Genomic DNA, 138,880 nt, shown 5'->3' on the forward strand with positions numbered 1-138,880 from the left:
AATTCTTCGGTATCTCAAGCACACTCCTAGCATAGGCTTGTGGTACCCCAAAGGCGCTAGTTTAGATCTCTTGGGATACTCGGATTCGGATTTTGCCGGAAGCCGTGTCGATCGCAAGAGTACCTCCGGGGGTTGCCACTTGCTTGGGCGTTCTCTAGTTTCTTGGTCGAGTAAGAAGCAAAATTCCGTGGCTTTGTCCACCGCGGAAGCGGAATATATAGCTGCCGGTGCATGTTGTGCCCAAATTCTATATATGAAGCAAACCCTTTTGGACTTTGGTGTGAAACTAGGAAGAATACCACTCCTTTGTGACAATGAAAGTGCCGTAAAAATTGCCAAGAATCCGGTTCAACACTCTCGCACAAAGCACATTGATATTCGCCATCACTTCTTGCGTGATCACGAAGCCAAGGGGGACATTTCCCTTCAAGGTGTGAGATCCGAGGAGCAATTGGCGGATATTTTCACAAAACCTTTAGACGAGAGTACCTTTGTTAGGCTAAGAAATGAGCTAAATGTGTTAGATGCGGCAAACGTCATGTAAGTTGCCATGTCATATAAAAAAAATGCATACATATAGGACACTTGTCTAACCATGGCAAGATAGTGATGAGCAAGGGTTTAGCTAGAGGTGGTGGTCCACTTGTTTTCCTCTAGGCTTGTAGAAAGGCTCATCATGATGAAGCTTTCCGTGGGATCAAACTTGACAAGTAGATCTTAAATTCTCGCTATGCATTTCTTGTCATGTAGCTGTGCATCTCATGTTTACCTTTCTTTCGCATGTGTTTGTAATTTGCATTATCATTGCATGCGTAAAAGTCACAAAGGAGATCACTTGATGAAGATGAGACTTGTTTTACATGCAAGATCTTAATTCATGAGAAGTGAAGAGAGTAAAGTGTTAGGTGCGTTATTGCCTAGTGAGCAATGTCATTGTGAGTTTGAAGCTTTCCTCCTTCAATATTCCTATGACATAGCTCATACATCTTAATTTGGCGCTTTGTCTCTCTTGCGACTTATCCTTGATTTCGAAAAGAAAAACTATTTAAGTTATTAAGCTATCCTATTTTGAGGGGTAAAGTCGCCTATGCAAGTCCATTAACTTGAGTTTAGTTGAATCTTATAAGTTTATTGGACTTAGCATAGAAAAGTGAGCTGAGAGAGAGTTTTTGGGTTCACCGGTTAAACCGACGTTCAATGGATCTATACCCATCGGTTTAACCGGCGTTACTAAGTGTCAGCCACAGCTCAGTCATTTCAGGCGTTCAACCGGCGTAGGCAAAGTTTGAAGCATCGGATCAACCGACGAACAGAACACAACTTTGACATGAAAATCAACTGTTATTTGCATCGTTCAACCGACGAGTTCACATTTCAGATCATCGGTTCAACCGGCGTACAGATACAGATTGGGCAGTGTTTCTGGTAAACTACACCGACGCAATCAACCGGTGTTCAAAACCTAAGCGTCGTTTCAACCGGCGATAAGAAAAATTGCGGGGTCCACATGTCATATTTCTCTCTTGCCCGCCTGCGACCCCTCACGCGCTCTCGTTTCCCGCTCGACCCCTCGCCTTCGTCCTCGCTCCTGTCTCCGCCGCCGCCGTCCGCCGCCTTGCGCCGCCCGCACGCGCCGCCGTACGCCGCCCGCGTCGCCTCGCTCCGCCGCCCGTCGCGCTCGCCGTCCGTGCGCCGCCGTCCGCGGATCATCCACCGCCGTCTCCTGCCGCCCGCGCGCACGCACCGCCCCTCACCTGCGCCCGTGCGCCACCGCGCCGTCGCCGCCACCACAGCGCCGCCCACGCTCCAAAGTGCCACCGCCAGTGCCGCTCCACGCCGTCGTCAGCACATCCTGCACTTCCACCGTGCCGCTGCCCACGCGCATTGCACCACATCACGCATCCACGCTGCGCACGCCACGTGTTCGACTTTCTGCCCTAGCTTGCCACGCCGCGTTCGTGTTACTCACTGTATCGTGATGGGTCGTGACAAGAGGAAGGGGAAGGAGATAGTGGTTGAGAAGCCCGCGCGCAAGCGGACTCGCGCAGCGAGAGAGGCCGAAAGGGCCGAGATGGTGGCTAAGGCCGCCGAGGAGCAGGCGTCTGGCCGTGCTCATCCGTTCGCGATCAGGGATCCGGCAGCCAGGGGCAGAGGCAGAGGCAGAGGGATGGGCCGAGTCAGAGGTGCCAGGGCCACCAGAGCCACAGCCGCAGCAGCAGCAGAGTCAGAGCAGTCAGTCTCAGCGGCAGAGTCCGATTCAGTTTCAGAGTCAGAGCAGTCAGAGCAGTCTCAGGGGCAGGGTACACAGCAGTCACCAGCTCTACGACGTTCTGGCCGCACCCGGCAGACGTCCCCACAGAGGAGACTTCACCTGCGACCGAGCGTCGCACCGGACCTAGGACGCGAGGAGGCCACCAGCCACAGGAGCCTCGCAGGTCCACAGCAGCAGCAGCAGCAGCTCGACGAGCCGAGGCCCTAGCGGCCGAGCGCGCAGTGTTCCGCATGGACACTGTCGTGCGTCTGGAGCCAGGTGTACTGCTCCAGAACTTGACCAAGGCCAATGCGGCGAAGGTCAAGAGGCTCAGATGGAGTGTACAGGAGGAGGAGTGGTTCCCGGTGACACGAGACAGCAGGGTCGATCGTAGATTCTGGACGCTCCTTCAGGCCAGTTTCTACGAGACCTATCAGAGACGGGGCCACAGGATTTTCCCTCACCGAGTACTGGACTGGGTTTCACTGAGGACAGCTGCAGGGGGAGCCGATGTCCGCGAGCACTTCGATCACTTCAGAGGTCTGCCCAGGTTGCTCTCGATTGAGAGGAACAGATATATTGAGGACTGGGTCAGAGTTTTCTACGCCACAGCTTGGATTGCCCCAGAGCGCAGAGCAGTTCACTTCATGTTTGGGGGGCAGGTGTTTGGTTTGTCCAGAGCGACACTCGCAGGGATTCTAGGAGTTGACTTGGTTGACGTCTCCCTGCACGAGATGGTATATGGTGATGCAGATCCACCGCGCAGAGCCATGATTGGCGGAATAGCACCTTCACACGAGGCGATCTCTCAGTGTTTCCGCCAGCCCTTCCCGGCCTCCTACGCCAGAGTTCCCAGCCTACTGACCCCAGAGGCTTACGCAGTTCACATGGCACTCCGGAGGACTTTGCTCCCGAGGAGTGGCTACCCAGAGGGTTCACTGGTCTGCAGCAGCTGCTACTACTTCACATCCTCACTCACGAGCCGTTCGATATTGTTGATTTTATTCTGGCAGAGATTGAGGATGTCATCACTGATGGGATGGGAGTCGTGCGTCAGTTCCCATATGCTCACTGGATCAGTTTTATTTGCTCCATGATTGTGCAGCTGAGTCACCCATCAGTGCTGTCTACAGACAGGACGAGGTTCCCTGGTTCCCCGTCTACCGGCCGACAGCACCCTCTGACAGGAGGAGAGGGAGACAGGCCGATCGTGCTGCCATGGCACGGCTGTCACCCGAGGTACAGGCCGAGTGGCCCAGGAGGATGAGGCACTGCTTGCCGCAGAGGCACAGCTTCCCGGAGGAGATGATGAGATTCATTGGTCAGACCTAGAGTCAGACTCCTCCGAGGATGAGGAGTACTTCCCTGCACCAGCCCCAGCTAGTCATGATCATGAGGCAGGAGGTTCCGGAGAGCCAGCTCCAGTGTCAGCTGCTGCTACTACAGTTTCAGAGTCACAGGTGTCTCAGCCGTCTGAGCTCACCGCACTTCTACAGCAGCTGGTGACACAGCAGAGAGAGGACCACCTTGCTCAGGAGGAGGCCAGGAGAGCCCATGAGGCCCAGCTTGCACAGATTCAGAGGGAGGCGCCCGAGAGCGAGCTGCTACAGAGGAGCGTTTCGTCGGCCTTATTGACAGAGTCTCTCAGAGGACGGACGCTCAGTTCAGCAGATGCAGCAGGGCATGATGGCGATGTTCGGGATGATTTCACAGCTATATTCTCACACCGGACTCGCCCCTCAGCAGCCAGGACAGTCAGGCCTTCAGGGCGCCGGAGCACCACCACTTGCAGTTACACCAGCTCCGGCCTCCACTGCTCCAGCTTCCTCCGCGACCCCAAAGATTATGTTCTCATTATCAGCACTTCTTGGGTCTGCGAGTCGTCCTCTCTTCTCTCCTCTGCCTGCGACCTCACTCTTCCAGGAGTCACCCTCTGCAGTGCAGTCAGTTGGCCTCCCCAGTACCACAGCCACTACCTTCAGGGGGAGGCGGAGAGGTGTCCTTACTTCAGCAGTCGACACAGCCGGCAGCATCAGCACTCACTACTTCAGATGTTGACACATCTTCTGCTGAGCCGGCTACTACTTCCAGGACCCTCTCCCAGCAGTGCTAGCACCAGGGCCTCGACGACAGCCTCGACGACAGCTACACCTCCGGTCAGCTCAGCACCAGCAGGCCCTTCAGATCAGCAGCTACCGTCAGTCACTGAGGATCCACCGTCTGACGACGACGACGACGACGATGACCCGGATCGCTAGCTCGCCGTCCCGCGGCACCGGATCAGTAGCTAGCCTTTTTTGTGCTTTGATGCCAAAGGGGGAGAGGGAGTCAGGGGGAGGGTAGCTTTAGAGAGAGCTCGATCAGGACTTTGTTGTCTCTTATTGTATTATATATTGTCCTTATATTTGGTTTTAGTTCATGGATATGTAATTTGTCATTTGAGCATGCTGAGCTTTTGAGACATATTATGGATTTCGTTTGAGCCTTTGAGCACTTTGGTTCCTTTCTTCCGAGTTTTGCCTGTGTTTATCTGCCATATCTTTCTCGCTCTCTCGTTATGTATGTCTGTGTTGTCATCAATCACAAAAAGGGGGAGATTGTAAGCATCTAGGCCCTTAAGGTATGTTTCGGTGATTAATGACAACCATTATTGTGACTAATGAGTTTGTGCAGCTTTATAGATCATTATTGCTCATTTGGTTATATGTCAAAAGGGCCCTAATTTTCGTTATTCAAAAAGGCGATCTCAGCATTCAACTCTATAATGTGTCAAGACTAAGGATCTTTCTAGTCCTAAGTGTCATAAGGTTGAGAAGGACACTTAGGTTAGTATAGGTTTTATAGTTTTGTAGTGATCGCACTATTAAGAGGGGTTTAGGCTTAGTAACTTGAGCATGGACATGGTCATTTGAAAATGGATGCACACAATGGTCACTCAGGTTTCTAGAAGCTCAAATAAGTGGTTCTCAACTTATATCTCAAGAATATTTGGATTTCATTCAAGACTCAAGTCAGAAAAGGCAAAATCAGAAAAATCCTTATCACCGGTTTAACCGACGTCAAGTTTTCTATACGTCGGTTAAACGAGGTCAGCAGTCTGGACAAGTCAATACACCGGTTTAAACCGACGTTATTTGAAATTGGACGTCGGTGCAGTTGTCCAGAGACTCGGTTTTCAGTTGATCAGTGGACAATAGACTCACCGGTTAAACCGACGCTATTTGAAATTGGACGTCGGTGCAGTTGTCCAGTGACTTGGTATTTCTGTTGATCAATGGATGATTACACTCACCGGTTAAACCGATGCAACGACGGTTAAACTGCCCAAGCTGTAACGGCTAGTTTTCAGAAGTGGCAGTTTACATTCACCGGTCAAACCGACGATGACTACTGGAGGGACGTCGGATTAACCGGCGCTACGCAGTTTTTCTGGCAGCTTTTTCTCCAACGGCTCTATTCGTGTGAGCTGCCTATATATACCCCTCCAATGGGTCATTCTACCACTCTTGACACCAGGCAACATCCAAACACACATACTATAGTCAAGAGCCACCTTTAGCTTCAACATTTCATACACTTGATCATTCAATCATTCAAGAAGCAAGATTAAGGACTTGAGTAGAGAGAAGCTTGTGTGCATCCATTCTTTGTGATTGGTTCTTGCTCAAGTGAAAGCCTTAGCTTGTTACTCTTGGTGATTGGCATCACCTAGGGGATCTTGGTGATCGAGGTGATTCTCGCGGAGCTTGCCAAGGATTGTGGAAGCCCGGAGAAGAGATTTGTACGTGGCTTGATCTCCACCACACCGGGATGGTGAACGGAGACTCTTAGTGAGCGCCCTTGTCTTGGTGACTTGGGAGGTGACAATACTCTTTGTGAGTGTCACAACGTGGATTAGGGGTGTGTGCCAACACATCGATACCACGGGAAAAAATCCGGTTGTCCCTTGTCCACTTTACTTATTTCAAGCATTATCTTTCATGCAATTCTTTCATGTGCTTGACTTAGGAATCACTAGTTAGATCTACCTTGCTAGGCTTTATCTCTTTTCATCTTAACTAGCTTGTGTAGGTTGTTTAGTTATCCGGTTGGTGAATTGGAGCCTTTCTAGTTCTTGCATAGATTAAGGTTGTTTTATCTTGTTTTAGAAATTGAAAAAGGCCCAATTCACCCCCCCTCTTGGTCCATCGATCCTTTCACTAACGCAACCAGAACGGGTCGAAACGGATCTAAAACGCGAAAACTACGAACGAAACAATGTTGCAGGGACCTACTTGCGATAAACTATAGACTACAAGGACTAACTGCTGATTTTTGAAAGACATAGAAAACTGTACCCGTGAAAAGGTCAAAGTGTAGGGTTAGATCTGAAAACGGTTGTGGTTGGGCTGGACTTAAAAGATCCAATCTACTAGCGGGTTTGCTGCAGAAATCGCAAGGTTTTCTACAGAAATCGCAAGACACAAACAAATCTACGAAAATTAAAGAATCTTTCAGGGGCTAGATTATAAGAACTCGAGCAACAGCCTCCCATGGTGCCCAGCGGCCACTGTTCGCTGGATTCCCGGTGATTTAGGGCACGATAGGCTCTGGGAAGTAGGAAAAAAGAAAGAGGAAATCGAGGGCGTTCCGTTTTGGGGCTTACCAGCGGCGGGGACTCACCTTGGCGTCCGGAATCTAGCCGGCAAGGAGGAGGCGGCGCACTGCACGCCGTAGGTGCGAGAGGGAGCACGAGCAAATGGCGGTGAAGGGGAGCGACAGTGGCTCTGCGGGAGCTGAGAAGGAGGGGGGGCAGCTGCAAGGGCGATGCAGGGGGACGCGGGACCGAGGGCACTCGCCCTTGGGGCGCTCAAGGAGGCGGCAACCGGTTATGTTCCCAGCAGGGGCGCTCCTCTACTGGCGGTGCTATGACGCTAAGGGTGAGGGTGAGGGCGCGTGGCAGGAGATGACGGGGAGGGGCGAGCAAGCGGGAAGCGCGAGGCAAGGGTGCGCGGTTGCTGCTGTGCTCCCACGGCAGCATCACTGCGTGAGACAGGCATGCAGGAGGGCGCGAGGGCTCACGAGCAGGAGGGGCAGCGTAGTAGGGAACACAACAAAGTAGGGTCGTGTGTGGGGCCTAGGGTTTCGGCGCTTTTTATTGGGCAAGGTCATCAAGGGTGGCGAGCTGTGCATACCCAGGACGGTGGCATGTAAGGTTTGGGCTCTGTTTCAATCCAGGTTGTCCGAGGGAGAAACAAGATGGGGCTGATCAGTGGGTCCTACAATTCAATGAGAAAAAGCAAGGACAGTAGAGGGAAAAGAGGGAGGAAACGGCTTCATGTCGGGATTAGAATAGCCGAGCAAGTTCAATTGTGGGACGAAATAGATTTAGGTGAGGGCCGACAAGAGATTTAGGTGAGGGTGACAAGAGAAACAAGCTCGCGGAAATTGAACGGGTCGTTCGATGGCACCAACAAAAGATGGATCGGGCACGCTAAAACTTTTTATACGGTGTAGATTGCCGGGCTTGCGTGATGCACACACAGAGGATAGCATTGTGGGCCATCCAGTCTCGACTGAAACCAAAACGGCACGTGACAATCGGCCTGCAGGTGACATACAAGAATACGATGAGGTCGGGCATGTGTGGCTAGATCGGACTCGATTAACGAATCTTAGCACGCACGCACAGAAAAGCTAAGTTTGGCATGATATAGCTGCCGTGTCGAGGAAGGAAAAGAGAAGATGGGGATGGTGGTGGCCGAACTGGGTCGAATCAGGGTATTGGCGAGTCAGTCTAGGGTCATGCAGCAGCGACGTAGGTCGCCAGAGCTAACGGTTACGACATTGGACCATCATCGGAAAACATCGAAGTCGAGCTACGGCTTTGTTTCGAGCGTGATTTGATTAGGGAGAAGAATTAGATGATGGGAAACTCGAATGGATATTTTAGGGAGTCAGATACGACAGAGTAAAAAGGAAGGATGGTGATATAAAAGATTGGTCCAAGAAGGATGAGAAACTGGGAACTATATAATGAGGAAAAGAAAGTGAGGAAAATAAAGAAAGGGAAAATGATTTTGGGAGCTTCCCCACCTCAAGGAAAAGCTTCTAGACAACATCAACTCGCTGAAAGAAAGCGATCGACGGTGAGAGGTTGTCGGCTAACTTCAACGAGCAATTAAACTCTAGAATAGAAAGAAAAAGGAAAATATGGGGTTTGCTAGCTTTTGTCGATGGAAAGCGATGGATGACAAGATTGTGGCGGTGGCCGAGCTTAAGCTTGCGTGGCACATTTCCAGAGCTTAGGATGGATTGGCCAAAAACGAGTTGAATCCATCCTAAGAAGAAAAGGAAAAGGATTTTATTTTTTGAGAATATATTTTCTAGCTTAAAATAAAGCTAGAAAAGTCTAGATATATATTTTAATCTTCCAATAAATAGATTTAGCTATAGAAAAATGAGAATATTTGCCACAAAAATTCTGAAAAAATTCTGAAGATGGATGAACACATTATAAAGATACTCACATTCTAAAATTAAATATTTTAGGATTTGACAATCTAATACATAATAAAATCTATAGATCTAGATTTGTTAAAATAAATCTATAGTTTAGAATGGAGGAAGTACTAGTATATTCGGGCGGCTAAAGAAAGCATTGAGAAATGAGCACTCCACCCATGCGAACGAACATGTGCGGATCGGTCCTCTTGTCTCTCTATTCTATCCTGAGAATACAAGTAAATATAGATCACAGCAGAAAACTGCATCATACCTTTCTGTTTTCTTTTCCTTTTCAAATAATAAAGCTGCAACTTGCCTTATACCATGCCTTTCTCCGCCGCGTGCGAAATCTCAAGCATACCGCTTGGTATTCTTTCAGTGGTAGGCAAAGTTAGAGGTAAACGTACTTATAGTAGACAAGTAGTGTTTGTATACGCGCATTTCATAAAAAGTGGGTGTGCATATAGGTTTATAAGTGTTTAGTCACAAGCCGCACTTAACGTATCTTGGCCATCTTCTGCCGATCTTCGTTGATGCACCAAAGTTCATCATAAGCTAAAGTGTCTCTTTTTTTTAAAAAAAACTTCATTCACCGTGTGAATTTCGGTGCGATGCTCCATTGTGCCTGCTTATTTAGCTCCTGCTCCGGCTAAGAAGCTCCTCCACTATTCATTAGTGCTCGAACCCACTGTGGCCCATCCTGGACCTATCTCTTTTATGGGCCTTGGCCCGGCCCAAGAGTGATTATGGAGGATATATTTTGCAAAGCAGCAGCAGCAGCAGCAGGGACACAGCTCCCACACAGAAAAATTGGGGACGAAGATACTAGAGAAGGTTGATCATATTTCAGAGCATGAAAATGGTATTTGGTCATTTAAGGCAAGTTTAGAATCAAAATGATCATCTTGTAAACATCGCCTAAGATCAGGCCCGGCTCTGGGCCTAGGCGACCTGAGGGCGGGCCAGCCGCAGATATGTATGCAGTGCCGGCGTTGCCAACCAAGCTGGACAGAGCACAGAGTCGCAAGAAAATGATCGTCGATCAAACAAAACAGCGAATCGATTGGCCATTGTTGCCGCTGCCTGCCTGCCTGCCTGCTGCCGTGCCGCGGGCGTTCGTCGTCGTCCGTGCTCTGACCAGACAGACCGGTCACCGGCAAGGAGACCACGCCGTGCTCCCGTGCCTGGTGCCCACGAGGCCATGAACGCTCTAGCCCTGCGGGCTGCGGCCTTGCCCTGGATGAGATGATCAGCATTTAGGAGGCTCACGGAATCTTTTCACTTTTCTTTCAATCAGCAGTCCATAAGTGAGAGTGATAATTAGTTCCATTCTCCATTGCTTACTACCAAAATATTGTACTACGGTTGAATTTTTTTATCAAGATTATTCAAATGATGTTTATCTAGATATTTTTTAAGATAGAGCCGGCCCTGATTAAGATAAGCAAGAGTAGCCAAAGCACCAAATCGTTCAGAAAAGTTCAGAGTTCAGACATGCTATCCTCCGCATGAACTTTTCTGATATAAAGTGGTGTGTAGTAGGCTTAATGGAGATCAATCTCAGCCTTCTATCATGAAATCCCATAATTCTTGTGATAGTTTGTACCGAACAAATTAATTACCTCTGATTATCTCCTACAAGAAACCATAGTCTAAATGTCTACCATTTTCTGATTGCACAACTATGAACTACACGGAACTTCTGCGTTTCAAACAGGCGTAAAAATGCCTGATATTCAGAAGCAAAGGGACACATCATCTGCAGAAAAAGGCAGAGCACATTGCGATTTCATTTTTTTTTCACCCGTCTATATGCACCAACCGAATCGAATTGATGGTTCGGTCAGATCACACGAATCACTTGGTGTGGAAGAGCTCCTCCATGTCCTCGAGGCTCCGGCCCCTGGTCTCCGGCAGGCACGCGTAGACGAACACGAACGAGGCCGCGGCGACGGCGGAGTAGAGGTAGAACGCGCCGGCCATGCTGATGGCCTGGTAGAGCGAGATGAAGGTCATGGTGACCACGCCGCTCATGACCCGGTTCATGGCGGTGCCGAGCCCGGCGCCCTGCCCCCGCAGCCGGAGCGGCAGGATCTCGGAGCTGTACACCCAGGCCAGCGGCCCGAGCCCGACGGAGAAGGCCACCACGAACGCCACCACGGCGGCGACGCTCACCGCGGCCACCGCGGCGTCGTCCTTGGCGCCCGCGAACGCCGCGAACAGGGAACCCAGGACCAGCAGGGACGCCGTCATGCCGCCCGTGCTCGCGAGGAGGAGGGGCCGGCGGCCGACGCGGTCGGCGAGCGCCATGGCGATGAGGATGGAGCCGGCCTTGGCGACGCCGAAGAGGACGTTCAGGCTCAGGAGCAGGGTGTTGGAGGTGACCCCGGCCATGGCCAGCACGCGCGGGCCGTACAGCACCACCGAGTCGATGCCCGACGACTGCTGGAAGAACTGCAGCGTGAGCACGATGGCCAGCACGCGGCGGACCCCGGCCCTGGTGGCCACCTCCTTCCACGCGCCGCCGCCGCCTTCGCTGCTCCGGCCGCCGCTGCTGACGACGGCCTCGATCTCCAGCAGCCGCTGCTCGGCCTCGGCGGGCGTGTCCGACGTCTTGTCGAGCACGGCCTTCGCCTCGGCGACCCTGCCTTTCATGGCGAGCCACCGCGGCGACTCCGGCATGGTGAGCACGCCGGCCGCCAGGAACACCGTGGGCACCACCCCCGCCGCGAACATCATCCGCCACGAGAGGTGCACGGGCAGCCCCGAGAAGGCCAGGTTGGAAACATAGCTCAGCATCACGCCGGTGTTGATAAAGATCTTCAAGAACCAAGCAACATTACCAAAAAAACATTCAAATTGCTCTCAAATCGAATCCTAATTGCACAAATAATCTGTTCAATTTAGCCACCTCAGGAAGCGAGGTGAGGAGGCCGCGGGACGACGCGGGCGCGATCTCGGCGGCGTAGACGGGCGCGATGACGAGCGCGTACCCGGAGCCCACGCCGGCGATGAAGCGGCCCACCATGAGCGCGGCGTACCCTCCCGCGAGCGCCATGGCGAGCGGGCCGGCGAGGAAGAAGACGTTGGCGAGCACGATGGTGAGGCGCCGGCCAAGGCGGTCGGAGGTCCACCCCGCCAGCAGCGCGCCGACGAGCGAGTAGATGTTGATGACGCCCGAGAGCACCTCCACCTGCGCGTCGCTGATGCCCAGGTCCTCCGCCATGAAGATCTGCGCGCCGCTCATCACCGCCACGTCTGCCGCCCGCGGAATGGCGGCGCAATTTTCAGCACACGGAGGAGATACAAAGATACATATATGCAGAGATTGAGATACTAGTGTAGGCGGCGATGCGTACTGTAGCCCATGAGGACGGAGGTCATGGAGGCGAGCACGGCGCAGAAGAAGGGGTACTTGTTGCGCCTCGCCGGCGGGGAGGCGGCGTCGGGCTTGCCGAGCAGGGGCGCCTCGGCGTCCGGCTGGTGCGCCATGGCTTCTCGGTCTTGGCAAGGATAACGTGCTGGTCCAGTTTAACTGCTTAAATATCTAGCAGTGTGGTATGGGTGGATCGCGGTCGACGTGGCGGAGCAGGGGCCACGCGTCAACCGGCAAGTGGGGACGTGGCGTGGGGTATGACAGGGTGGCATATCAAACGAATCAAGAAACGAGTGTTTCGTTGCTCCTTGGCGTCCCAATTTTTTTTTCTGTGGTTTGATTTGCACGGTGATCGAAGCTCCGGTCATCTTCCTTAGCTCCGGCAAGGGTGCAGCGAGGTTAGGTCGTGGGGGCTCTGAAGCGAGGCTTCGATTAGAGTTGCCAAGCATTGTTGGTTAGTTTTTTAGGTAGGATCTATCCATTTAAGTTGGAGTTCTCAACTAAATATGATGTTCTTATTTTTCTAAATTTATTATAGAAACAAGCAATAATACTCTTTTGATGATATGCGCCATGTACTTGTATCAAGACCGCTGTGATGATTTTATCAATTTCTAGATCTACCGCTCATGCTCTTAAACATTTTTGTAGGAGTAGCGTGCACGTGTTTATAGAGACCAATTGTGCATGCGTATATTTGCGGATGTGTGTTCCATGGAAGAAAAGGTATTCGCTAGAGGTCTGCAACCTCTCAAAGGCAAGGTAAATAGTGGTAGGGTAGGTTGGACGGTTGTGGTTGCGAGCTATAAGGTGCCGATGATTTAGTTTAGGAAATAAAAATAAATTGATCAATTACCACATCTAGTAATGAATCAACTCATTTTTATTTTATTTTCTAAACCAAACAAAAATACCAGTGAAAGAGAAGGTGATGACCAACCACTCTATTTTTCAAACCAAACACCTCATAAACCGTCGAGGGTACATGATCTCCGTATTATCCCCCGAAAGCCTATAGTTTTGTTTCTGCTGTGGGTGGATACAATTTCTCACTTTAAGCGTCGATTGATCATTGCTTTTCCTCATACTTTGTCAGTATTAGCTGCAAGTTGTGCAAGTGTAGTTAATGATGGTGACTGCGCTTGTGCTGTTCCTATGTATATAGCTTTTTTTTTTTGGTTTACCGGTTTGTTTTCAAATAGGGTCGCGGTCAAGAACTTCAATTTTCTCATGTACTTGGATACAATAATCTTTATGCATGTTGCAAAGTCCAAACCTACCAAGATCTAAACCACAAGATAGCATGATGGCTCGTCGCCGGGCACTCGTGGATGAATCATTGACGCTGATGTTACAGAGGCCTATACATGTGCTTAGCTTCGTTGTCATCAACAGCAGAACACGTGCAGCAGTGTGTATTGTATTTGGCAATTGATAAATATATCTTGTACTCCATCCGTCTCAAATTATTAGTGCATTTCTAGATACATAGTCTTTGCTATGCATCTAGATATACATTATGTCTAGTTATATAGTAAAATTTATGTACGTAAAAAAGTTAAAACAACTAATAATTTGAGTTTAGGACGGAGGGAGTAGAAAAAAGACATGTTGTGTACAAAACGAACGCATCTTACTGATGATAATTGAGTCTTAGTTGGACCAGCTAGGGTCCAGTTAAGTTAGTGAGCTGCAGTTGGTTATTGCGGTTGACAAGATCGACACGGTTTTATACCAGCTAGAGTTTTGGAAACTACAGCAGCCTATGATGACTAACTGTAGCGGACACCGATGTGGAAGTACACCTTAGAAAATGGAGATAATCTCTTTAGAACATGATGGTGATCTCTTGCCTCTGGGCACAGTGAGCTGTGAGCATGTGCACTGATGTACAAAAGGACTCTACGTCCAACTAACTGCAACAACATTATTACCATGATACCGCAGTAGTATATATTTGAAGAAAATGAAACTAGAAAAACAAGAACAATATTTGCGAGCCATTTAACTTCTTTTTTTTTTGTTGCGCATGCAGCAGCCATGGATAATTTGTCGTCCAAGCGTATCTTGGGTATTTTGGAGCAAGATGTACAAAATTACGAACCTCACTGCAGGAGAGCCATCAGAGTTCTTCTTTCTTTTTTTAATTGTACTGGGATAACATTGTTGGATGTTGGGTTGTGCATCCGAGCCCTTGTGGCGGCGAAGAACATAGGGTCCAGACGAGATGTTTGTTGGATGGACGACAGGAGCTTGAAATTTTGCAAAACTGCTAGCGCACAAAACGTGGCGTTCATGATGCTGACATTTTGATCTATTGGCGGCACCCAGTGACCAGTCTGCCATCGGGAGCGCCAGCCGTTGGATCAATCAATCAAGGAAGGATTTCATATGTGATCTTCCCTAGCATGTGTTCCGAGCTGTGTTGTATGTATCACTGAATAATCGATGACTCGAAGAAGCGTTTGATTTTGACGATTAATGATAACATAATCAATGGAACTAAAATTGTTTGCCAGTATATATTGGTGTATGGCCCTGTGGGTGCAAATAATATCCTGTCTGAGCAAACGCCACAAAAGGATGTGTTAAAAACATAATAAAAGGGAAAAAAAAAAGAACCAAGACATGAAGGAATAGAAATCAACCAAGCATGAGATATAAGGGAGGAATGAATAATTGGACTTATCCCGTAAAACTATTTTTGCTCAAATTGGCCTGATTTTGATAGAAACATGAAGAGCTCTTCTCAAGCTTCACATACAGACCAAAATCAGAATGCGGTGCAAAAATGTTATGGTCAAATTATGGACCGCGAGACCATGCTGAAAATGTACTCTCTGGATATTCAATTACTCTAGCAGTTCCTATAAAACTTAATGCATTAAAAAACAATTGCATAGTTTTGAAAGTAGGGATTATGCTTCGGGCTTTAGCTTGCTCTTTTTGAGGAGCTGCCCAGAAAGGTTAATAATCACTTGTTAACGTTATTAGCATTTTAGTGAGACCTGCCCAGAAAATCAGCTTGCTGTTTTTTATTCTTTTAAAATTGTGAAATGATTTATTTGTTCATAATAAAAAGATATGTAAAATGATAAGAAATATTTCTATTCTGTAGGCAAGGACTTTAGATGATTTTAACAGGTGGACTTAGTCCAATTACTGTTTTATTATCTTCTTTAGGAATTATTTAAGCAGTAATAACACAAGGCAAGAATGGTATCATTGCACTAAGAAAATGGATTAACATGTGCATATGCATTTTTTGTGGAGAGTACATTACTTTGCGAGTGATTAGTTTCACATGGAATGCATGTTTATTATTTTTTGTATAATTTAAATAGTTTTCCCCAATACACAACAATTAACCTAAGTATAACTCATCTTAATGTAAACATACAGATGTACATTCTTTTTCAGTCTCAGCATGTTCTAGCAGCAAAATCTGGTGCATAACTTTTCGATCAACAGTAAGTTAGACAAACAAATTGAACCACACCCATTGTTCTGCTTTGGATGCTGAATACTTTATTCTTACAGTTCTTTTTTTTTGCATCTTTACATTGCATCAACCATTATCGTGGAACATTATGTGGCAGGAATGCCCAAGGGCGTTCTCTGAAGCATTTGAAGAAGGTGGCATTTGAGTTTGCCAATGGAAGGATATGATACAGTTCCATGGTGGGTGCAGTGGTCCAACTTTGTGGCAGCAGAAAAGATTGTTAGCGGTGATGTTGGCCTGTTCGTTCTTGTTGCTCCAAAAGCCTTTGTCCTACGCTTGTATGGATCCAATTGAAATGAAAGCCAATGGGTGATGATCCAGATGCTTGGAACGAGATGGATGCATATATGGAGGTGATGTATTAAAGGTAAAAGTTCACTTTACGGCCCAGAATTATTAACAAAGTCCGATTTTCAACCTTCAACTACAAAACTGGATAACGGAGACCATCCAGCTGCTGAAATCGCAAAAATATGGCCTTTTAGGTGGTTTCAAAGATGGTTTGTTATTTTATGAAAACTAAAAATATTTGAATCTAAACTAAAAATTTATAAGTAATTCATTTTAAATAAAAAATACGGGGTGCCATCATTTTTCTAAAAATCTAACCTATCTATTGGCATTCTACTTGTTAATTTTTTGGATTCAATTTTTCCATGTTCCTAGCATTTATTTGCTTATATTTATGCCTATATTTTTAAATAAATAAGATTAAAATAGAGCAAAAATAGATTGCTAATATTTTTATAAAAATTTTGGTACTAGTTTCATATTTTTTTGATTGGGAATGAATTAGTTTTGATTTTTTAGATCCAACTAGAATTTTTTAATTTGTTTAAAAAATACACAACTACCTTCAAAACCACTTAAAGGGAAAAATGTATCCAATTTTGATAGTTGGATGACCTCCGTTATTTAATTTTATAGTTGAAAGATGAAAATCGGATTTTTATGATAGTCCGAGAGTATGAACTGAACTTTTCACTATACTGAATGGTCATCATGCTCACCATCACAGCCATCGGGGGGCAGGTGGTAACAATTTGGATGCTCAGTGGCCCAAAAACCTATGTGTACCAAAATACTGTTTATGCTCTCCTGTTTGATATGATTGTGTGATTGTTTTGGAATATGCAACATTGATATATATATAATTTATCTTTTTTTTTGCAGTACCGGAACATGTGCCTGGGATGCTGTATGAGCTTGGGCCTCGACTGATGAACTTTGATGCAGACTATCCTTTATATGCAGCACGCATGATCCATAGCCACATAGCTGCTGGAAACTTTGTAAGTTACGATATATGCAAGGCTTCTCTGTTGTCTCTGATCTTCGTTGCTCATCCATTTCATGATCTAGGGGTGCGAACTTAGTACGTTGTGGTGCATGTTGTAGTACTTCAGGGCAACATTCTCACAGTTCTTCAATTATGATGAGATCCCTGCTCTCTTCTTCTCTGCTAATGGACTGATGCCTGTCCATGGGTACATGAGGAGGAGCCGTGCTGATGGGCTAGTGCGCGTTATGCAGGGGTGGCCTTGGTTAGTTTGTTGCTGAGTTTGGGCTGGACGATGGAGCTGTCTTTGCGCTCTGCTTATATTAGCTGATGAAGTTGGAGGTATCATCGTCATAAGGGTGTTCTTCAATTTCTTGATTGGAACGTCTGTTTCTGTTGACAACATCCAGATAGTCGTCACAAACACCCATTTGCATCCTTGTGGATATTTTAAGACGGTTTTAGCACAACAGAACTGTCTGTTTATGCAAGTCCTACAAACGGATATGTGCATCATCTACAAACAGTATCTGAACCAAAGGTTTAGCACATGTCATGCTGCTTGGTATAGTATCTAGTAAATTTGTAAACAAAACCAAAAAGCATGTAAACCATAAGTATATGCCGCAGAAACACATGTGAAACATGGTACATACTATAGCATGTAAACAATGGCTAGAATCAATCTATAGGAAAACAATCAGCCTTAAAGGCTCATTAGAGAAAATTATTTCATACCATAATAAGTGGCCAGTTTGATTTCCTCCCTAGACTGCTTTAAATCGAGTGTACAATTTCAAACTATACCATGCACTAAGCAGCAGCAGAAGGCCTAATTTGGATTTATACGGAAATTTATTTGGGCCAAAGCCCAAAACTCTTACATTTGAATGATTAAATTATAGCCTCCATTTCAATTATAACTTTGTGTGGAAGAGGTCCTCCATGTCCTCGAGGCTCCGTCCCCTGGTCTCCGGCAGGCACGCGTAGACGAACACGAAGGCGGCGGCAGAGATGGCGGCGTAGAGGTAGAACGCGCCGGCCATGGTGATGGCCTTGTACAGCGTGATGAAGGTCATGATGACCACCGCGCACATGGTGCGGTTCATGGCGGTGCCGAGACCCGCGCCCTGCCCCCGCAGCCGGAGCGGCAGGATCTCCGAGCTGTACACCCACGCCATGGGCCCCAGCCCCATGGAGAAGAACACCACGTACGCCACCACCGCGGCCACGCTCGCCGCGGACACCGCGGCGTCGCCCTTCTTGGTGCTCGCGGACGCCGCGAACAGGGAGCCCACGAGCAGCAGCGACGCCGCCATGCCGCCCGTGCTCACGAGGAGGAGCGGCCGGCGGCCGGCGCGGTCGACCAGCGCCATGGCGATGAGGATGGACCCCGCCTTGGCGACGCCGAAGAGGACGTTGAGGCTGAGGAGCGAGGTGTTGGAGGTGACGCCGGCCGTGGCGAGGATCCGCGGGCCGTACAGCACCACCGAGTCGATGCCCGACGCCTGCTGGAAGAACTGCAGCGTCAGCACCATGGCCAGCACGCGGCGGACGCCGGGCTTCGTCGCCGCCTCCTTCCACGCGCTGCTGCTCCCTTTCCCCTGGGCGCCGCCGGAGACGACGTCCTCGATCTCGAGCAGCCGCCGCTCGGCCTCGGCGGGCGTGTCCGACGTCCGGTGGAGCACGGCTTTGGCCTCGGCGACCCGGCCCTTCATGACCAGCCACCTCGGCGACTCCGGCATGGTGAGCGTGCCGGCCGCCAGGAACACCGGCGGCACCGCCCCCGCCGCGAACATCACCCGCCACGACAGATGCGGTGGCAGCCCCGAGAAGGCGAGGTTCGACACGTAGCTCAGCATCACTCCCGTGTTGTTAAAAATCTTCAAGAACCAGCAACAACGACAGGATTGCACAAAACAATCAAATCAAAATTTTAATCTGGTTCATTTTTACATGTCAATTATTCTTCTTGACACACACACACACACACAGAGCTAGCAGCATATACCTCGGGGACTGAGGTAAGGAGGCCGCGGGAGGACGCCGGCGAGATCTCGGCGGCGTAGACGGGCGCGATGACGAAGTCGTAGCCGACGGCGATGCCGGCGATGAAGCGGCCCACCATGAGCGCGTTGTACCCTCCCGCGAGCGTCATGCACAGCGGGCCCGCGAGGAACAAGACGTTGGCGAGCACGATGGTGAGGCGGCGGCCGAGGCGGTCGGAGGTCCACCCGGCCAGCAGCGCGCCGGCGAGCGAGTAGATGTTGATGATCCCCGAGAGCACCTCGACCTGCGCGTCGCTGATGCCCAGGTCCTCCGCCATGAAGATCTGCGCGCCGCTCATCACCGCCACGTCTGCCGCCGCCGGGCATGCCATGGCATGACGGTCCTCGATTCAGCATGCGCATGCAAAGATACATATATGCAAAGATGTAGATGGGTAATCCAGCGAGCAAGGATCCGCGTACTGTAGCCTGTGAGGACGGAGGTCATGGAGGCGAGCACGGCGCAGAAGAAGGGGTACTTGTTGCGCTTCACCGCCGGCGCCGGCGCCGGGGCGGTGGCGTCGGGCTTGGCGAGCAGCGGCGCCTCGGCGTCTCGTGGTTGGTGCGCCATGGCTCGCCGGCTCAGGGTGACCTGTCGAAGGCAGCGGGTACTGGTCGCTGGCCGGCCGGGCTTAATTGCCCCGGGACAGGCGAGTAGGCGACAGGTCGCGCGCGCGCGCGATGACGTGTGGCGGTGCAGGGGCCATGAGCCAAGTCGTGTGGAGCTGACGTGGACGTGGGTGCGGGTGTGGGTGTGGGCTTGAGCTGCCAAGGTGTCATCCACCTTGGATGTAAAAGGTGACATGTAGCAGGGGGTTTGCTATGTGCCTAGCCAATTCATAATTTTTTATCCCACTTCCTTTCATTTGAACTCTAAATTAGCTGAACTATATTCCCTCTGTTTCAAATTTTTTAAATTATAGGTTGTTTTAGCATTTCTAAGCACATAGTTTTTACTATGCACGTAGATATAAACTATGTCTAGATATATAATAAAAATTATGCATTTAAAAATGCCAAATCGACCTATGATTTGCAACGAATGACGTATATAGATATATTTTTTTCAATCATTCTAGAGGATGCAGAACTCTATCCCTCACCCAGTAGGGTTATCGTGCGGACCAGCAGACAATCAATTGCCTTTATTTGGATGGTTGGCCAAAGCAGTACGTACTACTTATTTCTAATCAAGTAATATTATTTTTATAAAATGTAAAACAAAAGAAAATTGAAGTCCCCCATACCAAGTTTCTGCACTGTTCAACAAAAAAACTCAACGACATATGTACAAGTGTGTTATGCCGAGGGATAGCAGGTTGCGTGCGGTTTATATAGAGGCGTGCCTCGTACAAATTCGCCATGCCCTCGCTCACCCGCCTCCTTCCATCACCGTCTCCTCTAGTGGTTTCGCCTCCTTCCCCACCCAACATCCTCCTCATGAGCCACATCGTCGTCGCTATTTCCGCCCAAGAAATTAACCCACCTTCCTAGACACTGCATTATATTGCCTCCCCATCTCTTGGTGGTCTTTGTAGTCGTGCGTGGTAGTTGTCGAAAGGAAAAAGTATAAATTACCCCTTTATACTTTTAACCTTAAATTCTCTAAACCGTGGAGATTACCCCCTGCTGGCCTTAAGACTGGTTCACAAAACACAAACATTGCTGCCCATCTGGAACATTGCTACCCTACACAAACACAAAAGATGCTCAAATCTGTGAGAAGAATTATCCCTGCTGCACGTGCTCATTTGTCTATTTCCAATGGACGAGTGAAAAAATGTGAGAAGAACTAACTTATAGATGAGCTCTGGTTGTCCGTTTAAATCCCAAATGCAACATTCTCCATAACCCTCGATTGATCCTCTCCCTTGTTACCTCCAAGAACTACAGTTTTGTGCAATTGTTCCAGAGAGGGATAGTTGGAATAGAAAGAAATCAATTTGAACGCTTCATTTCATGGTGATCGGGAGAGGGCGCCAAATACCATGCACGGTTGATAGGTACGGCAAGAAGTCTATTTAATTATCTGCCCAGTATGGAGATTATGAGGAGGAAAAATCAAGACTAGTCAGCACTAAACCAATCTTAAAGCCAACAGGGTAATCTCCACAATTTAGAGAGTTTAAGGTTAAGAGCATCTCCAAGAGTTTTTCTAAATTTCACTCTCTAAATTATCATTTGGATAGTTTTCTACATAAAAATCGTATTCGATATGTTTTCACTTTCTAACAGTTTTTCTATATCTTGTGTACATTCTAGAAAGCCATTTTCATTATCTATCTTTGGCTAGCGAAAAATGCAGAATGGAGGATAGCTACATTTGGATAACCACTTAGAGAAGCTGTTGGAGGGAATGGAATGGACATCCTTGGGGACAGCTGTGTAGAGCTTTCACACCAAAGGAAGCAGACAGCTTCTTATAGGAGGAAGAAAAATAACAGGAAAACTTAGGATGGACACGACCCTACAGAAGTCCAGTACCACAAAAGTTATAGAAAAAAAGGTATTTTTCCATCAAAATCTCTATTCCTAACAATGAGGAAAGATATAAAAAGTCTCTTGAAGTTGCTCCAAGAGTACACTGTTTAAAAGCTAGGGAGGTAATGTACACCTCTGTAAGAGTATGAGGGGGTAATCTACACTTTTCCCTTGTGGAGAAGGAAAGGAATGGCATGGCAGTGTGCATGATCACTCAAGCTCGATGATATGCTGGGCTCTCCTACGACTCTATCGGGGCTCCATGATGTGACGTCGTCCTATACGCCAATAAGATTATAAGAACATGCATGCGCGTGCCGTATTTCATTTGTCGGGCAAAAAATATCACTTGTCGCGGCAGCATTTACGCAGGAAAAAGATAGGTTGTCTGCAGATGAACACACCAGCTCTTAATGATGATGGGAGCTTAATTTGATGGGTTTATGAGAGGTACAGCTGCTCCGAGTTAAAACACCGTCCCCAATAATGTCATCTACTCTGATGAGAGGTCCTCTACTAATAAAAACCAGAAACCGACTTGGCACATGTGACTGGAAGTTTTGTATGGACGGCCGGCCAGCTTGTTAGGAAACACTGCACGGGATAACGACTCTACGATCTAAATATAACTGAACACCCCCTACAAGAAATTTGAGTATCTACGGTGATGGGTAATTGTCACACCGATGGAGTTTTTTTTTCTCGATGATGGAGTTTTTGTCATATAAGAATGGAAAAAAGTGTATTTTTCATCCCTTAAGTATTATTAAATGTAGCATTCATTGTTAATAGTTTAATTGGTGCAAATCAATCCCCTAACAAACAAAACAGGTGCACCAATCATCCCACCTTGCATTGATAATGGTTTAATGCTACCTGACAATAATTCAGACCATATACATATACTCATGTTGAGTAAAAAAATATAAGACCCACCAAGAATTTTTCAGAAAATTCTCTAAAGTAGTTTTCCTGATAAAATCAAGTAGAATTGAAAATTAGCGTGACCTGCCATTTTCGCACAACCTGAGTAGGTTGCACCCTCTTGTGCCACGCCCGCAAAAGATACACGGTAGTGATATGATGAAGACGGATAGCACGACCTAGGCAACTCCCTCCTCTTCCCTCCAACACCATCATGACCGCCGCCAAGCTAGCAAGGGTTAGGGTAGGGACAGCAAACAGAACATATGGAAAATTAATGAAATCGATCCGCACTGAATTGTTATACGATTGGTTGGACTCAACATATGACGTGGCTAAGAAGTGATTAGTTAGATGGTTATGTGACCCAGTCAGATATCACTAAACCATTGTTAAGACGATTTGGGGATGATTAGTATTTAGAGGTTGATTTGCACCAACTAAAACATAAGGGATGAAAGTCACACTTCGACGATATTTGAGGTAAAAAACACGCTCTTTCCTATAAGAATAATAGAAATGTTTCTTCATCACACGGTTTGTCATTAAATCTATGTTATAGAATACCTAGACCGAGCGTTTACACTCAGCTGGTATGATTTCTTGTGGTCGAACCTGTCCACCCAAGTTCGTCCTCAACTCAATGTGGATGCTCGTATTTTTCTGAATTTATTGTATAATTTGACCAGCGCTATTTTGTTATTTTTCAGTGGTAGGTGATGTGCCCATCAACAGAAAGGTATTTGTTGTGACTTCGTCAATCTAGAGATCTGCCGGCTCAGTCTTTCGAAAGTCTTTCGAAGGTGTGTGTATCCACGGGGTGAGTGTGAATGCATATTTGTATTTGTGAGTGTGTTTGTTTGTACCGTGTTTCGAAACAAAATACTAGAGCAAAAGTAATAAATTAATATCTTATAGCTCGCTTACATGGTAGCTTTGTTGGACACATGGAGCAGGGAGACAAGAGAAAACGAAAAGGAATGGGCTCTCATAGAAGATCCTGGTTTGGCACGCTCGTACAAGTCCAAAACTCTAAGAAAGTAATAACTAGACCATTTTCTTCAAAACAATCATTAACCTTCTAAAATTCAAATGATATTCCATGACGTTCTAAAATCAGCACTGATTGCACTAACTATGTGACGGAAAGTCTTCCTCGTCAAGGTGGTTGGCCAAGCAAAGCCTATGTCCCTACCCCGCTTAATAACAATATAGTTTGAATCCTCACTAACCGACTGTTGTTTTATGACTTTTCCCGAAAAAAGAATTGTCACAAAAATGGTCATAGATACTCAAATTTTCTTATAGTGGTTGCACGATATTATTATACGTGACATGGTCACTTTCGAGATCTAATTTGGATAGTGAAACCACGCAAGGATCTGCAGTCAACGGTCGCTCTATGAGAAACTGAGCCAATCTCCACTAGCATAGCATGTCTCTCCGCACGATCCAACCAACTGCAGACTGACTCAACCAACGCCACTGCACAGTATCTATGCAGATAGAGAGAAACCACCCAACGGCGGAATTACAGCTGCTCTTCTACAGATTAAGGTTCTCTCATATCTTTAAACTTTCAGCCTGCGCATGATCCAACATCCAGTTTAAGCTTAAAACTCTTTGATGCTCCAAACAACAGGAAAGAAACGCAAGATTCGCAACACTACACGACATTATCCAGGAACAAGTTTGCTACAGAATACAGATACTGCCTCCCAGCTCCCGAACACATATGCATGGATGGACACGCTTCTGAGTTTAGCTCAGTTCAAGCCATCCCGCCGCTGGTCGCTGTCCTGATTATCTGAAACAAGGCTGCATAGAGACCACGAGAACAAGCTGTCAGATTTCTCTTCGCTTAGATCACTGCCTTCTCTGGCGTGGTAAGGAAATGAAAGTCTTTCTTTCAAAGCAGATACGCCTAAGTTAGGAGATTGCCTAACATACAAAGGAAACAGAGACAGACAGAAAACACACGTATACAAGGCAAAAGTCAAAAATAAGTTACAGCATGTTTGGCGGGCAACTAAATTTGAAGCATGCAATGCATTAGACAAGTAAATTTGCACAATCCTGGAAATCAACTCGGTAACATTGACTTTTTACAACTTAGAACGAAGTGAATAATAGTTACATCTGGGCCATTTTAATACCCTCAATGACCAAAAAAAAAGAGGTAGCATGCTTACAAAGCTGGTTGCAGTATCCATTTTAGTTTGGGTGATAAATGGTCAACAAACCAGAAAATCGTACAGCCCATCCAAACATGCAGTGGATAATGTAATGAAAATGAGCATTGTTCTATCCAACATCTTCGCTAGGTAAACTGGTCAGGCATGTTCAAACAATATTTCAAGCACTTATTAGTGATGACTAACAAGATTTCAGGTTCCATCAGTCACAAAGGACAGAAGCAGAGAATCACTAAATAACCCAACGGATGAGTCAAACTAGTTTTATATTTAAACATTAAGTTCATGAATGCAAAATTGTTCCTTGCAGAACCATATTTTGATGTGGCATCACTCAAAGAACAATGACTTCAAAAGAAAACAACTCCAAAATATAAGGGATACCTAGGAGTAGCAAAAAAGAAGGGAGAGTAGTGAAGGTTTGGTGCAATGCTTACATGATCCAATGACCACAAAAATGAAGAATCCAAGCACGATCGGTCCAACAGGGTAGTCATTCCCCTTCTTCACAGTAGTCTCAGGCACGGAACCCCTCTTTGTGATATTCTTCTGGAACTTGGCACTCTTCCTGTCAGCAAGACGCCTTGAAGTAGTCTGATGAATGCAAACAAAATTAATTTAGTATACTGAATCAAAGATAAAAGTTACTAATTGGACAAAAGTAGCATAGTGACTGGATAGTTTTTTTTGAAAACATTCAGATCCAGTTAAGAATCAATCAGTTGAGAAAGGACCACAGCGGAATTGTGTCAAACCTATCTTCTATTCCCATTCAGGATTGATAATTATACAACTTATTTGTATAGTACCAGATATTTACTGAAAAAACAATGACCAACAGTGCAAAATAAATCTTACTAATTTCCAATAAACTAACTGCTAAAGGCCCACTTCACCTGTTGAATAACTAAAACTGTCAATATAACAAGCCAATCTAAAAATGATGGTGAATGGTCCAACAACCAAAAAATAACAGCTACAATTTGAAGTCCAGACAAAACGCTGAGGATACCGGTTTGCATCAGTTTAGATCAATGTGACACAGCATCAGATATATAGACTATAGAGAGTGACACAGCGGTAAGCATTACAATTGAAGATAAAAACACACTAGCCACAGAGCAACCAAATTGGAGATCACAAAAATAAAATCATCCAAAAAAAATGCTTACATTCATGTCAGTTCCAAAGTCGTCAAAGATTGCTACCAAACAGACAAACAGTCTTCCAGACACTGATGGTTTTTCTAGAACCATCCCTATTATGGATCACTCCTAAAATAGTAAAAATAACTTCAAGCTTCAGATTGGATTGAAGGTTATCTGATGCCAAACACTAAATGACTGACAGCCCCAACCGCAGAACATGATTCCTATATTCTTCTAAGAAAAGAAATGTAAGATCTTAGTAGTGTTTATGAAGTTGACAGTTCGAAATCAAAAGCATCATTATCTGCAACATAAGAGAAACTATATCCAGACTTCAGAAATCAACAGATGAAGCACAAATTATCGTCGGCATAGCTTAATCCATGACAATATCCGTATATATTTCAAATCAACAGATGCCAGCACTGGGGGCGAAATATATGCATGGAATTTGTAAATCCAAAATTTCATTGTCTGTCACCATCCAACCCAGCCACACTTACAGCCCCACATCAAGCCCGCCACCTAACCTTGGCGCGCTCAATGAACTATCCCCATTTCCTTTCAGATTACCTTCTCCATTTTTTTAGATCTCCCCCAAACAGAGAGTGCACTGGAAGGGCAACAACAAAATCCCCTCAGGAATAGTCGTCCCTGCGAATTGAAATCTCCCCCAGCTTGTAAGGCGAGGCCTACCCCGAGACACCACACCACCAGTACCGCTACCGCATGGCTCCGTACTCGCAGCGGAAGGAATCACGCAGACGGCACCCACCGGACCCGCGCAAATCCCCGACGCGAGATACCAATCGAACCAGTCCCCCGCGGGACCAAATCGAACGACGGAACGAACGCATGCATCGACACTCCAGATCGCATCACACGGGGTAAAAAGAAAACAAAGCGGAAATTCAACTAATCCTCCAGGCCCGCGGCCGAGGGATGGGGTCGGAAACACCCCAATCCTACGCCAGCCACGGAACCTTACGAGTCGAGAAAGGAGCATCCGGTTAAGAGGTTTCTCCACGCTTACCATCTTCGCGGGGGGGTGGCCGGGGGACGGGGCCGGCGTCCGACTGCGAGGGGCGAGGCGGGGCGGGCCGGCGAGGAGCAGAGCAGGGGAGCGGGAGATGCGCGCGATTTGGGGGCCGACGCGAGGGGTTTTATGCAAGGTTGCCCTCTCGTAACTGCCAGGCCGGTTGGGGACGTGGTTGGGGTGCCGTGGCGGGAGCGCATTGGGCGGGACCTGACGCGTGGACCTGGGAGGCAGGAGACCGTTCGTTTCGCCTCGAGATTAGTGCGGCGCGCGCTGGGCTTTTGGACGGGAATGGGGAGCACGCTCCAGGCCCGCGTGGGCTTGATTTGAGTAGAATGGGCTTTGTGTCGAGGGCCACTTTGTAGCCACGGGCTCTCGCCATGTCTCCTCCACCTCACGACACCGATTCCCCTAAAAAAAAAAGGTGTCCTGCTAGGCTGCTACTTCGCCCGTTCGCCGTCCCTCCCACAGGCAACGACCATCATCAATTCATCGTGGCCGGCCATGTGGCAAAAGGTCCTCCCTTTGTGCCCGTACGTATCCATCCAGGCAAACAGTCTACCAGTCTGCGTGTGGAACGAAGATGAAGGAAGAAAGGAAGAATGGGAAGCAATAGATGGATAAGGATCTGTCTTTCTATAGATGGATCCATCTATCTAGATATAGCGTGTATATATTTAAAAAGATAAAATGATCTATAATTTGAAATGAATGTAGTATGAACTAATTAGCTAATCACCCTCACGTAAAGTTATTTGAATCTCAATTTCTTTCTAGTACAATCAAATAGAAAATGTAAGTCCAGTCGTGTGGACCCACGTCATCGTGTTTCAAATAAAATCAAGCTTTTTGTTATTGAATTTGTCGTGTTGAAGAAGGAAGCATACTTAATTTTAATTTTCCTTAGGTGTATGCTCCCTCCAATTCGAGAGAGATGTTGCCTTTTGTATTCTCAACTTTTATAAAAAATATGTGTTACCTTGTGTGTATTGTTTCTTCGTCTTCAGTTCTTATCTCTATCTCTACTTATTATTAAAATAAGTAATGATTTCTTGGTCCGTCAATCAGAATCCTAATCAGAACTTGGGTGACCGTATATTGAGTTAAGAGTTCGAAACCATTTAAATTAGAGCTTGGTGAGTAAAAAATAGAAAAGAACTGAAGTCCGCGAACGACACGCACTATGTTATTATGAAATACATATCATATATATAATATATATATATATATGCTAATCAATATATTTGTACAACTTCTCATCGCAACGTATGGAAATATTTGCTAGTTTTTAATAAATAAATAATATCACTTTTACAAAAATGAAAGGTGTTACCACCTTTTCAATCTTTTTATTAGTTAATACGCACATATCTAAATAAAACATAAAAAAAAGCTGTTTGGTTTCACAAAACTAATGCGAGGAACTAAAAGGCACGCTTTTGTTTGTTCCTTTTCCTGCCATCCAAGCAACGTGGTGGTGATGTCCGTAGTGGAGTTGCTGCACGCGTGCGTTGCTTAACGCATCGGGAATGGGCCGCTTGCTGCCTGCCTCGCCGCCCGGGATTTCGGGTCAGATTACGTGCTGCTAGATTCTTCGTCGTGCGACGCCACGGACGACCCTTTCTTCATCGGTCAACCTAAATGGGCGTTCTTCGTCGTGCGACGCTACGGACGACCCTTTCTTCATCGGTCAACCTAAATGGGCGTTTCCATGACGCCACAAGGGGCGGATCCGAGGGCTCTACCTCCACAAAATTAATACCCCTAAGTTCCACTCCCTCCTTCATTTTTTTACAAAGAATGAAAAAAAAGAGGGAAGAAAGAATAAGAGAAGGAGATAAGCTATCTCTTCACTTTACCGCCGGATTCGCCATCGAACACAACTTTACCATGCTACCTTGTTCTACACTTTTTTTATATGATCGCGGAACGAGTGGACCAAATATGTTTTTTTTAATTTGTATCTTCGTGTTTGTGAGTACATGGAGCTAGTGTAGGAGGGCTATGGTACATAGGATTCATCATCCTAAAATCCCACAAAGTCATGTAGAATAGCTCGAACAAAAGGTTCCAAAAATTCTGACATAAGGTACGTACTTTGACAAACTAAGAGTACCAGAGTCGGTTAGGTTTTCTTTGCAGTGAAACATGTCTATTCAGATGAGTAGTTGCACCGTACCTTTAGCTAATGACATTTTTTATCAACAAGGCATTTGTGAATTGTGATTACTTTATTAACCTCAATATACGCCATATACAAACTATGTGTATGTAATAACCATCTACGTTCATACTATGTTTAAAAAGAAAGAAAAGGTATAAGCTTCTATAAACTTTCCTTTTATGTTCAAACATTAAAAGGTGTGTTTGGATGGTGGGACAAAGTAGGTCGGAACGGGTCCGACCCACTTCGACCCACGTTTGCTTGCAATTCCATGTGGGATGGTCCATCCTTTCCCCTCATATGCGGGTCCAATTGGTTCCCTCAAATCGAGCAGAACAATCCGACCTATTTGGATGTTGTTGCTCTCCGTCTTTCTCGGGCTACCCAAGCCAGAGCGAGAGTAGGGGCGGGCGTGGAAGTGCATTTGACCCTCTGAGTGGGTTTTGGTGTTGATAACATGTATAATTAAAGAGCTAATGAGTTTATTAGGTTATGAACAGTTTAAAATTTGATGAAATGAAAAAGAGCAAGAAAAGACATCAATTTATTTGAAAGATGGTGTTGGAGCCTAAAAGAAGATCTTTTATTTGATTTCTTTTTTGAATTTGAGTATAGAAAAAAATCGTACTATTAAGGGGACACGAATAGATATCATGAAGATATCAAAATGCTTAATTGAGATGCTAACCACCTATGAGAGACACAAATCATACACTTGTACATTGCCATCCTGCAGTATCTGCAGTTGTTGGAAGTTCCGACATCTGTCGGAAGTTGTCAGTATCTTCCGACAGGGGGTCCTTGGGCAGGCTGATTTAAAAGGGTCAGAAGTTTCGACCATCACTTATCCTGCACACTAACGGCTACTTTTAGGATGTAGATATTTATAGCCCCTCAGCCCCTCTTCACTTGCTGCTATTTTTTCCCGTGAAGAACACATCCTAGAGCTTCCAATATTTCTCCCCACTCCCTTCAAGAGCTAATCCATAAGTTGATTCGAGCTAGGGCTTGGGTGAGAGAAAGTTTGAAGTGTGAGGCTTGAGCTTTTGAGTGAGAAGGCAGTCAAGTTCATCTCAAGAGCATTTGAAGCATCTACATCCATCAATTCGTATTTATTACTCTTGAAGCTTGCTCCTAGACGGTTCGGCATCATCCGATTGAGCGTCCTCTCATGTGTGTGCGCTCCAGCAAATTTGTATTACCCATACTTCGTGGATTTACCAGTAAGTGATTCAATCCTCCTTTTGTGGTTGATTGAGGGAGGAAAAGGGTAAGTATAAGACCCTGCTCTTTGTGAGCTCCTCAATGGAGACGTAGCTTCTTTGGTGGAAGTGAATTTCAGTGAACAAATCTCTTGTGTCTTGTACTTATTGCATTTATTTAGTTCTCGTTGACATAGAGCTTATTTTGTGCCGATCTACGTTCTCAAGTTGTTGTGCTTGCAAAAATCACTTGCAGAAGTCTCCTAGCATTTTTGCTCAACTTTTGATTAAGTCAGGTTCTGCAGTTTCAAGTTTAATTTTGAATTTGGTATAAGAACTTTTCTTTTTGTCGGAAGTTCCGGTCCTGTGCCGGAAGTTCCAACCATCGGAACTTCCTACACCTATCGGAAGTTTTGATAGATTTAATCGCTGCAAAGAATTTTTCAGAAATTTTCAGATACACCTATTCACCTCCCTCTAGGCATCACTAAAATCCTTTCATGGCGGTGCAAGGCAGATAGACGGCGGCAAGCAGTGGCACGGGGAACGGTGGACAGCGGCGAGCCGAGGCGTGGGGAGCCAAGGCGCAGGGAGCAGCGGCGCGGGGAGCCAAGCGTGTGGCGGAGGCGGCCGGAGGACGAGCGGAGGACGGGTGGGCGGCGGCGGAGGCGGGCGGTGGCGGCGGCCGATTCGGGGTGGCGTGAGGCCGGTGGGCGGAGGACACATCCGGTGTAGGGCAAGCGGAGGGGACGGGGCAGGCCGAGCTCGGTGAAGAAGAATAGGATGGAGGAGAAACAAAAAATAGAGAGGGTGATAGGTAGATTCCATAGATAACTGTTTAACGGTATAAAAATGGCATCAATCCATTCCTCTAAATCTCTCTAAGGAAAACAAAAACTTAGATTTAACCCAATCCTCTCAACCAAACACTATATAGGTTGGATAAAAAAAATAAGGATGGATCCAAACCCATCCCACTTGGCCCCGAAACCAAGCACACGCTGAATTCTTTATTTTCTCATGTGCTGCATCCAAACAATTTATTGGAAATTTTATGCATTCTAATTGAAGTCGCGTAAGATTACAGTCGGCAACCAATTTGAATCCTACGTTTTGATAACAATGAGTTTCCAAAAGGCCATAAGCACCAGATTGTAGATTTGGGCGACTGAAAGCACCGCAGAGAGTTTGGGAATGCAGTTCCACGTGCCATCATGGTTTCACTCGACCATCTATTCTTCCCATCTCGCATTGTATTTGTGCCATCGCGATGCGCAACCAAGCAAAGCTTTCAGTGCACTAGCAGCTACACACTACCACGTGGCGCCGGCGCCGTTCCGGGCGGCGCCGCCGGTCTTGTCGCCGTAGAGCCTGAAGAGGTTGAATGCGGAGATGAAGGCGACCAGGACGGCGGCGACCCCGGCCCCGACGGCGCTGGCGAGCCCCCCGCCGGCCTGCCTGCAGAAGGCGCCGTACATGGCGCAGATCCCCATCCACTGCAGCTCGGGCTGGCCGCGCTTGGCGATGAGCGACGCCTGCAGCGCCGCCGCGAGCGCCGCCAGCACCGCGTACGCCAGCGCCTGGTCGCAGGAGAAGACGCACCAGGCCAGGGCCCGGCGGCTCGTCGGCTGGAGGCCGCAGCAGCAGCACCGCGCCGCCTGCAGCAGGCTGTACCCGGCGGCCACGCCGGTGGCGACCACCAAGAACCTGCGGGCGCGTGAAGGCGGATGAATCCAGGATCATCGTCGGGTGCTACTACATATGGTGGGATCATCGGAGCCTAGGGCGGCGATCGACTTACACCATGGCCTTCATGTCCCTGAAGGTGGCCTTCTTCTGGAAGGAGAAGAAGGTCCGGGTCTGGGCGTCGGTGGCGACCAGCGCCGCCGCCAGGGCCGCCAGCCCGCAGAGGAGCGCGCGCAGCGCCAGCTCCGCCACCCTCACCTTCCGCTCCGCCGCGGCGCCCGCCATGGCGGCGGCCGTCGTGCAGCAGGGCGAGGCGGCGGCCGGCTAGCTAGCTCGCTCTTGGCAATCAACCAGAGATTAGCTAGAGAGTGACTAGTGGAGGGGAGTGAAGGTTCACGGGAGTGGCTCCGTCTCCATCGTCGATCGACGGCTACTTTTATTTATAGCGGAAGAAAATTAAGCTTCTTCCTCCACTACGATTTGGCGCTAGTGCGCGTGGCAGCGGGTGATTTATTGCGGCCACCATCACGGGCGCTCTTTCCCAGAAAGCGGATAGCGTCGGGCGTGCGCACGCCAAGGCCTACTCTGGCGAAAACGCTTTCACACATCACCGTCATCGATCACCACGTTCGGCGCTCGTTAGCTGTTGGGATGGGAACGTATTTAAAATACGGATATTGATATTTATTTTCACTCAAATTCGGATTCGAATAATGCGGCGTATAAACATTGATATGCATCGTATTCGCATACCGTATGTCTCACTTGAGTATTTGGATACGGATATCGTATAAACATTGAATACCAATTACAGATACGGTCTATTCCGTTTAGCCGCTAAATCCCTTCGGAGCGACCAGGAGCGGCTTCCCTGACCGCGGACCGGAGCCGGTGGAGAGCGGTCACGATGGGCGTCGCTCGCTGCCTGCCTAGGCTCTAGGCCGGGATTGGGTTGGACACACGCCTCGCTCTCGTACCGGCCGGCCGGCCGGCCAGCAAGTCGCAGCAGGAGGTGTATCATGGAGCGCCCTGCTTGCACAGGGCCGTGACCCGTGCGGTGGCGTGCCGTCACGGTGATGCGCGCGTGACGCGGCGGCGGCCGGCCACCGCGAGACGGGAAGCACCCGGCAGCTGCAGCCTGCAGCGGTGGCGCAGGTGCGGGACGCGGGGCAGGCATGATTGCCGCCGGAGGCGGAAAGGAAGCGGAGGGCAAGCATGCGTCGGTGTCCAGACTGTTGCGGGCCCTGTGAGACGTTGCGGTTCCTCTCACGTCTCCAAACTCCAACCAAAAGGCATGCCATGTGTGTCAGTGCGTCGCCGTCCCCTTCCTCCATTCGTCCCAGAGCGAAGTGGAACAGGAACGGCTACACTGTTTCACATCTGCTGCTGCTGCTGCTGCACCACACCGGTAGTGTCCTTGCACCAGCCCAACCTTGCCATGCCAGCACCACCTCCGGACAAAAGGACACCGGACACCGTGCCAAGACCACCGTCTGACCTGCGCACCACTGGGACTCCACTGCTGTGCATTTACCCTGTGTGACCCACCAATACTGCCAGCTCGGGCCTAGTCAGGTGCAACATGTCCATCAGCGGTAACACGAGAGGCATCACTAACACCGGATCTGTTAGCATCAAGCAAGGCTATATGTACTCACAAAGCATACAAATATGTTTGGTCAATGAAAATGTAAACATAGAACCATCACTGTTCGCTCCACCTGTTTCATATCTGCCCGACTTTCAACTTCTGACAGTTTTCGAATAACAAAACTACAAACGGCACATCATAAGCACCAACCAGCACAGCCAGCATCCACCCACGCTAGCACTTTACACCGACGAAGGAATCAGCACAGCATCACACATACAGTTACTGCTACCGAACTGATCTGAGGGGCGCTGCTGCTCTTGTTCCGGTAGCTCAGTGCCCCTCCGTCTTGGCCGGCATGCTGCGGACGTTCTTGAGCAGGTCCTGGATCTTGGACAGCATCATCGTCTGCGCGGGGTCTCCCCCTCCGGCGCCGCTGGCGCTGCTGCTCGCCTGGTGCGGCAGGGGCTTCTGGTTCTCCTGCAGCTTGATCTTCTCGAACAGGAACTGCTTCTCCGCCTCCGCCTCCTCCAGGCGCCGCTTCAGGTAGATGCTCGCGTAGTCCTGCTCCGCCGTCTTGGACTTGGCCAGCGCGATGCTCTGCAGCCGCTCTGCCTCCTGCCGGGCCTCGCTCGCCTTCAGCTGGAACATCTCCGCCTCAGCCTGCTTCAGCCGCACGATGCTCTCCAGCTCCTCCACCTGCTGCTTCTTGCGCAGACGCTCCGCCTTCAGCTCCTGCGCCTCACGGACCTTCTCCTCCAGCTCACGGTCGCACGCATCCACGGCCAGGCGGGCCTTCTTGTAGAGTCGCATTTTTTCTTCCGCGACGAGCTCCATCTTTCTTACGGCTTCTTGGACTACCTCTGCTATGCGGTTGCAGGCCTCCTGGGGTGTGATCAGGCGTCCTGAATCCTCATTTTCAGAGATCTTTGGGGAGTCCATCTCAAGCTCTGCGTAGAATTGCATCAATCCATCAGTTGTTAGTGAGTTGCCAAAACCAGTGGTATAAAACAAGAGAAGTTAGAAAGCCAGGTAATTCACAACTGCGGTAAAAGAGGTCAGCCTGATCACATATCATGTTAACCACATAACATAAAGAAAGAACAGCCTACCTGCAAAAAAAGAGAAAGAACATCCTAGTCCTCATCCTCAAAAGGTGAAAAGAAACACCAAGATCCACAAAGTGAATATCCAAAATACATAGAGTTCAACCAACTAAACCATACACTTGTACAATGTACAAAGAGAGGACCCAGGCCAAATGTGGCGCTATACCCATTTGATCGATAGTGTTATTAGCCTTGGTTGCAGACTAATCATATATAAGTTGGGAATAATTGACAGATTGCTCTTGATGTATTGAAGGGACAAGCAGCACCTCATCATGATGATCATAAGCTAGACTGCTCAAGAGAATAGGGGTAGAAACAGAAAATTCAACAACCCTCCTCTTATGCAATAGATCCCTAACAAATCAAAGAAATTAATTTTGAAGGAATATAAGAAATATAAACTTATCTCTGTGGAACCTGTAGCTACTAGATAGAAACCTAACAGATGACACTCATGTTTTCAAAATATCAAATCTTTTCATTCAAATTTTTCCAACTTTCTAAGTGTTCCAAATAAGGTCTAGTAAGAAATGCTTACAGTTAAGAAGAAAAATAGCAAGAATAATGAATACAGGATTAACTTTTATCAGTAATTTATACCCTTACAGCAATTTGTTGCATAAAATCTAGATGCCTACCGCCTACCTATAAGATGAAGATATTGAATTGGAAGAACCCCGATGCGTCAACATGAGTTCTTTCTGTTGTTGTTAAATCAAAAGATAACATGCTTCAAATCCCTATCTACATCAAGTCATCAACCATACAAATTAACTTTTATTGAATTTCTCACCTAACAACCAAGAATCAACAATTTTACAGTATCACTTCCGAAGGTAAATGAAAGGCTTTGTGTTGTAATAGGTCAATTCAGGTAGGTGAAAATTTTCCTGGAATGGTTAGGGAGTGGTAGACTTGCAGGACTGGAGGATGATGCTTCTGAGAGCAGTGAGGATCAGGAACAAAAGGCTTTGTATTGTAATAGGTCAATTTAGGTAGGTGAAAATGTTAGTGGTATAAGCGATACTCCCTCTATCCCAAATTATAGGTCATTTTTGCTTTTCTAGGTACATAACTTTTGCTTTGCACTTAGATATACGTTATATCTAGATACATAGTTAGAAAAGCCAAAACAAACTATAATCTGGAACGGAGGGAGTAGTTTCTTAGTTATACAAAGTTAGTGACATTTCTTGATACCCACTCCCAAAAGTGGCAAATCATCAGTTTGCCCTAATTCAGTGGACGTACAAAGCACATACAAGTGAAAACAAATGAAAAAGGCAAATAAACAATATTACAGCAATTGTTCTCATGAGGGAAAGCAATACATTTTTTTTTCCCAAACCAGGCTCTCAGCTCTGTCCCATTTCCGTTCCAAAAGCAGGAAAAGCAATAGACGACTGACAAAACATATGTCGTTACATGAAATAAACAATTTCCATTGCATGCCAACATAATCGAAATGCATAAGACCTCATATGACTGAGCAGTGGTAATAGAAGCACAGAACATCTTCACACACAGGCGTGATAGAACAGTTCGAGGAACATTGTAGACATAGACATGAGCATTTAGAAAATGAACAGAGCAGAAGCAGGTAAGAACTAAGAAGTAATAAATCAAACAAAAACATAAGTCTTAGTGAAGGAAAATAGACAGACCTTGGAGCGCCTGTAGTATCACCCTAGAATTGATGGAATCAGCTGGGGCGTTCCTCAACCTTTCAATCAGATCCGCACATTTCCTGAACAACACCCTACCCTTTTGGTCCTCACTTAAACGGAATATCTTACAAACAAACTCAAGCTCCCGTAACAGTGCATCCCTGTCCCAACCAGGAGCGCATTGTTGGAAGACATCCTTAACCCAGCCCAGCAGCTCTGAGGTCCTCTGGCAAGCTCGGCACCTAAAAAGCATCTCAGCATGGCCAATGCTGCTCTTCACTGATTGTCCCATTCCAATCTGGCCATTGTGAATTGCACAATCCGTATGTGTCCAATGAGAGCAGAAATCACACCCAATCCAGCGGCATGTGTTGACCTCAAAATCAAACTTGTTGCAAATGACACACATGCAGAGGTTGCAAAAGCCATTCCTGCTAGAGCACACATTGCACTTGCAGTCCTCAGCAGGGAGAGCACTCTGGCAAGCAATGTTCCGGCACCTCTTGTACAAGAAGACCTCCACTAGGCGGCCCTGTGGGATGGTAACACTGGGGTGCAGAAACGCCTGTATCCCAGTCTTGATCGCAACAAGGATCTCCAGCTGCACATGGTGCGCCAGTGAAAGCATGGATGGTGTCAAATCAGCCCTGTCCTGGACAAGCTTCTGCAGGTACAAGAACTCCTCGACGTGCTGAGAACCCCCCGTGCCCTCCAGAATCGACCTGAGCTCATTCTTGATCTCCTCCAAGTGCTCCTCCGGCATCACCTTCATCTTCTCTGCGACCAAATCGACCCTCTCCCGCGCAACCTCCCTCAGAAGCATCCCACCCACGCGGGAGGAGGGTCCGCGGATAACCTGCAGCTTGGAAACACCATTCGTGACCTCCTTCTCCTTCTCCACGGCCTTACTAACAATACCAGCAGCAGCAGTGCCACCGTTGCTCTGGTTTGGCTCCGCAGGCCACGTGTCCCTGGAGCTGGCGCTCTCGGTGGCGGAGTCGTGCCCCGGGTCGGAGTTCGAGCCGGGCTCCTGCATGTCCGGCGAGCCCACCTGCTCGGACGAGGCCAGCGAGAGCGAGGTCTGCGGCCCCGAGGGGCGCGGGCCATGCCTCGGCGGCAGCATCCCCTGGGACGACGGCGGGTGCTGGTGGAAATTAGCGCCGGAGGAGGTCCCCATCTTCCACAGACCTTAAGCTGCAATCTGCAAGGAGCAACATGTTCCATCTGTAATTACAAGGACAGTGATGCCTGAACCACCATAGAGCAAATAAACAAAATCGCATGCGTCCCGACTAGGAAGCAAAACCTCCGCTCTAGATCTAGGCTTTGGAACCGCTAGTACAGGAGCAAATTTCCCCCTACTCAACCGGCCACAAATCGATTCGATACTCCATGCTGCCGTTTTACTCACAGCTCGATTCCTCAGCGAAGGGACGCCTAGAGCAGGAATCAGTACCGGAAATTCGCTAATCGGGACCTAACCATCCAGGCACAGTCAGGGAACCCAACCCAGCCGCGGCCGCATGCCCTCCACCTAAAGGAAGCCCGAACCTCGCAGCTCAACAGGAGGCCGAGAGCGGGGGAGCCGGCCCCGAGCTAGCCCGCGCAAACTGGAACCCGCCGCCGAATCGAGCATCCCCGGCGCCGGGCTCCGCATCCGCGAGCATGCAGCCTAGAAACCGTACGGGAGAACCGGCCGGCGGCTTGGGCCCCAACCGGGGGGTCAAGCTAGCAGCTCACCTGGAGGCCGAGCGGGCCGAATCGACGGGGCGGGCTGAAGCCGGCGCAGGATCGCCGCCGCCTTTGACCGACGCGGGCGGCGAGGGTCCCCAGCCGAGTTTCCTCTCCGCCGCGCTGCGGAGTCTTCTTTTTTTTTTCAAAATAAAAATTCGAGGAATGGAAAGTGTGGGAGTCCAACAGAGACGCACCCGGCGTGGGTGTGGGTGGGGAAGAGAGGCCAGGCCAGGGCCCAGGGCGGCTGAAGCTGAAGACCGGCTGTGGGCGGTGCGGGGTGGGGAGGGCGACCGGCTTGACCGGTGGGCGACGCGGGGAGGCTGTGTGGGCCCCGCCCGCCGCGGCGGTGGCCTGGTGGGGCTGGCTGGGGGTGGAGTTGACCGGCGTACGCGCGCTCGTGCTCGTGCAGCGGAAACGCACTCCCCTCGTGAGACTCTTTATCAATCATCTTCTGCCTGGCTGGTGCGTGCATCCAGCCAAATCCAGTGCTGGCGTGGCGACCTGCGAACCTAAACTCACCACTAGCGCACGGCCTACCTACGCACCTCCATGAACAACAAAAGATAAGAGGTTGGCTTCCAGTTTCCAAATACAATCTCCGTAGTGGCCAAACCCACCAAAATTTAAATTGCGGTTCAGATTTTCTAAACACCACTTATTCCTGCCTTCTAAACCCTATCCAACACGTCTACATTAGCAATCACACAGCTCGTTGTACAGGCCGCTGGGGCAAGAACTCGAAAAATTCTCGGCGCTGACATCCGACGTTCGTGACACCTAGGTACGCTACAAGATTCCGCGCGGGCGGAAGATCGAGAAGGTTCCCTCCCTCTTCTCTTACTTCTTTTGGCCAGACTCCACGGGCTCAGGCTCGACCACCTCGGCTTCAATGGGCTCAGGCTCGACCGCCGGGGCATCATGCTGCGGGGACGGGCTGGCGGGCTGCGCCTGCGACTGCGTGGACCATTTGCCGGCGATGGCCGAACTCATCATCTCGTAGATCTTCCCGCTGAGCTCCGCAGGGTTGTCGGGCTGCAACATCATACGTGCAAGCATAAGGTGAGATGGAATTGCAGAGGATAAGTTGAGTCTGCGTTGATCAACATGGTGCGAAGAAGCAGAATCGGCAAAGTACGGAAAATTGGTGCAGCTAGTCGAAACGAAGTAAAGATCATATTGGGTTGCTCGTGTCCATTAAAAACGAAATGAGATATGGTTTCGCCATGCCCATGTTTCCATTATATATAAAAAAAGAGGTTCGCACAGCAAAACAAAAGCAATGACATACTATTTTTTTCAACCATGTTAATGAGATTGAAAAGTGTACTCACCGTAAAGCCACTTGAAATCATAGCAGTTTCAAAGAGGACATCCAGAACCTTTAGAGCTTCAGGGTCGTCAGGGTTGCTTCTGCACGCAACCTGCATTTACAAGTTAAAGACCGTTAGTATGGAAGGCCCAATAGGTACTAAAGGTTCAACACAACTATCACAATGAGTAAACAAAATCCAAATCATCAGGATATAAAGTAACGCTGCCAAATTTGACTGCAGTTTGCCAGCGCAATCCTGTTCCAATGGCCTTAATACTTGGAATTGAGATAGCCACCCCAAGAGCAGGTTGAGAACTTACATTCAAGCCCTTAATAATCTCGTGCTCTGGGTTTATCTCGAATACTTTCCTCGAACGCATGAAATCCAAAGAAGATGTGTCACCCATAGACTGTGCCCTCATCAACCTGTTAACAAACAGCGAGGAATTATTGAATTTATTGAGTTTTATAGTTATTAAAGTCAGGAATCATTACAACTGTGAAAATAGACACTAACCTCTCCATATTGGCAGACCAGCCAAACTTAGCTGCAACGAGAACACATGGTGATGAACTGAGACGATTAGATATGTCAACACGTGCAACCTTGTCACCTAAGCGTTTCTTGATCCAGTCACAGGTTTGGCTGAACTCCTGCTTTATCTCCTTTTCTCTTTCCTCATTCTTATCACCTAAGGTACATTTGCGTATCACAATCAGAAACAAGGAAAATCACTAAGATAAAAGATTTGCTGTCTCACTTTTAAATATACATAACATAAACTACAGAGAGACAATTTAAGTGTACAAGACAGAAGTTTAGCAAACTACATATATTAAACCTATCATGGATCACATTTACTGTACTAACAACATGGTGATTATTGCGGACGGTAACAAAAAGAACAAAACCTTGCCACAATAAGGCAGGTATATCTCAGCATCCAGTAGGTAATAGGAGATTCACAAAACTTTTATGTGCATACCTAAGTCCAAATCTTCCTTGCTAATGTCCACGAATTTCTTATCCTTGTAGGAGCTCAGATTCTGGATAGCCACTTCATCCATAGGGTCAACCAAAAGTAGAACCTACAAAAAGAAGTAACACCACATTTGAAGTTAGAGCTAATATCACACAAACAAATCTCATTTCTGGAATAATTCACATTCTATACATTCATTTGCTTGAATGATTATACGATTATTTTTGTTCATAATATAGGGCTATTTGAATGGCACAGCCTAAATAGAACGTGGACATAGCGAAAATCCAAAAATGCCTCAGAACTCAGAAGTAGTACAAAGCCCAGTTGTTCTAATAACAACTGAGTGAACGGTGTCCCATTACCCCACACACAACGCAGTGCAGCCACAGCAGTAGCATTTCAGGAATGGCCCCAAAGCACTTTAGCTCTGCATGGCAACTGCTTATTCCTTAGGTGCCCTAATTTCAATGGTTAGATTGGTCACTACCACATCTCTTTAGGCTGTGTTTCCATATTCTCAGTCTAATTCATGGTGAACGTAGATAATTTCAGCTTCTGTATCCAGGTAGAGTACCACCATTTCTCCGATTCTTATAGTTTCTACCGGCTTCTTTCCACACATTTGCCCAACTAAGGCCGAAAACAAGGGGTACAGACTCATGTAAGCAGTGTTTCAAAGGTGACAAGGCGACCCAAGGCGAGCTGTGTACGCATTATCGCCTAGGCAGCATAGGCGACCAGGCATAACTGTTCCCAAGGCAAGCTGAGTCCGCCCGGACGCCTAGGGGACGCCTATGCGACGCCTTTGAAACACTGAATGTAACTGAACTATATGCGGGTCAGGTCCTGAAACTACCCCAGCCATCATTATTCAACGAACAATTTGGCAGCTGTGATGAGTGATGGGCTCAATAACAAAATACAGTAAAACCAAAAATAACCACCTAAACAAGAAAATACTCTAAAATCTATAATAATCTAATTGCAATAACAGTAAGATATCTTCAGTTCTTACCTCATACTCTTTCTCAGTGAGTTTCTCTAAGAAAGGAGCATTTTTGGCACTGCTCAGACTGTCTGCGGCAATGAAGTAAATGTCCTTCTGCTCAGGTTTCATGTTCTCCACATATTCATCCAAGCTAATTAATTCATCGTTGCTTTGAGAAGAGAAGAATCGCAACAAAGGAGCAATTCTCTTGTGGTTTTCCTTGTCTTCCATGGCACCCAGCTTTAAAAATTTGCCATAATTCTCCCAGAACCTTTCATAATCCTACAATAAATTTCGGATGAGAAAGCCAAAAGAAAAGGCAGATAATTGGCACCGTGGCCTATGAGGAAAGTTGAAAACTTACATCTCTGTTTTCACTGCAAGAAATGCCAAGGATCATATCAAAGGCCTTCCGCACAAGCCTCTTTCTCATTATCCGCACCTATTAAAAATGACAATAAGATCAGTATTTGGAGTGTCGAAGTGACAGAGATATGAAAAGAAATCCCCCATCAAGCAACATACGATTCGACTTTCTTGAAGGATTTCACGAGAGACATTCAATGGAAGGTCATTTGAGTCAACGACACCCTTCACAAAGCTCAAATATCTTGGGAACTGGCCAAAAACAGTTTTCAACATCAGATTTACTCAGTAGTATATTTTTATACAAACAATGAAGAATGGGTGCTAAGTATTGAGCATACCAATTCGCCGTCAAAGTCATCTGATATGAATACACGCTTAACATAAAGCCTGATATTCTTGGTCTTCCTGTCAGTTATGTCTTCCTTCTTTGTAGCCGGAACAAAAAGAATTGATCTGAATTCTACCTCACCCTGCATCAATTAGACCAGGCAGGACCACTTGCATGTGACAATTTTATCATGGAAGTCGAATTTAGGATAGTGAGCACCTACGTAGATCATAGAAGTAGGAGCTACTGAAAGATCAACCGTCCACAAGGTGTTTAAAGAAGTTTAGAGCTGCCATAACTACAGTGTCAATATCTTCATCAGCAATAAATATGTCTAATACATTTGTTGTCATGTTACACAAATCTGCAGTGTTTGTTTAGATTTTTATTGTTATGATATTTTTGTCTCAGACACACAAAAATAAACTTTGATAAAAGCAGTTACAGAGCATGAAGTATTAGACAAATCACATACAGAGCACACTACACAAAAGAACATGACTCAGATCAACTCAAACAATACAATTTAGCAGCAAAGGCAAAGCACATATAGGGCACACTACACAAATCATCATATAGCCATGTATACTATGAGATCAAAACCAACCATGATAGTCATAACTGTTAACTCACCAAAACAAAGAAATGGCAAACAACCAATATAAATGCAAACACAATGTACCTCTGTAGTGAAGTGGGAGGAGGCCAAAGGATCCAAGTACTCATTGAAGGTTTTCTTGAAAAATTCATTGTACTCCTCAGTTGAAACCTCTTTAGGGTTCCGAAGCTGCCAACAGCACAAAAAGGCACCATAAGGTTTACAAATTTACATTTTTGAAAGTATATGTATAAAATCATGATTATATCAACAAAGATAACATAAATAAGTCTTACCCAGATAGGTTGTGTTTCATTTGTAAGCTCCCAATCCCAATACTTCTCCACAACTGTCTTGGTCTTTTTCTTTTTCTGTGAACATAGAGATGTTAACTCTCAACCAGTAATAAAGCTCAACACAATTTAGTTCACAGTAAAGCAGCGCAAAATCAAGAGTTCCAGCTGCTTAAATATTTACCTCTGTTTGGGGTTCAGCGCCGCCTTCTTTTTTGGTTTCTGCTGGATCCTCATCAACCTCAACCTAGATGATCCATGCATGCCAAATGTAAGTAATTTCTTGGCGCAAAATAGCAAAGAGACGGAAAAGAGAGTATTCACCTCTTTTGTGAAGCCCTTTTCTTGCCACGTGTAAATTGGGAAGGAAACAAACTGAGAGTAGTTCTTTACAAGTTTCTGGATCCTTTCAGGGTGAGCAAAACCCTTGTCGTCACGCTGAAAATAGGAAGCATAACAATTAAAATAGGCCAAATAGATAGAAGTTACATCACATTGGGGTAAGCTCACAGACCTTGAGGTAGAGAGTAAGACGAGTTCCTCTAGGAATGAGCTTCTCCAGGTCCTTTTCCTCTCTAATGGTATAAGAACTGGAATCTGCTTCTCCTTCCCAAACATATTGTTTGTCAGATTTTGGGCTCTTTGTTGACACAACAACCTATTGCATAGGAGTGAAAATAGCAATTTAATACTTACAAATTATGGACAGTCATAGGATAAAAGGAAAGTCAAAATCGTTAATAAAGAGTAAGAGCACATGAGCAGAGGAATTTTAGCTCGTCAATAACCAATTATATAGATATACAGACAAATCATGGTAACAGTATACCTTATCCGCAACAAGAAATGCAGAATAGAATCCAACACCAAATTGGCCAATCAAGTTGCTGTCCATGCCAGCTTCTTGACTCTCCTGTTGTACATTAGACAGTATAAATCATAAATATTGCAGACTTTAAGACTTGGAAAAATTACAAACAGAGAACATCATCTTCAGCAAGATAAACCTTCAATGCCTTCAGGAACTTAGCAGTTCCACTGCTTGCAATAGTCCCAAGAGAATCCACAAGTTCTTGCTTCGTCATGCCAATCCCAGAATCACTAAAGATAAAGAGCAAATGCGGGGCAGAATGAAAATCACTTCCCAACAAAGAAAGTGCATGGTATGTCTATGATCAGCTGCAAGTAACTAATACTTACGTAATTGTTACTATTCCATTATCCTTGTCTGTTTGGATGCGAATGTCAAGTTCAGGACCATCCTTCAGAAGCTCAGGATCAGTGACACTCAGATAACGCAACTTATCAAGTGCATCACTAGCATTGCTGCAAGCACAAATAAAAGAAAAAAATGAACCGGCAAACTAAGTCAGAAGGACTGAAATCAATAACACAGTCATTACATAACAATTGACAACAGGCCGCAACCCCAAGTTTCAACCAAATACCATTACAAGGAACAAGAGGTTATACTTGAGGGAACACTTGAGATAAGCTAGCTGAAACTACTTATTTTAAAAGATGTAACCCACCCACCTGACCAATTCTCGAAGGAAGACTTCCTTGTTACTATATAAGCTGTGCACAATCAAATCCATGAGCCTGTTGACCTGTGAGCACATTGCAGAAATACCATGGCATCACATATAACCACACATCAATAGTAGTTAGCACAAAGTTACACAGGTCACCAGATAAGTACCTCAGCCTGATACTCATGCTTCTCAGCTGGCGGCATGTCTGTGGAGTCAACTGCAGCCGCACTCGACTCATAGCGTCTCCCAATAAGGGCACCATCCATCAGCTTGAGGGACGCCACATTGCTGGTTCCACTAACCTTGGGCGCCGCAAGCACCGAGAGCAACCTTTTCTGCTGCTGAGGAGCCCGAGGCGCTCCATTGCTCACCTGAGATCATAGAACAAAACAGATATAACTTAACAGGTAACTGGATCAACTCAATTTGGACCCTTAAATTAGATAACAACAATTTTCCTCAAACGAACCATTAATTTGCGAAGTGGTTAACTAATTTAGTAAAAGGCAATCACTAAAAATGAATGGTAAACAGCATAATGAATAAAACCGACACCCTTCCTTTAAACATAAGCGCCAATTCAAGTAAACCCGTCAGATCGATCAAAAGCAAATAGCTCAATTGGCCAATTCAGACGAACGGAATGAGTACGGAGCTGTCCCGGCTAATCGCGAGCCACTACCTAACGACGACCAAGCAAACAGGGCATAACATAATTCCGCACGTACCGGGCGGGGCGGGACCGAGGCAGCGGCGTCGGCGGAGACGGCGGGGGCGGCGCCGGCGGCCGCGCGGCTGCGGGCGGCGGCGGCGGCGGCGCAGAGGGATCGCCTGGAGGCCCCGAGCATCTTCCGCTTCCCCTACCAAGCACGCCAAGGGCGATGGAAGCTGCGAGGACGCGCGCGGGCAGGGCGCGGTGGCCGAGACGGAGGGCGGTGGAGACGACGCCGCGAGGGTTTAGGAGCTGGGGGTAGGGTTTTGGGAGGTGGGGTGAAGAGGGAAGAAGGTGTATAAATGGCGTGCGCCTTGCAGGGCAAGAAGAACAGGGAGGCAGGTCACTGACGTGTGGGGTCCACTGGTGGGGTCGAATGGCAGTGGTGGGGGGTGTGAGCTGGCTGGCGGGGTTTAGCGGCTAATGTGGAGAAGGTTCTGGAGCGCGAGGGCTTGGGAAATGCCTGGAGCACAACAGCATGAGAATGACAGGATGGGGCCCACGGTGGCCTGGATTGGGACGTGGCCCACATGTCAGTAGGAATAGTGTTGCTGCTGCTCCCGTTCGCCGGTTCGGAAGGCTCCAGACGAGGGGAGGGCTCCCGCCGGGTTTCCTTACATGACATGTGGGTCCATGTGATATGTTAGCCCACCTGTCACTGAGCTACAGCAGTGTGGTATACTGCTTGTAGGTCGATGTTTTCACGACGCAAGAGAAGGTTCTCGGTGCTAGAGAGGCCGCGGAGGCTCATGTGTTTGCAATAGTTTTCCCCAAGATGGGGGTAAGATGCAAAAGATGCACAAGCACCTGCTCACAGTTTTGCAGAAAAACATATGTTAAATCCTTTTTTTAAAGCAAGCAGAAGCACTGGCTCATCGTTTAAGAGAGAAGGTAAGGCACCCGCGCCGGCCGGCGCTGGAAGCTGGGCAAGCCAACCGAGCACCAGCAACGGCTTCATGGGTACATTTTTATTGATCTCTCTGCCTTCATCATGTCCACAGTTGCAGCACTGATGATGATTATCAACTATTTAATTATTATTCCCTCCATTTTAAAATATAGATTATTTTATTTTTTTAATTTATAGTATTTGCTGTATATCTGGATACCATGCATGTCTAGATATATAGTAAAATCTATAAATCTATAAAAATAAAAACGATCTACATTTTTGAAACGGAGTGAAGTGAGTACACTTAAAACTCCAGTATATTGCTTTTATCGGGAAAAAAACAACCAAAGGGAAATATAGATTAACTTACGTAAAGCATATGGTTGCCAATGGATGGATTTCGTTCTCAAGTTACATCTGTAGATATACAAACTTTCTCATATCGCCTAATTAATTTGCTCTCAGGTCATGAAGAAACCATACATGATTGGGACCCTTATTAGACATACGCGCTACTTAAAAGAGTTAAAATATAATGTGTTCGGCATTTGGCCCCCAAGATCCGATTGAGCTCAGTGGCGCTGCGGCATGGCGTAGGCTGATTGGCATTGGCATTCTTAGTTTCTGTAGGAGATAGTGTCCAGAAGTTACGTATAGTCGCTGTAAATTTTGCTACGCACCTAGGAGATATATGTTATATTTAGATACGTAACAAAAAATTTATATCTAAATTTGTCAAAATAATTTGCAATTTGAAATGGAGGAAGATCGATAAGGCTGCGTGGATTATCCGTGACGGATAAGGCACGCCAAGTCGCCAATTATATGTCATCCATAAAACTACCGGCCTCCCTCATTGGCATGTGGGGACACTCGTCATCTGAATTTCTAGATAACATAGTAAAACCCTCGGCAATATCAGGACACATGATAACGAAGATCCAGGCCAATTCTTAGCACTGCAAATGCATAACAACTCAGGAAAAATTTAAGCAGCAGATCTTACCGGGACCATCTGCACAACATATGTTTCTTTCTTTGTCTACATCAGGTTACTATTCCAAACCTATATATGAAGAACAGCAGATCAAGTGAAGGATAAGAGACTAGTTGTACATAGTAAAGCATGATGCTCTCACACCAAAACAGCTCTCAGACCACTTAGAACTAGCGCACGATGGTGTGCGGGCAGGCTTTCCCCCAATGGAGCTGGAGGAGAAGAGTGCAGGCAATGATTCAAGGTGCTTTACGAGCATCAGGGTTCCAGCTTCAAGGAGACAACCCGAGACTTCCTGTTCTGCTTGGCCGCCCTCACAAACACCACGGAGAGGCATGACGGTGCCCACCATGGCCGCCGGACTTCTTGCTCACCCTTCAGGCAGGCGACTGGATGTTGATTTAACAGTTAGCAGGACTCAAATAAAGCATTATTCATAATTCAGGCACAGTGTTTCAGAGATTACATATAATTATAAGCTTGACATCTCAAAACTATAAATAGAATAGAAAAGAATTCACTAAAGGGCTGCCTAGAGTTCATGGCAAAGAATATCCGATATTCAGCTGTATATTAGAACTCAATCTTACATCTTACTAGTCGCTATGCTAACAATACTGGACTCGCAGTGACAGTATCCAAAACAGAATGAACCAAAATAGTAGCGTCAATCGCGCACCCTATTTCCTTTCAGTCTCCCCCTTATTATTCTCGAAGTGCCGGCACATCAATGTTATCAATGAGTAAACATTCTTAAGAGATCAGTCCATAACAAGGTAGGCACATTGTAGCGAATGATGCTGAGGCCTACCTAACTTTTCAACAATATATTCCCCTGCCCAACTTACTTGTTTTTAAGGTGTAGGTACAGCCACAAATGTGCATGTTAGAGAATTCTTTCCCAACTATATGCTAGAGTATTTTTAGAGGCAAATCTCATACTATCATTTCCGCCATTCCACATGACAAGTCTATGTGCTTTTACGTATAATAATGGGTAAAGTCTTGAACGTTTGATGGCAACAAGTTAGGATACCTATTCTAGATTAGAGGTAGTTATGCATATTTTGGTAATGATTAACAAAACTTTTGCCGCTAAGTTGGTAACGATTCTATGCACCAAACTTTAGCGAAGGCCTTAACTAAGCCAATCTACATACATAAAGAAACCAATATCAAGCAATGAGCTTTTACCACTTCTAAGACTAGTTTTTGGTCACTTTGGTAAATCCTAAAAAGATGGAATCAGTGAGAGCAAACCAGAAATTCACTCTAGTGGCTGCTTTACACGTTGTTACAAAGTCAAGTGGAACTGAAAGCCAATGTGTATAAATGGAACACCGTAACTGTTATAAGGTACAAGAAACGTGCTGTAATATACTCCTTGGTACGAAAGGCTAAGTATGAAACAGAATTATGCAAACCTTTAATGCGCCTCAACTCTTTGCACAGTGTGATAAAGTCTCCCCATTTCATATGGCACCGCCTGATAAACCGCAGAATCTGCTCAGTAGTAAACATGGACAAGCTTTCCAGATATTCCCCATTCACACCATTTTCTTCAAATACTTGTCTGTAGCCACCAAGGTTTATTTCTTCCAGCCATAATCCAACATCCTGAAAGAAAATAAAAAACTTATTAGGAGAATAATGAAACATCTTGAGGTGACAAGATTGCCTTGACTCTTGCATTGGATCGCACCTGCTGTAGTCATAAATAAAAAACTAAAAGTACTATGCTGGCCGAAATATGGTTCTACGTTATAGAGCCTAACCTAAGACATGATTCTAGAACAAACAAGCACGAAATTCGAGAATGAGATTGAACTAAATTGCAACAAGAACTACAAACAAGATGCATACCGCTGAAAAAAAGGGACCCAAAAAACAGAGAAATGTGGGCACCGGATAATTAAATAGGAAAATAAATGACACTTATGTCTTGGACACAACCTAGTTAAATATGTGGAGTTTTTTGTACTTGGGCATAAGACACTTTGGCATAAAACTAAAGAATAAGCAAACGGGAAAGGAATTTCAGGCTTCAGATCATTTGACTTAAGACAGTACGCTGAAAACAGATCACAACATAGGTGCTGTTTGGATCCATGCGACTAAAGTTTAGCCCCCCGTCACATCGGATGTTTAAACACCAATTAAAAGTATTAAATGTAGACCAATTACAAAACCAAATGTATAAATGGAGACTAATTCGCGAGACGAATCTATTAAGCCTAATTAGACCATGATTTGACAATGTTGTACTACAGTAAACATGTGCTAATCATGGGCTAATTAGCATCAATGGGTTCGTCTCGACAATTAGCCGTGACTTATGCAATTAGCTTTGTAATTAGCCCTTATTTAGTCCATCTGATCGGTGTTAAAAGAGAGGACTAAAGTTTAGTCCCTAGGATCCAAACGGGGCCATAGAGTGTCTTAAAGGCACAGAAGAAAGGGTCAGCAGAAAGGCAGACTTTTAACAGACATCAACAATGCATAGCTTGGAAAACAGAGTTTGCACCACATCATGACAAAAAATCAAGAATGCATTTTAACCCAGATTACTAAAAAATTGTAAGCACATTAGTATAGTAAACAAAGGTGAAAGGTGTATCAGTTAACTGAACTTCACATAATAGCATCATCACAGTGGCACAAAGTACAGAAAAAGCTCACAATAAGCACCCTGTTGGCTTACAGGATTGAACCAGAGATACTCTAACGACCAAAATCCGAAGTCATTAACACAAAAGAATCCAGGATTATTGAAGATGCAAACAAAATTCATAAATGTAACAAATAAGAACTGTGGGAGAAAAATAGCAACTCAATAACTGACATCAATACCCACTAGTCAGCAGCAGCACATAAGAGCATCTCCAAGAGTCTTTCTAAATTTCACTCTCTAAATTATCATTTGGAGAGCCTTCTGCATAAAATCGCTTTCCGTATATTTTCACTTTCCAACAGCTTTTCTATATCTTGTGTACACTCTAGAAAGCTATTTTCATTATCTATCTTTGGCTAGCGAGAAATGCGGAATGGAGGATGGCTACATTTGGATAACCACTTAGAGAAGCTGTTGGAGGGTATTTTTCCATCAAAATCTCTATTCCTAACAATGAGGAAAGATATAGAGAGTCTCTTGGAGTTGCTCTAAGACTTTTCTTCAGAAATCACGCCATAAATTTCCCAAATACCTAACCTGAATGACAACTTAAAAGCTAGGCAACATCACTACATCCCCTTGAAAATGTTTTAAAATCAACCTGGTAAAAACGTAGGAGTGCATAACTCTCTACTCCAGAGCAGAAGCAAAATCTGAAGACAAGGATCATCAAAGGGAGAACGCAACATGACAGATTCCACTTTCCCAAATCTCCTAGCCAATTCTCCCAAACTACAGCCTACGTAGCATCAATGGACAAAATTAAAACCGCTAATTTGTGAAAAACTAGCATTCCTAGCAGCCAAAGCAAAGAGGGGAAACACAGATGAGCACCTCGACAGTCCAGATGAAGAAATCGAGCGGCTCCGGCGACCGTCCCCGGCCCACCTCCTTCTTCCCAGAAGCAGACCTCGCCTGGGCCATGGGGGTTCAGCCGAACCAAACCCCCCCAAATTTCCTGGAGTGTAAACCGCACACCCAAACCAGCCACGAAGTGCTCCAGTCAATGCCAACCAGTGTCGATCTCGCCCGCTGGAGAAGAAGACCCCCTAATCGAGCCATGGATGGACGGATCGGGTTAGCAGCGCACCACGCAGCACGAAAACCCCGAGCCAGCACCGAATGGGAAGGAAGAGGAATCCGGGTTTGATTGGGAGGAATCCATCCAAGAAAGTGAGCCAGGGTTGCTTACCAACCCAAGAAGGGACCAGTCCTCGCGCGAGCGGATCTCTGCCCCCCCGCTGGACCCAGAGAGGGCGCGGCCCGGGTGGAGGATCCGGCCGGGACGGAGAGGGAGAGGGGGCCGCCTCGCCGGCGGTGTTGCGGTCGGCGGCGACGCGTCAGGAGCTGGTAAAAGCGGTGGTGCCCGTGCCCCGGACGAGCGAGTGGGGGACTCGGGTCTGGAAGGCAGATGGCAGCGCGAGGCCCTATGTTTCTCTCACACAGAGCTGGGAACACGCACTTCCACCTCCGTTTTCTTGACATACTCCTATCTCTTTTCTTTTTTCACTTTCGGAGTGAAGAAAATTGTATTTCAGTAAATAGAAACTTTTAATAACAATATTCAATGAATTATTCGGATAAAATAGGTGTCCTGGTCCCTCAACTTCACTCCGAGAGTCAAGTTCATCCCTCAACTTTCAAAAGAGCAACTTAGTCCTTTTTTAATCAAATTCATCCTTATACTGATGTGATGCTCCATAATACTATTAGACTAATGTGAAAAGTCATCTTTACCCTTAACTATTTCCTCTCCTTCACAATTTGCATGTTGAGAAGTGCTGCAGAAAGTTGATCAAATATATGCATGCTGTTCTTATATGATCTAGACTAAATTAAATACGAAAGGGCAGTTCAATAAATACGAGAGACAGCAAGCCAAGAGATAGAACAGTGGATCCGTTGTGTCCTTTCATTGATTAATTACAACGATACAACAATGGAAATTAAATATGAGAAGAAGGAGCCAAGGGTAAAAATGACTTTTCACACCAGTCTCATGTTAGTAGGGAGAGCCACATCAACACAAGAACAAGTTTGATCAAAAATAAAGGTTGAGAAACTAGATTGGTCAATCTAAAAGTTGAGGGACCAACTTGACCCTTAGAGTAAAGTTGAATGATCAAGACGCCTATTTTGCCAATTATTCTCATAAGAAAAGGGTAATAATTTTTTCAAAGGTATGTCACTTTGTCATGAAGTGTTGTATTAGGGTTCTTTTAGCATGAATTTTTGTGCTTGGGTTTCTCATATAATGCTAATGAATAAGAGTCATTGCATCCAATGTTTAGCTATTTTTTAGTTTTTTTATTTCTAGTTGCTTGGGTTGCTCATGTAATGCTAATGAATAAGAGTCATTGCATCCAATGTTTAGTTATTTTTTAGTTTTTTTTATTTCTAGTGAGTTTACGTGGAGGAAATCCATATCAGAATAGCACATAAAAAATATGGAACATATCTCTTCACTAGGTCTGTGCCCGTGCATTGCTATGGTCAAACAAAATCTGAATAACATAACACATATTTTAAAAAGAATCACGCGAAACACCTAATGATCATATCATAGTGAATACAAACACAAAAAGCAAGATGCTTATAAAAAAAGCTAAAACTGTGATTCCTGCTGCCTGCTAGAAAGTAAAAACTGTCGCACCAATAATTAATATTTCTGTTGTAGAAATAGTGAAATAATAAAAATTATGAGAAATAGATGAGGCTACGATATAGTGGACTCTAACAATGTTGGCCTCACTTGCTGTAGTAGGAAGTAGATAACATGGTAAATGCTTCAGAATTTCTATCTTCCAAGAAAATGCTAGTATTTTCTATCAAGCAAAAATCAAGGTGAAAATAACCTACGGTGTTGAGAAGAAGAGATAAAGTTGCATCAGTGAATTTATACCTTGAAGCCGATCACATCTTTAGAATTTTTTCTGCTCTTATCTCAACTCTCATCCGCTTGTAACCACAATACATCACTATATTCCTAATTTTTTTAGGAATATAAAATATTTGTAATTCAAATTTTAATAGTTGAATGTGTGGATAGTTATTATCAAAAGTTTGAGTTCCAATCAGCATTATACACGTAAAACAAACTAATAAGCTGAGACAGTTGTGCTCTATCAGAGGCCACCAAACATGATTCATTCAAATATTCAAAATAGTGTGCACTCATCATTCCAAACCAGATCAGTACCAATCCTCATACTCTATTAGTCTCATGTTTTACTGTTCTCGATTCGAAGGAAGACATGGCACATGTTCAACAACTAACAATTAATTTCTACAAATACCTTACACTCACCATCCAGTTGCTGACTCAAGCAATAGAATGGTCTAATGATAGAGAGTATGGTCTAATGATAGAGAGTAAGAACCTTTCCTGGCGCCGAGGTTGGCCTTGATGAAGGTATTGGCAATTGGTATCCCCTTTGAGAACGAAGTACTCAAGCTCTTTGAAATTGATCCATGGCTTGACCCAGACCTTGACCTCACATACCTTCTTCTTCCATGCCTCGAAAGGTGCAGTGTATTGGTTACCACCTGTTCCTTAACCTCCACCATGCACACGAACTCTAGGAAGATAACAGGACGACCTTCTACGTTGGTGAACACAAAGCATTCATTAGTCCCTTGAAAGAATAGATACCAGCACAATTAGTGTGATGTAAAATAGGCATCCAAAAATCAGCAGGACATAGGTATTGAACCTGATATTTCCTCTTTGTGATAGGTTGCAATGGGACCTCAACCAAACCATCAAAAACCGCTCCTTTTCGATCCCCAATTTTCTGTGACAGCAGTACATCACATATAAAAATGAGATTATGTAGCACACTAGAAGTGATTAGCCAGTACAAAGCCTGCTCCTTCTATATAGAGTAGACAAAGATATTCCATACCTCCAGGTACTACAGAAGTGTGAACATAGACATTAGAAATTGAGTATATTGTAAAGATGGTAATAAACAACACCAAATTTAAGTTGCAGAGACGTTTTGAATATGTAAACCAACATCCAGTTCATTCCTTGATCAATAACAGGAAGAGACGAATAAAGAACAGCTCGCATCATTTGTGACAAAAGAACAGATGGTTTGGACATAGCTGGCAACTTATCATGCAAAGCTGATTCCTTTAATCCCTTCGTCTCAAATCTTGTTGCAACTGATTCTGTTTGACCTGTGAATTCACCATCGATGTTGTAGGTGGATTTCTATCTAAAATTACTGAGTCCTGCCTTGCTAATAATCCTTCCAATGGAATGCTTCCCACTACATGGAGCTTGCTCATCAGTTCAGCACCAATCAAAACAACAATGAGAACCACATCAGCCACATACCTTGATCGGAGACAAAAAGGCTAGAAACCGAGAAGATGGGAACAGCGGGATTGCGACACCAGGTGGTCGCGACGGCGCACAGTGGGTGGTCGCAACGGCGCGGGGCGCGAGGGTGGGGATCACGGCAGGCACGGGATCACGACAACGCGAGGAATCACGACGCGAGGGTGGGGGATCACGACGGCCAGTGACAGGAATCGGATGGCGCCGTGCGCAGGCGTGAGCTGGCGGCTGCGGGGGTGGGCGACGGCAGCAGGGTGGCAACTGAAGGTGATCCATGACGGCGAGGAGAGGCAATGGTAGCAGGCGGCACCAGAGGTTTACGCGGAGTCAGGAATCGAGGCGGAGCGCTAGGTTTACACGGAGTATGAATTTGAAAGACGCACGACGGACGGAACGAAACAGGATCAATATCCGTGGATTAAATCAAGGACAGATCGGATGGGCAAGGGTCCGTTACAGCTGGACAAAAATCGAGTTGTGCGGGGTCGCACCCGGGAGACCATGACGGGTGATTTTATCCTGCTTAGGCTTTTTTTATAGTAGAAATTGTATTTCTAGCTCTGCAGTTCACTGTCCTTGTACTTTTGGCAGTGTTATAGTCAGTGTTTTAACATTTTGGAACAATATTTCTTTGCGAGGAAGAAATGCTTATGTTTCCTCATGTATTAATATAATCTAGTCCAATTTAGAAAAAACAATATTCATGTTGACCTTATTTTAATTTATCTTACATGATATCTATTATAACGCATGCATACCAATGGGGTTTAGATGAACAATGGATTAACAACTAGACGTAAGTGTTATCACTAAGTTTAGACATTTAGTGCAATATGCTACAAAATGAAGAAATAAAGTGCGTTAGCTATCAAATCCTAGGTATTTTAATCTAAGCATATACAATTGACATGTTGTGTATACCTTATTCATTGTTAGTCAGGTATAACATAATGCACCATCCATAAATATTCTAAAACAAGCACTGGAAATAAATCTTAGATATTTAGAGAGATCTAACTATATAGCAATCAAACTGCATCTAAATAATTTATAAATAATTAACACTTTTTCATAAACTTAAGTAGGATCTTGCCACGAGGCAATTATTGAATGGTTACGTGTAATATATAAAATAGTTACCAAGCACTGGAGTATGTATTTTTAGGACTAAAAGAACATTGATACTAGAAGTAATCTTTCTAATATAACATACATAATGTGTCAATGTGAAACATAGATGAAGGAAAAAAATATCAAAATAGTTTATTGAGTGAGCAATAGGATAATATATGTAATGTTTCGTGGTTATTTGGTATCACTTTTCATGTATTGTATTTCTTATATAACATTTTCATGACAAACCTAATTTTTTCAACAAAATCTTGATTCTATGATCAATTAATGATAATGGATCAAATACTACACATCTAGTACTCTGGTTTGTTAGAATAGCTAATATTATTTAATTATTTTTGCAATATAGATGAAATCCGTATAAAATTAACATAAGGTTAATCTATCATTTCTCTTAATTGAGTACTTGGATAGATAGAGCCATTGACATTATTGTAATTCTATTCATATCAATTTGATTTGGCAAACATCAATATTGACGGTAATCATTCATATTTAAATTAGGATAATAAATTAATATAGACTAGAGAACTCCCCAAGAAGTAATGTCCTTAACGAGACTAAGTAAAAAAGCACGGTGGAGGGATAACTTATAGAGGTAATGATGACGAAGCGGAGTAAACTATAGTAACATTTCACCAGACAGATAATGCAATATAGACAATATTTCAATAATATTATTTGGAGTTTTACATAGTCGTGTCCATACGTGAAAAGTGTTACTCAGACTTATCCAACAATTAGATGTATTAAGTCGCCTCACCAATGTCTTGGCTGTAGGTCGCGTGTACTGTGATCTAGGTGTCATGATGAGATTAGCAAAAAGCTTAGTTTACCGCATCCAGTTATAAGTCATGTTGCTAATGGTTTGGGTGGAAATCGGTCTTAGCAATTTCGATTTTGCTTTGTCACGCTTCAGTGTGGTGGGAACTGGTTGCTCTAGCAAAAACATTTTGACTTGGTTTGGTTTATGAAGGCAATAGTTCGGCTTGGTTTCGTTCACCTGATGTTGCTAGCCTGCTAATCAGTTCTTTTATTCAGCTCGTTTTCTCAGGCCTACACATGACACGCGAGAAAGGCAGGTCAAGAAACATGACGGGGTGAATGCATGTCCATTTGTTGACTTTTTAAAAAAATGCATTGCCTTTTGGCTAGAATTGCAAGAAGTTCGGTTTGGCTTGTTTTGACATGCAATGGTGTGGTTTAGTGTGGTTTCAACTAGCATGTTTTTAAATGGTTTGATGTGAGTTTAGCTGGATTACAACCCATTAGCTAATTCAAAATAACCCCTAAACATTGAAAAGGTTTGCATAACCCCTATTTTGCTATACCGGGTCAAAATAGAATTTTAATCTATACTTAAAGACGTATAAGCTGATTTGACTGGTTTATAAACCGGTTTTGTAGATAAGGACTGACATGTCGGCAACATAGTGATCCCTAATGATGTAATTAACCAAAAAGTATAGAAAATTATCTATCCTTGACTCCTTGTTTAGTTTTCTTTGTAATGAGCAAATGATCCCTAATGATGTTATGAAGTGCTTGTATTTGCAATGAATTATTTCTAACCATACTTACCACGTATGCTGCTGACGTGTTGATCCAGACAGGAAAACCGGTTGTAAACGACCAAAACTAGCAATCCAGTTTTAATTATGTGTTTTGATCGGTATAGCAAAACTAAAGGTTAAGTAACCATTTTATTGTTTAGTCAGTTATTTGGACTTTTTCTGAGAATATGAGATTAATTTCACGTAGATTCAAATCAATTAACAGGTCTTTATAATTTAAATATCTCTAAGTTACGCATTTAAATAAAACAAAACAAAAATATATAAGGGACTCTCTTTTACAACTAAAATTACATATATATCATACTTATTTGTCAAAATAAACCAAAGAAAACATGATACGGCCTTAGCGAAGAAATAATATTCCTCGCAAAAAGGGAATAAATAATATAAATCTAACTTATAAATTTGAAAAACATGATGTGGTCTTAGAAAGGAAACAAGATAAATTTGATTCGTGAACATCAGTAATATGGTGACAATAAAATGATAATTTATGGTTGAACTTTTTTGTTGATAATGACGATCTTGGACTTAGAATATACAACAAATCTAACATAATACATTTTATTGGTGAAAAGCACGAAATGATTACTTTTTTTATCAACTGTAAAGTTAATAACCATTAAAAACAAACCTAGTGTTTCTAATTTTTCTTTGAAAGGAACGTTGAGAAAATAGTTCGCCGAACTAGCAATTAGGAATGATCTTATACCAATCAAAAGTGAGTATAGTAGTCTAAAAAGAAGAAAACCCGTTTTTTATAAGAAAATTTAGTAGATAAAGATCACAAATGTAAAGTGCCCGGTAAAATTTCCACGTGGATTCGGCCACAGACAATCCTACTCCGCTGTGGTACTGGTACGTGGTACCCAACCGCAGGCTGTGCGCGGTGGTTGTGAACCCACCCGGTCCCCGTGACGAGCCGCACGCTAAGCGCACACGCGCGCGAACACGAACACAAACACGGCACTGCGGCGGCCATGGCGAGCGGCGGCGGCGGCGAGCCGAGGCCGGAGGACGACCCCTTCTCCGACGGAGACACCAGCGACTCCGACTCCGCCGACGAGTCCCGCCCGCAGCGGATGGGGGCGCGCCGGCCCGGCGACACCAACAACCCGATCCTGACGCGCCTCGCGGTGTCGCGGAACCCGAGCCCGCTGGCCGCGGCCACGGCGGCCCCCGGGGTCTGCCTCCTCCGCTTCGCCTGGGAGTCCGCCGCGGGGTCCCTCGTCGGCGCCGTCGTCGGATACGGTAAAACCCACGCCGCCCGTCTTCTCCGCTCCCCACCTGCCTCCCCCCGTTCGAATGGAACCTCGGCTTAGGGTTTAGGGCTCAGCGACGGCGAGGCGACGTGTGGTCGTGGCGCCATTTCGAGGCCTCACGTACGGATTTGCGATGATGGGTATTGGACCCCGTCCGGATTAGGTTTCGTTTCCCCGATTCTAGCCGCCCAATTGGTGTGATTAGTGGTGCTTTGCTATGGGCATTGTTCGCCTGCTGATAGCCCGGTGTTAGTGCGATTTGCACACGTTTCATTTGGTTCTGCTCTTGTTTAATTTGTGGTATCTAGTGTATCCCTGCTCATACGAATTGCATACTCTGTATAGTTTCGCCTTTTAGAATTTTCTCTTGTTAGTTTAGTGTTATGTCAGACTGAGTTTCTAGAGATTGTAGAGAAGATTTCGCTAGAGCACAATATTTAATTTACATTCACCTTTTGAATTCGTCCTGCTAAATGTGTAAGTTTACATGGAAATGCAGGATGGAAAATTCTCCTCTGCTTTATTCACTTCATTTAGGCCCTGAGTCCTGACCATGTACCAAACAGAGGTTTAGTGTTGGTTGTATTCATGAAACAAGGACTAAGAATAAACGTAAAAGCAAACTATAGATGAAGAAACCTTGATTCAGACAGTCAGATATCACTTGACTTAATCTGCTGCCGCGTGCTGATACTCGAGCCTAGGAAAAGGTTCAATAGCATGGTTATTTATGTTACCTTAAAGAGCTTGCTGAATGCCAAATTATAGGCTATCTGTATTCTCTGCTTTCAACTTGATGTATGTGCATAGTTAAATTGTTAGTTGGTGGGTTGGATGCTTCTGGCATATTTGTCTTATACCAGATCTTTTTTTTCTTTTACGAGAGAAGGTCTAGAGGTGTGTTTGAGGCATTTCACATCTGCCTCTCTGTTATTCTACCTGCCCTGCATGTTTGAGGATTAGTTGGGTATGTGAAAATGGGCTTTCTGACAGTTCTATGCAATTGGGGATCTGCGCTAGTGATAGAATTGGATAAATATGAGTCCTAGAAATGAATTTAAGTTTCATAAGTGGATTAATGCAGGTTAGATTGTAATCATATCTCCTTTTTACAGCCTCCGTCATGCCAACCAGACTACATGCATCACAACACACAATTAACCTAACAAAACCCTGACTTGTATCCTCTTGTTCAAACTAGTTTGGACTTTGGACATCCTTGAGAGTGTATTATTTGAGTCATCGCTTACAAGTAGAAAATCAAAGATAATTGCTTTATATAGAAAGTCAAGAATAGTAACCATAGAAGATGATTGTGTCAAATACAACTGTTATTACTGAAGCTATAATAAACTTGAATAATCCATAAGTTATCTTGATTACTTGTTTTTCACTATGCAATTGGGTCTAGTACTCTAGCTCTAGTCCATATAACTGTTTCCAAAACTTGCCATCCCGTCAAATGCATATATGGTTCAACCTGAGCCATGGAGACCCGATCTGAATCATCACATGTGAAAGGAAAAAGATCCTTCGTGGGCTCACCAGGCTGAGAGTCTCTCTGCTAAATAATTGCTACCTTGATTTGTGAAAATGAAAACAGAAACTAATATTGAGCTATAAAGATCTTAAACTTCTGCTTAAACCATATATTCTCTGTCGTAGCTGTTAGGTCCTGTGGGTGTTAAGCACTTAAGAAGGAAAAAAAATCTATTTTATTTCTGTTCCATATATCGACATATTTTATGCGCTTTCTTAGAGACATTAAAAAATTATAGAAACAGTAGAGAGATCACCTTTATGACTTGCTGAATTAGTCAGCACAGTGAATGTCAATCTGGACCTTATATTTTAGTTGACCCAATGTTCTAAAAAGTGCCTGGTCGGCTGTTTGTGCCTGGCGGTGTCTAGCACCAGATTGTGTTTTCATTTTTTTGTTTATGGTTGTTTGCTGCTAAGTCTAAATATATATTCTGATATCCCTGCTTTGCTATTTTCGGTAACTCTTCAGGTAAAGGTTTGTTTACGATGAAGGGTTTTAAAGGATCATTTCCTGATGCTGCATCATCTGCTAAGGTATAAAGAGTATGCATTTTCACATGTGGATAACACTATTGAGCCTATTGTTTACCAATATCTCATGTTGATAATTTTGCCTTCTTTGCTCTAGATATTTGCTGTTCTTGCTGGTGTTCAAAGTTTGGTAGCCTGCTCTTTGAGAAAACTACGTGGCAAAGATGATGGTTCGTATTTGTTTATGTTCTGCCTTTTTTCATTTTCTATTCCTTTGGATTAATAAAATACTAAAGGATGAATGATCAATTGTTTTATTTCCAGGTATCAATGCAGGAGTTGCAGGCTGTTGCACTGGCCTTGCTCTGAGCTTTCCAGGTAAAGTTACTATAAATAGTGCAGTTATTAAGCTTTGAACTGCTTTAACATAAAATTGTGGCATTCCCTGATATCCTGGCAAGGACTAGGATTACATAAACAATAGCGATATTGTTTATGCTGAGTTATGGCTGGGAGGACTTGCATCTGCAATTTTTTTTATATACTTGGTCTTTGCAATTCTGAGTTAGTTCTTTGATGAATAGTGAAAATATAGTGTTTAATATTGTTCTTAAATGATGCTAATTTTCTGATTTGTGTGTTTCTTTGCCGTGCCTTTGCCTGCAACCAGATCTAATTGACTTTTGGGGCTATAGTAGTCTAGTAGAAACCTTCCCATGCTATGGGCCAGAGGGGAGCTGGTTGTAAAGTTGTGATAGTTCCTGGCATGGTAGTTTCTGTAGATGGTTTTGAGGAAACATGCAGCCTTATATGATGTCCTCAGCATCAATTACAAGTTCCAATTTTGGTGCTTATCATGGTTAAATATTGTGCATTTTTGAAGCCTTCAAATGCTTCCATAATCATCTGCAATTTATTTTTTTTGAAAGAAAATCATCTGCAATTTATTCCTGTGCACTATAAAGTACCAATGTTTAGCTGCTAATTACCCTCATCTTTTGTTGGTGTCCAAGGCATATGTGAACTATTTGCGTTCTATCCAGTTAATTTGTTATGCTCACTTGTTTTTGTTGTCTTGGTATAATGGCCCTGTTTTGTTCCACCATTGTTCACTAATTGTTCTGCGAAATGAATCTTATTATTTCTTTTTGGTTCCAGGTGCCCCGCAAACTCTGATACAGAGCTGCCTGACCTTTGGAACTTTCTCATACATCATAGAGAAGCTAAACAAGCAGCAGCCTGCGCTGGCGCTCCCACAGGTCACCAGCGGCGCGAAGGATCTGAAGGGCGGACAGAGCGTTCTTCCTCCCTTCACGATTCCTCTTCCGCAGGACGCGATGGAGGAATTTTCTAAGTTCCAAAACTTTTTGTCGTCAAAGTTTCGGGGAAACTGAGTTACCTTACGGAATGCCGCCTAGTTGCCTACTCTGGATTCCGTCGTTGTAAATGCGTCAAGCTAAGCCTTCTCTTTTATGTTCATCTTTTCCGTGAATGTATGTCTCTAAGGTAGTGCGTTTGCTAGTGTTGATGATTCTACCCTGTTCTGTGACAATTTTGCGAATAAGGGAAGCAGCCTTTCTGTGCTCAATTGTTGCTGTGCTGTTGAACCTTTCTAGTTAACTGAAAAGGAGGTTGAGGTTGTGTGCCAAATGGAACATAACAAGGTCCCAAGCACTAGTACTGGTGTGCTACTAGTGCAGCCGGAAGTGGTCGAGCGCCGGCCGGCCGTCGAGGCCTTTCATGTCGTAGTGCGCCAGGAACTCCTGCACCGTCACGCTCCTGTACAGCGCCCTCGCTCCGCCGTCTGGCCCCGACGTGAGCTCGGCGATGGGCCCGTACAGCCTCGTGGACCTGGCGATGTCGGCGTTGCAGAAGCACGCCACGGACACCCTCGCCGTGTCCCGGCTCCGGTTGGCCAGCACCCGGTGCTCGACGCTCCTGAACCGCCCGTTGCTGACCAGCTGGAGGAGGTCACCGACGTTCACGACGAGGGCGCCGGCGACGTGGGGCACGTCCACCCACCGTCCGCCGAGGCGCGCCTGCAGGCCGCCGCCGGCGTGCGCGTCCTGCAGCAGCACGGTCAGGAAACTGGGGTCCGAGTGCGCGCTGCACCCCAGCGTGAGCTCCGGCTCCGGGCACGGCGGGTAGTAGTTGCACACGACGCTGATCCCCTCCGCGCACCCGATCCCGGCGAGGCGGCCGCGCTCCAGCCCCAGGGCCTCCGACAGCAGCGCCAGCACCCGCGCCGCCAGGGCCCGCGCCGCGGCGCCGTACTCGAGCAGCGCGCCCCGGACGGCGGGCGGCAGCTCCTCCGGGGGCGGCGGGTCCGGCGCCGCCGCGCAGAAGAGGGTGTCGCGCCAGTTGGCCGCCGGCGACTGGAACAGGTCGAAGTTGGAGTTGAACCGCAGCCGGCGCCCGGGGTCGCGCGTGTAGTAGGGCCGCTTCGCCCCCGCGGGCGCCTCGTGGAACCGCCTCACCGACGCCAGCGTCTCGGACAGGAGCTCGCCGGTCACGCCGTGGTTGACGAGCTGGAAGAACCCCACCTCCGACGCCGCGGCCTTCACCTGGGCCACCACCTCCGCTCGCGCCCGCGCGTCCGACGACGAGAGGTCGATGACCGGGATGCTGACGGCACCGCCGCTGCTAGAGGAGGATACCTGCTGCTGCAGGTGGTGGTGGCGGAAGATGGCGGGGACGGCCGTGACGCCGGCGTCCACGAGGCCCTTGACGCCGGCCTTGGTGTCGTCGAACGCCTTGAGCTCGCTCAGGCGGTCGTAGGCACCGGCGGCTTCCTCCGTGGTGGTCGACATCGCTGCCGGGCGGCCGGCAGGGGCGGCGAGGCGAGCTGGATGGATCGGGATTGTCCTGCCGGGGATGGTCGCGGTTGGTGGGCGGTGGGCCAGTGGATGGGTGCTTCAGCTCGTCAGCACATACGCAGGCAGGAATTGCAAATCCGGGGCGGGGCGTGGAGGACACCGTACACGTAGCGCCCATGCATGTTCAAAAACTTGTAATTTCTCTAATATATGTTATGGATACTGGTTAATCAAATTAAATTTGCATTAGTTCTTAATATGGTTTGATTTAATTCATATAAATTTGTAAGAATTATATTTGCATGAATTATGGCTCCTCTGTAAGTCAACTGGTAGTGTAACTGTAACTAACCCCTACCAGTTATTATAATTCAACTCCATTGAGCAGCGGAACAGAGAGAATATTAGGGACTATCTCCTTTGCTATTCTGATTCCTTGACCAGTGCTGGATAATGCTAAGGCATGGTGTAGTGTCTTAATCAAGGATTTACCACTTTGTAGCATAGCAGTTTTAATACCTTCTATGACTATGGAGTTTTGTAGAGTAATTGTTAGTCCATACCTTAGCCACAAAGATGTCTTTGCACCATCTCGAAACATCTTCACCAGATTTAGGCATAGAACCCATTGCATGACGTTTTACGTGGACATGAACCTAGAACAAAAATAGTGCAGCCGTAACTAAAATTGACAGTCAAAGTTGCTGAGCCGAAAATGATGGGTTCTCACTGATTTGGATCTATAAAGTCTATACTTTTATTACAAAACTTGACACAGATATTAATAGTTTGATAAAGTAATTAAATTTCAACATGATGCAGAGGTTAAGAATATGATGATTGTCCCTACGCAGCAATGTTGGTGCAGGTGCATCTTTCGGGGTTATCACTGTCATATCATAGATAGCTGGGACAAAATCACGCATAACATTTACTGCTAGAACAAATCCCTGAAATTTACACACAAAAAGAGTTGTCAGCACATGAATGTACGCTTTCAGAAGGCAAAGTAAAAACAAGAAGATATAAATCTTTTGGCTGAAAACGTATTATGCATCAGAGGAAGAAATAAAATTTTGGCTGAAAATGTATTATGCATCACAGCGTAGAAATACAAACACACCAGTCAGAATAACTGCAACTGTACAGGCCTGTCAATCGTAAAAGGAGAACTAAATTTATAGGAAATTAAAACTTCTGCAACAAAAAATACAAAAATTCTACCACATGACAGAAAGCAAATAGTGTATGTTTGCGGGAGGTATTTTAGATTGCACAAGCAACATCAGAACATTTCTTAGGAGGGTTGAACATTTCAGTTGCCTACCCTAACTTCTGAGGCAAAAGTTGTTTCTTTGTGCTGCTGCTGTTGTAAAGTGAAATATTTAAGTTAGGAAGCAGTAAAATGAATACCTTTGCACGTGGAATCAATACATTTGTAGGATATGGCAAGCCCTTTGAGGTTGCATATTCTTGAGCTGCTAGGAGTTTTGCAGGAGTATCCTTGTACCCTCAACAAAAAGGGCAAGCCAGAATGATCTTGGGGAGTCCTTCAACCTTTGGAGACCCCACTTCATTTTAAGAGTATAAATATCATTAAATTACAATGAACAGAGAGACATCTCAATATTTTGATAAGACGGTAAATACTTTAATTGTAGTTTGATCCTTTGCCCAGCTTCCTTCCAAAAAGATGTACTCTGAAAACCACATGGACCAGCCAATAACCTGCAATAGCTTATCATATCATAAAAATAGTATAAGACGAACTACTACATACAGTCCTATACAACATGCAACATAGTAAGATAGTAACTTGTGCAGAGATCTTAATAGTCTGATGGAAAGATTTTTAAAACCCCTTTGAGTATGTGCAGCTAAAATATAAGATGGCATACCATGGTTAAAATGTATGAGTTTACTTACTGGAAGAAAATTTGAAGATTTCTTCATGACAGCTAATGCGCTTCCAAGGCATCCTGATCGCTGGCCACCAAATCATGGGCACCTCTCATCAACAATGTCTTGACAGTAAAACTACTAGCCCTAAACAGAAGTATTAATAAGGAGTTAATAATTACCTGTGCTAAAATCCATCCAATAAGCCAATCAATGTCACCGCGATGATTTGATATGACAAGGGCGTGTTCCTTGCCTATACAATTCTTCAGATAAAGATATAATCAAAACCTCTCTTGCCATTAAATGGCCGAAGTGAGCAATGCAATCACATTGGTTCCCAGTATTGGAACTTAACTCCTTACCCATAAGCTGATAAGTTTCTGGATCTGCATGCGATTGTACCTGAATTTGAACAGAGTTGTTGAAACCAAGGAACATAAGCCAATAATTTAAAATGTAAATCAATTATTCAAAAAAGGCCAACCAAATTGATTTATGTTAACAAACATATCAACATTCAACAGTATTATATTTATTGCATATAAACATACAAGTACAATAAACATTCTTGATCTCATTTGCGTTGCCAATAAAGCAAGCAATTGATACACCAGTTCTGTTTCATGCCACTATTCTGTCAAACCTCAACAAGTCGTCCATGCCACTAAAACTTAAGTCAAAGTATGGTCCACTTGTATCTAAGGGTAAGGTCATTTTAAACCTACAACCCACATTGCTGTGCATTCTCTCCACTATTCACCCACAACTACAAGGATCTCTAGTTTGCACCTGCAACTACCAAAGCCAGAATAATAGGTTAACTGCTAACATTATCATATAGTGGGAAAAATGAGAGAACACCCTTGATAATGTTCTGTTTTTTTGCCCCCACTATATGATAATGCTAGCAGTTAATTCAGAAAAATAAAAAACTAGAAAAATATATGTTTGAGATGACCTTAATTATCACTTCAGCTGAGTAACTCGCCATAGGTTTTGTTGTAACATCGCTATCAATTAGCCTGACTTAAAAAAACCAGCACGAAGCCATGTAGAGAGAAAGAAATTTGCTCTCGATTATCGCAGTTGCTGCATCACATATAATCAAAATGCTTCGGCGATTCCTATGAATTTGACCTTCGACTGCTCACTACCCCTATGATTGTTGCGCATAGAGTACCTTAACACCAGCCCACCAATCCAGAAGCCAGACTGGCTGAAGCCACAGCAGCTCGGCAAAGAACCCGTTGATCCGCCGGTGCAAGCTCCTCGAAAATGGCCGAGTCGACAGGAACACGATGGCCTGCATCCCCAAAGAGTGTTCTAGACATGCATTGCAGGAGAACAATGGATCAGCATAGAAGCAAAAAGGTCGGTCGTCGTTCACCTGGACGGCGTTGATGGCGAGGCCAGAGAGGAGGAAGAGGAGGCCGATCGGGAGCACGGTGAGTAACGCCGGGATCTCCATGGCCGCGCCTTCCTCTAGCTTCCAATGGCAGCTCTCGCTGGGACTTTAAAATAGCAAAGCAAAGCAATGCCTACGGGCACGAGCGGGAGATCAGGGTTGTTTAAATAAACTGGAGGATGCTGCTGCCGGTGGCGCGCTGAGATACGTGGAGATAGTTGACCGTTGGATTTTATTCCCGCGCCATCTGAGCCGTTGGTTGGAAGCTTCCTCCCCTGCATCCAGGGTACAATGTCATCCGATCTCTCCCATCAATTTCTTGGTTTTAGTTTGAAAGGCCATGTGTGACTGAAAGATTCCTTCCTGTCAGCGATAAATCTTTGCAAGAGATTCACTCCTGTCCACTTGTCTTCCCACAGCCTTCTCGTTGTTGTTTCTTTCATATATACGTGTTTGACCTGTGTTTTACTGACGTAATAGTTTACAGTTTATGTCATCGGCAGATTCATGAGATCTCCATATTCATGTACCAGCTTACTATCTACAAGAGAAGTTCAATAAATTCATGACCAGTTTCTGCCCAGCTTACTATCTACAAGAGAAGTTCAGTAAATTCATGACCAGTCTGTGCTCTACCAAAAATAAATCTACAATTGTTTCATACAAGTTCAAGAGGAGGTCAACCTTTCCTAAAGAGCACAAGCACCGAGAAAATTTGTCCTACCACGCTTGTGCCTACATAAATGGCCACATACAAATTGGGAGTCCCTCAACCTTTCTTAACTTGATTCCTCGCTGCTCTGGCAGAGCTCGAGCGCTCTGACTGAGAGAACATGATGAAGACATGCATGATGCCGGTCACCAGCCCCAATCCAGCAACAAAGAGGATAATGCCTTTCCATGTCGACAGGAGCTGAGTCCACTGTAAGAATCTGTAGGCACCAAATAGGAGGAGGCATGACCAAGACAGAACCACCTGCACCAACAACAGGAATACTAGTGAGCAGCTGCAAGAGGAAAGTGTGAAGTGCAATGTATCCCAGATATTCTCATAGCAAAATAGTTAAGAACCAAACGTGCCCAACTATTGATCTTTTATCAACCATGCTTCATGTATTAAGGGAATTGAGCTCGTTATGGTTGGAATAACAAAAGTTTGTTACATGAATGAGGTGCTAGTTACACTAATTTAGCAAAGATTTGTCACCATTATCATTTATCACGATGACCATCTTGCCACTTTTTCTGTCAGAGAAGACTACTAGTCTGAATTTCCAGGTACTAGTGGAGCTACCATCCTACAAGAGTATCTGTCCATTCACTATTTTGATTTCTTAACAACTGATGGACAATGCCTAACATGATGCCTTAAACTCTTAGGTATTTACCAGCAAAGATTTTATTGGACGACCGATCGGTCTAATTTCCTCATCAAAAGTCCCAATTGCTATATGCTTGTCCAATAGTGCATCCTGTCATTGAAAAAAGTAATTAACAAATCAGTCAAGTTGCGGAGCCTTACAAATGTGATACCTTGTATGCTCATAGCTGCACAAAATAGTCAAATACCTTTGCCACAAATATGTCCGTGCACCATTTTGAAACATCTTCATTGGATTTAGGCATATCACTCATTGCATGACGTTTTATGCGGACATGAACCTACAATAAAAAATTGTGGATCTGTAACTATAATTAACTTAAGAAAGGTAGCCAATTGAAGTTTCCAAGATAAAAATTGATGGCATCTCCAATTCGGGTCCACAGGAGTTGAAAGTTGAAATACTTACTACCGATGACTGACCCTTGAGAATACGCAGCATTGTTGGTGCAGGTGAATCTTTAGGGATTATCACTGTTGTATCATAGATAGCTGGGACAAAATCACGCATAATACTTACTGCTGATACAAATCCCTGATATTTGCACACAAAAAAGAGCAGTCAGCACATCAAAACTTTCAGAAAGAAAAGTAAAAAAAAAACAAGCGAGAGATCAAAATTTGCAGAAAGTGTATAAGGCATCGTAGTAAAAACTACAAAAAATTATGTCGACTAACTGTCACAAGAAGTGTCTGCCTTCTGAGTTCTGACCTCAATAAACAATTAGCAGAAAAGATAGGCACAGGTAATCAACTAAAGCTAGAACGGAAACTCAAATATATAAGAGTTTTACATAAAGTTGCATCAAATGGGAATAGGTAAACTGTCAATGTTTGGGAGAGGTCTTTAACATTTCACATGCAACAGTGGAGACGTTTGTGGTAAATACAAAATTTCAGTCAGGAAGCAGCAAAAATGAAACCTTTGTCCGTGGAATCAACACATTTCTAGGGGCTGGCAAACCCTGTGAGGCTGCATATTCTTGAGCTGCTAGAAGTTTTGCTGGCATAAACCGTGTACCCTCAACAAAAAGGGCAAGCCAGAATGATCTAGGGAAGTCCTGCAACCTTTTGAGACCCCACTGCATTTAAGAGCATAAAGATCATTAAATTACTGTGAACAGCAAGGTGTCAAGTTCCTTAGGTAAGGTTGAAAATACCTTAAGTGTGTTTTCATCCTTCGCCCAACTTCTCTCCAAAAAGAGGTATTCAGCAAACCACATGGACCAGCCAATAACCTGCAATAGTTTATCAGAGTATGAGTAGAGATATAAAACATGCTGTGCACGGTAAGATAATATGTGATCTGCTATTCTAATATGGATATCATAGAACATGATAGTATGATGCATTGAGTACGTCTATGCCTTCATCTTCAACATTAGTTCTTTGATAGAGCAAGACTAATCCCTATTTCAGCACTATTCATTTATGTTATTACCGTTCTGTTTTCACTTCAAATATATGTGGTAATACAGCCTGAGCAGTTGAGCCTAGACTAATTTTTAATTAAAAGTAAAGATTATGCATAGTTTAGTGTTGCTATCGTTCAAGCATGACTAAACCTGTATCGTTAGGACCCTAGCAATATGGATGATCATCTACTTCTTGTTCACTACTACTTTGTTCCTTGATACTCTTGATACTTTGACACCAGGGATGATCATATATATTCATGGGAAATAATTCTTTGACCCAAGCATAACAATGAGGTCGCAAAACTGATGGTTAAAGGGAAATACTACGTATAGTGAAGCACTGTGCATGATAATTTTAGTACAAGTCTATATGTATAAAATTTGATTTGTTTCCCATGCATACATTAACTTGACATAGCTTTTCAGAAATACATTGGAATATGCAGCAATAGGAGTAATAAAGAACGAAAAAATGAGACAGTATACCATTGTAGAAATGTACGAACTAACTTACAGGAAGGAACTTTGAAAGATTTCTTCATGATAGCTAGTGTGCTTCCAAGACATCCTGAACGCTGGCCACCAAATCATGCAAAATCTCATCTCATCACAATGTATGAGCAGTAAAACTGACAGTTCTAAGCAAAATAGTTAATGAGAAAAATAATAATCACCTGTGCTAAAATCCATCCAATAAGCCAATCAATGTCGCTCCGGTGATTTGATATTATAAGGGCATGCTCTTTGCCTATAGAATTCTTCAGATAAGACTATAATCAAAATTTATCTTTTTTAAAAAAAAATGTTATTAGTGAACTATGCTATAATATCGAAGCCCATGTGAAAATATGGAACTCAACTCCTTACCCGTTAGCTGATAAGTTTCTTGATCTGCATCAATTGTACCTGCAGAATTTGAATTGAACGATTGAAACGAGTGAACAAATAAAGAATGTGAAACAATTATTTCAGAAAGATCCAAACAAAATGCTATTGAGCACTAAAAAGTGTCTCAGGCCCGGACATAGGGGCTTTTCCTGACTCCTCTGGGAATTGAACTTTAGAGACACTTTGCATTGCCAATCATACAACCATTTGAAGTGGTGATTTTTTTTTTATTGTTTGGGGGTGGGGAGGGATCTTACCTACAAACTCGGTCTAAAGGACCATACTAAGGAAAATGGCATACCTCAAATGATTTCAGCAGCAATCTCATGGGATACCTAACTGACCACCCTTTGTGCAAACGCCTACACATTGCCTCGATAAAGTTTGTGACGGAAATATGTCCCCCCCCCCTCCTCCCCCCTATAATATGATCTTGTAAAAACAGGTTAAAAAGAACAATTTAACGAAGAAGATGCAGACCAATATCATGTGGCACAGAAATTTCACTTAATCCAACCAGGTAAGAAGATAGTAGTCGCTTTAATTGTACATTTGGGCACTTTCAAAAAGAATGTTGACTTTAATAAAAAATAGTGTTAGCCATTCCTGTGTTGATGGTGATCAGCCCACCCAAACCCCCAATAGTCAACACTCCCCTTTTATCCAAATGAAACTGAAAATTATTCAGTATGCCATTGCCATACAATATTCTCGAGTGGACCATTCAGAGGCATACTACCACTCTTCATGCAGGTAATTAGCCAATATATTCATCTTAATGTTACTATCAATAAGCCAGAATGAGGGGGCATGTAGCACAAATGAATAAACAAAACAATATTGTTGCAGATTTTTTTTCCTTTGCACAATCGAGATGCATCTGGGCTCTATGAAGTGCAAAGAAACTGACTTTGGATTGCTCAACTTTATGTTTCTTATTACCTTAACGCCAGCCCACCAGTCCACAAGCCAGATTAGCTGAAGCCATAGCAGCTCAGCCAAGAATCTGTTGATCCGCCGATACAAGCTCTTCGACAAGGGCCTTATAGACACGAACAAGACAGCCTGCAATGTGTTGTAAGCATAGGGAGAGATCAAGGAACAAGCCAACAAGGTAGTGGTGAATTGGCAATTCTAGTATGCAATTAATGGATCATAAAAGTAAGTTTGACCACTAAGTTGACCATTAGAGCATCTCCAACAGTTCCCAATAAACATACTTCCCAATAAACATCTCTTAATAAGATAAGATAGTATTGGATGTTCCAATACGATTCTCATGGATTATTGGGAGAGATGGTTTTACATTTCCCCGATAATTTTATCCTAATACAACTAGTATACCAAGAGAGTCTAAATTCTCCCTCTATTCAATGGGAGTTAGGATAAAATATTAGAATAACCCAATAATTATTAAGAAGAGAGAGATTCTAGGAAAATATCGGAGTATATCATCTTTCCAATATTGTCGGTTTATCAATATTGTCGGTTTATTAGAAAAAGTGCTCTTACAGGTCCAAAATCAGCCAGAAGACGGACATATTTCCGAATTAAACAGCTGAATTGAAAGCGCATTGCAGTAGATCAGACCAGAGGGGAAACAAGGCGCAAGAAAAAAACAAATGCAATTCGATAAAATTAACCGGAATATCGCACAGAAAACCAGCGGAAAGATTTGCAAATAGAGAAGAGCCAAATGTCGTGGTAATCCATTGATAAAAATCAAATCTTTGCGACCGAACTGGTTCAGACCACCACACTACACGAACCCCCGAAAATTATCAGTAAGAAGAATCACTGAAGAAGAGGCGGCTTGACCTGGGGCGCGTGAGATCACCTGGACAGAGTTGACGATGAGGCCGGATAGGAGGAAGAGGAGACCGAGCGGGAGTACGACGAGCACGAGGGGAATCGCCATGGCCGCCGCCGCCGCACCGGCCGCGTCTCCCTCTTCTTGGCCCTCTCGCCAGATTACCAAAAAAGCGCGGGGGTTAAACAGGAAAGTTGCTTCTGTGATAATACTGATATGCGGATGGAGTGTGGCTGACAGTGAGGCAAGGAAGGCGACGCGAGTTTTTGTCTTTATGGAGGGTGTTATACAAAAATATGCCTGTTTGCCCGTATTAAATAGGGTGCAGGGTATGTTACTTGCAAGAAAGGTCCCGATTGGTTGCTCAATGGTTTATTATAAGCTCCATAGGAATTAAATCAACGAGAAATCCTGGAATATTGGATGCTAATTAGAAGTATTAAATATAGATTAATGACAAAATAAATTCTATAACCTATAGATTTTTTTGCGAGACGAATCTATTAAGGGCCTGTTTGGATCCACCCCCAAATGGCAAAAGGGCAAATGGCAAATTTTTGCTCCTGTCACATCAGATGTTTGGACGCTAATTAGAAGTATTAAATATAGTTTAATTAAAAAACTAATTACATAGATGAGGACTAAATGACGAAACGAATCTATTAAGCCTAATTAATCCATAATTAGCAAAATTACGGTAGCATCTGCCCTTTTGCACTTTGGGGTATTTGGATCCAAAAGTGCAAAAAAAAGAGTGCAAAAGAGCAAAAATTTTGCACTTTCTCTTTCTTTTTCCGTTGGATCCAAACAGGCCCTAAGCTTAATTAGTCCATAATTATCTTATATGATACTATCGTCTCGTGAATAAGCTTTAGAACGCAGTTAGTTTTATAATTAATTTATATTTAATCTTTCTAGTCATCTGGAATCCAAACAGCCCTAAAGTTCACACGTTTACTGCCTAGCGCATGGGGGCAGCTGATTAAATGAGCGAGGCACGGACAAAAAGGGAAGGGGCGCGTTGATTAAACGAGCACGGCGCGGATGACGATCGAAGCGGCGCCGGGGACCTCACGCATGGGAGCGCCGGACGATTTCCTTTGCGCAAACGGATGGAAGGGCTAGAACGACTTCCTTTTCGTTTACGGAGGGAGGACACTGATATGCGGATGGAGTCTGGCTGCCTGAGGCAGCGAGGCAACGAAGGCGACGCGAGTTTTCATCTTTCTGTAGGGTGTTATACGAAAATATGCATTATACTTATGTGCCAACGTATCAGGGCGGCAAAGATCAACAAACATGAATTGAAGTTTGATGCATGAATATTTCACATATTTGAGTGGTCAGTTGGAAATATATACAAAATTTGCATGAGCATTACTGAGCCAAGCAAATAAGGTGACAATGGGCTTCACTCGAGCTGTTAAACAGAGCCACAAAGTTGCATTGCTTCCAAGCTCCTAGGTTCATTTAAGTTGATAAAAAATGGTAAATATCCCACTTCATTTCATAGACGTGAAAACTTGAACGAATTTGACAATTTTCACAACGCAATATGCATTCGAGTTTCCTACTCCGATTTTTATTCGAACCTGAAAGAGAATGCAACCACACTTGATGAATCTTTTTCCTGGCACAACTCCATGTGCTTACTCCTTTTTCTTTGCCATTGAACACTAAAATTTCCTCAAGAACTAAAATACCATTATTGATCGTGCAATGCAGACATGTTCAATGTCTAATGCCGGCCATTGTTAATTTGTTGCTCGAACAGTAACTCCTAGCTACTTGAATAGCACACGCACTCGTGTTGTCTCTCCATCGATCAGCTCAACTGTTTTCGAGTCCCACAACTCACAAGCAGACATAGACAAGCTGCCAGCACGGTACTACATCAAGAAATTCGTTGAGTAAAAACTGAAAAGAAAATGTGACAAATCGAGGCTTGCTTGACTGTGATTCACATGCATGCTTATTAAGACCTAAGAGGGCAACAATATTGTGCTAGTCAATTGGTGCTAGGACATATCAATGCCTTGTGTTTACCTTAGATTGAAGTGAAAGTTTTCGGTCTCTTAACTCATTACCTCCATATGATTTCTCTCTTGTAGACGAAGTGAATCTGGGAGAAAATTCTTTTGCAGGTAGATGGTTCAGCTCATTATTTTTCTTATTAGAGCCTCATATAATTTTTATATTAATATGTCACAGTTAATGTTTTATATTCTATATTCTAGATGGTCACAACTTGCTTCCATTAGACTCTGGATTTTGCAATAAAAACAAGAAAATTGAATTTCATTGGAAGAAAAAAACAAAGGAGTTTTTCCAATATTATTGCAACCACTTGGATTGATAATGAAAGAAAATATACCTACGAAAGCCCGGGTCAGCCATTTAGGAATAAACAAACTAATGAGCTCTGAAGTGTATGAAATGGAAACCCATGAGTGAATTAATGCATAATGTTTCACTAACGCTCATTAGATGCCTTTGCTCGCAAACGACAGATCCCACTAGCGAAAAGTATTTACTAATTTGCATTGGTTTAAAATAAAAGTAATATATATATATTGTTTAATAAATCATTTTTAGTTCAATGAACAAAAGATGCGCGTACATGGTTACCATCAAAGTTTTTGGTTTTGAAAGAAACTGGTGGTGACGACTTATTAGTACATATATAGGTCAATGAGCCAATGAGGTTCACAACTCATGCAAATAAAGGGAATCTTTCTTCTTCTACAGATGCAACGAATCATGGGTTCTGTAAAGGTCACGACATGTCACCGATTGGATGCGAGAATAGATGGGGCTCATTAGCTTTTAAGTTTAATTCACCAGCCCGTCGGTTCATCAAGAGAGAAAGCAAAAAGGAGGTTAGACTTTGAAGGCTCTCATTTTGAGCGTATCTTTTTTGCTAAAAGCGAAAAGGCACACAAAAAATGAAGCAAAGAGGTTGGAGAATTTAGAAGTTATCTACCAAATCGGGCATGGGTTCGTTAGATAGCCTTTCACATTTTTTTAGAAAAAAGTTTGTTTATTTTAGTAAGGGTATAGCTAGCTAGTGATCGAGATCACCGCTTGTAAATTTTTTAAATAAAAAACACGAATTTGTGTGAGAATGATAGCAGATGTGTCCTCTACTTATCCTGGATCCTGGACGCCCTAGCAAGTACTATACAGCAGCAATAATGCCCTCACATGGATGCACTCATATATTCCAAGCCTTTGGCTACTACATCTGTACTTCACCTGGTGGTTGTGTTCCTTGTGTTAATAATGATGTGAGGACTGAGGAGTACAATAATGCTCATAAATCTCTATTATGAGATCTTGCTTTGTTTCTAACAACCAAAGTGGTGATGGACAAATCCTAGGGGGCAAGATTTTCATACTATACTTCATTCAACTGTCTAGCACCTCCTTGAAGGAAGGAAGCAAGGGTCCTCTTCCATGAAACGACGACGTCAGCTCCTGCGTCCCTTTTAATCTTGAAAAGGGGCTTTGTGGTACAAGGCAATGCAATCTATTTCTACTTGGATGAAGTTGTACTTGAGAGTTGGGACACACATGGTGAGTAAGGTACATTGCTATCATTGTGGATGCAGCGTTTTACCAGCTGGTGAAAAGCATCTTGATCTCTATTGTGAATTCTTTCCTAATATTCTCCCCGCATGCCCGTTAGGAAAATGCATTCATACGTGTGTACATGCAGGGCATCCTGAATTTTAACAAGGGTTGGCTGATTTTAGTTTTGAAAGTTGTAATAATCTCAACTGAGTCACACCTGACAATTGTGTATTGAGAAATGGTATATTCTCATTTACCTGTAAGTTCATCCAATTCTTGTGAGCCATTTTCCTGAAAGCATGCCTCCATGTTTTTCTTTCAATTATGAAGCATCCACAATTAATAAATGTTAGAGATGCTAAGTCAATTTTCGTAACTTCGACCTGAATAGAGCTATTACAACCATCACACACATATAAACCGCATGGTTTTACAACAGTTGTCAGAGCTTTTGAGCAGGTGGCCGATGGGATGCCTGTGTGTAGTATTATTTGTTAAAGTATATAAGTGAATTGTCTACCTTTTCTTATCAACTTAATTTTTTGGACTGAAATGGTTGGCGTATGCAACCTAATATCATTTTTGTGTCTAATGCTGCCCAAAGGTGATTAAGTCTAGGAGAAGGCTTTACCAATGCAAGAGAAAAAAAATGAATCACCGCCGAGCACGTGCCAACCAGAAACAACTAACCGATGAGATGGTGGTTAGTGTAGTCATTCGATTCAAACTCTAGGAGACAGTACATGATGACCTAAACTACATTTTGATAACTTACTATCACAATGTCTTGAGTCATGAGGGGTTAGACATAGTGCAATAATAATTTTGTTTTCGTTGTTACTTACTTTTTGTCTTTAGTTACAATTGCCAAATTATTAGGATGATAAGTTGCCTTGATGCTAATTGAACTCCTGATTGCTACGGACAAAGGATCATCTGTGGTAATTGAACTCCTTGATGCTCCCAGTCGGTAATTTACAACTGCTGCCGACAGTGATGAGCCGTCAGTTATTTGGGTTCTGTGATAGTGATCCCATTTCATGTCTTGATGAGCTAGATGACGGTTGAGGGAGAGAGACACCACACCACAGCATAAGTTTGTGCTGTAGTGTTAGTGTGTGTGTGTGTGTGGGCATGAGATAGAGAGAGGCTTCTATTGATTTGTCATGGCAAAGGGACACATACACCCACTTTCCTGCTGTCTCCCCCTTCATGCATCTCCATTCTTCTGTGCTCTAATTGCACCTCTGCTAGCTAACGACCTCTGCCGCCTCTGATTGCATTGCAACCAACACACACTTGACCAGTACCGACAGTGACTGTTCCTCCAACACCATGCATGGAAGCACATGGACGATCCATGGGTGCATCAACAAGGTCATGAACAATCATGTTTCTCCCAGGCACAGTACTACGCCTTTCCCGTCCGACCGGCCCCCAGGATCTACATTCACACAAGCTCATCAATGTGACTTCATGTGCAAGGGAAGCAGTTGGTACATGAAAGGAAAGGAAAGAGGAAGCAAAGGAACAAACACAAACTAAAAGCGAGATAGCTTTACCACCAAGGAAAAATATGGATAAAGGTGAAGCATGCATTATTAATATATGCATTTTATATGTTGACATTGGAAAAAAAACATATATCTGTGGAGTGAAAGATGATGACTACCACAAAAAAAATGTAGAGCTCAAGATTTGATTTAATTATTATTTGCATGGCATGAACAATGCCTGTATACAGGAGGATGAATCCAAGATATTTAGTAGGACCAAAAGTGAGGTGAAGTAGGTGTGAGAAGAGAAAATCTTTTACATTGGCCGAGAGAATAATAATGTCAAGGATGGAAAAAAATACTAATCTTAACGTATACGTATGTATATATATATGTATAGTTGTGTATATATGCATATATGTACTACTCCTTTGCATTGTTGGCAGCCAGCTGGAGATGGGCCCTCCCAATCATTCAACTTGGAAATCAAGGAAAGGCAAGGATGACACATCTTTCATCAGCTCCTCCAGGTCCCACTCCCCATGCATGACATTCCTGCTCATGTACTGCTGGTGGGCCCCCTCCCAGTAGACAGCAGCCACATTGCTGCTGCTGCTGTTCACTAGGCTCATGGTGTTGATGTTGTCCTTGGTGGTGGTGTTGTCTGTGATGTTGCTCTCATTGTTACTCACTGTTGTGGTAGTAGTAGCAGTAGTCTCAGTAGTGTTGTTGCTGCTGTTGTTTTTAGGGTTGTTGTTACCACCACTTGAGGCCATTAGGGTTGTCTGGGCATGGTCTTGGTCTTGTGCTGACATGGCCTCTAGCAGAGGGGGCACACCAAAGAGGCCTTCTCCTCTCATGAAGCACCCTCCTCCTCCATCCATTGTTGAAATCATCCCATGGTGATGAGGAGCGCTGACATAGTAACCGCCGTGAAATGAGGCAACTTGGTGCTTGAACGGCGCCGCTTGGCCGTGAAAGAACCCTGCCGGCGACGCGTTGGCCGCCATGCCGCCTCGGAGCTGGTCGGGGAGCGGGAGGAGGCCGCCGTAGCTCCTCGCCACCGCCGCTGCCATGGCCGACGGTGGCCGGCCCTGCATCGGCGAGGTCGACGAGGAAGTGGAGGAGGATGAGTCCACCATCCACAAGCCGCCTGTCGTCACCATAGCGTGGTGGTGCCCGCCGTCCTGATGATGATCCAGGCCGGCGAGGTCCGGGCAGCTCGCGGCGCCGCTGATGTCGATGCCGGCGACGACCTTGCTGGTAGGCTCCGGCGACGGGCAGTCGGTGGCCGCCGGCGACGAGGCCGAGGAGCAGTTCTTGAGCCGCTTCTTGATGGTGGAGTTCCAGAAGTTCTTGATCTCGTTGTCGGTGCGCCCCGGCAGCCGGGCAGCGATCTGAGACCACCTGGAATGTCGTAACGCAGGGTTGATTTCGCAGTAAGCAAACGGTCGAGATGTTTCTGTCAGAGAAAAAGTCGAGCGTCCGTTTGCACATATTTGTACGTGTCAACTTCACGCTGCTAGCTATCTATTTCGATATGCATGGCTAGCTTAAAAGAAAATATCTAGAGAGATTATTAAAGAAAATAAATGATGTCTCAATCTCCTTTAATTAGGATGGGGATTAGTGTGGATCCGACAGAAATTGCATGTTCAGTAAAAAAAACAGGTAAGTATCCCTGTCAGTGTCCTTTTGAGAAACTTTTACCTTCTACGTTATATATCAACTTCGGAAATTTTTTAATTTCATGCAAAAGTTACATCAGAGAAAAATACGAGTGTGGAGACATGCAAATACAACAACAACAACAACAACAACAACATGCAAATATGGAATATTATATCATCGCAAAAAATGGAATATTGTAAATTAACTGTAGTACTGCATGACACCATGACTAGGTTTTATGTAGACACTTATGTTATTATTGTTGCAAAATATTGTATCTACCTACGTAAAACATTTATGAGCTAGCTAGATTACAATTCTGTTGATAATATGAAGTAAAACATGTTGATACTATTTGTGTTTAACACAGTTTTGTACCTTAAAAGGATAAATCCATGATGAGTCAGGCTCATTGTTAGGCTGAGACTGAGGGGGCTAAGCCCGTATATTGGCAAGACATTATGGAGACACACGAAATTATAAAGATATTCGGTGACAAGCATTGAAAATTCTCTACAAAAATAAATTTGTGCAGGCAAGCTTGGAAAGGAGGGATATACAAAAAACGAAACTGCAACCATGTAATAAACATCCCCTAGAATTTTGTGTTTCTCTTGCAATAATATGGAATGCAATGCACCTCCATAAGTAAGCATAAATATCAGAGTGAAAATAAAACAAAAAAAACACTCTAAACTAAATTCCACAGGACAAGAAAAATCATAATGCATTACTTATGCAGCACATATTTATGATCCTCTTTTCACAAGAAGATCTTTAATTCAAACTACCCAAATAAGTGTTCTTAACAATTTTTTTTAAAAAATAAATAGATGAAGAAAAAGAGTGCTCGCCCAACGGCACAATCAACACTACCCACATTAGCTGACTCTCTCCAGAGACTAAGCCGTGACGTGCACACCAACAAACGAGCTGTAATCACCACAGCGCACGCACGCACACGCAGACACCACCATGTCATGCAAGCGAGCTAGGAGGTCACCTGTTGCCGAGGATGGCGTGAAGGCTGACGATGAGCTCTTCCTCCTGCGGCGAGAAGGCGCCGCGCTTGAGGTCCGGCCGGAGGTAGTTGATCCACCGGAGGCGGCAGCTCTTGCCGCAGCGCTGCAGGCCGGCGTTCCGGGCCACGTCGCTCCACGACCCCTGCCCGCTCCGCAGCATGTACGCCACCAGCTTCTCGTCCTCCTCCGGCGACCACAGCCCCTTGCGCAGCTTCGCCGCCGCCCCCGCATTGCAGCTGTTCGCCGCCGCTGGACCCTCCGGCTTCCTCATTGCTGTTCTGATCTGATCTTGCCTTGATGATGATCTCGCACGTGCGGACGCCGGTGCGCGTAGCTGCGGCGATCTAGTAGTAGTGCAAGCTAGGGAATGTGCATGAGGTCGATCGATGATCTCCAAGCAAGCAGTGTGTAGGTGTGGAAGATAAGGGGGAAATGGACCTGAGTGTGTGTTGTATATATATGGTGATGTGTGTGAGTGTTGTAGCATGGAGAGTAGTGAGATGAGGAATGGAAGGAAGACGAGGAAGAGGAGGGGAGGAGGGAGGGAGGGAGGGAGGAAGGAGATGACATGATGGTGATGGTGATGGGGGTGCGTGTGCTTTGCTTAGAAACTGGACAATGGGGGAGCTGCAGGGGAGATAGACAAACAGCGAAATTGCTAGGCTCACACGCCGCCCTGGCATCAGCTTGGCCAAGGTGTTGTATATTGCTTGCTTTCGGGCACTTCGATCAATGCGGATTCGGTTTCTGCACACGCCTAAGGCTGATTAGAAAGTTAATTTCCATCAAAAATTTGAGAAAACAAACTCCACCCTTGGCGCATTTTAATTCCCATGCCGTGTCTGGTCATGGAGTACTATAAATCACAATTTTATTTACGAACTAGAGTGATACTTGCATTTAAAGGTTATATCATGCAGGGTATACATACATTCATGCGTGATTGAAATGTTCGTCTAATGAACAGGTGAATTTGCAAACAACAAGAGAATGGGCCACTTTGTGAGTTTGTACAACTATAATGAACCCATGAAGTGTTATGTGTATAAACATGAGTATTATCCTGCATTACACATTTTAGTATGCATGTGTGGTATGTCAAATAATATACACCTATATATCGTGACCGTGTATATGGTACGGGTGAACCAAGCATTATTTCCTCGAGCTCATGAGATAGAGAGAGAGAGAGAGAGAGAGAGAGAGAGAGAGAGAGAGAACACTGAGGGAGAGGGAGGGAGCTCTAGTCTTCTTGTCTTTGACTCCAGCTCTCGTTGTCTTTTTTCCCTCGTCACCTCCCTTGAGCCAGAAGGCTATCATGGCCACCTGAGGGCAGCGAGATCAGTTGAGGGGACAGAGGTATGTACATCTATGCCCCTGTCCCGGCCCTGTGTGGGGTTGTTTTGCCATGAAGCATACTACCATGGCTGTCTAAGCCACATAATTGCTTCGACCTCACATAATCTCTCTCTCTCTCTCTCTCTCTCTCTCTCTCTCTCTCTAAATGGCATCATCACATATCTGAATAGTCGCTATAATATGTGCATGCAATAACAGACCGATCGATGTCGATGGAGCCTGCTGCCTGGCCGGCTGTTGTAGTAAGCTGCAAAACATGCATACGTGGAAGCCTTTGCATGGAGTGTACGTCTGGCTACCTGGCCCCGCTCTGCTTCCTCTTCCTCTCCAAGGGACCTGATCTCTCTCTCTCTCTCTCTCATCACAGAGAGGAAAAGAAACCTAAAAATAGAAACCGAGACGGCAAGAAAAAAAAAGAAGAAGAAAAGTTGATCCATGGATATAGTACAGTACGAGAGAGCTAGTAGCTTGCAACTTTACAAGTTGGTCGATCGTGTAGTATATACATCATACGTGGTTGTGATCTTCTCAAGATCTTGTCCACTTGTTACGTATGAGTGGGGGAATACAGTACTACGTGCAGCAAATAAAGCGGGTCCTACCAGTCAGTGTGGTTAACTGTCACCTGTCAAGCATAGCTAGCTAGCCTTCTAGGCTACGCCGTGTCCTAGTGATCCCTACCATGAGTCTTAGCTGACAATTCCTGGCTACGTAGCCAGCTTCATTTCGAGGTGACACTGCCGCCTTTTGCCGTGTTTGGGAAGAGGTTTATTTGGTAATTTCGTTATGGGTGCTACACGTGTGCATGGTAACTACTTAGATTACTGAAAAGATGTTCTTTTTTATTTTCGAGAAAATACTGAAAAGAGGCTCTAGCTATCATCAAAGGGACAACAAAGCGCACGTGTGGTTCCTTCGATCCAATAGATCAGAATTAGTATTCCGCTGAGTGCACATGCATGGATATAGGAATAGGAGACGAACTATAGCCTTTACAGGCTTTGCTTTCGGTGAGATCCATCTTTCCTATACTTAGTTTTTTAAAAGAAGATCTCAACGCTTAGTAAAATTCCCTCCAATTAAAATTAAAAATAAATGTCTTCTTGGGTTTGGGTTGTATATGCAACTCGCAAGTTTAAGCCTTAATTAACCATCAATGTCTTCTCTTCTTATATTTATTGAACATTTGAAAATGGAATTTGATAAATATTTTAAAATTTTACAATTATTTTTATAATCATAAATGAAAGATCAAGATGACCAAGTGTGCAGTGAATTGGGCTCTAAAAGAATACACACTTGCCAGCCTATGCATTTAGCTAAGGTGGGTTCGATTGGAGGCTAAACATTGCCATGTTTTACCACAAGTTTCTTAGGCAAGTCTGACCATGTGAGGGCTAGTGTTTGGCCCTTTGCCACACCTCATTCATGGCAGACTTCATTTTATTCGAGACCCATGTGTCATGCACTGATGGAGTTGGGCCATCTATCTAAGGCCTTGAAAACATGCCCTAGCTAAGTCCACCCATGTGCCAATGCAAGATTGGTTGGGTAACTCTCTGCGAGCGTAACTCAGCTGATAAGGTTTCTTATGGTGGAACCTGTCCACCTTGGTTCAAGTCCTACACTCGGTACAAGTGCTGCATTTTTCTGGATTTATTCTAAGATTTAACCGGCGCTATTCTTTCAGTGGTAGGCGACATGCCCGTCGACAGCGAGACGCCTGTGGTGCTTTCATCAATCTCGAGTATCTACTAGCTCAGTCTCTTGGAGTGCTCATAGGGTAGGGTTGCGTTTGTGTATTCATAGGGATGAGCGTGAGTGTGTGTGTTTGTGAACGTCTATGTTTGTACTGTGTTTCGTAAAAAAATTGTGTAACTATTTAACGCATAAAAGTTGCCCTAAAAATGCATAAAAGTTTTGCAACCTATAATTATAACCCTAAATCCCAAATTTTAGAAAAAAAATTGTTTGAATTATCTGGAGCATAGTTTGAAAACCAATTTAAACGAAAAGCCAATCTATTAGTTAGATAATTTGATAAAGTATTTTATGCATTTATTAAACTAAGAATAAAAGTTCAAGAGAGATTTGGAGTTCATTTGGGTTTATTGGGAAATTAGAACTATGGAATTTAATTTTGAATCATGAGATTCAACTTCAAATCAAAAGCTAAATATGTTTGAACCAATAAAACGTACAGCTAAATAGAGCCCCAACTTGGGCCGTAGCCCAGTTCAGGGCCCAGCACCCGAGCATGTGCCATCAAAGAAAACCTGAGGCCCACCAACCTGTTTACATATTGGATTGTCAAGATCGGCCTTCTCATTCGATCTTGGTCTTTGCGCTGGAGGCAGCTGCCTTCTTCGATCTGGAGAGAGAGAGAGAGAGAGTAAAAAATCATGAGCATGTCGTAGCAAACGTGCCCGGATTGTGTGTAGCATTTTGCTGAAAAGAACCCTTTTCGCCGTTTTCCCATTCTAATATCTCAAAGTGAAGCTTCGAATGCTTTTGCGAAGAACACGGTGTCGAGGAAGTAACTTTTGCCCTCCAATTTCTCACCTGCATCAGTTTCATTTGCCATGGCGTTCATCAGACCCTTTACACCAACCCCAGCGCCGATTTCATCGCGCATCACGCAAAACTCTATGCAGATCTCGTGCCTTTTTCCCCCCTTCTATTCTTCCAGTGTCACTTGGTACCTGGCTCTTCCAGCACCGAGAGATCCAGATCCACGCCATGCCATGCCGCTTGCTTGTCCTGGCGCGGCTTTTCCGTGGCGGCGAGCGGTGGTGGTCAAATCTACGGGGGGTATCCATCAGCTGCAGACGTTTCCTCCGACGGCGACCCGGGCGCGGGGTGAGCGGCGCCGGGCCAGGCAAGGAACGGGAGGCCAGGGCGCGGCCAATCCGCTCCCCGCCGGCGAGATCCGGCCGCAGCCACAAAAGGGGCGCCGCGGCGTGATCCGGCCCTGCCCCACGGCGGCCGCGGCTCCCGGCCACAATGCCAACGCCGTGTGGGGGCGCTGGCTTCTTCTTGGGCTCCTGGGTGGACACGGTCCACAGACTGTAGAGTGGCTGGCTGCTTTCTCTGTTCTTGTTTTTTTTTTCCTTCTCTTTTGTCTTTTCCTGTCTAATTGGACGCCTGAGGTTTGTTGTTCTCGTTGGCACTCATTGGGCTAGGTTCGATTTGATTCGCTTTGTTGAAACCACCTGACGCGCATTGCAAAATGCAAGGTGCTAATTCTACTTTGGTGTTCACCACTGACGGTTAGTTTTCATGAATCCCTAGGTGCTGCTATTTTTTTCTGAAAAAAAAGGTTCATATCTGCGGACTTCATTTCCATCTTAACAATATTTCCCCCCCTGGTATAAGCAAGCGCAGAGCATTTTATATTTTATGATGTGTCCACCTCAGATTTTACAAGTGGTGCCAAGTAAGAGAATAGCAAATAAATATATACAAACAGGATAGCGATAGTTCTACCCACAAGTCGTCCAACAACGTGTAAGTCGAAAAAAAGACAAAAACCTATTGTTCTTTCTATGTGGAGGTAACAATAGAAAAAAATGACTGCGAATATGATGTCCCCTTTCGATTTTTATGTTGTTTTCATGTCTACTTGCATGGTAACATCACATAAAAAGGTTAAAAAACCAATCAACTTGGTCCAATTCCAGACTTGAAAAAAAGTACCGTAGGAAGTACATTTGGCGGTCCGTGTTAGATTCTAAGCCTTTTGTCGTACCTTTGATGTATTGTAACTAGGGTTTGCTTCCTTGTGTTGTCGTACTTGACTTTGAATATTAAAAGCTAATCAAGTGGGACTTTGCTCCTTATTGTAATACTAACAATATTTACTCCTCTTCTCTTCGTCGGTCGTCACCGGTTGCATGAGGAAACCTTCCGGAAACCTAATAACTTACACAATCTCTCCTTTTTCTACTACACCATAACACATTCATCATCCTCGCAAAAGAAATAAATAAACTAACACATTCATCAAATATGTCACCTTGGCAACTGAGCAGGCACTTGATTAATTACCAAGACGTGTTGTGCAACAACACCTAACGCATGTGCTTAGGCCAATTCCAATAAATTTTGTTATTTTTGTGAGTGTCAAATCAACAAAATAGTTACCAAGTCACGGTTGAACTCATTCTCCAATGTATTATTTAATTTTTGTTTTTTCATATGCACCTATGAACATTTAATTCAATAACTCGTTAAGAGTTAGAAACCATGTCTAGGTGTTGGTGTTCATCTCGATGAAATTGTTTATTTCAATCGCTTCTTTACTTTTTCGCCACGTCATAAGAAAAGATCCTATATTATATACAAGTAAATACTACTCCATCCATCCAAAAATATTAGTCGTTTTAGCTTTTCTAGGTGTATTGTTTTGTTATGCAACTAGATATACGTTATGTCTAGATGCATAGAAAATCTATGCATCTGGAAAAATCAAAACGACTAATAATTATAATTTAAGACGGGAAGTATGCAACTATAGTTAGAAGTAGCCTTAGAGCCAAGTGCTTAAGAAAGAAAAGATTACCACCCCACTATGCACTCATCAGAATACTCTTCCTTCTAATAAAGCACAAATATGCTTAAAAAGGTTTAATCACCAAAGCATAGCTTAAGAACCAAAACCAAATATAAACACTTCTTTCTTAGGATCCGTTTGAAGAGCCCCGATTTTATAGAGAATATTTGCATAGTGTAATGATGAACACTATGTCTCGAACGAACTACAAGTAGATGACATCAATTTTTTTCTTAACCAACTTTGAAAACAGTTAAGAGGAACCGTAACGGTTTGAACGATGCGCATTGAGCCACAACGGCCATCGCCTTCAAGGTTCCGAGATATTCTGTTGATATTCGAAAAGATAAGTGGTGTGTGTATAGGTAGAATGTGTATTTGTGTGGGTATGAGCGTGTGAGTTTGTCCTCAAATACAAGACATGTAGAAGTCCAGGCTGAAAAAAATGATCTTCCATGCTAGTTCGTGCCGCTGGCCCAATGTTCTCCGGCGGTGCACCAACGCCGGGTCCACGCAGACCACTCGGATCCGATACGCCCGATGCTCCGGGCGCGCAACGGCATCCCCGCCGTCCATCCACTTAAACCCCACCCCTCACCAACCACCTCCACTTCCACCACCACTTCCCTCGCCGCCGCCGCCGCCGCCGCCGCCGCCATGGCGTCCCCCACCGCGGCCTCGCCGCTCACCTGCCACCACCTGGGCGCCAGCGCCAGCCCCAGCCTCCGCTCCCGCCTCCCCGCCGTCTCCTTCTCCCTCCGCCACCGCTCCTCCAAGCCCATCTCCCTCTCGCACTCCCACTCCCTCCCCTCCAAGCCCCTCTTCGCCCCACCCCCCGCCGCCGCCGCCTCCCCCTCCCGCGGCGTCCTCCCGCCCGTCTCCGCCTCCGCCTCCGCCGCGCCGGCCCCCGCCCCGCCGCCGAAGCCCGCGCTGCAGGGCGCGGCCATCACGCCGCTCCTCGCCAGCATCGCGACGGGCGTCCTCATCTGGCTCATCCCGGCCCCCGCTGGCGTGCCCCGCAACGCGTGGCAGCTCCTCGCCATCTTCCTCTCCACCATCGTCGGCATCATCACCCAGCCGCTGCCGCTCGGCGCCGTCGCGCTGCTCGGCCTCGGCGCCGCCGTGCTCACCCGCACGCTCACCTTCGCCGCGGCATTCTCGGCCTTCGGCGACCCGATCCCCTGGCTCATCGCGCTCGCCTTCTTCTTCGCGCGCGGCTTCATCAAGACCGGGCTCGGCTCCCGCGTCGCCTACGCCTTCGTCGCCCAGTTCGGCTCCTCCTCCCTCGGCCTCGGCTACGCGCTCGTCTTCGCCGAGGCGCTCCTCGCCCCCGCCATCCCCTCCGTCTCCGCGCGCGCCGGCGGCATCTTCCTCCCGCTCGTCAAGTCGCTCTGCGAGGCATGCGGGTCGCGCTCCGGCGACGGCACCGAGCGCCGCCTCGGGGCCTGGCTCATGCTCACCTGCTTCCAGACCTCCGTCGTCTCCTCGGCCATGTTCCTCACCGCCATGGCGGCCAACCCGCTGTCGGCAAACCTGACAGCGGCCACCATCGGGGAGGGGATCGGGTGGACTCTCTGGGCCAAGGCCGCCATTGTGCCCGGGCTGCTCTCGCTCGTGCTCGTGCCGCTCATTCTGTACGTGATCTACCCGCCGGAGGTGAAGTCCAGCCCTGATGCGCCGCGCCTAGCCAAGGAGCGCCTTGCCAAGATGGGGCCCATGAGCAAGGCGGAGACGATCATGGCTGGCACGCTGCTGCTCACGGTATAATGCAATCTTTGCACCCCCTTTTCATTTGCATCTCTACTCAACAGCCTTGTGTTTTAATCAAGCACTGAACTTCTCTAGTGCTATTGGTGTTTTTATTGTTTCTGAGTCATGATAGTTATAATCATCTGCTGTCTTTCATAGGTTCTAGTGTTTTTTACGCTTCTGGATCCCTGACAGCTATAAGTATCTGCTGTCTTTCATAGTTTCTAGTGTTCTTTATTATGAATAGATGCAACATTTGATGTGTGTAGAGTGTTAAGACTGAGATCTTGAGTAGGGCTGTTTGGGAGCACTCCATGCGTGTAACGTTTGCTCCCTGTATTCAATTTTCTGTTCAGTGACTTATACTAAGTATGAGTTTCTGAAATTTAGCTCTGACCTGTGATTCTCTTGGATCTTGAAATATTCAGAATTCGCTTTAGTCGGTGTCACTAAATACATTTCCAGGCGAGAGGGTTATTTTATGTTATTCCTCTGTGAAGTTTTGTTACATTTCTAGAATGCTCTGTAAGGTGGTATGCCATTCAGTCACAGTACTATCATTGAGATTGAAAACATCATACCACAAAACATAGAGTTGAACCTTAGTCAGGGCGTGGCCAAAACCTTGTTCCGCAAAAACATAGAGTTGATCCTTAGTCAGGATGTAGCTTGTGCATTCTTCACTTAATATCATGCTCTGCATTTCTTCACTTAACAATTCTTAGCTGAACCTGATTTTGTTTACTAGCTTATACCAACTTGCATGTAACTAAAAGGCTTTGTTGTTGTTGTTGAACCTGGTTTTGGATACATTTCTGCCATTGCCATGTCTTCATCTAACTCGAATCTACTAGATTACATTATTACTGAACATCGAGCTCTGCATGCCACCAGGTTGGCCTTTGGATCTTTGGGGGAATGCTGAATGTGGATGCAGTGTCTGCAGCCATTCTTGGCCTATCTGTCCTCCTAATCACAGGGGTTGTCACATGGAAAGAGTGTTTGGCTGAGTCTGTGGCATGGGATACCCTTACGTGGTTTGCCGCACTTATTGCGATGGCTGGCTACCTCAACAAATATGGGCTGATCTCTTGGTTCAGTGAGACTGTTGTGAAGGTACAATGACTCTTCCTCTCAAAACTTTCTCCTCACACCAGAATTCAGAAGTTTGAATGGCCTACAAATCACTACAGCGCTTACCAACTGTAATAGACATTGAGCATGGTGGATATTCTCCATTGCAATATGGCATGGTTCTGAACTTTGATGCCACCAAACATTGTATTTGCTGGCGTTATTTGCCATATTTGTTGGTTCCACCCTGTTGAACATTGTATTCAGGTCTGATACATAATTGCATTAACAATGTGCATATTTTGACCCTGATCTAGAAACTAGGAGCTAGTTGTTGTGCTGTTTATCTGGCACGCTTGAAAAGGAGCACTATTTACAGTAAAGGATAGGCTAGGTAGTAAAGCTATAAAGAACTTCTGTTTGTTAGATCAGAAGTAGAAATAGTTCTCTTGGCTCTTGCTAACCTTAATTTGAGTATTAGTGGTAGGTTCATATCCATCAGTATGAAAATAATAAAAATAATTGAGGCATGCAACTCAGTGCCCATCTTTTTTTTCCCTGAGAATTTCAATGTCATTTTTGAGCCTGATATTCCAATGAGTTCATTCTTTGGTAAACCCAGCCTGATATCAACATTGTCGAATGGAATGTATTTTTTTCCCATTTTCTTTCTGAATTCTCCTATATTGACCATAGCTTTGTGTTTCTCACAGTTTGTTGGAGGCCTTGGTTTGTCCTGGCAACTTTCGTTCGGCGTCTTGGTGCTGCTGTACTTCTACTCCCACTATTTCTTCGCCAGTGGTGCTGCACACATCGGAGCAATGTTCGCCGCGTTCCTGTCAGTGGCGAGTGCCCTGGGCACCCCCTCACTCTTTGCCGCCATGGTTCTCTCATTCCTCTCAAACCTCATGGGCGGCCTCACCCACTACGGGATCGGTTCTGCTCCTGTCTTCTATGGCGCCGGGTACGTCCCGTTGGCTCAATGGTGGGGCTACGGTTTCGTTATCTCCGTTGTGAACATCATCATCTGGCTGGGCGCGGGAGGCTTCTGGTGGAAGATGATCGGGCTGTGGTGAGCAGTGCCGTAAAACTGCGAGCTTCACTTGTTTTCCGTTTGTTTTGGTAGAATGGGAGAAGGAAAACTATCCCGAATTTGCGGTGGCACAGGCTCCCAGTCCACAAGTTTTGTCGTCGACACGATTGCAACCCATTCTTTTAGTTGGTATCGATGGTACATTTGTTTGGAACCTTCCTTCCGGCTAATCGCGACGCCAGGGTGCAGTTCTACTGGCAAACTTAATTATATGGAGTTATGCACTTATGCTCAATGGATCTGGGAGAGATCATTTCTAGATATGCGCCCATTGATGATGGCTTTCTTTGCGCCGGTTCCTTTTCATGTTTGGATTCCGTTGCCATGCGCTTTGTTTATGTTCTGTGTTACATTGGTGCATCTGTTAGCTTTGGACTGCACGCTGGATCTTGGTTGCATACTGAGTACAACTGGTCCTTATGATATAAGGTTTAACCAGTGTTCAAACAGGCCAAACAGTTGTTTAGACGAACAGTGGTTTTGAATGGAAGTACACTCGGAACTGAGCACTAGTTGCGTTGCCAAGGTACACTGTTGGTGGTCACGGAATCACCGTCATAGGGCGTGCTTGCTTGCACCACTTTTATTCCAGCAGACATACATGTTATTTCACCAATTTGCTGGTTATGTTCGATTCTCTGAAAGTGTGAATGACTGGGCGATTTGTCACCTTCAGACAGATGGCGCGGTTCAGGTAACGAGTCAGTGCGCAACTTCCACATTCGAGATTCCCACGGCCAACATGTGTCCCTGGTGTACGATCCTCATGCAAAGCAGTGTACGAAGCTGAACCCAAGAAAATGACCGGCACTTCCGCCATGGGAGGGAGGCATCGGTAACCCAAAGGCCAAAGCGCTCTTTGCCTCCCCTCAAGCTCAACAGGAAAAACGGCAGCCTGTGTTTTTTAATCCAAACATTCCAACTGTTATTATTTTCATTATTTTAAATGGTTCTTCATGCAACAAAAACTAGATGTAATGATAATAAAGTCCTAGGAGGCTTGATTGGATGGATGTAGATTCGGCCCAACACCTCCAGTGTCAGAGATAAAATGAGAAAAGAAAACTCTTCATTCGGATGGTTCCCTGCATCATCAACAAGCATGCTCTTGAGTCTGTATAATATAATCTTCGTTTCCTTACGCAATATCTTAAATTGGTAACTGAATTTGCCACGTAAACATGGGACCGACGCGAGCTCATGTCAAGGGAGCACCGCTCGCTCAAGTTCGGTACCCTTTTACAAGCAGGATGAATGCGATGACCTGCAGAGGCGAAGGCAGACGAGAAAGCCGCCGGGGTCGTATGCATTAAATGCTGAGATCGGCAATATGGATGAATAGTCACGCTGTTCGGCTGGATGCAGCCGCTGGCTGCCTGCACCTTGTTTAGCCTTTAAAATTCCAACTTTTTACACTCTCTCCATCACATTAATTTTGGGACACATGCATGGAGCAGTAAATGTATGTAAAAAAAATAACTAATTGCACAGTTTAATTGTACATCACGAGACGAATCTTTTAAACCTAGTTAGTCCATAATTAGATAAAATTTGTCAAATACAAACGAAAGTGCTACAGTACCAAAAAGTGCCAAAAGTTATAAAAACTTGCAATCTAAACGGGCCCTGCAGCAGCAGCAGCTGCAGCCTAGCCATCCACTGGCCAGCCTAACAATATGAGTGACAAATAGTAATTTTAGCAAATTTTATCGAGATCCAACGGTGACTGCCTCGACCTCCACCCCTAATGACATGGAAAGACTGAAAAGAGACACCCACTTTCCTGCTCTCAGATAAAAAGGCCAAAGAACTCTTTGCCTCGCCTCAACGGAAAAACTGGCAGCTTACTTTTTTAAATCCAAATGTTTTAACCATATTTTCATTGTTGTGAATTCGTGAAGCAAAAGATGATAGTCCAGGCTTGATTAGATGGATGTGGATTCGGCCCAACATCTCCAGCTTCAATGATAAAATGAAAAAGATAAAATAAAAAATAAACTTGAGTAGGATGACAAACTCTACAACTCGTTTTCTCAGGCAATATCTTACTCTGATAACTCAATTTCCCCATCTCAAGAAAGTACGGAGCTCTTGCACATAAAGTCTCTGTTTGGCACAACTGAAACTTGTACAGAAGTCAGCTGGTGACTAGCTGGTCAGAGAAGCAGCTGGTCACGGACCCTGTTTGGCACAGCTCTTGTTCATAAATTATTAACAATTAATATATCATACAATTAATCATAGCTGGGCAGGGGGCGGAGGCAGGGCGCGGGGGGCGGAGCAGGGCGGGGGGGGGGGGGGGAGGGGTGCGGGGAGGCAGGTGCGCGGGGGCGTCGCGGGGCGGCGCGGGCCGGCGCCGGGGGTCACGGGCACGGGAGGTCGGGAGGATTGGATTGGGGAAGAGACGGGAGGTCGGGAGGATAAGCTGGTCCGCTCCGGCTGCTAGAGGAAGCGCGTTTTCTCGGGCCGTCCGCAAGTGCTGCTAGAGGAAGCTGGCCAGAAGCGGACCGTTTGGCCAGCCCGTAACTTAAAATTGTTCAGAAGCATCCTCGTAAGGTGTGCCAAACAGGGCCAAAGATGAGATCGATGCTAGATCACGGGCAAGGGAGCATCGCTCAAGCTCGTTATCTCAGGTACCTTTTTGCAAGTGCGTGTGAATGTCATGACATGGAAAGAGAAAGACCGACCGAAAGAGACACCCAATTTCCTCCTCTCAGATGCAAAGGGCGGTGAATCGCTGGGCTGGGACAAGATCTTTGCCAAACCGTACACAAACCGGGGCATCCAAAATCTTTTTAGCAAAAAAGTTGCAGAACGAAGGGAACATGTAGAGTAACTCATGTGATGCGCTCCAAAACAAATATGCTCTGATATTATTTTCACCTTTTATTTATTACCATTTAAGAGTATTAAATAAAATCTGTTTATAAAATTTTTTATACAGATAGGTGCTAATTCGCGTGACGAATTTAATGAAACTAATTAATCTATGATTTGCTACAGTGATGGTACATTAACCATCCATGATTAATATATCTTATTAGATTCGTCTCGCGAATTAGCCTAAAAATTCTACAATTAGTTTTATAATTAAATTTTATTTAATATTTTTAAATGATAAGATTTCTTTTACGGAACATAACTGAAGTTTAGCCAAACACCTCCGGCCGATCGGTCAGCAAGAACTAGTCAGACAAAGCAAAAGGTTTTTTTTTTTCCAAAATGTCAGCAATCATGTGAGCGAAGCAGTTCCGGGTCCGGTAAGCAGCCGGGCCCACGCAACGGACGCCCTGTGCTCGGAGGACTCGGAGGAGAACGGCGCGCCCTAGCGTAGCGTGACTGGAATGTTCGCGAAGCCGCCAGGTGAAGGAGCTTGACGGGCTCCACGTCAGCCGCTTGACTGCCCGAGCCTGGCCCACTTCAGGCGGACTCGCCAGCCTCGGGGCCCGCCGCGGGCGGAACCCGCGTGGCGCGTCGGGAGCCCGATTTGATCCCCGCCGCCTCGGGTCCGCGCGTGAGCACGCCGCAGGCAGAGAAAAAATCTTCCGTTACTGCACATCCCTCCTACCCGCTCCGGAGAGACTCTACCGACACGTGGGCCCAACTGAGGTCCGACCCCACCTGGCGGGGACCCGTACCGACTTCGCGGAGCGCGTGGCGGGCAGGGACGGAGGAGGGGCCCGGCTTCGCCTGGCGCCACTGGCCGGGCTGCGCGGGCGCGGCGACCGAGGCCGCCGGGGGGGGCGACTGGCTGGGGGACGAGAAGGAGCAGTGCGGGTGCGGCCGCCCAGCCAACCCGCACGCGCGCGGCGGGTGGGGGGTGGCCAGGTGGGGTTCGTTCGGTTCGGTTGGTCCCGCGCGGGCCCCACCCACCCGGCTGCGGCCGATCTCGCTCCGGCTCCCGATTCTGCCCCTGCGGTGGGGGTGGGTGGGCTCCGTCGCGTGCTTCCGCGGTGGCGAAACGAAAGAGAAACACAACCGGAGATTGGCCTCCGGGGAGGCGTGTTTGATTGATCGCAAGTTTTTTTTCTCTCTTTTCTTTTTGAAAAACTTGCATGAGCACTGCATTGCCATTTAAGAGGAGAAGAGTTTAAGCAGCACTAGTACAGTATCCTGAATAGAGGATTTGTAGATTTTACAGAGTGCGCGTGTACCTTCTAATACGTACTCCCTTTTGTTTTAGTTTTATTTTTACTTTTTTGTAGGTTAGACTTATATATCTTGAACCATATTTTATAAAAAATATACATGCTAACATCTATAGCATAAATAAATGTTCTGCAGGCATATTTTATGGCATATATGAGACCAATCTGATTTTGTGGACATTTATGTATTTTCTAAAAATCTGGTTAAAACTAGAGAAGTCTAGCTTTAGACAAAGTCAAAAGTAACCTACAACTTTGAACAGTAAAGTTGTATGAAAGTGAGACAAATAGAAGATAAATTAATATGATCTATGCTTGTAGCTTATGGAAGCATGATAATATAAAAGAATGTCAAAATCTTCTCTAGTAGTTAACACAATATTACTTTAACCGCTCGTGACAACCACCTATAGTTGTCTAAACTGGGCATAGCCCGTCGGCTTGCTTAGATCCTTACACTATTGATACTTTTATGTCACTTTATTTAAAGCTTAACTACTAAGCAAGTGATGAGATGTGGTTAATTTATTCTTTGATATTGTCAAATTAACTAACGTGGCATCACTTTTTACGTTCTTGTTGGTTCTTATTCTTTTTCAATACGGATGCAAGTTGTTTTCGAGAAGCCATCGGCTAGATCATCTGGTCTGGAAAATTTACACCATCGACGAATCATACGCCACCTCATAAGGAATTACTAGACTATTCACTAATAGCAAATTAGATAAAGTCAAAACTCACTTTCACATCACACATAGTTAACCAATTCAGTATATTAGATACTACTACACATATAGACAAAATTTTGCTCAGAATGTTTTGGATGATTAAACAAGAAAGTGGCTAAAAATTATTAAAACACATAATCAAATGTACTTGGAGGTTTTTTTTCCCTACACCTCATATATTCTAGGTGACTGAAATTTCATGCGTTTGTCAATCCTTGATGTTTTGTTAATTGATGGCGAGCAACAGTTGTTAGCATGGAGAGTTTTGGCTAAATCTAGATTTATTTGTAGCTGCGGGCTGTTTGAAGAGTGTGCAAAGAGCAAAGACAACAGAAGACTGAGTGGTAGCGCTGATCTGGTATTGCTGTTGGTACAGCCAGTTTGGTCTGGTAAGGGATGCAACGACATACCTAGTGACCACGAAGACAAAGAGATAGAGGGTAGGGTGAGGAAGCGAGGCACATATATAGGCTTGCTGCATAGAAAAAAGATGGAAGCTATGTATTAAAAAAAGTAATATATGCTTTGAAGAGTAGCATTGCTATTTTCTTCTTCATAATAAATCTAATACTAAGTCGTGCCATCAACTTCAAATAAATTGATATTCTACAAAATGCTCATTCAACTTTTTTTTCTAGTAACAAACTAGCTATTCATGACCTTGATTCAAAGAAAAATTAACAAGTGACCACTTTACAGCTTTGCATGGTAAAAATTTCAACTCACATGTAAGGAAGGCACGAGAAGAAAACAAGGGGATCTTTTGATTTTCAGACCACTTATTCTTTGATTACACTTTTTATTCTACCAAGTGGGATTAAAGAAAGATCTTCTCTACCTACATCTCTTTTCTTAATCACCTACTATCCAAAAAGATGTTTTGGCCTTCTTCCCACCTGATGGTAAAAAACCACACATTTTCTGAGGTCCAAAACCAAAATTTACCATGTGCCAAGGAGCAAAGAGGTGAAAACCCCATTTTGCCCATAAAGCCCAGCAATAGACCAAGCGGCCAAAATCCAAACCCGAGCAAAAACCTAGTTTTGTCCAAAAACCCAAAAGCACAGACTCCCTTTCCCCTCCCTCCGCTTCCCTCTCCGCCATTTCGTCGAACACCTTCTCCGATCGCACGCCGCCGGCCATGGCGGACGCCTCCGAGGCGGCGGCCACCGTCTCAGCGCGGCTCCTGGAGCTCGCGGCCGAAGACGACGCGGCGGCGCTCGGGGACCTCCTCGCTGCGCACCCGTCCCTCGCCGACGAGCCCGCGCCATGGTACTCCCCGGCGCGCGGCGCGGAGCCCATGACTCCGCTCATGGTCGCCGCAGCGTACGGGTCCGTGTCCTGCCTCGAGGTCCTCCTCTCGCCGCCCCACCTCGTCGACCCCAACCGCGCCTCCCCGGCGTCCCTCTCCACCGCGCTCCACCTCGCCGCCGCCGGCGGGGCCTCCTCGGCGCCCGCCGCTGTCTCCCGCCTCCTCGCCGCCGGCGCCGACCCCACCTTCCTAGACCATCTCCAACGGCGGCCATCCGACCTCGTCGCCCTCCCACCCAACTCGCTCCCGCTCAAGAACCACCTCCTCTCCCTCCTCGGCGCCCGCAAGGAGTGGCCGCCGGACCCCTCCCTCCCCGACATCAAGAACGGCGCCTACGCCTCCGACGACTTCCGCATGTACTCCTTCAAAGTGCGCGCGTGCTCGCGCGCCTACTCCCACGACTGGACGGAGTGCCCCTTCGTCCATCCCGGCGAGAACGCGCGGCGGCGGGATCCGCGCAAGTACCACTACAGCTGCGTGCCCTGCCCGGAGTTCAAGAAGGGCGCCGGCTGCCGGAGAGGGGACATGTGCGAATACGCGCACGGGGTGTTCGAGAGCTGGCTCCACCCGGCGCAGTACCGGACGCGGCTGTGCAAGGACGGCGTCGGCTGTGCGCGCCGTGTCTGCTTCTTCGCGCACACGCCGGAGGAGCTCCGGCCACTGTACGTGTCGTCGGCGGGGTCGCGCAGCGCGATGGAGATGGCAGCGGCGATGGGGATGGGGCTGCCGTCGCCTGGGGCGTCGTTCACGCCGCCACTGTCGCCGTCCGGCGGCGGCACCGGCGTGGCGGGTGCGTGGCCACAGCCGAACGTGCCCGCGCTGTGCCTGCCTGGGAGCGCGGGGAACCTTCACCTGAGCCGGCTGCGCACGTCGCTGAGCGCGCGCAGCATGGCCGTGGACGAGCTGCTCGCCTCGGCCGAATACGATGGCCTCGTTGGGTCACCTGCCTCAGTGCGCTCGGCGAGGGGAAAGACGCTTGTGCCTTCAAATCTAGATGATCTGTTCTCTGCGGAGATGGCGGGCGCTGCGGCATCTCACTCCCCACGGTATGCAGACCAGGGCGGCGCTGCTTTCTCGCCGACGCGCAAGGCTGCCATGCGGAACCAGTTCCAGCAGCAGCAGACCTTGCTGTCTCCTCGGGCCACGGCGGCCACAATTATACCAGAGCCAGTGTCTCCGATGAGCTCCCGGCTTCTCGCTGCCCTTGCGCAGCGGGAGAAGATGCAGCAGCAGACCCTGAGAAACATGAGTTCAAGGGACCTTGGCTCGGACGCCTCTGTGCTTGTTGGCTCACCGGTTACCTCGAGCTGGTCCAAGTGGGGAATTCCCTCCGGCACCCCTAATTGGGGCGCCGATGACGAGGAGCTTGGCCGCCTCAAGCGCTCCTCATCGTTTGAGCTCAGAAGCGGAGCCAAAGGCGATGAGCCAGACCTCTCATGGGTCAATACCTTGGTGAAGGAGCCAACGCCGGAGAAACCATCCATCAATGGGACAACCGCAATAGAGTCCATTGGCACTATGAGTCAGGCAACAAGTCATGAGGGTATCGGTGGCGATGAGGACAACACAGCCGGGGTCATCGGCAGTTGGCTTGAGCAGCTTCAGCTGGATGAGATGGTAGTCTAGAACAAACACATACAGATCAAACAAGAAAGGTGCCATATTTTTTGCTGTGATTCACCAGTTGCTGCTACTTACTGAAATCAACTAGCCTCATACCTTGCTAGTGATTGCTGGTGATACATTCTTTTGGAGCTGGTTAGTGTAGGTGTTGAGATTTCCACCACCATTTAGTATTCTTCTCCTACAAGTGAAAGAATTGAGGAATTGGAGCCTAGTCAAATGGTATGGAACTTGTCTAGACAAAATTTATCTCCTTGTATTTCTTCCTGATCTCTCGTTGTACCTTCCTTCCATACCCCTCTTTTGCTGATCATTCCAAGGGTTACTTATTCTCTCTCACGATTGTGAATTATTATGTATGGTACCCCTAGCATCTACTAGCTCCCATCCTTTGATTCTTGTGAAGGAGTACGAGGGGAGAGGACTCATGCTCGCATCAATGCTTGTAAGGCCTGTGATGGCTCATGATTGGTGTAAAACACCCTACTGATGTTGTACTACTAAGGATTCATGACTGATGTAAAATGCCCTACTGTTGTATTGTACACTTGTGCTCAGGAGCCATGCTTGTGTGAAATGCTTCCATTGTTGTTGTACCACAAGATTAAGCAATGCAACATCACTTCACTTCAGAACTCATTCATTACGTGCTATCAATTATCACCTTTTACATACATTTCATGAACTGTGCCCATTTGCTGCTGTGCTAGTTTTGCCTGATTGGTGCTGACAGCAACTGTTTTCTGTTGCAGCTGCAGCAATGTCTAGTGCTGCTGTACTGTGCGTGTTTGACATTGTGGATGTCTGCTGGGTCAATGCTAATGCCGAATGCTAATCTCAGGTTGGCATTGGATTTGATGGGTGCTGTGATGTTAATCTTTCCGAGGTGGTTTAGCATGATGCGTCGATCTCTTCAAGGGTGATGTTTAATGTGCTCCAGATGAGTGTGACCTGGCCACTGATGGGTCTTCGTTCTTGTCAGGATAAAACAACTGGTGGCGGTGGCTCGGTATGGCCGCCTCGTGTCTTGGCTTCTGTTTGCTCCTGGTCACGGTGGTGAGTGCTGAGTCATACAGTGACTTGGATTTTCCGGTTCAATGTATCCTTTCATATTATATAAGCATTATATAGTTCTTATCTTATAGGAAATAGTGCTAGTATGGTTCTGATCTTATAGGAAATAATGTTTGTATGTTTTCGACAAAATTGAGCTGTATGGGAAAGCATTGAAATATTTTCATATTACTTTAGTTGTCTGTAAGTTTAATAGTTTATTTTCTTTCATAAAAGTCTCTTACTCCCTGATACTTTTCTCAAGGATAAGTTCTTTTTTAATGGTTTTATTTACAAAGCAGCCAGTAATACAACATCTTTGAATTTTAGTTTTTCTTTAAAAACATGTTAGACTCAGTTTGGTTTGTTTGTACATCGACTTTTTAAGAAATATTTTTGTAGCTTCCAATCATTTATGTGCTGATCGCGCTTTGAAGTGAAGATGATATTAAAGTCAAATCCTTCTACTGATTTAATACTAAATTGATTTGCAGGTTTGCATTGCACCTACTCTTTGATATAGTTGGAAAGAAGGCCGGATTTGTTGTTTAATTATTCGAGTGAGTTCTTTCTAAATGATGTCAAGCATCTTAATCAATTTTAAGAAATGGTTAGGTTCACCATGATTTGAATTAGAATATATATATGTAATAGGTTCAATTAGGGCATCTACCTCCTTCCTGATGACATTCAGGTGCATCTACCTAAGATAGGTCCCAATGATTGTTTTTCTTTTTCTAAAAAAAGGCATTGCAATTGTGCGTATGCAAAAGGGGGCACAAAATTGCCCCATAGCCTGTTGTACTTTTGAGAAATTACTTTCACTCTTGAAAACCGCTTAGGAATAGGAGATAATAAAACATGTCAGATAGAACATTTGCAAAAGAAAAAATAAAATAAAAGAACTATGCCTCTTGCTTTAGTATAGAAGAAATGTTTCAGGAAAAGGGATTTGTTGATCAAAGTAACATGAACTGTACAAATGCAATTAGTCAATGGAATGATGCTTTGTTTCCATTTTAAATGTGGGTTAGTTGGAAGGTGGAGAATGGATAATGGAGATTGGAGATGGCAAACTAGGTGACACAATGCAGATGTGGATTCCACTCTCCGCGATAACCAATTTTACTATGTTTGGTTGCTAATGTGATCCCAATCAACTGTTGGGCCGCCTTGGTAGATTACAAGGGTCTCTTGGTAGATTATAAGGGTCTCTGCATCAACAAATTTATGTTTACCATTAAAATTTGTAATGTACTCGTAATTGTGATGTAATGTTGCTCTTACAGACAAGAGCGGATCTAGCATGGGGCTAATGGCGTTTGCTGCTCAATGAGTCCCTTAGGGTGCACTCTTGCATCCGCCACTGCTTATGGATATTATGTATTATGCTTATATACCAACATTTAAGTGTACGGTGCTATACGTTTCAAACCGATTTATTGAACCTACTTAAAAAGATTATCTTAGCAAAACTATTTTGCATAGATCAATATATGTACTTATGGTTAATTTGTGCATGAATATAATCTGCTCATTGTTCTAATGTAGTTACACCACTAATTTTTTAGGATAAAGCAAAATGAACGAAAAGGACGATGTGACACATCGTGTGTATCAATCTTAGGTTCCCTGTTTGACATTTGTTTGTGTTTACATGAAATACATTTCTCATCTTGCATTCTTTCGGTTTGGATTCATCTAGGCCGGTCTGGAATCGTCTGGAACACTTGATTCCTCTAATTTTAGTTCTTAATACTAGCATACTAAAATTTTTCATTATACGCCATATGTTTTAACTTAGCAATATCCACATATCGACATAAAAGAACCTAAAAATGTATCTATATACATATTCACTAATTTCCACTTGTCATTTCTTTTTTGCAAAACAGTTTTCACTTGTCTTAGACACGAAACTCTCAAATTTCTTTAAACTCTTCGACATATATATACAAAGATAAGGAGGTATGAATATAGAGACGGAGAAAGGATATGACCACCAGGTTGCTAGCATATGCAAATGGAGGACACGCCAACTTAATTAAAAGAGCGGAATATGAATATACAAATATATTTGACTTTCTGAAACATCTATATTTTTTCATATATCGACTCATGTCCATAACTTGCATGTGTCATCATGAGATATCATTTTAGATATTGTTTATGTGGGGAATCGAGGAGACCCAAACACCCGGTTAATTGAGTATCTATACCTAAGACACACCAACTTACTCTAGAGTTAATTAGCCTCTTTAATTTACTTAGTGTATAGGTCCTTTTGACGGCAAAGCCGTCTTCTCACTTCTAGATGACAGAGCCTACCAACAGATGAATCGGGTTTCCGGGTGGCAGAGCCAACTTACGTTGAAATCGGCCCGTGATAGAGCCAACCTTTAATGGATCACAACTTATACACTAAGTACTTAGAAACTATATAGCTTAATCGGGAGACTAAACTTCCAAGAACAAGACTTTATTACATCACAACAATACTACATATATAAGAGCATACAACACTTTTTTGTTTAGTGGCTATGCTAACACTCACCCTTCTCTCTTACTTTCTCCTACCTAGCATTACCACCCTTGCTCTGATCTATCGTGCTCATGGTTAGATGGCATGTCAAGGGAAGGGATATCTATTTATAGGCCAAGGTTCCTAGAGAATTCCTAGATATTCTAATATGTTCTAATTTTATTTATTACCAATTCTAGTGTTTCATAGGAAGTATCTTCTTCTTGCATGGTGAAGAATACTCTAGAAGATTGTCTTGCATTCGTTTCAACAGTTAATATGCCTAAATTTCGCCATATTGTTTAATATCATATCTCTTCTTACCAATAATGTTGAACTACATCTGCCAAACAGGCTGGCTCGAGCTCTTTAAACAAACTAAGCCGAACCCTCCTTTTAGCTCATTTTACCATTAGCAAGTCGAGCGACTCAACTAGTTATTGAACCAAGTCTTAACGAACCAAACTGGCTCGTTAGACATCGATGTGAAGCTATCCTTCTGTATACATTCGGTGTAAAAAAAAAGGTTCTTTTGGTTGAAAAATATAAAATAAGCCCTTTACTTATTCGCCTCTAGGATTTGTTATCTACCAAACCGCAACATACATTTTGTCTACTAGGCTGATGTTTTTGAAAGCTACCTTTTAAATATGCTAATGAAAAGCTGCTTTTCGAAAAGCTAGAAACCTATATTTTATATTGGCTTTTGAATGAATGAAAAAGCATAATATATGCAACAGCGGTCGGAATATCATCACCCATAAGCTACCGAAAACCCCTCCGAACCATGTTACGGCTTCTAAAAGAAATACAAATTTTACTTAAGCCAATCTTAGAGCCCTGTTTGTATCAGCTTCTAATAAGCAGCTAAATTCAGTAGAAATTAAAACAAACTACTTTAATAGTACTCCATAGACCGAAATCGCGACATGTCATGAATCATGACCTAATAAGTCACTTACTCCATGATAGCTTCTGCAAAAAAAGAAGAAGGTAAATACGATTCACCGCTCTGCCGACGAACCTATTGGGCGTTCATTGATGTCAAGTTGCCAAGGTTTCCGAAGCATTTACCAGCAGGACGACGAGACGGCACAGGAAACAGCCGGCCCGTTCGTGCAGTGCAGGATCATGGTCCCTGAGCGCAACCTGCTCCGGCACGCCTGCAGCCGTCGTCAAGGACCATTAACTTCTGCTGCCTGATGGAATCTACGGCATGGAACTGACAAGGTGCAGTGCGTGGCATTTATCTGGACGGGTAAATTACGTGTGGAGTAAAAAATAATTTATCCTGTCATCATCTCAAGAATCTACAAGCTCTGTTTCCAAATAACTGTCCTCCTTGACTTTTACTGTTTAAACTTTGACTGTATTTTTGTTCAGAGTTTTACATAGGAATCGTTTTTTGAAAGACTTGCATAGGAATTGACCCACCTGACTTATCTCTGTGTTGGCCACAGCCCTGCCAGTTCTTGGAGATTGGAATGCCCAGCTCCGACCTCAAGTTTTAGCAAAAACAAATTTGATTCCTGTGACCTCCTCCTGTACACAGTTACACTATGGAGGACAACACGGTGCCGGTGTCCGAATTGTTTACATTGCACAAAAATATAATAAAGTTAACAGTGCTACACCCATTTTAAGGTGACAGTTAACTTCGCTATCCAGACTACGACTCCCAACAGTTAAAACATTTAGTGAAGCAATGCATATGATATTTCCAGTGGACAAATTTTTAAATAGAAAAGTTGACTGCGTTGATTATTTGGAAACCTGTTTGCTACTAGACGGGTTCAGTTGTCAGACAAGACGGTGGCAAACTGCTCCAGTGCTCCACCGTCTCCATCAACCATCTAAATTTTCTTGGATTCCCCTTGCTTTCACCCATCGATTTCAGCGAGAAAACCTGCATGCCAGGTTCTTTTCAGCAGATGAATCAACCAGTTGGGAGACATGGCCTTTGTACCATCCCTATCTCGGAATTTATCCAGGTTGAAAATCCTGGCATGACAAGTTCATTTCAACGGGCCAACCAGATGGGAAACTTGCAGCCTCTGTCACCATGTAGCCAGCTGCACTCCCTAACCTCTGAAACTTCATAACTCCTCACAGTATGAGGGATTGTCAGTTATACTAATGCATGTCTGAAACTCTGAATCAAGAAAGACATTAATGAAAACAGGTGCACAGAAAGATTTGGGGTTTGCAGGTAGTTTTCCAGCTGCTCCAGTGTGTTTCCCAGAAACATGTATAGACCATAGACTTAGAGATGAAAGAAGCAGTGTTGTCCAGATTAGATCACTGAGTTTTCACTTTTCAGCAATGTATGGTGTCATAATCTAGATCTAGTTTTCAACTTTTCATGCTTGCCATCTGTCTTTGTCCATGAACAAGCCTGGCCTCTGTTGGACCTGAACACCGAAAAGGATCTCAGAATGGTTTTATCGATTGGATTTGGATTCGGAGCAAGCCATGTTGTAGAGATCTGGGTTAGCCTAAAACAGACGGCTCTGTTTGGTGGAAGGTGTGTGATCCAGGTTCTTTTTCTCCTAGGATAATATCCACGTGTCCCTTTTCTTTTAAACAGCTCTTCCTAGTATCCTTCCTCTTCTTGCCCTTTCTTTTGGCTAATCATGTATATTTACTTTTTGAGACTTTCACTGAAGGATCCTAACAGGAACTACCTCTAGAACAGGATAGCTACTCATGCCAACGAACGAAGAGTCCACTCAGCCCATTATTTACCTTTGCATTGCATACTTTGCATTGCATCATGGTCATCTATCAATCAAATGAAAGCGATATCAAAGTTTTAATCACCTTTTCGCCAGATGGTTAAAGCCTCAAGACCCGCAGCACTCTCTGGTTTTGCAAAAGCTTGTGGTCTATGTTTTTCTGTACCTGCAGATGATGTGAGTGTTATTCTTGATAAGATGTGATATGAAAAAGAAAATAGCATCCATCTGCAGTGAATAGTGATCTCCGGAGCCTACCTTGCTCGTAGTTGAAGCCCATCTCACCTGCACAGTGGCACGCAAAGCCTTTGTGCTCAGGGTATCTGCAAATCAGGAGGAAAACACAGGGAAATATAATCACAAGAATCTCACAGGAAAAAGAGGGTAAAACTTCTTCTACAATATTTGCAGTATCAGGTGCCAGGTGCTTGGATTGCTCCGGATATTCTTAGGATTTAGTTCGAGGATATGGATATGGATCCACACACCCCATCCAAACGAACCTGTATATATAATATATGTGATCTTTTCAACTGCAGAATCCAGTCATGAAAATGCATCCCGAATCATCTGTAGCTGCAGTATGTAACCAGCAAAACATATCTAAATTAAGTGGTGTCAAATCTGTATCAACTGCAATATCCTCTGAACACAACATTCAGAAGTGTCCAGACTCAAGAGAAGCAGAACATAATGCAGCCAAGTAAAAAAAGCACAAAACAATCATGCAATTGGATCAAAGGGTGTTTAAGACAACAGAAATTCTTCACCCTTGACTGTGAGAAGGTAATTAGATAGGCTTGAATAATTATCATTGTTTGACGAACAAACATCTCTCAACAGCAATAAAGTACACAATCCCTCAAAAAATAAGGTACAATCCTTCACTATGACTTCGCCTCATTCTGGCACAAATGAATAACAAATGGAAATAACTTCCATGTTTGTTTCCTTTTTGTCCTAACTAAGGTGTTTCTGAAGCTTTCATTCATGCGAATTGATCTAAAATTCATGTCAGCACTTCCGCAGTCCAGGAAGAATGCTTTGGGTCATCTAAAACACCCATATAAGCTGTTGTCAAAAGGAGTTAATCGAGCGTATCTTAAGGCCCCTTGTTCGTCCAGGTGCACCTCCCGAGAGAGACGACAAATCAAGTGCTAGTCTGTGGAGAAGTTCAGATACAGAAATAAGTGTAAGCACCAACCCATCAGCTCATAGCATGGAATTGTATTAAAAAAAAAACAAGGGCAAGATAACATACAAACTTGTAGCTCCATTTTTGGCTTCATTAGGCTCAGGTTGCAACAAAATTTCTGAGTCATGTTTAGACACAATACAGTAATTTGTGGTTTGTTTACCATCCTTGATAACTGACAATAACGAAATTTACTATAAGAAAACACACACCGAAGTATCAGTGGAAACTGTAAGCAGCAAAGTTCATGAAACTTACAAAGATCATCTGAATCCTCCTGATCATCATCCAGAGAAAGCAACTGCTGCAGGTTACAATAACAATTATTTAGAAAAGATGAAGATCCTAATTGAAGTCTTGCATTGTAAAAGAGTCAGGCAAGGTAGCAATGATCTCGGTGAATTACCTTCAAATTCTCATAGCAAGTTTCAAGGTCATCATTTACCAAAAGATGATCAAAGAGACCTGGTGAATTGGACTGATCAAGTTCAGCCCGAGCATTTTTGAGTCGTTTCTGGATCTGCTCCTCTGTTTCTGTTCCCCTGTATAACCAATTGAGCAGAGAATAAATCAAGCATGTCATCTAGTTCTTTCGTTAAAAATTAAATAATCCATCACATGAGCTTAGCCAAACACTGCATTTCATAAACTACAAATATACCGTGCCCGAAGGCGCTTCTCTAGTTCCTCAAACGATGGAGGGCATACAAAGATGAATATTGCTTCCAGAGAAGAAGCCCTCACAGATCGAGCTCCTTGGACATCAATGTCGAGAATACACCTCTTCAATGAGAAAGCAAGGGAAAGATGAAGCAGTTCACCTTTCAGAAACTTGTACGAAAAGATTGTAGTAGTCTTACCTTCCCCTCATCAGTAACAGATTCAACTGCTTCAATACTTGTGCCATAAATATTTCCATGAACATGAGCGAACTCAAGAAATTTGCCTTCACTTATATCTTTCTCTATTTTGCTGCGCTCTGTAAAATGGTAGTGAACCCCATCAATTTCCTTCTCCCTTGGAGACCTTGTAGTGTGGCTAACAGAGAATCCGAACTTTGATGGATAGTCTTTCATCAACTTTGCAATCAATGTCCCTTTACCAACACCTGAAGGCCCACTAATCACAACTGGTTTTTGGCCCACGCCAATTACTCCCTTGCTCCAAGAGACAACTTCTGTGCCTTTGATTTTCCGCTGTTGCTTAACGAAGGGGGTGTCAATCTGAAATGAAGGAAATAGAAGAATGTCAACTTAGTTAGGTTGGTTCTGGGTATATAATGAAAAGACTACACAAGAAAGTATAATAGAAGATATGAATTAAAAATATTAAGCCCCTTTTGCTAGCATCTGGTGTATTCTAAATCCGATAAGAAAAACAATATTTGAACTTGATTAAACAATAGTAGATCAATTTGCAGTACATACCTCAAGGAACCAGATGGACTCATTCAAGGGAACACCCTTCTCGATAATCAATATCTTCTCATCATTTACAGGAATAGCAGACTGTGACTCGGTCAGAGTAGGCTGTGTCCCAAGTACTGTGGGTACCACCCTACCATAAGATCAATGACGGGATTGAATAGCTACAAAAAAGGTAGAGTGCAAGGGGAGCACACAAAATGAAATGGTGAAGTGCAATACCAAGTCTGAGTCAGTTTTTCCAGAATTTTAATGATAATGGATGACTTTGAGTCATCATCTGACCTGCCGATAACATACTGCAATAGCAAGGAAAACTTTGTTAAGGTTCAGCTGGTTCATATTACACCATGGTAAGATAAATGCAAACAGACAAGACAATTGCACAACCTATGTCAAGTTTTATGCATTAGAAAAGGTATTAGCAGGTGAAACCGAGCAATCTTAGTAATCCTAATAAGCAGATAGAAGGAGCTCATGCAGTATCATCTATTTGCAGGAGTATAGTACCAAACTGCTTTTTCACATTTTAACAAGAAAAGGAGCAGGTCAGATCATGCGTGCTTTTGAAAGAGAAAAGGGAGAGGGCATACTGTTGCCATTCGAATTCTAACTAAGGGCACACACTCACAAGGTATCTACAAAGTTAGCTTGCATTTATAGGACTCTAGAAAGGCAAAGCCATCAAAATCAGGCACATCGAAATCACGGCAACATTTAGCAGCCGCGGCGTCTTTTGTCAGTAGCAAACAGCATAACACAGCAGGCATTGCCAGCAACAGACAAAAAACACACGAATGACCGACTGACTAAACACGGGGCAACTGAAGCGAATTTGAGCAAGTTAATCCGCCCAACTCACCGTCCTGTCGCCTACGTCCACCGTGCTCTGCTTGCAGTCCTCGGCGACCTTCTCCACGCTGAACTCAACGGCCTCTTCACCCTGTTGGCACGATCGAACATGTGAGAAACGGCAGCCACTCGAGTGCACGCTACAAGAGCCACGCGCACCGCAAGAAACAGGCAAGCTGCCAAACACACGTGTGCAAGCACATGCGGTGGCTAACGAAACCAAACACCAGGCAACCAGACTCACCATGAGATGCGCCGCCCAGGGGCAGGCTCGCCCTCTCCGAGGCCCTGTTCACGGGAGCAAGCAGAGCCGGTTTAGGAATCACTGTAGGATCGAAGCAGGAACAGATACATTTCGGTTACTCGAAGCCGCCGCCTCCGCGGCTACCCAAGACAGCCGGGCTCTCCACGGCTCGCGGGCGCAGGGACTATAACGGCTTCGCAGGAGGAACGAAACGAGGCAGCCCGTGGCCGGGCCGGGCCGGCAGGTGGCAGCGCCCGATGCGAGCAGCAAGCGGCAGGATCACCGAGGCGCACTCCGCACGGGTCTCCGCTCCGCGCGAGCCCGGGAGGCGCGGCCGCGCCAGGCGAGGAGGAGGGCGCACGAGCAAGGGAAGGGAGAGAGGAGAGGAGAATAGCAGGGGGTGCGGCGCCCGAGTGGGGGAGGAGAGCGTACCTGGATCTGGACCGAGGCGCGCGCTCCAGAGAATGCCGCGGCGGCGGCGCCCAACGGCGGGGAGGGGCGGGCGAGGGCGGCGGCGGCGGCGGGATCGGGGGAGGGAGGGATCACGGCGGAGCGAGGGGGCTTGGTTGGAATCGGCGTGCGGAAGCGACGACGCGGTCGCGGCGGTGTCCTTATACGACTTTTCCTTCCCCCTTTAATTTTTCTTTTGCAATTTCGTTTGGACCGGGCGGTGTTGGGATTCGGTGGATCTGGCCTTGGGCCCGGCCGGGCAGCGGCCCAAACTCCAAAGCGGGGGTCCTTTTCGCTTTCCCCACTCCGCACACCTCACCTGGCCGGCCTGGTCATCAACACGAATTGAATGAAACCTACTCCTCCTCCTACTACCTTTGCTTTTCCTCGCAATTTCCCAAGTTGACTCAAAGCGTGCCGTGTCTTGGACTCGGCTCTTGCACACTCCTCCTCTGGTCTAACGTACACGTCGTCGTCGTCGTCGTCGACGACGACGTAGACCTGGATCTAGACAAGAAAAATGCCGTGCATACGACCTTTGGGTTTGACAGATGCTGGGATGGTGCTTCTAATCCCAAAATTTAAAAGGTGATGGTCATGATTGGAATTTCCATCCTACGTGGTTGGGGAAAAAAACATCCATCACCGCCGGCCGGAGAACCCACTTATGCTATTGGGAAATCTAAATCCTATGATATGGAAAAAATCATTTTTTTCCGAATCACAGTGCACACAAACGCAGATGGCGACGTAATATTAGAAGATCACGCAAGTTGCAGCCTCTATCTATGCCAAACTTGAACCGGTGTGGCATCCGAACGTTAGGTTAAGGAAAAACAAGTACCTCTAAGAAGCATAGTGCTCTGCCAATTGAGCTACATCCCGATTTTTATTAACTTTCACTACAATTAATTTTAATATTCTAGTTATCCTCAGTCAAACCAAAATAAAAAGAGTTAGATTGGAGATGTGAGGAATTGAACCCCAGCATAGTGCTCTGCCAATTGAGCTACATCCCGATTTTTATTAACTTTCACTACAATTAATTTTAATATTCTAGTTATCCTCAGTTAAACCAAAATAAAAAGAGTTAGATTGGAGATGTGAGGAATTGAACCCCAAACCTCTAAGAAGCATATCATAGTGCTCTACCAATTGAGCTACATCCCCAATTTTTACTGTAACATTCAATGTTACTAATTTTATAATCTTCTGCATGCGACGCTAGCTAAAAGATGAAGCAAATCATCTCCCAGGTTGTCACTGTGTAGTGGTGGAGCCGATCCCTCGCCATTGCAGACTTCCGGCACATGCCTAACTAGAGGCTAAAACCCCAAACCTCCATTGCAATGGCAAGACGGCAACTTGGAAGCCCTCCCAATTCCTGCCGGCCTTGATGCGACGTGACACCGTCCAGCGGCAGGCGGCGCCAACCTGCACCGGTTCCCGTTTGGCACAAGCACAAGCACGAGCAGCCATCAGCCAATTAGGCATCGGAGGAAACCTTTGGTTTGGTATTGGTAGGCTGGGGAACCACCGAATGAACACGACGTGGCAACGCCATTGCGGCCGAGCTTTGGGTGCCTACAGAAGTACATGTGCGTCCAGCGAGTTAGAGACGGACGAGTGGGTGCCGACCTTTCTAATGTCGACACCCTGATGGTAGAGGGGACATGTGTGTAGATTCCAAAGGATGCCGACCAGGCCGAAGTCTCGCTGTCTATGAATTTGATCCGGAAAGGGAATTTGGTTCGATTTCGGGGTGCATTAGAGCCACTTGCGTTGCGTATTTAGATTCTACGGACCAATTGTTCATTTTTATTCATATCTCCTTTTCGGCGTAATCTTTTATCGGATTCATCGTCCCTGCTACCATGAATGCTTGCGGCACATAGCCTTCGGGAGCCGTTTTGGCTACCTGGTGCGCCCAGAAAATTTTAGCCTTATGATGCAGATGGATTCAGAATTATTGGCAATATTTTAGCCTTGGCTACCCCTTGAATGGATAAAGCAATGCATAAGGTTGAGATTGCAAACATACGTTTATTAATGATTGGCAAGTTCGCTGCATGAACAATATATATAATGCAATGTGTGTTGATTAAATACATCATAATGAAGGATGCAGGAGACACTGATGACATTTGATCTAGTTTCACCTAGGAACGACACTGATGACATTTGATCTACTCATAGGAAATTGTTTATTCATAGATATTTTTCTTGTAGACACTTGGAAAACATAGCGCTTGATTCGCACAATCAAGTCGTGATCATCTGTGATATCTCAAGCTAGCTCTTACTCCTTTCCATTTTTTCTGATCCATCACTCCTTTCTGTTTTTATGAAAGGAGCCCCCCTCTTTCCCGTCGCTTTCACACCAACCTAGATGGTTAGAACACAGAACAAATTCCCCCACTTGCATCCGTCCATTGAGGATTGACTCCTAGGGTTTGTTGCGCCATGCCTCGTGCCGGGAAACTCAAGATCCAATGTATTTTTATGATCTCAAGTATTTTTGGCACTAGAGAGCTTTAGGTCCTTGTATTGGCTACTCCCCTTGGGTCATAAATATTATGACAATTTGTATAATATTAGCTAAAAATTATTTGAAACATGCACTATTATTATGTTGTGACATACTGATTTTCTGGTCATCTTTAAAGGTTACACTATTTCCATGTAATTAGGAATTTATGATTTTTCTTGTTCTAGATACTCCAATAGAAACTAGAGATAATGATGAAGAGGTAATAAAAAAAGATCTTGCTTAGCTTTTTCGATCAAGCGCTAGTTATTGACGTGCATCTATAAACTGTAAAAATGCTTGGATGAGATCTTATTATTACCAGGGAATCATCTATGCTATCTAGCTTTTGCAGCTCTGAAGGTAAAGATAACTCACACCAACCCTAGAAAAAGTGTAGAGGCGTCTAGTTGCATCCAACAAGTAAAACAAAATCATTTTGATTCACACAATCAAGTCATGATCATCTGTGGTATCTCAAGCTAGCTCTTACTCCTTTCTAATTTTTCTAATCCATCACTTCTTTCAATTTTTATCAGGCATACTATGAAAGGAGCCCGCCTCCCTCTCTCGTTGCTTTCACACCAACTTATATGGCTAGAACACAAAACAAATCCTCTCTCTTGCATCCCCCCAATTGAGGATCGACTCCAGGGTTTGTTGCACCATGCCTCATGCTGGGAAAGTCAAGATCCAATGTATTTTTATGATCTCAAGTATTTCTCACACTAGAGAGTTTTAGATCCTTGTATTGGCTACTCCCTTTGGGTCATAAAAATTGTGATAATTTGAATAATATCAGCTAAACATTTGAAACTTCCACTATTATTATGTTGTGACACACTGATTTTCTGGTCATCTTTAAAGGTTACACTATTTCCATGTAAAATACAAATTTATGATTTTTCTTGTTCTAGATACTCCAATAGAAACTAGAGTAATGATGAAGAGGTAATAAAAAAGATCTTGTTTAGCTTTTTCGATCAAGCGCTAGTTATTGACGTGCATCTTTATATAAACTATAAAAATGCTTGGATGAGATCTTTTTAATTACAGGGAATCATCTATGCTATCAAGCTTTTGCGGCTCTAAAGCTAAAGATAACTCACGCCAACCCTAGAAAATGTAGGAAATTGCATGTGTAATACACTATAAATACAAATGGACTTCCTTGACAAGTCCATGTGTAAAAAGTGTAGAGGCGTCTAGTTGCATCCAACAAGTAAAACAAAATCATTTTGATTCGCACAATCAAGTCGTGATCATCGGTGATATCTCAAGCTAGCTCTTACTCCTTTCTATTTTTTCTGATCCATCACTTCTTTCCATTTTTATCAGGCAGACCAGTTATGAAAGGAGCCCTCCCTCTCTCATCGCTTTCACACCAACCTATATGGCGAGAACACAAAACAGATCCCCCCTCCCCCCCCCCCCCCGGTTTGAGGATCGACTCCCAGGGTTTGTTGCGCCATGCCTCGTGCTTGGAAAGTCAAGAACCAATGTATTTTTATGATCTCAAGTATTTCTCACACTAGAGAGTTTTAGATCCTTGTATTGGCTACTCCCTTTGGGTCATAAAAATTGTGATAATTTGAATAATATCAGCTAAACATTTGAAACTTCCACTATTATTATGTTGTGACATACTGATTTTCTGGTCATCTTGAAAGGTTACACTATTTCCATGTAAAATACAAATTTATGATTTTTCTTGTTCTAGATACTCCAATAGAAACTAGGGTAATGATGAAGAGGTAATAAAAAAGATCTTTTTTAGCTTTTCTGATCAAGAACTAGTTATTGACTTGCATCTTTATATAAACTATAAAAATGCTTGGATGAGATCTTTTTAATTACAGGGAATCATCTATGCTATCTAGCTTTTGCGGCTCTGAAGCTAAAGATAACTCACGCCAACCCTAGAAAATGTAGGAAATTGCATGTGTAATACACTACAAATACAAATGGACTTCCTTGACAAGTCCATGTGTAAAAAGTGTAGAGGCGTCTAGTTGCATCCAACAAGTAAAACAAAATCATTTTGATTCGCACAATCAAGTCGTGATCATCGGTGATATCTCAAGCTAGCTCTTACTCCTTTCTATTTTTTCTGATCCATCACTTCTTTCCGTTTTTATCAGGCAGACCAATTATGAAAGGAGCCCTCCCTCTCTCATCACTTTCACACCAACCTATATGGCGAGAACACAGCACAAATCCCCCCTCTTAGATCCCCCCCCCCCCGATTGAGGATCGACTCCCAGGGTTTGTTGCGCCATGCCTCATGCTTGGAAAGTCAAGATGCAATGTATTTTTATGACCTCAAGTATTTCTCACATTAGAGAGCTTTAGATCCTTGTATTGGCTACTCCCCTTGGGTCATAAATATTGTGACAATTTGAACAATATCAACTAAACATTTGAAACTTGCACTATTATCATGTTTTGACATACTGATTTTCTGGTCATCTTTAAAGGTTACACTATTTCCATGTAATTAGAAATTTATGATCTTTCTTGTTCCAGATACTCCAATAGAAACTAGGGATAATGATGAAGAGGTAATTAATAAAAAAGATCTTGTTTACCTTTTCTGATCAAGTGCTAGGTATTGTATGACAAATGCAATTTCCTACATTTTCTAGGGTTTGTGTGAGATATCTTTAGCTTCAGAGCCAGAAAAGCTATATAGCATAGAATGATTCCCTCGTAATTAACAAGATCTCATCCAAGCATTCTACAGTTTATACAAAGATGTATGTCAACAACTATCATTTCATAATATTTTCAAAATTTATAACAAGGGGTTGTTTATGCCTTGCCTTTTGATGTTGATGGAACAGTGATTTTTGCATTACCCCTTGTCATGGATGCCCCTCAACTCGACATAGCAATGCATAACGTTGAGACCACAAATGTGCATTAAATCACCAAAGCGCGTGCGCGTGTGAACACAAACCACAACAACCGATTACCAACATGACAAGGGTGACATATGTAGTATTCCTTGCCTTATGATACAGATGGATTCATAATTATTGGCAATCCCTTAGCCTTGGGTGCCCCCTAATCTGGACATGCAATGCATGAGGTTAAGACTACAAACATACATCATATTAATGATTGGCAAGTTCGTTGCACGAACAATATTATAATGTATATTGTGTTCATTCAAGAGTTCATAATAAAAGATGCAGCAGACGCTGATGATACCTAAGAATGGCCCATCATGGGCCAATCCCAAACTAGGTTAAGAAAAAAGTAACCCTAATAATATGAACCACTGATCTATGTTGACTTTAATTTGATCCTTCCATGTGTGAATCCTATTGACATAATTGAAAGTCGAATAATGCATCCGAGAATGACATTTGTTTAGTGGATTCCACATGTCCAAAAAACATTAGGGAGACCTTGTTGGGAAGTTCTTGGCTGCTAAAATATTGGAAACACATGGCACATGGAACCATATGGTATGAATATACATATTCTTTAAAAGTGTCTATAATCGTCAAACACTCGGGGGATATGATAAGAATCTCGAATATTTGACACTCGGGAATGACTTCATTATGGTGGCACAGAGTTGTTAACTTGCTCCTTTCTATTGTGCCGTCTATTTTCCTTATGTCTGAACTTACTCATGGGAAATTGTTTATTCATAGAGTGTTTTATTGTAGACACTCGAGTAACATGGCACGGTCGAGTGCCTACTCTTAGGAAAGTTTGTCCATGAGATTGTTTTTATGACCTGAGTGTTTCTAGCATTAGGGAGCTTCAGATCCTTGTAGTGGCTGCTCCTTGGGTCATAAATATTTTGACAGTTTGAACAAGTTGGCTAAACATTTGAATCTTGTGCTGACATTATGTTATGATTTACATGATCTTTGGTCACTTTTAAGGTTACACTATTTCCATGTAGATAGAAATTTATGGTTTGTCTTGTTCCAGATACTCGAATAGAAACTAGGGGTGATGATGAAGAGGTAGTAATAAGATCTTTAGCTTTTCTAGTACAAGTGTTTGGTGCTGCATTACAAATGCAATTTTCTACATTTTCTAGGGTTGGTATGAGTTTTTTTAGCTTCAGAGCCGCAAAAGCAAGATAGCATGGATGACTCCCTGGTAATTAACAAGATATCATCAAGGAATTCTACAGTTTATATATAAAGATGTACATCTATAACTACCATGATGCTTCATAATGTTTTTCAGAATTTATAATACGGGATTGTCTATACCTTGCCTTTTGATGTTGACGGATCAATAATTGTTGGATGTCCCCTAGTCATGGATGCCCCTCAACTCGACAAAGCAATGCATGGTGTTGAGACTACAAAGATACATATCTCACCTTAGTGTGTGTGCGCGCGCGCACGCCACAAACACACACACAACAAGTGAGCCCCAACATGACGAGGGTAGCATGTAGTATGCCTTGCCATATGATGCAAATGGATTCATACTTATTGGTAATCCCTTAGCCTTGGCTGCTCCTTCAATTGGACATAGCAATGCATGAGGTTGAGACTGCAAACATACATCATATTAATGATTGGCAAGTTCGTTGCACGAACAATATATAATGTACTGCATGTTGATTAAAGAGTTCATAATCAAGGATGCACCATACGTTGATGACATATGGTCTAGTTTGACCTAGGAACAACCATGCATGGGCCAAACCCAAAATAGGTTAAGAAAAAAATAAACCTAATAATATGGACCATTGATCTATGTTGACTTTAATCCGATCCCTCCATGTGTGAACCCTACTGGTATAATTGAAAGTCGAATAATGCATTGAGGAATGACAATTTTTTAATGGATTACTTCTATGCAAAAAAACACTAGGGACACCATTTCGAGAAGCTCTTAGGTGCCAAAATATTGGAAACACATGGCACATTGAATGATATGGTACACAAATACATATTCTCAAGAAGTGTCTACAATCACCGAACACTCGGGAGATATGATAAGAATCTCGAATGTTTGACACTCAGAATGACTCCATTACGGTGGAACGGAGTTGATAACTTGTTCCTTTCATGTGTTCCCTCTATTATCCTTGTATCTTTACTTACTCACAGGAAAATTTTTTATTCCTAGAGTGTTTTATTGTAGACACTCGGGAAATATGGTGCAGTCGAGTGCATACTCTCAGGAAAGTTTGTCCCTGAGTGTGTTTCTACGATCTCGAGTGTTTCTGGCACTAGGGAGCTTTAGATCCTTGTAGTGGCTACTCCCTTGGTTCATAAATATTTTGATAGTTTGTACAAGATCAGCTAAACATTTGAAACCTGCACTATCATTATGTTACAATCTATGTGATCTTTTCGTCATTTTTATGGTTACACTATATCCATGTAATTAGAAATTTATGATTTGTCTTGTTTCAGATATCCCAATAGAAACAAGGAGTGACGAACAAGACATAGTAATAAGATCTTGTTTACCTTTTCCGCTACAAGTGTTAGGTATATATTGTATTACAAATGCAATTTCCTATATTTTCTATGGTTGGTGTGAGTTATCTTTAGCTTCATAGCCGCAAAAGCTCGATAGCATAGATGACTCCCTAGTAGTTAACAAGATCTCATCCAAGCATTCAATAGTTAATATAAAGATGTATGTCAAACTGTCAATAACAATCAATATTTTCAAAATTTATAACAAGGGATTGTTTATGCCTAGCCTTTTGATGTTGATGGACCATGATTTTTGGATGTCCCCTAGTCATGGATGCCCCTCAACTCGACATAGCAATGCATGACGTTGAGACTAGAAATGTGCATATTCACCTTTGTGTGTTGTGTGTAGCTTTTCCGATACAAGTGTTAGGTATGATTTGTCTTTATCTTTAGAGCCGCAAAAGCAAAGATAGCATGGATGATTCCCTGGTAATTAACAGGATCTCATCCAGGCATTCTACATTTTATATAAAGACTTATGCCTTTAACTACTAAGAAATTTCATAACATTTTAGAATTTACAATAAGGGACTGTCTATGGCTTGCCTTTTGATGCTTATGTACTTGTTGGAAGTCCCCTTGTCATGGGTCCTCGACTCGACAAATATACATATATCACCATAGTTAGTCTATGCGTTAGTTAGTTAATTAGTTAGTTAGTTACTGTGTGTGCATGCGCGCGCGCGTGGGTGTGTGCGTGTGTTTGTTCTGCCACAAACCCAACAACTCGAGCCCCAAAATAACGAGGGTGACATGTATGTAGTATGCCTTGCTTATGATGCCGGTGGATTTATATTTGTGGCAACCCCTTAACTTTGGTTGCCCCTCAATTGGATACAACAATGCATGAGGTTGAAACCACAAACATACATCATTAATATGATCGGCAAGTTCATTGCACAAACAATATATATAATGCATTGTATGTTGATTAAATACATCATAATGATGGATGTTGAAGATGCTGATGACATCTGGTCTGGTTTCATCTAGGAATGACCATGCATGGGCCAAACCCACACTAGGTTAAGAAGAAAGTAATAAGAATCTGGACCACTGGTCTATGTTGACTTTAATATTATCCCTCCATGTGCGCATATATTGATATAATTGAAAGTCCAATAATGCATCCGGGAAAGACAAATTTTTTATGGATTCTTTGTTCACAAAAAACATTAGGGAACCATTTTGGTAAGCTCCCGGAGTGCCAAAATACTGGAAACACATGGCACATACATATTCTTTAAAAGATATTAATGGAATGATATGACCATTTTTGTTCAAAGTTTCAAGTTTGTATTCAAATTTCATATGAGATAGGTATACGCATATACACGCGCGCACTAGCTACTTTGACTCCACTCAACTTTCATATCAGTTTTGGTTTGCCTAATGTACTTCAAGAGATTCTACAATAAATTAGCTGAAATAACATACTTCCAGTTCTGCAAACACTGTTCTCATCATGCAGATATTAATATGTGCATCACTAACTATAGCAGACTTATTCATATATGAACATTTGAATCGCAAAGGAAAACATAAAATAACTTCTTTTGCGCGTTGGAAGAGAAATTAGGACATCACTAACTATAGCAGACTTATTCATATATGAACATTTGAATCGCAAAGGAAAACATAAAATAACTTCTTTTGCGCGTTGGAAGAGAAATTAAGACTATGCCTTAAATTGTGCTAGTGTAGCTATTTTGACAATGGCAAATAGTATGATGAATCTTTTTTTGTGGGTGTGTCAGAGAAAAACAGTGACAGCTAATTTAAGCTGCGGGAGGGACATCAAGGGTTGGATCACTGACGGGGTTAAGTACCACGGGTACCCCTAAGCATGGTCCTTAGAGACCTAAACGCGGGTCAGCCCATCTCAACCGAATGGCCTAACCCAGTTAGGTAAGCGCACAGCCAGGACGGGCCGGATGGCGAGGAGGATCCCGACGACCCAACAACAGGCCGAGTCTGGGACACGTGGTGATCTACCGAGCCATAACACGAAGGAAGAGGTCGGGGGACCAGGCTATCCCCGGAACCGGACCCAGGCCCAAGGCGACCTGGGGAAGGCGTGGCACGGCATTAAATGCACTAGCCGTAAGCCATGACAAGACTTGCATGCACCCCCCCCCCCGGACAGCCAGGGCAAGGGCGCCGCCTACAAACCGGAGGAACAAAGGGCGCCCCCGGTCAGCCGGGTCATCATGACGCCATGACATGCTCCATCCACAGGGCAACGGGACAGCCCGTACCGGGTCACCCTCCGCCGTCAGGTGTAGGGAGAGGGAGCGCGCCGCGCTAGCGGGCCCCACCGCGGACCACGCGGTGAGAAGAGGAGCAGGGTGCCCGACCTCCCGAGCCCAACGTGGGAGGCCTGGCGTGCCAACCAAGCAGGAGGCCCGCTCCCGTCGCATCAGGACGGGGGCATGCCGCAAGTACGATGGTGCCATCCCCTGCCGCGGGGAGGGGCGTGTGGACTCAAGGACGTGTCAGGCGGTGCCATGATCTGAGCGGACAGGTCACGATACGGGAAGTGGCGGAGCATGTTCCACTGGAGGGGCCCCCCATATAGACACGTGTAGATCAGTCGACCTCGCTCCGGGGGCGTCGACCCTGGGGCTCGGGACACCCCCTCTCTCACACAGTGTAACCTAGCCCACCACGTATATAAGATGGAGCTGGGCCTTCTCTTCAGGGGACGACACGCAAACACACACGCACACCGCTTGCAAGCGCCCCGTTCTAAGCATTCGAATGTGAGGAATACGAAGAACACCACCCCATAATGGACGTAGGGAAATTGCCCGAACGAGTCTAAATTCTTACCTTCGATTGTTAGCCACCGAGCCATAGAGAAGCATGACGCTAAATTTACTAGCCGATGAACAAAACACCAACAATCACCTTCTGTGATTATTACCAGTTGTAGCAACCGAGACTATGAATTCGGGACTAAAGATCCCAGCCAGAAAATTATGCGGTCTGCAGGATTTGAACCCGAGATCTCTCGCGTCACACATAGCTTTCTTGCCACTCCAGCTACACAGTGCTTGTGACTCTAGTTGGAATGCTTTCCTTTTGAACTAACAAGTGGATGATTCTTTAGTCCCGGTTGGTAACACCAACCACGACTAAATGACCCCTCGCACCCCCTAGCCGTTGGACCTGAAACTAATGCCTACATTAGTGTCGGTCCCAATATTGGCCGGGACAAATATGAAAGATAAAGACATTCTATAGTAGCGATGGACGAACTTTCTCGGGAAAAAAAGGAATCCATGGACGAAGTTCACGGGATGACCTCGACCACAGCAGCCGCCGACCATGACATGATCAACGGACTCCCCGATGACCCGCTCCTTCGAATCTTGTCCTTCTTGCTAGTGGCGAGCGAGGTGGCACGGACATCTAACCTATCTAGGTGGCGGCGGCACCTTTGGCCCAACGCCATGTCCCTTCGTTTAATCGTCGTTAGAGAACTGAGGAGCTACAACGAGGTTGATGACGACATAGATGACTCCTGCCTCGTGATCGTTGCCACCTGCGCCATCCTCGAGCGGCGCGTCGAGGGCCCTGATGATGTCGAGCAGTGGCAGAGGACCATGGTGGCAAGGTATAACACCTGTCATACCTTGTGTTTTTACATGGTAGCCCACTGCTCTAAGTTCCAGTTTAGTTTTGCACTTCTACTATGCCGCAGAAAATGTAGGGAGTTTGATTGTTTGAGAATCAATTGATTCCACCACACCTCAATTTTTATCCATCCTCCGCCACTAACATCGAGTGCCTGGAGGTGTCCTTCATCTACAGCTTCGAGGACAACACCTAGGTTGAGGGCCCCAATGAGGGCCCACTACTACAGAAACGATCATTCATCCTCCTCATTTGTCCCGGCCAGCTTTGGACCCAGGACTAATGAAGACTTTAGTCCGGGATCCAACGGCTAGGGACGGCATGGAGCTTTAGTCCCAGTTGGAGCCACCAACCACAACTAAAAGATGACTTTGGTGGCTCCAATCGGGACAAATATTTAGTCCCGGGTGGTAACACCAACCGGGACTAAAGGATGACCCTTTAGTCCCTGTTGGTGGCTCCATCCGAGACTAAAAGGGTCTTTAGTCCTGGTTGGTGGCACCACTCGGGATTAAAGGGTTCTTCACGGTTAGTTTAAAAGGAAGGCATCCCATTCAAAATCATATGTGCTGTGTAGGTGGGGTGGTAAGGAAGCTGTGCGCGAGGCAAAAGGTTTTGAGTTTGTATCATGTGGACTGCAGGGTTGGTTGTGCTTGCTTTTTGGGCTGGTAGACCCTTTAGTCTCAGTTGCTAGATCCGAGACTAAAGAACCGGGATCTTTAGTCCCGGATTCGTAGTCCCGGTTGAGGAACCGGGGCTAAAGAGTTTAAAAACCGGTACTATTGAGCATTTCTCTACTAATGGCCCAAACAAGGGGGCGGGCTTGTATCACTACAGCCACTACCACGCCTCCGACATCACGCCAGCGCACGTCGCTGCGTGGCTACTCTTCGCAACGCGCCGTGTCAAAGGCAGGTTCACACTCGCGGTGCCAACATTGCCAAAGCAGAGATGGTATCCTCCAAAGGACGAGGATGATGATGATGATGAAGAAGAAGAGCGGGTGGCATGGAAGGTGGAGGGATTGGCAGTAGCAGTGGAGGAGATGGAAGCGATGGTGGAGAAAGATGATGTCCAGGAGGAGGAGGAGGAAGGAGAAGAAGAAGAAGAGAGCGTTCTCTTTGCTGAGCTGCCGTGCTCGACTAGGATGAAGGAGATGAGCCTTACCCTCGGCAAAGGCGGTGCCGGCGCTTTCACGCTCTCACGGATTTCCTGCTCAGCCACGTCCGGCTGGAGGAAGCCGGCAGTGGCGACGACCTCGGCCTCGACCACCTGCTCTCGCGGCAGTGGCGGAGCCACCAGTATGGCGAGCCATGGCGGCCGCCATACCTGCCGCCGACAACCCACCCCCCCTCCCCACGCCAGTTCATTCCCGGCCGCCCTGCGCCATGGATCCATGGATGTCAGGTCTGTTCGTCTGGTCTAGAGGAAGAAGAACATCACATTTAGACTTTTGGGCTTTTAGAGAATTGGGCCGTCAGGTACTCAGGTGTCAGCCCATCACAGACCGCACAAGCCCATCACGAATCGTCAAAACCAACTACCTGATGGATAGAGTCACCATCGCCGTCGCCCCTCAGCATTCTGCCTCCGCGGTTTCGTCGTGTCGGTTCGTCGCCTAGTCGACTTGTCGCCAGACGCGCGATGGCAGCGGACGGGGAGCAGGGCCAGCGCGGCCTCAGCCTCGATGGCGTGGAAACGGAGCTGGCTAATCCTCCTCAAGACCTTGATGGCGCTGCAGCCACCGCTAACCGTCGGCGGCGTCCAATTTCAGATGCAAGCAGGATTGGAAAAAAATTAAAAGGTGAGAGTTGGATTATGGAATCGGACAATCTATTAAATCAACCCTACTTGCACATGTTGGTATACCATATTTGCAAATTTCTTTTGATATATGTTTCATTCAATGTTTTCAGTTGTAAGCATAAAGAGATTTTTTAGCGCTATTTCTGGGCATGAACAGACCAATGCTACTGCAAAAGAGGGAGATGGCAATGAAATTGAAGAGCCTGTACAAGAAGCGCAAACTAAAAATGCACCACAAGCACAAGGTATGCAAATAGAAGAAGGTGATGATATAATCAAAGAGTTCAACCAAGATCATATTATTTCTGATCCAGGGCTTCGTATTCCAATTCATAGATTTCATCCCAATATTAGAGATTAGGTGAAGCGAGCTTATTTGTTGAAGGGTCCAACATAGCTTAAAGGCCATACTTTTCCTCGTAGACTTTGTGGATCGAATGACTATAGATCTTTTCAAGAATCATGGTTTATCAAGTATGATTGGTTAGAATACAGTATAGCGAAAGATGCTGCTTATTGCTTGTATTGCTTTCTTTTTAAGGAACAACCCTCTGATGGTCAGTTTGGGTACGATGCTTTCACAAAGTTAGGATTCAATACTTGGAAGAATGCATATAAGGCCCTCCCTTTACATGTTGGAAGTGTTGATAGTCACCACAATGATGCAAGAAATGCATGTACTGATTTTAAGAATCAAAGGGCAGGTGTAGATCATAAATTCCAAACTTATGACAAAGACTCTGAAATAAGATATAAAATTGGTCTGACTGCTACTTTAGATTCTGCAAAATATCTCATTAAGCAAGGTCTTTTTTTTCGTGGGCACGATGAATCTTCCTCATCGTTAAATAAGGGCAATTATCTGGAGATGATTGATTCATATAAAGAGAAGAATGAGGATGTGAGGATTGCATTTGATGAGTTGTGTCCAGAAAATGCTCAAATGCTTTCTCCAGATATCCAAAAGGACCTTGTGAAAGCTTGTGCAAAGCAGGTTACTAAAGTTATTATGGGAGAGATTGGGGATCGTTGTTGCTCTGCCCTTATTGATGAATCACGTGATATCTCAATCAAAGAGCAAATGGCTGTGGTTGTAAGGTAAGTAGTTGATTTGTCTCCTTTTCAAAATATCAGATTATTTGTTGCATTAAATAATAATAAGTATTATTTTTTATTTGCTATGCAGGTTTGTAAATAGCAAGGGAAATGTTATAGAAAGATTTTTGGGCCTAAAGCATGTTAAGGAAACATCGTCAAAGGCATTGAAGAAGGCTTTTGTCGAGATGCTGGGTAGTCATAAGCTACCAATTGCTACGATCCGAGGGCAAGGATATGATGGAGCATCCAATATGAGAGGTGAATTTAATGGTTTGCAGAAACAAATTCGTGATGACAATCCATATGCATTTTATATTCATTGCTTTACACACCAGTTGCAATTGGTAGTGGTTGCTGTTAGTGAATGTTGCGCAGGCATTAAGGATTTTTTTGACTATGTTAATTTTGTTGTAACCAATGTTGGTGCCTCCTGCAAGAGGAAGGATTTATTAACTGAGAAGCATCATGATAATATTTTGGATAGATTGGACAGTGGAGAGATACTTTCAGGGAGAGGTCAACATCAAATGACTAGCTTGGTTAGACCTGAAGACACTAGATGGGCTCTCACTTTAATAATTACTTCGTATTGAGTCAATGTGGGATGCTATTCTACCGGTGTTGATTTTTGTTAATAAAGAAAAATGGCATGCAAACAATGCTGGAGGTTAGGTACATATAATGGAAAGTTTTAATTTTGTGTTCATTATGAAGATGATGCTCAAATTATTCCGCATTACAAATGAGTTGTCACAGTGCTTGCAAAGGAGAGATCAAAATATTGTTCAAGCCATGTCATTGCTTGTTGATGTGAAAGCACGATTGGCTGATTTAAGGAGTAACGGCTGGGAGGAACTATTTGCTGAAGTTCAAGCATTTTGTGATGCAAAGAAAATCGAGATACCATCTATGGATGCACCAAGACCAAGATGGGGCTGTTCAAGGCAAGAAAAAGGGATAATGGTCACTAAAGAGCATCATTATCGTGTGGACACCTTCTATGCTGCTGTAGATGTTATAAACACAGAGATGAATCATCGATTCAATGAAGTTTCTTCTGATTTACTTATACGCTTTTCCTACCTTAATCCAAGGGACTCTTTCTCTAAGTTCAACGTGGACAAGCTTGTCAAATTGGTAAGGATCTATCATGCTGACTTCTCTGGTGTTGATCTTTCGAATTTAAAGGATCAACTTAAAACCTTTATTCTTCATGTTAGAAGAGTTGATGACTTTACTGGTTGCTGTAATTTTGGGAGTCTCGCAGTGAAGATGGTTGAAACTGAAAGGCATATAATATTTCCATTGGTCTATCGTCTAATTGAGCTAGCACTGCTCCTTCCAGTCGCAACAACATCTGTGGAAAGGGTCTTTTCGGTTATGAAAATTATAAAAACTGAACGACGTAATAAGATGGATGATGACTGGCTCAATGATTTAATGATATGCTATAACGAGAAGGAGATATTTAAAGGAATTGATGATGAAGCAATCATGAAGCGCTTTCAAGCCTTGAAACATCGGAGGATGAATTTTTCTCGGCCAACTCGCCACACTTAGTGCTTGTACAGTATGTTCATCTACTCATCTACTTATCAATACCTAATATTTTTATACAATTGAGACTCATGAGCTGATATATAGTAAATTTATGCATATTTGATGGTTATAATTTTTTATACAAATAACAAGTGGTACGTTCGCTATAGGTAGATTTTAATCCTGACTCCGCCGCTATCTCGCGTCCTGCAGCCCGCGGCTGAGGAAGGTGCAGCTCGGCTACATCTTCGGGCTCTCCACGCTCCGCCTCGACGCGGCCGCCACGCTCGCGGAGCTCCGGCTGCTGGACCTCCGCCAGCTGCAAACATTTGACGTGGACGCGCCTGGCCTCCGCGTGCTCGCCGTCGAGGAAAGCAGCTACAGGGTCACGGCGGCGAGGATCGCGGCGCCGCGGCTCGAGGTGCTGGGGTGCGGGCACATGGGCCCCGCGGAGCGGCTGCAGTTTGACGGGGCAGCCAGCCTCCGGCGCATCGACCATCTCAATGTTTGTTTGGTCGCACCGCCTTCCCCGCGACCAACATCTTGACAACTCAGCAGCACCGGTGCAGTTTGACAACCCTATGGCATCCGAGCACTCATTATCCTACAATTACTAATCTCATCTGCATGTGCGATCGCCCAAAGGGCTGGGAGGACCAGAAAATCCCATTGCTGCTCCTACGAGACATTGAGATATGTGACTGCAGACTGTTGGACAGCCATACACGCCTTCTGCATCTGCTGGTGGCAAGTGCACTGATCCTTGGATGGCCGTGACCTTGGAGACCAATCTTTTTGAAGATAGTGAGGAGGAGCCGAGGAGGTAGATTTTGACATCCCTTGCTTTGGAGGGTGCTGGTCACCCTGTGTCTGGGAACGCAGTGAGCTAGGGTTTGTACGCCCTACCAAGTATGCAAAGAGGGGATGGAGCATGAGATGGTAATTAAGTTGATGGCGGTCCTATATATATTTCTGGGCAGGTATAGCTATTTCTGTTACAGGTGGACAGTGCTGGACAGATTGTATTGTTTTTTTTTTGAAAGACCATCTTTTTTGGAACCTTGGAAACTTTTTAGGTATAATATTCCAAATGAGATTGAGTATGCTAACCGCTACAGCAAAGTCGACTCCGTAGTAATTAGCATAAATGAATTTTTTTTGAACGAACAACACTTGAGAGTGCGTTTCTAATGATATAGTAGAAAAAATATAAGATAATATCCCTAGGAAGTCATAACCAGGTAACAAAAAGAAAAAGAAAACCACAGAAACAACACCAGCACAGTTGGATTGGGGCATCAACACGTGCCGAGCTCAACACTACTCAACAACTCAAACTGGTCAGATTCGGACATCGACACAAATCGCACAACTCGTCTCCAAAGGCAACTCTGTCCGGTCGGAAAATACTCCACCCGACAAATGCAGCAGAACCGGAGCCCGCGGCACCCACCAAAATATTCACACTCATATAGTCGCCGAGAACCTCTAGGCGTGACCCTGCATCAACAGGAAACCGTCCATGAAAAATTTAAGCCCTCTTGAAACAACACGCAACACCTGAGAGTGCGAAAACACAAACACCAAACTCAAAACCCCGAACTCTGTGCAATCCCGCGCTTTCATACTTCTCAGTGTTTTCATGGACGGATGCTGCCTACTATGTCCCGTGATGACCAATGAATCCTCCTCGTCGTCGTTGTCGGTCACGATATTCATCATGGGCGTTACCACTCAACTTGGTGGATCCATCCATACAGATCAGGACTGGATCCATTTACATACTTAATATCATTGGTTATTCTTTTGTTATATATAAGTCATGGAGAAAATTATAAGGTAGCACAATATATAATTGAAACCATAAGCATAATTAAGCCCAATGTGAACGGGCAGCTCCAAACAATCAAATGTGGATGACAACAACGTCACGGAGCATGAGGAGAAATTAGGAATTGCTGGCATGGGGTTAGGGGATCGGCAGAAGAATGCATAATCAGTAAATGTTAGAGTTGAACAGGAAAAAGAGAGAGAGAAAACTACGACTTATATTTTATTAAAAAAAGAGTAAAATATACTACCGGTTCTCAAACTTGGCTCGACTTATATTTTATTAAAAAAAGTAAAATATACTACTGGTTCTCAAACTTGGCTCGGAGTGTTATTCGGGCCCTAGAACCGTGCAATGAGACTGATATTGGGCCTAAAATCGGTTATTCGAGTTGAACCAAAACTTCAACACTAACCAATTGTGCATAATATATTATTCCCATTTGTCCCCACTGCATCAGGAGGTGGAGGAAGTGTACAACAAGCACATGATAAAGGATATACCCAAACTTTGCAGCATCAGAAACATTACCTTAGAAGTATTGCATGACAAGGGACTCGGGCATAATATTGGAGCTACTGTGGCCAGGTTCATTGCAAGATTTATCCAAAAATCAAGAGGCATGGGTTACCTCGCGAAACAACCATCTCGTTCTCTCACATCCCTCTCTCTCCTACAAGTTAAAAAAATAATCTTACATTAAATTGCATGAGGCAATCTAGTTAATTAGATGTACCAATGTACGCCTTCGAAATTTGATCCATAAAAACAACACTACAACAATATTATAAAACTACGTGCTTGCATTCAAAGTTTGATCCAGAGAAAATCTTTTTTGAACCACGTGTTTCATATGAATGCATATATACCCTGTCCAATCCACTTACATCAATCTTAAATCATTCAGCTCTACTTTATATTTGATCTTTAAGTCTTTTGTTAAAGTATAATCTTAATAGTGTATGCAAACCTTTTTGTGAAAGTTTCAAAGTCGTGTCAAAGCGCATCTCGGAGACCCATAAACTCCATAAAAATCGTCCCAATATTATTCTAGAACTTTCGAAATTTAGAGTTAGCTTAAGCCACGATAGAGAAACACAAAGATTCCAATTGAGATCTTCCAATCCTTGCCCTCCAAATTTCGTGAACATGCGAAGTTCTATATAAACTGAATTGACACGAAGGAAGATTAGGGCAACCTATCACGTATCCTTCCTAAGCATCTTTCTCGACATATATCCATGGCCGCGCCCAACATTATCGTCGGGCTCGACTACGACGCCGACCATGTCTTGCGGGCCCCATCCCTCCGGTTCGCCGTCAAGCCCGACCCGTACGCCGCCGGTAGGAGCCCCAAGGACACGGAGGACGGCCGCCGCCTCATCGCGGCCGTGGACGCTGCCCTCGCCCGGCGTGCCAACGATGGCTCCGACGTCGAGGACCTAGAGATCAACTTTCGTCTACGCCACTCCAAGGAACAGGTACCTCGGCGGCGACATGACATCCGGCGGGTGGTATCTGTTCAGGCACGGCCACGCCGCCGACATCACCTCGGATCACGTCGCCACGTGGCTGCTCTTCGGCCAGAGCCGCGTGATCGGGCGCTTCACGCTTGCCGTCCCCGCCGTGCCGCCGCGGTACGCGAGGTACGCGATGATGAGGGCGGAGGCAATCGATCCAGCTGAGAGGAAGCTCTCCGACGAGCTGCCGGCCTCGGCGAGAGCCGAGACGATGAGCCTGAGCTTGGGGAACGCCAACCTCACCGTCCCCGTCGCCGGCGCCGGCGCCTTCCGCGCGCTCAAGGACCTCCTGCTGAGCCACGCGCGGATCGAGCCGGCCGGCGCCGACGAGCGCAACTTCGGTCGCCTGCTCTCCGCCTCCTGCTGCCCGCGGCTGCGGCGCCTCCGGCTGGAGCACATCACCGGGCTCGCCGCGCTGCGCTTGCACGCCACCGCCGCGCTCGAGGAGCTCGGCTAGACCACGTCCACGGCCTGACGACGCTGGAGCTGGACGCGCCGGGCCTCCGGACGCTGCACGTCGCCGGCTGCTCCAGGATGGTGGACCGCGACGCGACGGCGAGGATCTCGGCCCCGGAGCTCGAGGTGCTGGCATGCGCCGACGTGTGCCCACCGGACCGGCTGGAGTTCGACGGCGTGGCGAGCGTGCGCCACCCGGAGAAATGTTCCTCTCGTTGCATGCCCCTAACTAAATGGCACCGGGCAGTGAATATCCACGCACCCACGGATAGCAAATCTGATGGGCACGGATACAGATCTAAATTTCTAACTGCGGGTACAGGCGCGGGTATAGCATAAAACCCAACAAATATTTGCTAACGGGTATGGAAAAGTGATACCCGAACCCGCAAACCCGCCAGACCCGCTTTAAGGGCTGACATGTGGGTCCAAACATCTGGATATATAAGCAAGAGCTATAGTTTCTGACCACATCTCTCCTCCATCCCATCCTCCTCTCGGCCGCCACTCCCGAGACCCCGCGACTCTTGAGCGGCGGAGGCACCGAGCCCCGTCCTCAGTCCCCAGCCCCTATCCGTCTCTCATCCAGTGCGCCGCCGCCACCAGCCCCTAACCCCTCCACTTCTCCTCCTGCGTCCTGCCAGATGCCGCCGCCCTACCAGGTGAGGAATCCGCGCCCCGACGCCCAGTAGGTGTGCAGGCAGCTGTGGGCCCATGGCCCGGGCAGCAGGCAGCCGCTGCATCATGCCTCTGCGCCGCCTCGTCGCCCAGTTCCGCGCGGCCGTGCCGGCCTGCCGCCCCCAAGACCGCCAGCGGCATTGTCTTCCTCGAGTCCGATGTGTGCTTGATTTTCTATAGCTCGCGGGTACACGGACGTGCCCGCGGGTACGGGATATCCGCAGATAGCGGGTACAGGTATGGTTTTCTACCTATGGCGGGTAGCGGACGCGGATTTGAGTATGAACTTTGCCTCGTGGATATGGGTATATAAAGTGTGTATCCGCATGAATTTTACCATTGCCATCTTTACCCATGACGAGCTCTGGAATGCCAGGGCCATGTGGCTCTTGCAGCACTGCACCGCGGCGGACAGCCTCGCCGTGGACATAGCATCCTTTGAGGTATGCGCCTTCACCGGTTAAAGAATCTCTAGTTGTCATCTTATCCTTTTTATTTATCATTTGTTAGATTCTTAATTGGATTCAAATCTTTATATGACAATTCAATTAAAGTTATTTTACATGAGAATTCAAATTATCATTTAGCATGGACAGCTCCGCAAGCAGGCGTCAAATTGAAAACTGCGGTAGAAAATTTAATGTGCAGCATATATTTTCTTTAGATTTTGTTATAATCACTCTAAATTGCATCGTACTACATATGCTATAAACATGTTGCCAATATTCTCTTAATTAGAAGTTAATTTTTTTCTCAATCTAGTATATGCATAGAACGCTCGATTTTTCTCTCAATTAGATCTTTGGGAATCCTATTTTCAAATCTAGTGTTCGAGTTGAAAATAGGATTCACAAAGATCTAAGATCTTTGTGCCAGGTTAATTCTGATAAAATTGTACAAGAGTAACTTGACAAAAGAAACAAAACCAATCACATCAAAACTCATCAAACAATATATATCCATCAGTTATATATGCATTCACACTCCTAGCTCTTTGTAATAATGTCTTTCAATTTTTCATTGCAGACACCAGGCTTGAGCATAGAGGGTCATCAGGATACAAAGGAGATGATCAGTTGTGTACCACTGCTTCACAACATCACCAACTTGACCATCCATGTGGATGCCGGGCGGTGGCACGAACGTAAAGCCACAACTGCCAGGCTTGTCGCAAAATGTAGCGGAGTTCAACGCCTCTCCATTGACTCCGACTGCGCTGTGAGATATATACGCACATTTTAAAGCTAGCTTATTTTTTGTGAAATGCCTTAAAGTTTTCGTCTATCAAGCCCTTAGACCTTTTTGTTTCTCTTGATCCTATTTGCAGAACGATACATGCTCAAAAGCTGGTTGTCTCAGCAACCTGGAAGATGACCCAACAATCTCTCTGGAACACCTTCGAGAGGCGAAGCTCACCGGCTTTCCATCATCCATGTACCACAAGAGCCTCTTGCAGCTGATGATCACAGGCGCGCCTGCACTCGAGAAGATGACCGTGGAGTTGATCAAGGAACTCATTGTCAAAGGGGCAGAACGACAGCGAGGACCTTGGCTTCAACATGCCTAGCAAAGGGCAACGGGCTCCTCCTATAAGGCCCTCTCCAATGGGGTAGCTTTAAGCCAGCTAGTGAGATTAAAAATGGGGTAGCTTTAAGCCAGCTGAGAGAGTTTTTTAATCGATGAACAGTGGAAAAACTGATGAGCTTGCGTTCCGCTTGTCGCGTGGCTCTAACACTTCCCTATGCATTTTCCTCTCATAGGCACGTTTCCCCTTGCACTTGTTTAGCCTGTGTGCTACTGTGCCGGTGCTGACTTAGAGCTTTAGAGCTATTGCTGGCTCTAACCGTTGGACGCAGCCTAAGTGGACGGTCTCCGGGGCATGGCAATGTCACAATTAATCTATGAGTGGACAGCGGATACCAAAAGGGAAGAAGACAGAGAGGATTTAGACAGGTTATAGTATTTTTTTCATAGTTGGTCACACTTTTGTTCTAGTTGTTGAGATGCATCGTCGGTCATGTGTAAATAAGGGGTGATAACGGATCATATGGTTCTAATGTTCTTTTCACGATCCAATTTGATCTTTATATAATTTTAGCTAAAAATTAAATAAGATCAGAGCCGGGCCCTTTACCACCCCATAGTGAGTTTCTCGCAAGAACAGTGCATGCTGAGGTAATTGTTGGTGATAATGTACTATTTGGTTAAGCAGTGTTAAGTTACATGCATATGCAATCATCAAATTCCATACATAATTCAAGAACCTGAATTCCTGAGGTGTAGCCTAGAGGTGTATACGCATACATATTACACTAGTTTAGTAGTTTTAGTTGGGTGTTGCTAGCGCCCTGACTTCGGGTACATGCGCTTCACCATACGGATCTTCTCGTTGTTGCATCTATATGCAGCTAATGACAACCTCTGGTCATCAGCTAAAAGCCCCTCTAGAAATGGATCATTTGGTCCAGTTTTTTCGTTTTCGTTTCTTCATTTGTCTTTAAAAAATCTTTTGTACTTCTTTTCTTGAACTTTAATAAATTGTAAATCAGTAGGGACCAAAACCTTCCAATTTCATCCGAGAAAACCTTGAGACTGCCCAAAACACCCTCATATTGTGCTACATCTGTGGACCTAATAGCAGCAAATGTACTATCTTGTGGAACAGATCAAGGATGAGATGCCAACAAATCACCCAGACGAAAAATCAATTTGAAATGTGGCTTTGCAACATTCCAAAATCCAATCTCCAAGGCGTCCAATCGCCTGTATCCTACGTTTCCGCTGCGAGCGTTGGTGCATGCAGCCATCGGCGGCGGCGCCAATGCCGGCGCCGCCCACGCCTCCCAACTTTGACAGCCCCAGGCCCCCAGCAAGATCGTCGGGCTCAACTACGACGACGGCCATGTCCTTCACGCCCTGGCCCTCCGGTTCGTCGTCACGCCCAACCCTTTCGGCGCCGGCACCGGCCTCAAGGACACGGAGGACGGCCGCCGGCTCATCGCGGCCGTGGACGCCGCCCTCGCGCTGCGCGCCGGCAGCGGCCGCGACGTGGAGGAGCTGGAGATCAACTTCGTCTACAGCTCCCCAAGGAACAGGTACATCGACATGGCGTCCGGGGGCTTGTACCTGTACCGGCACGGCCACGCCGCCGGCATCACGTCGGCCCACGTCGCCGCCAGGCTGCGGTTCGGCACCCGGCGCTTCACGCTCGCCGTGCCCGTGCTGCCGCGGCACGCGAGGAAGACGCCGGCTGCGGCGGCGCTGCCTGAGAGGAAGCTCTACGCCGAGATGCCGGCCTCGGTGAGATCCGAGACGATGAGCCTCACCCTGGGCAACGCCGCCCTCGCCGTCCCTGTCGCCGGCGCCGGCGCCTTCCACGCGCTCGCCGACCTCCTGCTCAGCCACGCGCGGATCGTGCCAGCCAGCACCGAGGAGCGCAACCTCGGCCGCCTGCGGTCCGCCGCCTCCTGCCCGCGGCTGCGGCGCCTCTGGCTCGAGCACATCGCCGGGCTCGCCGCGCTCCGCCTGCGCGCCACCGCCGCGCTCGAGGAGCTCCGGCTGGACCACATCCGCGACATGTCGGCGCTGGAGCTCGACGCGCCGGGCCTCCGGGCGCTGCACGTCGCCGGCTGCTACAAGATGGCGTCCGACGACGCGGCGGTGGCCATCTCGGCGCCGAGGCTGGAGACGCTGGCATGCGCGACGTGTGCCGCCCGGACCGCCTGCGGTTCGACGGCGCGGCCACCGTCCGGCGCCTGGATAAGATCTTCCTCTGGTCGCACGGCCGCCCCGGCGTGTACAGCAACGCCGGGGCCGTGTGGCTCCTGCAGCACTGCGCCGCCGCGAACAGCCTCGGCGTGCGCGTATCGCCGCCCGTGGTATGTATACATCATGGATGCATTTACTATTAACTTCTGTATTTTTAAATTTAGCTCTCCTACGTATTCGAGAAAAAACTTATTTTCAATTTTAAATCAGGACCTGAAGGCGAAGAATTGGAAGGATACGGAGGAGATGATGAGCCCCGTGCCACACCTTCCCAACATCACCAGCTTGACCATAGATGCGCGGTGGCAGCACCTTGAAGCAAGCATTGCCAAACTCATTTCAAAATGCGGTAGGCTCGAGCGCCTTTCGATCGACATCTCCAGACCGGTGAGTCCGATTTTCGCAAGAATTTGCCAAACTCATTGGAAAAACATATTTTTTGTTTGAACAGGTATTAGTATTTGCAGTGGGATCCGTGCTCGAATCCTCACTGCTTCTGCCACCGGGAAGCTGGTTGGGATGAGCAGATGATCTCTCTGGAGCACCTCCGAGAGGGGAGATCACTGGCTTGCGGCCGTCGGATGACCATCTAAGCCTCATGCGGCGTGTGATCGAGAGCTCACCTGCGCTTGAGAGGATGACGGTGGAATTGTACATTGGCAAGGAGCTAGACTGCGGCAGCATCCCTGGCAACAGAGGGCGTTGGGCTCCTTGTGCTGGTGGACAGTCGTCGACACGCGTCTGCAGCGAACCAGGTAAGAAAGTGACAGAAGGACAACTAGTGGTGTACCCAGAAAAACGAAGTCTTCATCCTTTGCTGTTTTGCTCGAAAACTAGTCGTGTGCTTCTACGTAAACGGAGCAATCAAGACCTGTAACGTTTACCTGCTGGAGATCTATGTGTTGGCGTGAGAATCCAATGTTTCTGCGTCAACAGACAGTCTATTTTGTCCGCGTTTTAGGTTTTGTAAAAAGTTTCAATCTAGCCAGTAATATGGTATGGTATGATTTAGCTGTTAGCTTTCAACTTTTACTAAGAGTTTCGAATAGATGGTGAGAAGCAAGTCATATGTACAAGTTAACATTGTGCTTGTTGCCTTCTTTCTTCAGAACGTAACTATAAGTGTTGTTGATAGGTGTCCGCTGCCAAATTAGTTTCACGTATGCTACAGTTTAGCCACAAATCACGATGCAACAACATAAACTCAAAGAGACAGGTCAAAATTTAACACCAACGAATTATTCGGGGAAAAAAATCATCTGACAGCTACATGTACACGACAATCCTGGCACGGCGCTACCCGCTCCTTTTACAACCCATGGGCACCATGGTGATCTAAAACCTCTCTGGTTTACCTATGCTGCTAGAATCTAATGGAAGCCAATGGGCTTCAAACAGCACCAACACGAAAAACTAAAGAGTCTGTTACATGCTAGGCTAGCGAAACATGGCGCAACAGGAGATGTTGCGCTCCATGTCCCGTCCAGTCAGCAAAGGCGATGAGATGCGGAGAACCTGCCATGAACAGCAGCGGTCGCACTGCTGCGCTTGAGCAGGTGCCAAGACTCTGCCTGCTGCATTCATGGCAATGAGTTTTGAGTGAGAACATGGCCTAAACTGCAATATGGGAAGGCTTCATCGCTTCCTGCCCTTTGACCCAGCTATCAAGCGAATGGCCTGCTTCCCCAGTTCCAAGTTATCAGATCGACCATTATCTAATTGAATACACAGCGTGCCACTGATGACATTTGCCACCACACCTTGGTGCCTGCCAAGATGAACAATAGTATTTTGAGTCATCTGTCAGTCATCAGCAAAAAAAAGCACAATCAGAGGTACACGATGTGCTGAGCACTACTATACCACTATGCAAGCTCCACCATCGGATAACAAAAAATGATACGCCGATATAGCTAATATTTTTACTAGTGATATAGAGGACCTCAGGCCAAATCAATTTCATATGCTTCATTAAGTGCAGGTGTGACTGGGGCATGGCATTTCAGTTAATAGGCTCTGGATAAAGTTAGATCTGCTACTGAACCAAATGGCAATAGGCTTTGTTGGCAGGATAATATAACAAACAAAACTATAATAAGAAAACATGTTAGAGGAAGAACGAACCATTTGCCATCAGAAGCTTGATGGACCTCAATCCTCTTTCCAATTGCATCCTTGCCCAACTTGCGCAGTATCCAGTTTGCGTCCATCACTTCATCATCTGTGCTCTGCTGATGCCTCTTGGCCGGAATCTTACCATCTGAATCATCCACCTTCTCCATTGAAGGTCTCTTCCTCTTTGATCTCTGGCCTTTAGCAACATTTAACTGCTCCTCTTGCTGAGAAGCCCACGTGGCTGGCTCCTCTGGTTGAGAGGCCTGGGTGTTTAGCTGCTCAAAATGGGGACGCTTAAATTTAAGTTTCAGCAATGATGGCTTCAAGTTGTCAGTAGAGTCGGATGAAAATAAAGCAGCAGTTCCCTGGTTCTCATTCACCTGACTGGAATGAGATTGTTTGAGTCCAAATGATCTGTTTCTTGTACCAGTTTCATTTGCATTTTCCATTCCAGAGATTAAAGCATTGCTTCTTTTTCCAGTTGCATGCTTTTTTGAGGTACCAAGATCTCCCAAAAGACTACTTCTTTGCTGTGTCCCGGTCTCTCTAACTAGCTTCATTACACTTTTCTCTTTTATCTCACTCCTTGAGCTTTTCAGCTGGCTTGTGACATCTATTTTCCCTCCTGAAAGAGACAATGAATGTGAAGCCCGGTTAGTCACCATAGCATCAAGGTAATAAGCTAGAAATAAACTCAGATAACTCGTGACGCGCATACCAAAAAGCAAAGATTTAAGTAACTAATTTAAAATGCAATCAATATCCAATGAAGAATTAAAAATAATTTCACAAATATAAAAACATAAGGTTATAGAGAGTGCAATAAATTTGGAAATTAGAAATGGGTACAGCAGAATTACAGGAAGACTGCAAAGCTACCAGAAACTTAGTGCATATGAGATGAAATCGCAATTTATGTTTAGGGCCACTGATGCACAACCACAAGGGTCACGGACATGTCAATTCCGACTGCCAGGATAGGGAAAGATCTGAGACTAGTAAAAAGTCCCGTTGATAGGAAAGGGCTTATATCTTAATTCTTAAGCCACTGATAGGAATATACAGGAGTTTCGCAAAAATGCTAGGATTTAAATGTTAAACTCTGCAGATCTAGCGAGAAGTTACTGAGAAATGAAAATCTTAAATGCACTTGAAGTTCAATCAGAACAACGGAAGAAAACCATTCCAAAGGATACCATGGAACTCCCACAAAATTACAGAACTGCTATAGTTCTAACGTGCAGTAAATTCAAGTAAGGAAAAGTGTATGAAGTCATTCTATTTTTTTATATTCCTTGTAAGCAGCCAAAAAAATTACTAGACACAGCATGATCACACATGTATTAATATAACAGGGAAATTGAACTGGCAAGTGCTGAGCTTCCAAAAAAGGGGTGCATACCATGTATCGAACCCATATCTTGCTCTTTTTGAGAATTGGACAGTTCAGACTTGGGAGAGCCACTTCTGGTTTTGTGCCGTGAACCAAGATGGATAACCAACTTGGTACCTTTCCCAGTATCATTCTTGGGAGTACTTTCATCACCTGCATCTTTGAAATGTAAACCTGAAACCTTACTGCCTTTAATCTTGACTTTGGGTATCATATCAGCACTGTTTGCCACAGCTTTCATGGATGGAGATTTCAAATTCTTTTCTGAACTTCGAGTTGAAGATGAAATATAAGCACTACCATCATTCTTAAAAGGACTCCTATCATGATTACCATCTATACTTTGATCTCCCAAACGGCTATTTGATGATTTAGCATCGTGCCTTCTCTCCAAAAATATCTCATCATGGCCATCGTCTGTTTTATTACCCTGACCACCTTTCTTTTTGGAAGGCTTCTTATTCGACCCGGAGCTTTTCAAAACAATCTTCTCTTGCTCAGGTGTATCTGATGGAGCCTTACTACTGTTGCTTTTCAATGAAAACTTTAAAGTATTCCTACCATCATTTTTCAATACATATGGAGCAGGTTTATCTTCATCCGAGTTTGGATACGATGGTGAGACATCTTCAAGAGAAGGTAATGCAGCAGCAGCCCGCAAGCTAACCATAAGTTCTTGGTCAACAACATCTCTCCTCTTCCAAAGCTCCCGAATTGCATCCTCAGTGTCCCTGATCTGAAGATAGCAAAATGGGTGTTAGATGACACAATATAGCAGTGGGGCATGATGACAGAAGTAATTATCACCTGGGAGCATTCGCCGCGGCATGCCGCACATGTGTACTGAAGGTTTTGGTCAGCTTGGAACTGTTGGTACTTTTCCTCACTGCAAAACATATGGAATGAATGTATAAAACATAAAGCCAACAAGAAGAAAAGGGATTGGAAAGGATGGCAATGCATATAGTTGAAACAGAGGAGACAATGAGTACAATTATTCAAACAGACATAGGGTTCACACTTGTACAGACCTGATGCCATCACACTCAATATGCACCCATTTTTCACAAACATCACAGCAAACCATAGGTATCACTTCAGAGTCTCTATAAACCTGAAAAGGGAAGGAACCCAAAACAGAGTATATTATATAAGCACATGACAATAAAATGAAAACAGAATATTATGGTACATATGAACCAAGATTACTCCATATAACTTTGATTAAAAGATGTAACCAAGTCTCAATCAAAGAGACTTCAAACTATAAACAAATAATTTGCATCACTTCAACATCTCAAGCACACAAACACTATCTTGAAAGGCAGCGGGGCAGAAACAAGTAAAATTCAAATCCCTAAAATTGAACAGCGTATGGTAAATTCCAAAAGCTAAAATAAATACTTCTGTTGTTAGGAACGTAGTACTTATACAAGGAAAAAGGTAACAGGAAAGGGGGATACCTTCAAGCAAATCGGGCAGTAGTTTCCTTTCACAAACAATCGTCCGCAAGCATCACAACATGTGTACCCCAAAAACCACCTATAGATCCAAATTCATAGCGTTACAACATGTGCAAGACATCAGGAAGTCCATACCAGTTAAAAAAGAAGTTTTGAATCAGTACCTTGTGCTATGGCCACTACCAGGCACACCAGATCCACAGCTGTGACACCTTGTATGTTTTGGACATAAATATGGTCCATGGGTAACATTCTGCAATATCACATTCAGTGTTCAATGATGACAAATAGAAGCAGATGCAATCTATACCAAAGGGGTTGTGGTGGAGGGGTAAGGTACACATTGAGTTCACCTTGTGTGATGGTTGCTGACAGTAACAGTGATAAGCACCATCACACCTTTTACAGAACATCAACTTATTGGGATCACCAGGCCGCCGGCATACCTATATAGATGGCAAGTATTGATGTAACAGAAAATCAAGTACAGAAGCTAGTGCTACCCATCATGTATCAGAAGCGTTACATGCTTTAAAGATGCAAATTCAATGTATAGGTTAAGGATAATATGATGCGACTAGAGAGACAACAGACCTCACAACTGCGGCAAGATGGACAGACCCATGAGCTCCAGTGGAAAAGATCTAGGAGGAGGGTTAATCTATCAGATGATGTACAAGAATGAATAGGTGCTGAAGAGACAATAAAAGGGAAAAAATTGTATTACCTCTATGCTCCCCCCAGCTTTTCAAACAGTTTCTATGATATCTTTTGTTGCAGAGCTTACATGGAAGCATTTTGGCAGCTTTTGTGCTGCCCTCATTTTCTCCAAAACAGCACAAATGGCACATAACCTTGACAGAAGCATTTCCTTGATCCTCCCGGTCCCACTCATCTTCATCTCCTTCTGCCTCCTGCAAAAATGGAAGGGGCCTTTTTAGATTGTGAGGGCCGATATGGAAATAGAATACATTAAAATGGAAAGGTAGCACTCCTTATTAGCATCAACTACAGAAGCAAAAGCCTAAAGCCTAAAATATCAAATTGGCTAGTAACATCGTGTGCAATTGGAACTTGCCAAGATGATCAGAAGCTGTATCCAAGGACTAAGAGCCCGTTTGGGAGGGCTCCGACCGGCTCCGGCTCCTTCTGACAAAACACTGTTGACTGGAGCCGGTTTCCTCTCACCTCTCCCCTCCCAGAGAGGGAGGGGAGAGGTGAGAGGAAACCGGCTCCAGTCAACAGTGTTTTGTCAGAAGGAGCTGGAGCTAGCCGAAGCCCTCACAAATGGGCCCTATGCATTACTGCATCATGTGGTGAGCCAAAAACAAATGAGAAAAAATAGTCTATTGTGGAAACTTTATAAGTACTGTTTAGACTTAGGCCCCGTTTGTTTCAGCTTCTAGCTGATTTTGAAGGCTCGATTTTGGGAAATCCAAAAGTCAGATGGCTCCCATAATCGAGAATCGAGAATCCAGCTGATTATGGATTCTCGATTCTGGATTCTGGGAGTCATCTGACTTTTGGATTTCTCAAAATCGAGTCTTCAAAATCGGCCATAAGCTGAAACAAACAGGGCTTTAATAAACAGTGGAACTAGAAATAATAAACTACTTGCACATGAGTTACTCATGTATCGAACAGGGGCAGCTATCCATGTTTCTGCAAGGTTAGTCAAACAGGCATACAGCACAATCAACTTGAGTAGAGTTCATGAGAAGCTCCACAAGAAACAGGTCTGTTTCTAAACCTTATGTTCATTTGCTCCGCAACACGTGTGGCTGTTTCTAAAGCTTAGGTTCATTTATAGTAACATACACGATTATCTGTAGCACAGAACCTGCATGGCTACTCCAGAGCTCTTCTAAGGAACTTCAACCATTTCTCCCATGAAGTCCTAGGTAACATCTAAGAGCAGCGCCATACACAACAGGACAAACACGTGTATGCGCACGATCACTATAACCAAGAACGACTCTTTTTTTTCATCCCATACGCACCATGCATGTAACCGATCGTTTCACATGTAATATCTAGGAAGCATTAAATCGTCCAGATAACATGAAAGCTCAACAGGCATGAAAACGCGTTATAATATTATCCTCATACAGCCATCCCTCATTAAATGCTAGTAACGCTTTCCCAGTTCGACCGTTAAACCCGAAACCCTGAACTACATATT

The 138,880-nt window shown here is 44.9% G+C and overlaps 15 protein-coding genes and 3 pseudogenes across 24 annotated transcripts in view; 4 read left to right on the forward strand and 14 right to left on the reverse strand.

Annotated features, from left to right (window-relative positions):
- Positions 1 to 10,303: 10,303 nt before the first annotated feature.
- LOC112884014 (polyol transporter 5-like) lies at positions 10,304 to 12,239 on the reverse strand. Its single transcript, XM_025949305.1, has 3 exons — positions 12,097 to 12,239; positions 11,649 to 11,995; positions 10,304 to 11,557 (listed from the first exon to the last, which is right to left on the reverse strand). The coding sequence occupies exons 1-3, from the start codon at positions 12,227 to 12,229 to the stop codon at positions 10,595 to 10,597; spliced, it is 1,443 nt and encodes a 480-aa protein (XP_025805090.1). The 5' UTR covers positions 12,230 to 12,239; the 3' UTR covers positions 10,304 to 10,594.
- Positions 12,240 to 17,611: 5,372 nt separating this feature from the next.
- Positions 17,612 to 19,570, reverse strand: LOC112883961 (polyol transporter 5-like). Its single transcript, XM_025949238.1, has 3 exons — positions 19,366 to 19,570; positions 18,906 to 19,252; positions 17,612 to 18,777 (listed from the first exon to the last, which is right to left on the reverse strand). Exons 1-3 carry the CDS (start codon positions 19,511 to 19,513, stop codon positions 17,812 to 17,814), a joined length of 1,461 nt encoding a protein of 486 aa, XP_025805023.1. The 5' UTR covers positions 19,514 to 19,570; the 3' UTR covers positions 17,612 to 17,811.
- A 4,274-nt stretch (positions 19,571 to 23,844) lies between these two features.
- LOC112883912 (probable stress-associated endoplasmic reticulum protein) lies at positions 23,845 to 26,830 on the reverse strand. The gene is made up of 3 exons (XM_025949180.1): positions 26,724 to 26,830; positions 24,980 to 25,136; positions 23,845 to 24,165 (listed from the first exon to the last, which is right to left on the reverse strand). The coding sequence occupies exons 1-3, from the start codon at positions 26,724 to 26,726 to the stop codon at positions 24,119 to 24,121; spliced, it is 207 nt and encodes a 68-aa protein (XP_025804965.1). The 5' UTR covers positions 26,727 to 26,830; the 3' UTR covers positions 23,845 to 24,118.
- A 4,246-nt stretch (positions 26,831 to 31,076) lies between these two features.
- LOC112886616 (CASP-like protein 2U1) lies at positions 31,077 to 32,203 on the reverse strand. The gene is made up of 2 exons (XM_025952564.1): positions 31,894 to 32,203; positions 31,077 to 31,799 (listed from the first exon to the last, which is right to left on the reverse strand). The coding sequence occupies exons 1-2, from the start codon at positions 32,061 to 32,063 to the stop codon at positions 31,406 to 31,408; spliced, it is 564 nt and encodes a 187-aa protein (XP_025808349.1). The 5' UTR covers positions 32,064 to 32,203; the 3' UTR covers positions 31,077 to 31,405.
- Positions 32,204 to 33,429: 1,226 nt separating this feature from the next.
- Positions 33,430 to 38,079, reverse strand: LOC112885048 (OBERON-like protein). The gene is made up of 3 exons (XM_025950721.1): positions 37,889 to 38,079; positions 36,146 to 37,349; positions 33,430 to 34,319 (listed from the first exon to the last, which is right to left on the reverse strand). Exons 2-3 carry the CDS (start codon positions 37,323 to 37,325, stop codon positions 33,703 to 33,705), a joined length of 1,797 nt encoding a protein of 598 aa, XP_025806506.1. The 5' UTR covers positions 37,326 to 37,349; positions 37,889 to 38,079; the 3' UTR covers positions 33,430 to 33,702.
- A 358-nt stretch (positions 38,080 to 38,437) lies between these two features.
- Positions 38,438 to 45,304, reverse strand: LOC112886659 (heat shock protein 90-6, mitochondrial). The gene is made up of 20 exons (XM_025952623.1): positions 45,020 to 45,304; positions 44,459 to 44,662; positions 44,293 to 44,366; positions 43,957 to 44,082; positions 43,764 to 43,857; positions 43,586 to 43,669; positions 43,271 to 43,414; positions 43,081 to 43,194; positions 42,941 to 43,003; positions 42,760 to 42,834; positions 42,548 to 42,652; positions 41,876 to 42,007; positions 41,694 to 41,786; positions 41,533 to 41,610; positions 41,196 to 41,450; positions 40,181 to 40,283; positions 39,712 to 39,886; positions 39,515 to 39,620; positions 39,214 to 39,303; positions 38,438 to 38,914 (listed from the first exon to the last, which is right to left on the reverse strand). The coding sequence occupies exons 1-20, from the start codon at positions 45,137 to 45,139 to the stop codon at positions 38,720 to 38,722; spliced, it is 2,430 nt and encodes an 809-aa protein (XP_025808408.1). The 5' UTR covers positions 45,140 to 45,304; the 3' UTR covers positions 38,438 to 38,719.
- A 1,535-nt stretch (positions 45,305 to 46,839) lies between these two features.
- LOC112887743 lies at positions 46,840 to 50,997 on the reverse strand. Of its 2 annotated transcripts, XM_025954003.1 has the most exons (5): positions 50,756 to 50,997; positions 50,398 to 50,612; positions 50,165 to 50,302; positions 48,317 to 48,509; positions 46,840 to 47,281 (listed from the first exon to the last, which is right to left on the reverse strand). In XM_025954003.1, exons 2-5 carry the CDS (start codon positions 50,485 to 50,487, stop codon positions 47,151 to 47,153), a joined length of 552 nt encoding a protein of 183 aa, XP_025809788.1. In that variant the 5' UTR covers positions 50,488 to 50,612; positions 50,756 to 50,997; the 3' UTR covers positions 46,840 to 47,150. The 2 variants fall into 2 exon arrangements, with proteins under 2 accessions (XP_025809788.1, XP_025809789.1); XM_025954004.1 differs by lacking the exon at positions 50,165 to 50,302 and having other exon boundaries at positions 50,756 to 50,981.
- A 1,905-nt stretch (positions 50,998 to 52,902) lies between these two features.
- On the reverse strand, positions 52,903 to 54,414 carry LOC112885540 (annotated as a pseudogene).
- A 3,096-nt stretch (positions 54,415 to 57,510) lies between these two features.
- LOC112884955 (chloroplastic import inner membrane translocase subunit TIM22-2-like) lies at positions 57,511 to 61,485 on the forward strand. The gene is made up of 5 exons (XM_025950602.1): positions 57,511 to 57,873; positions 59,896 to 59,960; positions 60,055 to 60,127; positions 60,222 to 60,275; positions 61,056 to 61,485. Exons 1-5 carry the CDS (start codon positions 57,603 to 57,605, stop codon positions 61,289 to 61,291), a joined length of 699 nt encoding a protein of 232 aa, XP_025806387.1. The 5' UTR covers positions 57,511 to 57,602; the 3' UTR covers positions 61,292 to 61,485.
- LOC112884953 (DIBOA-glucoside dioxygenase BX6-like) lies at positions 61,459 to 62,889 on the reverse strand. The gene has a single exon (XM_025950601.1). The coding sequence runs from the start codon at positions 62,705 to 62,707 to the stop codon at positions 61,589 to 61,591; it is 1,119 nt and encodes a 372-aa protein (XP_025806386.1). The 5' UTR covers positions 62,708 to 62,889; the 3' UTR covers positions 61,459 to 61,588.
- A 192-nt stretch (positions 62,890 to 63,081) lies between these two features.
- LOC112884954 lies at positions 63,082 to 66,135 on the reverse strand (annotated as a pseudogene).
- Positions 66,042 to 71,625, reverse strand: LOC112885542 (annotated as a pseudogene).
- A 5,162-nt stretch (positions 71,626 to 76,787) lies between these two features.
- On the reverse strand, positions 76,788 to 79,747 carry LOC112886665 (myb-related protein 330-like). Its single transcript, XM_025952629.1, has 2 exons — positions 79,261 to 79,747; positions 76,788 to 77,993 (listed from the first exon to the last, which is right to left on the reverse strand). The coding sequence occupies exons 1-2, from the start codon at positions 79,548 to 79,550 to the stop codon at positions 77,057 to 77,059; spliced, it is 1,227 nt and encodes a 408-aa protein (XP_025808414.1). The 5' UTR covers positions 79,551 to 79,747; the 3' UTR covers positions 76,788 to 77,056.
- A 5,968-nt stretch (positions 79,748 to 85,715) lies between these two features.
- Positions 85,716 to 89,369, forward strand: LOC112886770 (dicarboxylate transporter 1, chloroplastic). Its single transcript, XM_025952757.1, has 3 exons — positions 85,716 to 86,951; positions 87,834 to 88,055; positions 88,727 to 89,369. Exons 1-3 carry the CDS (start codon positions 85,731 to 85,733, stop codon positions 89,087 to 89,089), a joined length of 1,806 nt encoding a protein of 601 aa, XP_025808542.1. The 5' UTR covers positions 85,716 to 85,730; the 3' UTR covers positions 89,090 to 89,369.
- A 5,648-nt stretch (positions 89,370 to 95,017) lies between these two features.
- LOC112887046 (zinc finger CCCH domain-containing protein 67-like) lies at positions 95,018 to 99,378 on the forward strand. Of its 8 annotated transcripts, none has more exons than XR_003227479.1 (5): positions 95,018 to 97,139; positions 97,670 to 97,803; positions 97,900 to 98,016; positions 98,465 to 98,530; positions 99,260 to 99,378. XR_003227479.1 is itself a non-coding variant. In XM_025953123.1 (2 exons), the coding sequence occupies exon 1, from the start codon at positions 95,124 to 95,126 to the stop codon at positions 96,918 to 96,920; it is 1,797 nt and encodes a 598-aa protein (XP_025808908.1). In that variant the 5' UTR covers positions 95,018 to 95,123; the 3' UTR covers positions 96,921 to 96,949; positions 97,759 to 97,804. The 8 variants fall into 8 exon arrangements, 1 of the variants encoding a protein (XP_025808908.1); XR_003227482.1 differs by having other exon boundaries at positions 95,018 to 96,949; positions 99,005 to 99,278; XR_003227484.1 differs by having other exon boundaries at positions 95,018 to 96,949; positions 97,670 to 97,758; positions 99,005 to 99,277.
- A 4,594-nt stretch (positions 99,379 to 103,972) lies between these two features.
- LOC112887785 (guanylate kinase 1-like) lies at positions 103,973 to 107,561 on the reverse strand. The gene is made up of 11 exons (XM_025954057.1): positions 107,374 to 107,561; positions 106,942 to 106,985; positions 106,708 to 106,788; positions 106,068 to 106,144; positions 105,849 to 105,978; positions 105,282 to 105,644; positions 105,083 to 105,204; positions 104,828 to 104,963; positions 104,680 to 104,725; positions 104,488 to 104,596; positions 103,973 to 104,388 (listed from the first exon to the last, which is right to left on the reverse strand). Exons 2-11 carry the CDS (start codon positions 106,942 to 106,944, stop codon positions 104,304 to 104,306), a joined length of 1,152 nt encoding a protein of 383 aa, XP_025809842.1. The 5' UTR covers positions 106,945 to 106,985; positions 107,374 to 107,561; the 3' UTR covers positions 103,973 to 104,303.
- Positions 107,562 to 122,616: 15,055 nt separating this feature from the next.
- Positions 122,617 to 124,301, forward strand: LOC112885543. Its single transcript, XM_025951138.1, has 4 exons — positions 122,617 to 122,879; positions 123,195 to 123,494; positions 123,688 to 123,979; positions 124,182 to 124,301. The coding sequence occupies exons 1-4, from the start codon at positions 122,617 to 122,619 to the stop codon at positions 124,299 to 124,301; spliced, it is 975 nt and encodes a 324-aa protein (XP_025806923.1).
- An 8,635-nt stretch (positions 124,302 to 132,936) lies between these two features.
- LOC112884637 overlaps positions 132,937 to 138,880 on the reverse strand; it is a 7,105-nt gene continuing 1,161 nt past the window's right edge. For both annotated transcript variants that reach the window (XM_025950091.1, XM_025950090.1), the window contains exons 3-12: positions 137,426 to 137,612; positions 137,293 to 137,342; positions 137,052 to 137,144; positions 136,863 to 136,951; positions 136,699 to 136,777; positions 136,267 to 136,349; positions 136,043 to 136,121; positions 135,245 to 135,971; positions 133,852 to 134,467; positions 132,937 to 133,495 (exon numbers count right to left, since the gene is read on the reverse strand). In XM_025950091.1, the coding sequence (XP_025805876.1) occupies positions 133,363 to 133,495; positions 133,852 to 134,467; positions 135,245 to 135,971; positions 136,043 to 136,121; positions 136,267 to 136,349; positions 136,699 to 136,777; positions 136,863 to 136,951; positions 137,052 to 137,144; positions 137,293 to 137,342; positions 137,426 to 137,612 (2,136 nt within the window). In that variant the 3' untranslated portion in view covers positions 132,937 to 133,362. The remainder of the gene's footprint in view (positions 133,496 to 133,851; positions 134,468 to 135,244; positions 135,972 to 136,042; positions 136,122 to 136,266; positions 136,350 to 136,698; positions 136,778 to 136,862; positions 136,952 to 137,051; positions 137,145 to 137,292; positions 137,343 to 137,425; positions 137,613 to 138,880) is intronic.

The sequence above is a fragment of the Panicum hallii genome, chromosome 3 (assembly GCF_002211085.1).
Source record: "Panicum hallii strain FIL2 chromosome 3, PHallii_v3.1, whole genome shotgun sequence".
Classification (NCBI taxonomy): Eukaryota; Viridiplantae; Streptophyta; class Magnoliopsida; order Poales; family Poaceae; genus Panicum; species Panicum hallii.

Excerpts from the sequence above, each read along its gene's own strand:
- LOC112884014 (XM_025949305.1), bottom strand. The coding sequence starts at position 12,229 with ATGGCGCACCAGCCGGACGCCGAGGCGCCCCTGCTCGGCAAGCCCGAC. Across the intron at positions 11,996-12,096 it reads CTCCGTCCTCATGGGCTACA|ACGTGGCGGTGATGAGCGGC; the intron begins GTACGCATCGCC and ends CGCGGGCGGCAG. Across the intron at positions 11,558-11,648 it reads TCCTCACCTCGCTTCCTGAG|ATCTTTATCAACACCGGCGT; the intron begins GTGGCTAAATTG and ends TGGTTCTTGAAG.
- LOC112883961 (XM_025949238.1), bottom strand. The coding sequence starts at position 19,513 with ATGGCGCACCAACCACGAGACGCCGAGGCGCCGCTGCTCGCCAAGCCC. Across the intron at positions 19,253-19,365 it reads CTCCGTCCTCACAGGCTACA|ACGTGGCGGTGATGAGCGGC; the intron begins GTACGCGGATCC and ends CGGCGGCGGCAG. Across the intron at positions 18,778-18,905 it reads TCCTTACCTCAGTCCCCGAG|ATTTTTAACAACACGGGAGT; the intron begins GTATATGCTGCT and ends TGGTTCTTGAAG.
- LOC112883912 (XM_025949180.1), bottom strand. Across the intron at positions 24,166-24,979 it reads TTTTGTGGTCATTGGATCAT|CCTTGTTTCAGATAATCAGG; the intron begins GTAAGCATTGCA and ends GTCTCTATGCAG.
- LOC112886616 (XM_025952564.1), bottom strand. The coding sequence starts at position 32,063 with ATGGCGGGCGCCGCGGCGGAGCGGAAGGTGAGGGTGGCGGAGCTGGCG. Across the intron at positions 31,800-31,893 it reads AGGGACATGAAGGCCATGGT|GTTCTTGGTGGTCGCCACCG; the intron begins GTAAGTCGATCG and ends ACGCGCCCGCAG.
- LOC112885048 (XM_025950721.1), bottom strand. The coding sequence starts at position 37,325 with ATGGGGACCTCCTCCGGCGCTAATTTCCACCAGCACCCGCCGTCGTCC. Across the intron at positions 34,320-36,145 it reads GATACTACAGGCGCTCCAAG|AGCTTGAGATGGACTCCCCA; the intron begins GTCTGTCTATTT and ends AATTCTACGCAG.
- LOC112886659 (XM_025952623.1), bottom strand. The coding sequence starts at position 45,139 with ATGCTCGGGGCCTCCAGGCGATCCCTCTGCGCCGCCGCCGCCGCCGCC. Across the intron at positions 43,004-43,080 it reads AAAAGGGCTTCACAAAAGAG|GTTGAGGTTGATGAGGATCC; the intron begins GTGAATACTCTC and ends TGGATCATCTAG. Across the intron at positions 41,787-41,875 it reads ATGACTTTGACGGCGAATTG|TTCCCAAGATATTTGAGCTT; the intron begins GTATGCTCAATA and ends GTTTTTGGCCAG.
- LOC112887743 (XM_025954003.1), bottom strand. The coding sequence starts at position 50,487 with ATGGCCCAGGCGAGGTCTGCTTCTGGGAAGAAGGAGGTGGGCCGGGGA. Across the intron at positions 48,510-50,164 it reads CACTCCTACGTTTTTACCAG|GATGTTGGATTATGGCTGGA; the intron begins GTTGATTTTAAA and ends ATTTTCTTTCAG. Across the intron at positions 47,282-48,316 it reads AGAGTTGAGGCGCATTAAAG|TCGCCTGCCTGAAGGGTGAG; the intron begins GTTTGCATAATT and ends ATCAACATCCAG.
- LOC112884955 (XM_025950602.1), top strand. The coding sequence starts at position 57,603 with ATGGCGAGCGGCGGCGGCGGCGAGCCGAGGCCGGAGGACGACCCCTTC. Across the intron at positions 57,874-59,895 it reads CGGCGCCGTCGTCGGATACG|GTAAAGGTTTGTTTACGATG; the intron begins GTAAAACCCACG and ends GTAACTCTTCAG. Across the intron at positions 60,276-61,055 it reads CCTTGCTCTGAGCTTTCCAG|GTGCCCCGCAAACTCTGATA; the intron begins GTAAAGTTACTA and ends TTTTGGTTCCAG.
- LOC112884953 (XM_025950601.1), bottom strand. The coding sequence starts at position 62,707 with ATGTCGACCACCACGGAGGAAGCCGCCGGTGCCTACGACCGCCTGAGC.
- LOC112886665 (XM_025952629.1), bottom strand. The coding sequence starts at position 79,550 with ATGAGGAAGCCGGAGGGTCCAGCGGCGGCGAACAGCTGCAATGCGGGG. Across the intron at positions 77,994-79,260 it reads CACGCCATCCTCGGCAACAG|GTGGTCTCAGATCGCTGCCC; the intron begins GTGACCTCCTAG and ends ACGACATTCCAG.
- LOC112886770 (XM_025952757.1), top strand. The coding sequence starts at position 85,731 with ATGCTCCGGGCGCGCAACGGCATCCCCGCCGTCCATCCACTTAAACCC. Across the intron at positions 86,952-87,833 it reads CTGGCACGCTGCTGCTCACG|GTTGGCCTTTGGATCTTTGG; the intron begins GTATAATGCAAT and ends GCATGCCACCAG. Across the intron at positions 88,056-88,726 it reads TCAGTGAGACTGTTGTGAAG|TTTGTTGGAGGCCTTGGTTT; the intron begins GTACAATGACTC and ends TGTTTCTCACAG.
- LOC112887046 (XM_025953123.1), top strand. The coding sequence starts at position 95,124 with ATGGCGGACGCCTCCGAGGCGGCGGCCACCGTCTCAGCGCGGCTCCTG.
- LOC112887785 (XM_025954057.1), bottom strand. Across the intron at positions 106,145-106,707 it reads TGGACGTAGGCGACAGGACG|TATGTTATCGGCAGGTCAGA; the intron begins GTGAGTTGGGCG and ends TTGCTATTGCAG. Across the intron at positions 104,597-104,679 it reads GGAGGATTCAGATGATCTTT|TTATCAAGGATGGTAAACAA; the intron begins GTAAGTTTCATG and ends CGTTATTGTCAG.
- LOC112885543 (XM_025951138.1), top strand. The coding sequence starts at position 122,617 with ATGGAAAGTTTTAATTTTGTGTTCATTATGAAGATGATGCTCAAATTA. Across the intron at positions 122,880-123,194 it reads CCAAGATGGGGCTGTTCAAG|TCTCGCAGTGAAGATGGTTG; the intron begins GCAAGAAAAAGG and ends TAATTTTGGGAG. Across the intron at positions 123,980-124,181 it reads GGCGCATCGACCATCTCAAT|ACTGTTGGACAGCCATACAC; the intron begins GTTTGTTTGGTC and ends ATGTGACTGCAG.